At 45.4% G+C, this 144,179-nt stretch overlaps 1 protein-coding gene and 1 long non-coding RNA gene across 2 annotated transcripts; both read left to right on the forward strand.

Moving 5' to 3' along the window:
• The first annotated feature begins 32,484 nt into the window (after nt 1-32,484).
• On the forward strand, nt 32,485-39,385 carry LOC132252435 (syncytin-2-like). Its single transcript, XM_059733247.1, has 2 exons — nt 32,485-33,119; nt 37,402-39,385. The coding sequence occupies exon 2, from the start codon at nt 37,726-37,728 to the stop codon at nt 39,001-39,003; it is 1,278 nt and encodes a 425-aa protein (XP_059589230.1). The 5' UTR covers nt 32,485-33,119; nt 37,402-37,725; the 3' UTR covers nt 39,004-39,385.
• A 2,022-nt stretch (nt 39,386-41,407) lies between these two features.
• Nucleotides 41,408-62,285, forward strand: LOC109281914 (uncharacterized). The gene is made up of 3 exons (XR_002088710.2): nt 41,408-41,748; nt 61,111-61,172; nt 61,622-62,285. It is a non-coding gene; the product is annotated as an uncharacterized LOC109281914 (long non-coding RNA).
• The last annotated feature ends 81,894 nt before the right edge of the window (nt 62,286-144,179 follow it).

A 144,179-nucleotide genomic window follows, 5' to 3' on the forward strand; every position in this document is an offset into this window, starting at 1 on the left:
GCCTGGCTTGAGACCCTGATTTTGATAGTGTGGGGGACAAGCCCGGGCTGCCCCACAACCCCTGCCACCACTTGGAAGGCTACATGTGACTGTGTTACATGTCCCTGCCCCCCGCAGCTGTGGAGGACATCACCACCACCATTGACACATTACTCAGTGTGTGAGGTCTGTGCCCACCTTGCTGCAGGGGCATGGGCTGCCCAATAGAATTTTACACTGTCTCCTACCTCCCTGCACATTGTGGGGCGGGGACATGGAGCCAGAGGAGTGCGGCTGTGCTTGTTGGGGTGGGGGGGCATAGGCAGGGGCCAGGGTCTGGGAGCACGGGCCAGGGTGAGGAGGGCCCTCACTCTAGTGTGGGTCTTATGACATGGTTGGGGCTCACACAACTGCCGGCTCTGCTCGGTCCCCACTTGTAGTGAGGGGGTGCATCTCTGTGTGGTGTCCTCAGACTGTGGGGCATGGCAAGCAAACACCTTTCTGGGGGCTCACCTCAGGGAGGACCTGGTGCTGCTGGTGACCAGCTGCAAAGCTGTCCTTGTGTTGTTGGGCCTGGGCAGCTTCCTGCAGCACCCAGCACAGAGTCATAACATGGATCTGGGAGTTGCACAGCAAGGCAATGCCCCACAGCATCTGCAGGCTCCAGGCAAGCTACTGGGAGTGGGCTGTGGACAGCTAGAACTGGCCCTGGTGGCCAGGAGCTGGCTGCAGCTGGGCCTGGGTGCTGGCATGCCTAACAGAGCCTGCAGTACCCTGCAGGTCTGGATGGTGTGGGCCTGGCAGCCATGTGGCACTGTGGTGCCAGAAAGAGGTGCCTGGATGCAAGCAGGCTGGCACAGATGGCCTGTGGCCTGCCCAGGGGGACACAGGGGCCTGCAGTGGCCTCAGGCTACCTGCATGAGCCCCAGGAATCAAAATACCAGCAGGCTTTTAAGGGCCTGAGGCTGGGGCTGCTATAGAGCTGACCCACCCCTGCTATAGAGTTGGCCCAGAGACCTGGGGCTATCCTCCGGCCTGCCCCCTAGTGGTAGGGCTAACCAGGAGCAAATTTGCTCCTGGTTGGCATCTACATATACATTACTGCAGACTAACTAATCTCCAGTAAATTTGCTACCTGCAGGTACCAAGTACTGCCATTTACTCCGCAGCTGGCATGTTTACATATAGACGTATGCAATTACTGCACAGTAAACTACACTACTGCACAGTAAAGCATGTCATGTTGACATGCCCAGAGGAAATATCTCTACTACCACTTCCTTCTTTTGGAAATGATGTCTACATCCCCATATAAACCCAGTCCTAAAATTAAGTATTTAACCATAGATTTTCTTTTAATGGTTTGGGGTTAACCTAAAATATTCTTCTTCTCTTCTCTTCTCTTCTCTTCTCTTCTCTTCTCTTCTCTTCTCATTCTAGTTTTGTGGTCAGTCAGTCTAAAATATCAAGTTATTATTATAGCCCTGCTTAGGAAACTGTCTTGCATCAAGTTCACATCTAAACTATTAATTTCATTGTCACCATTTATTGTGATTCTGGAAGTTTACTTAAAGCCTCAATATCTGGAATCAGGTCATTACTTGAGGATCTGAGATTTAGTTTGGTTTGGTTTGGTTTGGTTTGGTTTGGTTTACTTAAGAAAACTAAATGTTTAGCCCAGAAAAAGCTTGAAAACATAACCCATAGGATCTGCAACAGTGGGAGATGAAAAAAACCTTCCCCAAATTATCATTTTTTAAACTCACAATAATTAATCTAATCTCACCATGTTTTGAGGTCTCATTTATTAATTTTGGATGTTTGGGGTCAACAGTACTGGATTATTCAGTGTTCATGTAAAACCTTGTTTTAATTCATAATATTTTCAGTTAAATAATTAGACCTTACTAAGGTGACAGTGGAATTGTATGGCCGAACTAGACATGGCTATATATTTTGGGGTTTCAAAAGCCAAAAATCCATGACTGCAAACAGGAATTGAAGAAGCATACAAAAATGCAAAGGAAAAGAAGATAAAATAGCTGAATTTTTCAGACACAGTTTGGTCTTTTGTCTGACACACTTTGGGGCTTTTGTTTGGGCCACAGGTCAGAAAAATTTCTTGTCTGACATAGACTTCAGCCAAATTCCACATCTGAAACTGAGGGAAAGGTTTAACTCTAAACTCAAATCTTGTTTGAATATTGCAAAAGTAGCTTTGGAACAGTGCTGTCCCAGATCTTTGTGTCTAAAGATGCAGATGCAGAGCATTCAATTGTGGATTCCAACCTAAAGGTTGCTTGTTTTTTGTTTGTTTATTTGTTTGTTTTGTTTTTTGTTAATTGTAGTGGTTTATTCAAACCTAACGTCCAATGATCTCTGTCCTGAGTTTTTCTTTTGTGTTTAAATTGAAGACAATGAAGATTTTAGTTGTGTGGGGACAAAATGTATCATGGCTGGGCCCTATGGGCACTTATTTCTTCGGTCATTCACCTCCAATAATTCAGGAAGTGACACACTAACAGTTTCTTCCTGTACCTTCCCTTGTGTTGGACCTCAAGGGAGATAAGCTGTAGAGTTATGTATCCTTTTTGACTCATGAAGACAATGAAAGAATGGTAAAATAACTTTGAAAGTCAAGTTATTCCTGTGCTTTACCACCTTCCGACAAATGTTGTTCTTACCCAAAGCAGAGTTACTTGAATTATTAATGGTCTCCAACAGCTCAGCTTGAAATAATTTAGCATTTGAAAGAGAAAATCTACTCAATATTCAAAATGCAGAAACATTTTATCTATTAAAGTATTCTTCTAAAAAAAATTGTAAAATTTGTATCTTTTTCTTCAGATACCAGCAGGAGAGAATAAGATTCGAAGAAAGCTGTGTGCTTGCTGAAGGTTAATTGATAAATTACAATGTAATAGAGAAGTCTACATATTTGCTTTAAATTTGAGAAATACTCCCGTGCTCTTTGGTAACTGGCTTAACAGGATTTTTAATATTAGCAATTAGAGACTCCTGAAATCATCCCGAGGCCTGAGCTGGTCAAACTGTTCACGGCAAATGCCTTTTTACATGAATGTAGTACATAATGAAGTGTATATACCATTCTCTTCTACAAGCAAAACTGGTATAAAATAATACGCTACTATTGTGAATAGGTGAAGGAGTCACTCCTTTACCTCATATAGGTATGATTTGTGATGTTCTGACATTCATACTTTTATGATGAGCTTTGGTGGAGATCATGATGTCAATTCAGGTCTTTTTCTTTTTGCATGCTGTTCATGAACTAACCAAGATTTCTAAAATAATAATAGTTGGTCGGGAATATTTAAAGTGTAATTTTAGGTGAAACTGTCTTCAGAATGAAGATGCTTAAGATGTGCACACTACAGGTGCCATTCACTCCTGTCAGAAGAGCTGCACAAGGGATGAACAAAGTCACATCTCTCCTTTCAGCCCTTCTTTAAAGGTGTAACCAAATGGTAAGTGGCATCTATACTCTTGGGCAGACTGTCTACCCACAAGTGAATTTCACCCAGGGTTCTGAACCACCCTTTAGGTAAAAAATATGTCTTTCAAAATACTCGGCAAATATTTACCAGTGACTGAGAACTTTGATGTTGCTATTTGAACAATTTTGGTATATTCTATCACTTTAAATTCCATCTGCAGCTCTAACAGACTCTATTGTAATCTTTTTTTTTTTTTTTTGTAATAACCTGGGTTGTCTTCCAGACCTACAGCATGCCTTCCCAGAGATGGCTGCACATAGTGGAGCTAAAGCGATTCCTATTTTTCTTTCTGCACATAGTTTGCTTTTGAATATTTTGAAGATAAAAAGTGCTATATGCATAGTCAGAGATTTTAAGGGCAGGAAGAGCCATTATGATCATTTTGTCTGACCCACATAAAACAGGTGAGAAACTTTCATCTAATAATGCCTGCATCAAGCTCATAACTTCTGAGGTACAGCATTGCAGCTCACTGTGGTTGCTCACCATTGAGCATGCATACAATTAAATTACACTTTCTTGTACTCAAAGAATCATAGAAAAATAGGGTTGGAAGGGTCATTGAGAGGTCATGGAGTCTGACTTACTGCTCATTTCTATCTGAACTAGAGGTTGGCAACATTTTGTGGTAGTAGGTGCAAGGACCTGGTCCCTGCCATGGATGCTGCTTCTTCTTAGCTGGCACAGGAAAGCTCTTTGCCACCCAGCTGCCAACCATCCAGCCACAGCACAGTGTGGTACAGCCTGGGCAAAGCCCCTGCCACCAAAGATTCTGAAACCTCATTGCCATGGGCTGGACCTAGTGGCTCCTTGGACCAGATCTGGCCCATGGGCCATAGGTTGCCAACCCCTGATCTAACCATTCCCAAACAAATATTTGTCTAACCTGCCGTTAAAAGATTTCAGTGACAGAGATTGTATAACTTCTCTAAGAACCTGTTGATATAATTAATCATTCCCACAGTTATTCCCACCCTATCCCTTATATCTATCTTCAATTTCCTTGCTGCAATTTTGAACCCATTACTCTTTGTCTTGAACCCAGTAGACACAGAACACTAATCACCATCCTCTTTATAATAGTGTGCGTGCGTGCGTGCATGCGTACGTGCATGCGTGCGTGCGTGCTTGCAGGCTGTTATCAAATCAGTCTGGCTTCTGTTTTCTAGACTATCAGCTTTCAAACTGAGATACATGTACCCAGGGGTATGGCTTAAACTTTAATAATGGGAGTGGAGTTTTTGATTGGTTAATTCATGGGAGGTAATGGCATTGCCGCACATTGATATTGGTGTTGACAGAGATCCATTTAGTATATGAGCAGCAACATTTTGTAGGCAAAGGGTTACATGGCTCAGGAATTTGGAAACCACTAATTGGCACCACCGTTCTTTACAGAGCATGGTGTATGTGCTGATGAGTTCCTTGATGGCTGCTGAGCCCGATGCACAAGTGACAGTCCTACCCACAGGTAGGGCACACTCATGCACTAACAGTACTCTGAACCCAAGCACCTGATTTTTTCCTCCTCTGACACCGGTCATCATGGGCGACTGGTGACTCCTGGTTTTTGGGGAAGCACCAGTGGCGGGGGAGGCAGTCCCTCAGCAGCTGATTTCTGATGGAGGGAGGGAGGGTCCCTCAGTGGACTATCACTGATAGGGGGTCCCTCAGTAGCCGATTGCTGACGGGGGAAGTGGGGTCACCCAGAGGCCAATCACCGACAAGCTGGCAAGTGCTGCAGGCAAAACCCAAAGAGCTGCCAGTGCTTCTCAGGGGGAGCACCAGCCAGTGCTCCCCACTCCCCAGCCGGCGAGGACCAATTTCAGGGGGAGCACATGTGCCTCCCCTATGTGTTGCCTATGCCGGTCATCACAAAAGTTGTACCAGTCCACCTTGCAGTGCCTTGCTCCTTCTGCAAGTTGGCTCCTCCAACAGGAGCAGCATTCTGAACTATATTCCCAGTCATCCATAGAGACTCCAAAGGGTACTAAGTCATGTTTGAAAGCATCCCACAATCTGTGCAGTGGTCTGCCTCTGTTGCTAGACTCTTTTCAGGCTTCAGAGTACAGCACATTCTTCAGGATCCTGTGATCCAGTGTTCACTTGACATGATCAAGCTATCCGAGTCATTTCTTACTAATTGACATTCCCATGAATGACATATCATCACAATTTAACACTTCCACATTTGTCACCCTCTCTTGCCATCTCATTCAAAGAATTGTATGCAGGCATCTAATATGAAAGCTGTTTAGTTTTTTCATATGTTTGGTGGCATAGGTTGTCCATATTTCTGAGTTATACAGAAGAGTGAATAAAACACATCTCATAAATATGGGTTTTCACTTTAGTCGACACTTCGTTCCAATCTCTGTCTTGCAAAAGACCAAAGTTCCTTGTTGCTTTGCTGATTCTATTAGCAAGCTCAGCATCAAGATCTACATTGATGGGAACAGAAGAACCCAGGTAGAAAATGTGGTCAATAACATCCAGATCAGTACCATCTACAGTGATATCTGGAACTGGTTCTGAAGAGCCTTGGTGCATGATAACAGTCTTTTTCAAGCTTATTTCTAGCCCAAAGATTGTCCATGAGTCAGAGAACTTGATAATGAGATGTTGTAGGGCATCAACACTGTGAGCCACAAGTGCTGTATCATCTGCAAACAACAGGTCCCTTTTAGTGGAAACCACTACTCTAGACTAAATAGCCCTCATTCATAGAATCACAGAAGCATTGATGAACTCTGGAAGCCATCTAGTCCAACCCCCTGCCTGAGGCAGAATCAAAGCTATCCAAACAATTATAAGCACATCCATGTCTAATCTATTACTAAAACTAAACAGGCACCCCTGTCATGCAACCACAAATAGCACCTCAGCCTGCCACAGGTAAAACAAAGGGACAGTGGTGGAGAATGTCTTGTTACTGCAAGAATTGTTAAAATATGCTTAAGAGATCCAAGGACAAAGGCCATGCCTTTACGCTAGAAAGGAAGGCAAAACCTCCCACAGTACCAATCTGACTGTGAGGTAAAATTCCTTTCCACTCTCAAATGTAGCAATTGGTCTGACTCTGAGTGGAGGGGCAAGACTTTCTAACCAGGATCTTCTAGGTTTTAGACTCAGCAGGAGCACTGGCACATCCCAGTCAAAATCCCCAGCTTTGACTGTGGTCAACACCCAATATTTCTGAAGATAGCAACAACCTGCCCCCCTCCACCCCCAAAACAACAACAACAACAAAAAACCCCAAAACCAAACCCCTCTGATGTAGCAACAGCAGGGTTATGTTTATCTCAGCCCCATTTGGCAACCAGCAAGAGAGCTAACTATAATATAATATAATATAATATAATATAATATAATATAATATAATATAATATAATATAGCACAATCATATCTACACCTAGATCGGAGGGCAGGGAACAGCTGCAGGCAGACCTGGATAGGTTGGACAAGTGGGCAGAAAACAACAGGATGCAGTTCAACAAGGAGAAATGCAAAGTGCTGCACCTAGGGAGGAAAAATGTCCAGCACACCTACAGCCTAGGGAATGACCTGCTGGGTGGCACAGAGGTGGAAAGGGATCTTGGATTCCTAGTGGACTCCAAGATGAACATGAGCCGGCAGTGTGACGAAGCCATCAGAAAAGCCAATGGCACTTTATCGTGCATCAGCAGATGCATGACGAATAGGTCCAGGAAGGTGATATTTCCCCTCTATAGGGCGCTGGTCAGACCGCAGTTGGAGTACTGCATGCAATTCTGGGTGCCACACTTCAAGAAGGATGCGGAAAACCTGGAGAGGGTCCAGAGAAGGGCAACTCGTATGGTCAAGGGCCTGCAGACCAAGCCCTATGAGGAGAGACTAGAGAAACTGGACCTTTTCAGCCTCCGCAAGAGAAGGTTGAGGGGCGACCTTGTGGCTGCCTTTAAGTTCATCACGGGGGCACAAAAGGGAATTGGTGAGTATTTATTCACCAAGCCGCCCCCAGGGGTTACAAGAAACAATGGCCACAAGCTAGCAGAGAGCAGATTTAGATTGGACATTAGGAAGAACTTCACAGTTCGAGTGGCCAAGGTCTGGAACGGGCTCCCAAGGGAGGTGGTGCTCTCCCCTACCCTGGGGGTCTTCAAGAGGAGGTTAGATGAGTATCTAGCTGGGGTCATCTAGACCCAGCACTCTTTCCTGCTTATGCAGGGGGTCAGACTCGTTGATCTATTGAGGTCCCTTCCGACCCTAACATCTATGAATCTATGAATCTATGAATCATTCTTGATCAATAATTATGTAACCTCTTCTTAAACACCTTCACTGATGGAGAGTCCACAGCTTGCCTTGGCAGTCTATTCCATTGCCTCACTGTTCTAACAATGAAGAAGTTCTTCCTGATATCCACTCTAAACTACTTTGCTGCAACTTCAAGCCACCGGTCTGTGTCCTACTCTATACAGCTAGAGAGAAAGGGCATTTTCACTCATCTTTATGACAGCTCTTCAGATCATAGAAGTCTGTTTTCAATCATGTCCTGTCTTAAGTGCCCTTTCCACAAGCTGAACTTACCTATTTCCTCAACATCTCCTGATATGGTTTGGCTTCCAAGCCCTTTCATCTGTATCACTAGCTTCTGGACCCTCTCTACCTTCTTCATGTCTTTTTAAAATGTGAATCCCAAAACTGTACAATACTTTAGATGAAACCTAACCAGTTCTTCCAACTTTTCTTTTTATGTCAAGTTTACTAAACCCTGAAAGATTTTTTTTTACTCTCCTCATCTCACAACGGTAAGTTGGATTTTTTTATGCCTAGAACTAGGGGTACCCACATGAATCTACACATGTATGAGTCAGTGGGGCTCAGTAGCTCAGGATCCAGACACTTACTTGTAGAAGTGCAGCTTTCTGCTCTCTGCAACTCTCTCTCTTTGCAGCTGCCCATGAGAATATGCCATGCTGTTCCCTTGAAATGTTGTAGTCCTCTGTCCTCTCTTTAGTTATTTTAATCACATCTTTTATCAAACTCCTCTAGTACATCAGAAATGTGGAGAATAAAATATGTATTATTGTCATTAGCAGCTACTGTAAGCATCATTATGCTTCTGTCCTTGGTTTACTTATCAATGTTTCTCTGAGGAATAATTTCTGCAGACAGGCACAATGTGCATACACACACTTGGTACAACCGGTACAACTTCTTACCTCTATGAGAACAAAGGGACAGGGAAGATGGAATATTTGTGTTTCTAAAACAAAGGTGACTGCTGACATCTGGTACTTGAAAGACCAATACCTTTTCCTGCAGAAATTCAGACCTGCTGCTCTTGTTAACCCCAGTCATTGCCAGAGCTGTATGCTGAGATGCTGAGGATAAATAAATTCATTGCCAGGGCCTCAGGCTCTCTAATTGCTCCCAAAACAAGGTTGACACATGGCCACTAGCCCATAGCAGTGCAGCAGCCTTTTTAAAGTAAACTGATCTTTTGTTTTGTTTTGTTTTGTTTTAATGTCCATGAAAATCTTTCATTTCCAAGTAGCATCCCTCTTAGTTAACCAACTCCCTGTTGTGGGTCAAAGTGGCTTTTGGGAATGATGCCTCAAGAAACATGCTAAGTCCTTGAGCAATCTTTTGTTTTCTGGGCAATTACTCATTAGGGATGTCTACACATGCACCTCCAGGTGAGGTACTAAAGAAATGCACATTAGTCTGTCCTAATGTGCAGTAATGAATGTGCATAGTTTTTAAGTGATACTTAATGCACAGCAGCCTATTTTACTGTGCATTACCATAATTGCATGGTCTTCTACATGACAATTTAATGCACAGTAAAATAGGTTACTGTGCATTAAAGCACATGTGTAGACACACCCAGTGCTCAAAACAAAATTCCAAAGTGGATAATGATGGGGATAGTAAATGTAGACTATAGCTATGAAACAAGCCACTGCAGAACACACATGTCCTGTCACATGGAAATAGGGGATTTGGCTAAGAATGGAATGGGCAGCAACTCTGCAGAAAATGACCTGGGGGTTACAGTGGACAATAAGCTGAATATAAGCCAACAGTTTGCCCTTGTTGCAAAGAAGGATAATGGTATACTGGGCTGCATTGGTAGGAATGTTGCCAGCAGATCAAGGAAAGTGATTATTCCCCTCTATTCAGCACTGGTGAAGCCACATCTGGAGTTCAGTGTTCAGTTTTGGGCCCCCTCTACAGAAAGGATGTGGACAAATTGGAGAGGATCCAGTGGAGGGCAACAAACAAGATGAGGAGGTTGGGGCACCTCCGATGTGTTCCCATGACTTTTGAGGAAAGGCTGAGGAAACTGGGCTTATTTAGTCTGGAGAAGAGAAGAGCGAGAGAGGATTTAATAGCCACCTTCAACTACCTGAAGTGGGGTTTGAAAGAGGATGAAGCTAGACTGTTCTCAGTGGTGGCAGATGACAGAACAAGGAGCAATAGTTTCAAGTTGCAGCAAGGGAAGCATTAAGCATAAGCCCAGGGGCTTATGTTTATGTTGCTGTTTGCACAAGTGGTTTGGGCTGGGATTATAAGGGGTGGTTTTGGAGGTCCCATTAGTGCTTGTTAGGCGCACAATTAATTGCTTTGAGCCCTAGTCAGGGGTGGGCTCAAGGCTAGAGCTATTGATGAGCCTAGTGACGGAGCAGTACAAAGCTACACAGTGAGCAGGAGACAAGAACCCAGTGCCTGAGGGGGGCACAGTGAGATAGGAGCCAAGGGCCTGGTGCCAGAGAAATGCTGCCATAGTGGGTCAGGGACCTAGTTGACAGAGGCCAGGAGCCCAGAGACTAGAGGCTGTAGATGGTTGCTAGTGCCTCAAAGCCATGTTTGACACAGTGAGCCTAAGTTAAAAGGACTAGCGAGAGTACAGCTGTAGAAGCCGGGGAGGCTGAGGCCCCAACAGAAGGAACAATGTAATCGTAACATCTGCAAGGCTTGGGGCATGGTGATGGGGAAGAGAAGAAGCCACACAATTTGCCCCTAAGGCTATAGGTGCCCACCAGGGGCCTAGTCAAGCTGGAAGGGCACTATTAGGATTAATGTTTACTCTAAGGCCTGTTAGTAGCCTCCCTTATTCACTTTTTAACAGTAAGATCAAGGCATCATGGGTGAGAGGGGGAGAAGCCATAGAGTTTGATCCAGAAGGGAACCACAGTCCCATTGGGAGGTGTCACAGCTGCTCAAGTGGTTTTGTGATCGAGCCCCACACCCAGAGGCTTACTTCAGTATTTCTGGGTATACATATCTTCCTCCTGGAGGACACCTTCGAAAAGGAAGTATCAGAGAAGTGTTTGGAAAATGCCTGACCTCTGGTGTGATGGTTAGATCTACTATACCAGTGGTTAGATGCTACAGTATAGTTTGTACTGGGAAGTCAAAGAGACCTACCTTTAAACCTCCTGGGCAAGGGGGGAGGGAGAGATGGGATCTCAAATTCAGGTCTCCAGCTTTTCAAGAAAATACCCAAGCCACTCAGTTACTGGTCCCAAAACAGAAGGAGGGACCATTCAAGTGCCCCTTTGAGTATAATAACCACTAGCCATGGTTTCAGGCCAACTATATTTTTAGGTTGTGGACACATATATGATATTCACAATGGGCACATGCACAGAGATGAGCAGTTATGTGGCCAGAGTATAGGTTACTGCATATGTCCAATCTGTATGTGGGTGTGGATGTGGATGTGCATACTACGCATCCACAATTCTGGGGAGTAGAATGGCTAACTCCATGTAAGTGCCAAAAAAACACAGAAGACAAGAAACAATGGCCTTTTAGATGAGCAGAAAGAAATAGAATGCCAGTCTAGCTGGCCAATGTAGATCCCTAGGTAATCACCAGTGTTGTTACAGCGCACCCTATCAATGTTATCTGACTCCATTAGTGTTCCTTGGATGTTACTGGGTATTACTGGTTATGTCAGCCTCCATCAGGTTGGATGGTCTCTACATGTACTGTTGTGTCCCTAATAACTTTAGTGTTATAAGAAGGACACTGCTGGATTTGGTTTGGTGTTAAAGAGCTCAGCCAGGTTTACTGTCTACAAACAAGCCTAGACATTAACATCCATTACCAGCTGGTCCATAGTACTAGCCAGTAGAGCTGTAAGCAATTTCACTAGCTGTTGCATTTCAATGCTGTTTCAATTAATTTCGAGCTTGAAACAGCAAAATCGAAACAAAACAAAGAGTTTTGAAACAGCCTCAAAATGAAACAAGGGTACTTGAAACATTTTGAAACATTTAGAGTTTCCAAGCTGAAGCTAGGTTTGGCTGCAGGGAAACAGAAAGTAAGGAGAAGGAGGGAGAAGAGTGGGGAAGGACTGCTCTGACATTGACTGTGTACCTGGCCAGTGACTGTGATTCTTCCCTGAAGTTCCTTCTAATCTCAGTACTTTAGGGGAGGGATGGAAAAAAACAAAATAAAAGGCAGCATTGTTTGAATTGGCCTGCTTTTTGCCTTGGGGTCAGTTACTGAACTATCTTCCAGAAGCTCAGGAGTGTTAGACAACAAAGGCTACTACTAACATTGATTTGATGTCCTACTTGCTAGCCTAGCTGTGGGATTCTGCAATACCTTTTCCTTTCTTTCTAGACCCTTTCATTTTATTATATTAATTTATTTATTCTTTTCAATGTTGTAATTATATTGGATATTATGCTATAAAATTTATATAGGAAGGCACATGCATTTATAAGTTTTTATTTTTATACATTTATATCTTGGATATTGTAATATAGAATTTATACAGGAAGGCACATATACATTTATATATGTTTTATGAAGATAAGATACTATGAAACACACCATGAAGTGTGCTGGAAAGGTGGAGACCCCAGGTCCTGGGAATGACCACTAAAACTGCACTTTGCCAGGGTCAGGAGGCCTGGTGGAACTGTGGGTGGCACGGCAGCCCCAGGAAATGCCAGGACCAAGGATCCCCATGGTGAAAAGTGGGTAGGAGATGCCATAACCTCCAGCCACCACATGCACGTACACAGTCCTCGTCTGTGAAAAGTGGTTCATAAATTCCCGTTAAGGGTCAGGCCTGACAGATTGGACACAGGTGGTGTTCTGCTGTTGTCTTCAATAGATTATTGGTGTGCACTCATTGTGGTGCACAGTTGTTGCTTGTTGTCTCCATGTATTTTCCATCAGGCCACCAAGTGGAGATATATATCATATTGTGAAAATATTTCCATACTGGAGATATTGTTGGCAGGTTTTGCGTATCTTGTTATGGCATGACCTGGATCCATTCAGTATGTTTTGGGCTGTAGGAAGTTGGCTTCTGGTGATGAGGTTAGCGAGGTTCAGTGCTTCTTTGAATTTACAAACCACTTTTCACAGGCAAACCTATGAACTGCACTTCATCAACCTCCCAGGTACAGAATCTCATGGACTCAATAAATAGGAATTCTGACAGATTACAACCTGCTGGACACCTGTCTCCCCAGGTACCTCTCCACTTTTAACTGCAAGGCTACATCCCCCTTCCCCCACCCCCCTCACAGCCTGTCCCTCACCCCTTGACACCTCCATTTCTATTTTCACTGACTGGCTTTCTTGCCTGCACTGCATGCCAGCCTCTGGCTCCTTTACTATTCCTTCCATCCAAGAACAGCATACACACCAACTGCAGGTGTTTCCTTAGCCTGATGAAGGGATTTTCAACCCAAAAGCTTGCTAAGATATATTTCTGTAACTATTTAGTTGGCCTGCTAAAAGATACCAGATTAGATTGACCCAAAGGGCCTTGTCTGCCAGTGCTATGTCCTTAGACCAACACCCCAAGTACCTGACTGGAAGGGCACATCTAAGCTCCAGGGCTGGGACTGGCAGGGAAAGTTCTCTGGCAGCTGCTGGAGAAAAATCTCCTGCAGGAGAGGAAAGAAAAGTTCTGTCACAGTTTGGCTGCCTGAGATGCTGTTGGTGCTACTGTACTGCTGCTCACTAAATTATTTTTTTACCTGTTGTCATTTAAAGTAGTGGACTGTGATGAGGCTATAGGGGAGGAGGAGCCCTCATTGGGGCACACTACTGTGTTGTATAGATGTTCCAGCACCAGTGAGGGTGTGCCTTAACATACACACACAGTGGCATGTCACCAGTTTTGCTTTTCAGCAGCTTGAGGTCCAGTTTCCCAGAACCCCCTGCACTTATCTCCTTGAAAGCTGTCAGGCTTCATGAACTCAGAAGGGGCTACCACGCATGCTCTTTTCATCCAAATCTGCCTAAAAATAAAAAAAGTTATAGGCAGTTTCATGCTTCCCCATTATAACCTGTAGGCAAAACGTCGAAACAGCATTGAAACTGCAACACCGTATTGACGGGGGGAAAAAAAATGGAACAGTGCTTTCAAAACTAAATGAAACTCAACATGAAACACTGTCCCACTGAAATGGTGAAATGGAAGTTGAAAAGAAATTGTGCTATTTCTCACAGCCCAACTAGCCAGGTCATTTGCAGGCATGGTACAGGCATGAACATGACTCCTAAGCCCAGTACAAAGTATTAAGAGCTCCCAGACTTTTAAAATACAGAACAAAACTGATCCTAGTTCCTACCAATTACTAAAATATAAGGTGACATCATGTATATCCTACTTCTTATCAGTTAGTGCAACCTTGCCAACAGATACAGACACCCATTTACCAGGTCGTTCTGCTCTTTGTTCTGGTGTTTTGTACTGGTCCTATCAATTAACTCTCCCTCTGTTGGTCTTGCAAGCTCTGTTAAAACTAAAACTTCTGGCACGTCTGTGCAAGCAATATGATATGCTTAGTTTGGTATTCACTGGGATCTACTGTTAGCAGGGCATCCAGATATGATTTGTATGTGCATTAATCAGTAGTTGTATTCAAACTCTTGGTTGTATTCAAACTCTAGCAAGGCCTACAGCTGCCTCATTGACATTTCAGCAGAGGCCATGGATTGAATGGGCTAAGAAGACCATGGACAAGACTCCTGGTTGGTGAAAATCAGTTCCACTGACCTCTTGTAAACCTATATTATCAGGGAAATCATTCAATGCTTTCCTCTCATCCTGGAGACTGATCTTCCAATTCAGTACTGAGGCACAGCAAAAAAGCAGAATGAGGATGCTTGTATCCCCATTCCTTTGTCTCCAGGAGTGTCCAGCCAATGGTACATGCATGTCATCTGGAAATTGGAGAACTATACCCACAATGCTCTTTTAAAAGGAAACACCAGTTGATCTCAGCAAAAGTGGGGGTGGGGGGGAAGTCATGTGGGCCCCTTGCATCACATCTACATCAGTGCAAAGTGAGTCTACCTTGTAACTTGATTTTCTTTGGTGTAAATGGCTGTGCAAAGTGCCCAGCAACTGTGAATAATGCCCTTTGCTTTTAATGTGAGTGATGTACTTTGAATATGCTCCTTTCCTGAGGCTTCTCACAATAATGAAGTGGGAAGAATTGAACTGCCAAAGAATGGCCTTATATAGCACAATACCCCCAAGTACAAAGGAATCTATTTTAGTTGGCTCCCAGAGGATTTTTAGATTTTAAGAGAGTATTTCACATGAGGGAGAAAAATAAAATTTGGCTTTAGTCATTATGTGGCTGATGGAAAAGCAACCTTCAATTTAAGTATGCCAACATGCAAAGGAAATGGAAAGTTCCCCCTTCACATCCATGGAAGTACTCTGTGGGACTTAAAAAGAAGAAATCATGCCAAAGGGAATGATAACCAATGTACATGAGAAGCTGCTGAAGCCTCTTATCTGCTGCCACACACACCTTCTATATGACAGAAGACCTACTGCTCAAAGTCAAGTCAAATTCTACTGCCCCCCTGAAACAATCAGCTGTGGTACATTCCTTTCCAGTGTCAGAAACTTTCAAGGTGCTGATGGAGGTTGCCACATCTTGAGAAATGACAGGAGGAATACTAAAGTTCTGTGTATCCAGCTAGACATGCACCTTGCTCCAGTCACCATAGAGTTGAGCATTCTCCAACAGAAGCAGTCCTTCTTTTACTTCTTTCCTTCCCAGCCTGTAGGGGGAAAAAGATTCAGTAAAGTGGATTCATTCAGGATCATGAATTGCAATGCATGTATAAAATCAGTCCCTTTCCCATTTCCAGCCATAGGCCTAGGCTGCCTGAGGCAATTTGAGGCTGAATAATAAAAATTGTCATTATGATAGAATATTTAATATGGTGTAAAAGCTCTGAAATACCACATTTTAGGATCTGCTTTAGATGGAAACATGCTTTTTAGTAGTGATGAAACTGAATAAAAAGTGAAAAGTTGGGTCATGTTTTGCCCAAAAGCACCTCAATGACTTAGGTACCCATGTCTCATTTTCAAAAACTCCTGAATGTCTGAAGGCTTCACAGTCACTTAGGCACTAGCAAAAATGTTATCCCTTATGAGAGTCCAAAATGCACTATGCCTGAGAAGCAGAATTCCCAAAGCAATTCCACTGTTCACTCAGAGTGCCTGAGTTTCTTCCCAGCTAGTCAAGGGCTACCTGGACTAAAACAACTGTAACTACAACATTTAGCTATATCTCTTCTTCTCTAGGTCTGTTGGGCATTAACATTTTAAATAAGACATTCCCTTTCCCTCAGTCTCTTTATTGATGTGTTGGAACAAGCTGGTGGTCCCCTATGAATGATGACAAGGAGAACAAGCTCAGTAAACAGTAAAATATGTATGGATTACTAGAAGAGGACAAAGGGACACAAGCAGGCTACAACTTTAAGATAGGCAGAAGCATACATATACTACCTGATCCAGTTTCAGAGTTACATCATATGTGGATTCAACAGCGATCCTTCCTCCTTGGAAGAAGTCGCAATCTTCAGAGACTGCAAATGTGTCCAGCATACATAGCATTGCTGTGCTGAGTCTGTTGCACTGTTTTTCCTCTTCTCTTCTCATTTAACTTTAAACAGAAGCAGGAAATTCTTAAGGCCTATAAAGCAACCACAGTGAAGAGCATACAAGTAGCAACAAGCTTTCTCCTAGAAAATAAATAAAATGTCATTAATTTTCACTATGAAAACTGAGTACTGGGGATGAAAACGTGTTCCTCTAAATCCAGTGCAGAGCTGGAACTGCACAATTAGAGAGCCCCAAATCTATGAGGCTATTACCTAGGTAGACACTGACAGGGCTAACCCCACACAGCAACTCCGACTCAGTCAGTGCAGGGTTGCCCTCAGTTCAGCTACCTTTGTTCTTGTTAGACTGTGACTCCATGCGGCATCCAATGACTAGGGAGACAATGGTTCAATTGCTCATGGATCCTGGCACTCATTAGCCAGAGCAGACAGGGAGCAAACACCAGCACACATTGCTTGCAACCGCTTTATTCAGAATAGAGACAGCTTCAGGTGAGCTCCCTCACAGATACCCAGTCTATGAACATGGGGAGCAGCCACGCACAATAGTTTTTTTCCCCACACGTATACATTTTGGTTTATACTCATTACCACTTATTCTACCTATGTCCGTCCTCGGGTTCCACCCATTTCTCCTCTCATCTCAAACTCTACCTCTGTTTACTGTTTGCTCCATTAGCATGGAATTGCCTATGAATTTTACTCAATTACATATCTTTTTGCTATGAGCGCATGTCTAAGACCTTGACTCCTGCTCTTTGGTCAATGGGTGGACTTTGACCAAAACCTGGAAGCTTCTGGAGGCTTCTTCACCAATCACCATTCACCTTTTTGCATATGTTCATCTCAGATTCCGTTACCAATTACTTGTTGTTTTTTCACATTCCAGTCTGTTTTTCTGTCTCAGATTGTATCATCTTCCACATTCCTAAAACATCATCTCATTCATAGCACACAGACTCACACAGATTCACTTGCTGCTTTTTCCTCAGAAAATGGTTAACACAGTTAAGATGGTTACTTAGCATAAGCAAATGGCTGACTTAGATATCATTCTGCCTTGTGGTCAGCAGCTCTGCTAGGCCAGAGGTCATGACTTTATTCAACTGCAGATTCAATGCTCCCCGAAAATCCAAATATTATCACGCTAACAGGTCTCACCTTGGCTCTGACATTATTTCTTCTGTGGGCTTAGTTAGATTTCTTCCTTGGTTTTGCCAGCTGTAAAATGGTGGCTTAACTCAATGCCAAGGCCTTAGAGAATCTGAAAATGGAAGATGGTCCACAGAAGTTTAAAAATGTTAAGTAGAAACTGAAATAAGTGAAAACGTATGCTGAAAACTGAAATAATGGAAATTCAAAATACCCCTGCCATGCCTCATGGGAACTGTCATTCTGTAGCTGTAGAGAGGGGAGAGGTAGAGATTATTCTACAGCACACCCCAACCTTCTGAAACTTGCTATCTAAAAAGGGGATCTCTCTCCACTGCTTCCACCTTCATTGCAAGGAAGGACCCTATTTTGTTTTGCAATGCAATCCTAATGTAATACAGAAAAGAGAGAAGAAACAGAAAATGCAAACACCAACCAATGCTTCTCCTGCATCTTGGCAGATAACTTCACTTGGGGAAGCACTGAAAACCAGAAACATGGACTGGCTATCAATCTAAGTCATTCAAGCATGTGTATATGGATATACTAACTATACGACTATACATATAAAGGTGCATATAGATATGTACACAGAGACATACACAAACTTATTGATTGATCCTATGTAGTAAATCTCATAAACACTATTTCAAATGAATAGCTTTGAGTTCCATATGGATTTCTGATGACTTCAGAATTATGACCTAATTTATACTTTCTTTAATAATCAGCACAATACAGCAGTAACACTGTCTTTGCCGAGTATACCAAATGTATATTTTATCACAACAATATAATCAATACAATAAGAAACCAATACCAATACATAGACATTGCATATGACAAAGAACTTTATGAGTCAGTATTGCCTTCTTAATGCATTTGTAAGGACATAGAGTTCCATTTATAAAACTTACCTCAACTTTAAATAATGTTTATATACACATCATATGTTTACTGCTATTATATGATAAATACACCTTCCATTTCTGCTGAGATTCTTAGCCACTGTGCTTTACAATAATAAGAAAATATTGTCTTTACTGATTTTTATAGGCAAGGCAAAAACAGAGAGCAAATATGGTAGAAAATCATTTCTTCCCCCAAGAGAGGAAGTATGCAAGGTGTTGCTGTATTTCACATGGTTGAACTATACTACTATGAATACAGTGAGCAATAACACTGTACTTTCCTTACCTCTTGCTAACAGACAATCTCAAGGATTTAGTTATTTGAATTATAACACTCCTCTGAGACAGCTGACCTGCTTTTGTTTGTTAGTTGTTTCTCAACCTGTTATCAGATAGAAAAACTAACATAAAATGGTTCTGTGATTTCCCCAATGTAAGACAGCAAGGTATGGAAGAACAAGAACATCTCAAGCCATGGAAGAACCCAGCCATCCCAAATCTCACTTTCCTTGCTTTGGCCACCAGACCATGCTCCTTCCTTAAAGTGGTAAACATGGATGCCATTATCTTTATCCATTTATGGGTGGAAATCTCTTTGATATCAGTTGTGTCCTTCACTTGGAAAGATTTAAGCTGTATTTACCTTGCTGCTGTAAAATGCATATTCATGACAGCATAAAAGTGCTAGGTGAGATTGTCTTCCTGGTGACTTTGTCCTCTCAACCACAGATGAACCTCAAGATGACAGAATTACATAGCAGCTTATGCAGTTTTCTTCAGAGACTTTCTGGCTCTTTGAGAACTTAATAGATTAGACAATATCTAATTTCTGTCTCAGGATAGATCTAGTTACAGCAAGATAGGATTGAAAATGTTCTTCTGGGTATCAGGAGTCACAGAGAAATGGGAAATCAAGATTCCTATAAATCAGGACAAGTGTTGGTGATCGTCACCTTCATATCTGTATTAAAAGCTCCCTTTGTTGTTATAAAGAGAAAAGTAAATCAATGGTGACAATTCAGGCCTGAGTCTGAAGAGAGCCTAGAGCAAAAGCTGGGAGAGGAGTGAACTTCCCCATTTATATCAGTCATTAAGAAATTGCCCAATGATGATCATTTAAATGTAAAACAATTAACCATTTATTTCCTTGTGCAGAAGGGAAAGGATGATTCACAGATCTGTACAGTTTACAGTGATTGATTTTTCCCAGTTTGGTGTTACAAAAGAGCAGGATTTCAGAAATGCCAACTCTATCTCCCTCCTCCCCCCCTTTTCCCCTATCAAGGAGCTGAGTCCAAGGAGCCTAGTAAAACACACTGGTATATTCAAGTCTCAGTGATATAGAAATAAGATTAGAGTCCAGAAGAACTCAAAGAAAACATATAATCATAGTTTAAATATTTCCACAATGAACATTAAATTCAATGATTCATGTAGGTGTGGTTTAATATATTAACACAGCACCCCCAACCCTCTCCCATTCATCTGCCAAATACCTCAAACTACATTACTTTGACTATTGGACTGAATGAAAACAATGCTTCCAAATTCACTGCAATAAAAATATTTTTAAATTCTATCAAAGCTTTTATTGCCACTAGATTCCTGGTTTTCTTCTCTCAATAAAATACCGGGGGGGGGGGGGGGGATTCTCTTAGATTTGTAGCTTTTTCTCTCCTGTTAAATTGTGTGCAGTCCCCCTTTCCAGTTAATATAATAATTTAGATGGCTGGTGTTTAGCATAATTATAGACACTGGAAATACTTGCTGCTTGAAGCTGTGTTTTAGTAGACTTCTATTTCTGAGACCAATGTAGCATGTAAAGTTCTCTGACTCTCTGAAACTGTAAAAAAGTGAGACCCAGATAGTAGTTCGGAGTGATAGTTCATTGGAAGCAATTATTATATGGTAGTTTTCAGAGTACGTGATCCTACCATATTTAAGATAGCTCAGAGGACAGGGACAGCAGACAGGCAGGTAAATAATGACCAGTGGGGCTGAATAACCAGCAAGACTCCAGCTTACACATATGTAAAGTTGTGAATTTCAGGAGAGTTATCCAAGTATGAAACCAGAAAAGTGCAGTGGTGAATTAGGGCCCAATAACACGGTATCACCGATACCAAACTTCCTAGGGTATTGTTCAGCCTCTAAAATAAATTCATGAGCTTGGCTTAAAACAAGAATTATTATTGTTTTAATCAGTGGTCTCTTATTTACCTTCTGGTTTTGAGGTCTTCTCTGGGTATTTGGATCATGGTTTGTTGTGGGGGGGGGGGTTACCTTTCCTTTGCAACCATTAGTCTTATAAATAACTTATTTTCTAAAAAAGAGAGCTAATTAGGCATCGACTAGGCATAGGACTCAGGGACTGGAGCATTCAGAAAACACTGAATGTTGTGAGACAAATGATTAAATTACATGAGCTGACAGTACTGCTTTTATATAACATTTTTTCTACAGGGTTTTCAACCTTGCTATCTTCTTTTACATGGGGTAAATGAAGCTAAACTACATGATTCCCCTGAAATAGCCCTATAGCCCTGTAAGGAGAGATATAATCGCTGATGGAAACAGCTGCACAATACAGTTATAGCATCATATATTTTTCTGTCAGAATTAATTTTTTTTGGAGGGGGGGAGGTGACTAAAAATGTGAATTCAGTTTGACTGAAACATTTCAGAATTTCATGTCAATTTTGATGTCCTGTTTTATTAAAGGAAATACACTGACATTTTGGAAATGGAACATTTCAATTTTTCAATATAAAAAGTTATGTTTCATTTCTGAAATTCATTAAATGTTTTGTTGAGCTCAAAATTGTCTTTGAACTTTTTACTTTGCTGAAAATTTCAGGACATCAAATTTCAAATCAACTTAAACACTTAGAATTGTTATTATTGGGGGTTTTTTAGGACTGTGAGAGGGTGTTGTTGATTGTATTCACTTCTCTGGTGCCAGTGTTTAATTTCTGCCCTTTCCTCCAGTCTCTCCTGCCACAACTTGTTATAAATATATAAAAAAAGGAGGACAAATATTATGCAAAGGATGGTGGAATACCTTCAGCTCACAATGGTTGTTTTCCAGGGCTCTTCCTCACCTACACCCCGTCCCTTTCCTCTCAAGGCACCAATGGCTGATCTTATTATGTAATTCTCAGTTACCAATTGATTTCCCCATGTGGTGGAGCACAATTGAGGTGCTCGCCACTTAGTATTGGCTGCAGCAGGCTGGAGAAGTCCCTGCATGGAGGGCAGCCTGGAAAAACCCCTGTGGAGTCATTTTAAGGAGGAAGGTGTGTGGCGGAGTACCAGTGGGGTGCTTACCACTTAAGGGCTGTTGCAGGGTCTGAGTGAGCCTGCTTTGGAAGCAGTAGAAAAGACCCTCCCCCAGGAACCATTTTAAGGAGAAAAGTGGGTGGAAGAGCACCTTTGGTATATTCCATTATAAGGAGCAGAGCAAGGCAGCAGCCAGGTGTAGGTCAGCCCTGATGAGGTGGACATTTTAAGATCCTACCTCTCAGGTCTGGGGCAACAGTTTGTTGCCAGCAGCTGAGGGAGCAACATCACCCAGACACCCTGCTGCTCAAGGAACATCTTGGAGATAAGGTCAGGAGCTATTGGGAATGATAGGAGGCTCCTGGTCCTGGGCATGACCTGAAACTGCACCCTGCCAGGGAAGGGTGGCCTGGTGGCACTCCTTGTAGTGAGGGAGTCCCCAAAAAATGCCAGGCCAGTTACCCCCGCAGTGAAAGGTGGGTAGGGGTGCCTTAACCCCAGCCCCCACCAGCTGGTGGGTTATTGGTAGGAGCAGTGGGGCCAGGCATGCCTAAGGCACCTGAGCCTTAAGGGGTATAATGACCCAGAGAGTAGTGGGGCCAGGCACATCCATGGGAGGTACCTAAGCCCATAGGAGTGAAACAGCCCCAGCAGATGGGGTGAGTGTGTTGAGCCCCAGAGAGGGGGGCTGATGTGTGGAGCCCTAGTGAGAGGGAGTGAGTGTGTTGAGGCCCAGCAGAGGGGGCGAGTGCATTAAGCCCCTGTGAGGAAAGGGTAGAGAGGCCCAGGTAAGCCTTTGGCACTGAGGCCACAAGTGGGCCTGAGGCCAAGTGAGGAAGCTCAGAGGGACCTGCAAGCAGAAGGGGTGAGTCATTGGCCCAATTAGGAAACCATGTGTTGTGTTACCCGGTGAGGGTCCAGGGACAGAGTTAACACAGTTTGACAAATTGCCTTGCCACCACATATATTAGGGCTGTGGGAGAGGCCCAAAAGGCTGAGCCAGGGCTAGCCAAAGAGTGAAGGGACAAGCCTGATGATCTATGTGGTCACTCAAGGGAGCAGAGTGGTGTGAATGAGGCCCAGTAGGGGACATGAGTATGAGAGGCCTGCTGAGAGCAGGAGGAATGGTAGAGGCCCCAGTGAGATGGGGGCTGTATGTGTGAGGTCCTGAACAGGGCAGAATGAGAGAAGCCTAACACTGTGCTGAGTTTGGCTCAGCCTCAAGCTGGAGTATTGATCAAGTACAAAGATGTCGTCTGTGAGACATGGAACATGATAAAGAGAAGGTCGAAGTCATGTGTTTACTGCCCGTGAACAGCAGGACACTCGAAGGGCAGCCTCCTGCCTAATTAACATCATAATTAATTTACAATGAGGTGTGGCAGGAAAGCAAGGTAGGCAGCTTACCCAAAAACAGGTAGCAGGCCAGCAATGTGACCAGGCCTTTAGAGTTTGCACCTGTCACACCCAGTTTTATATCTTTTAGTCCAGTTTCTGACATCCCTTCAGTCCTTAACTAAATCAGCTTAAATCAATACTTTAGTCTAACAAAAGGACCACAAAACTCATCAATTATCTGCATCTGGATCTTGTTGCCCACAAAGGCCCACAATTTATTCTTCCATCAAATAAGTACAGCTAAAACATCAGCCTACTTTTAATAGAGCATCCATTTGTTTACACTTTCACCTGAGAAACCAAGGCAACTCAGTAAGGTATGTCAATCCTCTGCTGAGTATTGTATCCCAAAGTTCATCACAGTCAATTAACACTCAAAGGTGCATTAAATCATGAATTCATAGAGATAAGCAACTTGATCTGAGGGAAATCAATTATTAATCACAGTCTGTTAATTTAAAAATGCACATAGAAAGGAACAAGACCTGGTATAAATCAAATAACCAAAAGTTTATCAATCCATCAACTCTGATAGAGAGGTAACTACTGAGATGCTAAAATACACCCCTCTGTTCTGGGTTAGGAAGTAGTTGGTCCTGACAACAATTGTGTTAACGTACTTAGTAATAAACAATGCAAGAAGAGAATACCATGGTTCTTGGCTCACCACATTTGCTGATACACTGCTCCATATGGCCTGTCTGTCTCCAATCTTCTCAGTGCTGCCTGACTGCTCTAGGGTTGTCTCTGTCTGCACCTTTTGCAGGACTCCTTGGTTTTGCACTCCTTCAAGGATCTTCTCCACGTTTCCACAGAGATCTTTGCTGCCCTCTCCTACTCAGAGTTATGGATTCTCCTCCCCAAGGGACACAAGAGCCTGGCCCCACATTTTCCTTTTCCTGGAAGCTCTCTGTCCCAGTAGAGTCCTGTCATGGGAACACATGACTCTGGGGACTCGCATCATAGTTCTCCACCAGGTGTTTCTCCTTAATGATCCTGACTTAGGCTCTTTTCCTCAAACCCCACCTGTGAATCCCAGGGTCCAGTCCAAGAATTAATCCACATGGGTGAACTTCCTGTGGGTGGAACAGGTAAGTGTCAGACCATTCTGTTACAAACTACCAATAAACTGAAAACCAGTTACATGTACAGCTCTAGCTATATGGACAAAACTGAGCTTTTACCAGAACTCCTTGCTTTGGTTTCTAGGATTGTGCCCCAATTCCCCATCTGTAAACTGGGTGTGATCATTTTCAGTTCCTATTTAAAAGGGAGTTTAAGTAAAAAGCCATTGGTGACTGAATGCTAGAATGTTATGATGATGAAAGCCACATAAATACAGAGATAGCTACATTAAAACTCATAATGCTATTCCTGTTTCTCCTTTTAAAAGCATTCCAGTCATTGGATCAGGAAGCAAACCCAGTACCATGTCAGTTGGAAGACCAGTTACACATTGCAAATAATAATAATAAGAAGAAAATACAGTAAAACAAGTCATTCTGTTTTAGCTTATAGACAGCTTATAGGCTGAAAAAAAACATATGTCCAAACTATTTGTTAAATACTGTATTTCATGGTTATAACAGGGAGCAAGCTCGGGGCCGAGATCTCAAGCCAGCCCACTCACCTGTCTATGTAGGGCAGTCTGCCCTGTCTCACCTGCCACAACTTTTCTGTTCCCACAGCTGATGGTAAATGTGGGAAACTGCCCATTACATTTCCCAATGCCAAGGACACTATCCACAGCTCTACACTGTGGCCCATGCTTCGCAGATGGCATCCAAAAGTTCTAACTGGCTCTGGATCAAGGCTGGGCCAAACTCAGCCATAATTAGGCCTCTTTCCTACTGCCCAGTTAGAGGCCACATGCAGACAGCCACCCTTTCACAGGGTCCTCATTCACTCCCCCTGCTGTCACCAGGATCCGATTTATACCACCTGTCTTAGGTCACACACACCCTGCCTTTTCTCTCTGAGCAACTTCTTTGGGCCATCAAGCTTAATTCCCTTCACTCCTTGGTCAGCAGGCACGCTGTCTTTTGGTTGTCTCTCATGACCTCATCTGAATGGCTGCCAGGCAATTTGCCAAATTAAGACTGACTTTGCCCCATGCCCATCTCCAGGCCAATTCTCCACCCCTATCTCTCAGGGGCTCCACACCATTCCTCCCTGGGGCTTAATAACACCCCCTCACCAGGGCTCCATACCGCCCCATCACCAGGGCCAGGGCTCTCTGGGATCCTCCATCCTTACCACCCCCTTAGGCTCAGATGTCTGCCTAGCCATTCCTGGCCCACAAGTCTTAACTAAAAACCCACAGGATGATGGAAGCTAGGGTTTAGGTGCCCTTCCTCACCTTTCACTAGGAAGGCAACTGACCTGGCATTTCTTGGGGACTCCCACACCACTGGGAGCCCCACCTGGCCATCCTTCCCCAGCAGGGTGCAGTTTAAGGTCATACCCAGGACCACTGAGGCCTCCTGCTTCCATATAGCCTCCCCTTTACAACTGAGCTATTCCTGACACAAAGACCTCAGCAGGGAGATGGTCTTGCCCTGCTGGCTGGTCTCAAAATAGACCCCCTCAGCCCAGCCAGCTGGGCATTAAATGGCTGCTCTAATCAGGCACCTGCCTTCTCCCAGTCTAGCCTTTAAAGTGACAGGCACTAAAGGTGCTCTGTCACAATGGTGTACAAATAGACATGGTGTTTATGTTGACCCCGTTTTTCTGTTCTCTGATCACAAAAGTTAGGATTTTTGTAGATCCAGTGTATAAGTTGACCTGACTTTTTGGATCAGAAATATAGGGTCAACTTATACTGACCCCTGTGTGCCCTCACTGTGGGCAGGGCACCCAGGGGGTGGACACATGCCACAGTGCCAGTCACAGGTTATGAGTGCCAGTCTCTGTGCTTGGCTGGTGTAACTCAGGCAATGCTGCTCACAGGGGATGGGGCCAGGCTTGGCACTCAGCTGGCATGGCCCAAGCAGCACAGCATGCAGGGGATGGGGACAGGCTCAGTGCTTAGCTGGCACAACCCAGGCAATGCTGCTCGCAGGGGACAGGGATGGGTCTCCATGGTGACCGCAAGGCCCACAGGCTGCACTTAAGCTGGGCCTGGGCCCCATGGCTTCCAGCGACAGGGGCACCATCGCATGGTAGATGGAAAAGGTAGGGTCGGGGCTGGGCTGGGGTTTGGCTGTGGCCAGGGATGGGGCCACGACTGGGGCCGGGACCGGGGCCTGACAAGGGTGACACTGGGATTGCGGAGGGGTTCAAAAGTATTGACAAAGTCTATAAGACAAGGTGGAAATTTAAAGGTAAATATTTTCACTTCAAACCTCAACTTATACACCATGAAATATGGTACTTTAAAAAGGCTGAATGAAATTGTAGAAATCAGGACTAATTAAATAGCAATAAAAATAGTTGTATTTGCTGAAATGGGTGTGGGTGGGAAATATTTAGTAAATTAGTTATCAAATACCATTCATCAGACAAATTAATCACAATGATGTATTCTAATCAGGGTGGATAAAAAAATCAATTATTTAAAAACAATAAAATTTGGATTTTTTTATTTAAATCAGTTTTTTTATTTAATTCTCTTTTTTTAAGATGCTTTAAAAAATTAACCTATATAAAGATACTTTTTAATGTAAGATCTATTAAAGCTCAAATATATCATCAGGGAATAGGGAAACTTCTAATTATATACTCTTTGAGATAGTATATTCATGAACTCTTTTTAGAAAAGTTTTATAAATAGGGGTCACAACAGGCTATGGACTCTATTAGGGGCCCAATCTTATGGGGTTCCCAGAGTATTCTCTATAGATTAGTAAAGATTGAAGAAAACTGCTCAATGCAATGGCACTCAGTGCTTAGTCTAGAAGTTCCCATTAAGCATCTCTGTGATGCTTAATTTCATTTCTTAAACTGTGGATTTGTGTCTCCAGAGATAATATTCTTGTTAACTAAAGTATATGGAGATGAGAGATAACATAACTGATTACCAGGGATCCTGGTTTTCACTGATAAAAAAAATCCCCAAATTTCAGATATTAAAAAATATCCCCAAATCCACATTTTTCCATGATTAAAATAAAATGAAAATAAAATGTTCCCATAGCTGTTTTTCCATTTATATGTTTTTCCATATATATATAGTGGTGTTTCATTTTAATCATGGAAAAATGTGGATATTGGATTACATTTTTAATCTAAAAATTGAGGGTTTTTTTTTAAATCAGAGAAAACCAAAATCCCTGCTGATTACCTACCCATTGGCCCTATTGTCTCTCTGCAAGTTTGTGTATACAGAATCAAACCCTTACCTCTCTCTAAAAGTGCAAAGTTTTAAGAATTTAAATGAATAGAGGATTATTGGGGTGGAGTAGATCAGGGCAAGGGAGAGGAGTCTGGAGATAAATGCAAGGAGGGAGGGCCAGTAGAAAATATAAACAATTTGAACAAAATATTCCAGAAGTTTTGAGGGATAAGGTTCTAAGTATAGCCTTTTCATTGATTTGATATCTAGCATGGGAATGGTATGGTAGAAGGGAAAACCTATCCTGGCAGCGAGCTTGTCAGGCCATAAAAGAGACCCTGTTTGGGAATATTTTAATTAAGTTCCTCTACTTGTGGGTAAGACAGGCATGCATGCAAAATGCAAAAAGTGCAACAAACAAATGCAAGGCCTGGCTGCCAGAATGAAACAACATAATGAAAAAAATGGGAGTAATGACTGCTGATGAATGACTGCTGATTGCTAAGTGATTGCTGCCCAGGCCTGACAGAAGCCATAACAAGGGGGCAGAGTCAGTCCAAGCCCATCAGGGTATAAAAGGAGACTCCCCAGGCTCTCGGGAGCCAATGATCAGGCAGCCAGTGAACAGGGGCTTCAAACAGGGTAAACAGTTCACAGGTCAGTTCCTAGGCCAGTTTCTTCCTCCCACCCCATTTTAGGAGCAAGCCTTTTGGTTTGGTATGAGGAAGCAGGAAAAAAGGAACCCTTTGGGGCCAACAAGCAATAAACAGGCCAGCTTCCAAAAGCATTCACTAGGGAAGGTCAGCTTGGAAGAAAAGCAGTAAGAGAGAGAAGGCAGATACCCAGGGAAATGGCTGGAGGATGTTGCAATGCCAGAGCCACTGCCACTGCCTCTGCTTCCATCTGTGAGGGTTCTGTCCAGGCAAGACCACTCACCATCAATGTTTACACCTAGGTCCAGGTTTGGTACTGTGGTGACTGCAGCATATAGGTTCTTTCCAGTGATAGCCAGGTTAAGGAGTGCCTGCAGTATGAGGGGGCCTCCACGTGGTGTCTCTCAGGGGACAGGCAAGAGAACTACTGGAGGAGGTAGCAAGGCTCTGAAGCATCCTCCACCATGAGGAATTTATTAGTTTGATGCTGGAGGAACCTCCAGGACTGTGGAGGAAGACATGCCAGAGGGGATGCCAGAGAAGAGAGAGGACATGAACACCCATGAAGGTGGAAGCTGGAGGCTTCTGACTTCTGGCAGCAAGCAGAGATCTTCACCTCCACCTGCAGTGGTTAGTCTGGAGAACCAATATGCATCCCTAGCAGTAGAGAGGGAGGAGTGTGTTCCATTGGTGGAGGAAGACAGGTCAGTCCTCACCAAGGTGGGAAGGATCGAGATGAACATCACCAAGAAGAAGCGATGGGTGGCGGTGTTTGGAGACTCCCTTCTGTGGGGGATGGAGGGAACCATCTGCCACCCTGACCTGTTGTCTCAGGAAGTCCACTGCTTACCTGGAGCCTGGATCTGAGATGTCATCAAGGGACTACCAAGACTCATCTGGCCCTCTGACTACTACCCCATGCTGCTTATCCATGTGGGCACCAATGATACTGCCAAAGGAGACCTTGAGAATATCAAAAGTGACTACAGGGATCTGAGTGCGAGGGTGAAGGCATCTGGGGCTCAGATTCTATTCTCATCTATCCTTCTGGTCAAGGGAAAGGGCCTGGGCAAGAGCAGGTGCATCCTGCAGATCAATACCTGGCTGTGCTTGTGGTGTTGCCAGCATGGATTTGGCTTCTTCAACCATGGAATGTTGTTCCAAGAAGAAGAATTGCTACAAAGAGATAAGATCCACTTGATGAAGAGAGGGAAGAGTGTCTTTGCAGATAGGCCCGCTACCCTAATGAGGAGGCGTTTTGCCAGGGGATGGAGACCAAAGCCCTGAGGTAAGTGGGGAAGTGGGAGAACTGGAGGAAGAGCAAGGAGGAGGGGGCAACAGGGGAAGTGATCTCATACTTCCACAGAAATCATGGAAATCAATGAATTACCTCAGTTGACTGTACACCAGTGCATGGAGCTTGGGAAACAAGAAGGAAAAATAGGAAATGCTTGCACAATCATGGAGCTATGGCATGAGTGGAATAACAGAGACCTGGTGGGATAGCTCGTAAGACTGGAGCAGTGTCATGGATTGGTGCAAACTGGTCAGGAAGGACAGGCGGTGGAGAAGAGGAGGAGGAGTTTCATGGAGTTTCATTTTATGTAACATTGCCATGTGACTCCTCAGAGCTCCAGTGTGAAGCTGGAGATAGGCCTGTTGAGAGTCTGTGAGTTAGGGTCAGAGGTGAAAGCAACAAGGGTGACATTATGGTGGGGGTCTGCTGTAGACCACCAGACCAGGAGAAAGTGGTAAGTGAGGCTTTTTCAAACAGGTGATAGAAGTTTCCCAATCACAGGCCCTGGTTTCTCAAAAGGGACTTCAATCACCCTGGCATCTGATAGGAGAACAATACAGCAGTGTGCAGGCAATCTAGGAAGTTTTTGGAGAGTATTGGGGACAACTTCCTGGTGCAAGTGCTGCAGTGGCCAACTAGGGGCCACAAACAGAAGAATTGGTGGGAAATGTAGTAGTGGATGGCAACTTTGGCAGCAATGACCATGAGATGATTGAGTTCAGGATCATGAGAAAAGGAAGGATGGAGAGCAGCAGAGTAAGGACTCTGGACTTCAGAAAAGGAGACTTCTATTCACTCAGGGAACATGGGTAGGATCTCCTGGGAAGCCAGACTGAGGGGGAAAGGAGTCCAGGAGAACTGTCTGTACTTTAAAGAAGTCTTTCTGAGGGTGCAGGAATAAACCATCCCAATAAACAGGAAAACTAGCAAGTATGTCAGAAGATGAGGTTGGCTTAGCAGGGAACTTTTCAGTAAACTAAATCACAAAAAGGAAGCTTATAAGAAGTGAAAACTTGGACAAATAACTAGGGAAGAATATAAGAGCATTGCTTGCGCATGCAGGGGTGAAGTCAGGAAGGTCAAAGCACAATTGGCGTTGCAGCTAGCATGCGATGTGAAGCGTAACAAAAAGAGTTTCTACAAGTATTGTGGCAGCAAGAGGAGGGTCAGGATCTGGGAAAGTGAGGGTTCCTTACTGAATGGGGGAGGCAACTTTGTGATAGAGGATGAAGAAGAAGCTGAAGTGCTCAGTGCCTTTTTGTCTCAGTCTTCACAGGAAAGGTCAGTTTCCAGACTATTGCAGCGGGCAGCACAGTTTGGGGATGAGGTGAGGAGCTCTCAGTGGTGAAAGAATGGGTTAGTGACTGTTTAAAAAAGCTGGATGTGTACAAGTCCATGGGGTAAGAATGGATGAACCCAAGGATGGTGAGAAAGTCAACTGATGTGATTGCAGAACCATTGGCCATCTCTTTGAAAACTCATGGTGATCAGGAGAGGTCCCAGATTACTGGAAAAGGGCAAACATAGTACCCATATTTAAGAAAGGGAAAAAGGAGGATCCATGGAACTACAGACTATTAGCCTCACCTCAGTCCCTGGAAAAATCATGGAGCAGATCCTCAAGGAATCCATTTCTAAGCACTTGCAGGAAAAAAAGGTGATTAGGAACAGTCAGTATGGACTCACCAGGGGCAACTCATAGTTGACCAACTTGATTGCCTTCTATGATGATCTGACTGGCTCTGTGGAGACAGGGAGATCAGTGGATGTGGTGTACCTTCATTTTAGCAAGGCTTTTGGTATGGTATCCCACAGCATTCTCCCAGGCAAACTAAGGAAGTATGGGCTGGATGAATGGACTGTAAGGTGGATAGAAAACTGGCTGGAGTATCAGGCTCAGAGGATAGTAATGGATAGCTCGGTCTCTAGTTGGCAGCCAGTATGAAGTGGAGATCCCCAGGAGTTGCTTCTGGGGCAGGTTTTGTTTAATATCATCATCAATGACCTGGAAGATAGCATAGAGTGCACCCTCATCAAATTTGCAAATGACACAAGCTGGGGGTAGTGGTATATATGCTGGAGGGTAGGGCTAGGATTCAGAGACACCTAGACAGATTGGAGGACTGGGCCAAAAGGAAACTCATGAGGTTCAACAAGGACAAGTACACAGTCCTGCACTTAGGACAGAAGAATCACATGCACCAGTACAGGCTGGGTGTTGGCTGGCTGGGCAGCAGCTCTACAGAACAACACCTGGGGGTTACAGCGGACAATAAGCTGAAGAAAAGCCAGCAGTATGCCCTTGTTGCCAAGAAGGCTAATGGCATCCTGGACTGCATTGGTAGGTGTGATGCCAGTAGGTCAAGCACTGGTGAGGCCACATCTGGAGTACTGTGTTCAGTTTTGCACCCCCCTCCCCCCCCCGCCATTACAGAAAGGATGTGGACAAATTGGAGAGAGTCCAGCGGAGGGGCAACACAAATGGTGAGGGCATTGGGGGCCATGACTCATGAGGAAAGACTGAGGGAACTGCACTTATTTAGTTTAGAAAAGAGGAGACTGGTAGCCTTCAACTTCCTGAAGGGAGGTTCAAAAGAGGATGGAGCTAGACTGTTCTTAGTGGTGGCAGATGACGGAACAAGGACCAACGGTCTCAAGTTGCAGAAAGGGAAGTTTAGGTTATATATTAGGAAGAATTTTCTCAGTAGCAGGGTAGTAAAACACTTGAACAGGTTACTCAGAGAGGTGGTGGAAACTTCATCCTTGGAGATTTTCAAAACCTGGCTAGACAAAGTTTTGGCTGCTATGCTGTAGTTGGGGATGGTCCTGCTTTGAGCAGGGGGTTGGGCTAGATGACCTCCTGGGGTCCCTTGCAACTGTAATTTTCTATGATTCTATGATTCTAAGGGCTCCTTCTCAGGAGGAAGCTGCTTTGATGATGATGAATGGAACATGTCTGAACATGCAGGATCTCTAGGTTAGTAAACTTTCTTATTTCATACTTCTTTCTTAAGGACTGCCCGTCTTCCCTGTCCATAACTTTTGGGTGGACTTCTGGACTACCTGAATTCTCATAGAAAGGTTTGTGCAAAAAATATGGTTGTTACTTTATGGAACTGATGGGTACCCCTGAACTTTCACTATGCATTTTCTACTTTGGGAACAGCTTTGTATGTTTTGAAAAGTATTTTATCTAACCAAGGGCATAGAGTAGGTTGTTTAGGCTGGGGGAGATCGCTTGTTGCTTAGTTGCTTAATTGCTGGCCTCGCTAGAAGGAAAGCTGTATCAACAAAGTCCGGAGCTGGAAGTGGGGTTACTTGCTGGGCTTGCTATACATTTCGTCACATCAGCAAGTTTAACCTGTTACGTAGCTATATAAGGCAGACGCCCACTGAGGTGGGTGTGCTTGCTTTGCGAACGATTGCCAAGCACCACTTTCTGCGCAGAAATAAAGATTAAGTTGGATCCTTCAACCCTGTGTGTTTATTGGCACAAGCGCACCGGGCACGAACTCACCGTTGTTTGGGGACAACAATTTCTGGCGACCCAGATGGGACTCTAGCTGAATGCCTTGCCCGGTCCACCTCTTCGGCTCCGGCAACAACTGTGGACGGCGCGAGGGCCAGGCGCCACCGACCTTATTTGTCGGAGGTCTGACCGTCTCCTGGTTGCCTGACGGAGTCGGGGAGGGGCACAACGGTGCAACGCTCGAAGGACCAACTTAATCAGGTGGGGCGAGGGAGGTTTCAACAGACTGGTGAGTACTTCTTTCCATATTTTGGGCAGGTTGGGGAAGAGACGGCTTTGAAAGTTCCGACTGTGTAGATACCCTAGGCGAGTGAGATCAGGTGGCAGTCCCGTGAACTCCCTTTAATCAGTTTGGTTCTGAGGTTGAGCGGCGGTTGCCATCCGGTAGTTGGATAATGGGAAGTAACCAGTCTAAGATTCCACCCTGCAGTTCCTTAGGATGCATTTTGAAAAATTGGCCAAAGTTTGGAAGTGACCCTATGACAAAACAACAGATGATTCGGTATTGCAATACATGTTGGCCACAGTACCAACTTGCGGATGGTGCAGCCTGGCCGGCGAATGGGTCTTTGGATTATAACACAATCTTGCAGTTACAGTTGTTTTGTAGGTGCCAAGGGAAGTGGGATGAAATGCTTTATGTAGAGGCATATATGACTTTGTATGGGGATGGGGTTACGCAGAAGCTGTGTGGGATATTTAGGGGAAGTGGGGTAATGGCTTTGCAGGGGGTCACCACAGTATATCCAAAGGAGCCAGAGGAGGAAGACGTTGCTAATTGCTCCCATGGCTCCCCCATCTCATCCTGTGAGCCATGCTTCATCACAGGGGACTTTCACTGCACCTGTAACGGCTTGTCAGAGATTCCTGGCTGGTTTGTCCAGTCCGCCGTCCCTCACCTCCCCTGACAGCCTTGGGTTGCCGTCCCCGGGTCCGGCGGATGTGGATGGTAGCAATCTGGTGGTAGAGGGGACTGTAGGAGATGGGGCGTTTAGCCCTGTGGCGAGTCGCTTACGATCAGGGGCCCAACCAGTAGTTCAGGCCCCTTTACGACAAGCGGTGGGTCCTGAGGGTGAACCAGTTTTTGTCCACGTGCCATTCAGCACGGCAGTCTTGATAAATTGAAAACAGTCTGTGGGCCAATATCACCAGAATCCGGAGGCAATGGCACAGTTGTTCTCTACTATTTTCCTCACCCATCAACCAAACTGGATAGATATTCAGGCCTTACTGGCCGCTCTTCTGGCTCCAGAAGAAAAAAGGTTGGTCTTAGAGAAAGCACGCACGATAGCACAGCAGCGTCACCCAGCCGGTGAGGTAGATGAACTTTGCCCTAAGAAAATCAAGACTGGGATCCCAACACCCGAGGGGGCCGGAGAGAGTTAGAGCTGTATCAGGAGTTTGTGCTGGCTGCTCTCCGGGAGGCTATCCCCAAGCAGAAAAATTTGTCTAAATTGTATGAAGTGAGGCAGGGTCCGAAGGAGGATCCATCCAGTTTTTATGGGAGGTTATGCGAGGCAGCCAGACAGTGGACGGATTTAGATCCGGAGCTGCCAGAAAATGCCAAGATGTTTAACACACTGTTTATAGGACAGTCAGCCCCAGATATTAGAAGAAAACTACAGAAGACTGAAGGAGCAGCTGGAATGAGCATCAGCCAAATGATTGAGATTGCTTATAAAGTATACTCCAACAGAGATCAGGCTAAGGAGAAAAGGGAAGATAAGAGAATAAAGGCACAGGCATTGTTACAAGCATCGTTGTTGGCAGTGGCAATGGTAGATCAGAGGAGTCAGGGACGAGGCAGGGGAAGTAGAGGGCATAGAGGAGGTGTGGGCTATGCTCCGGGAGGCTACGGCCAGGGTCCCAGGTTGGGACCTAATCAGTGTGCTATTTGCAAGCAGGAAGGGCATTGGAAAAATGAGTGCCCCAAGAGGGAGAAGAAGAGATGAGAGGAGGAAGAAAGATTGTTGATGTTGGATGGTTCTGACCAGGAGTGACGGGGACCGGGGGCTAACACTGAAGTAATCTCTGTCTCCCCCGACGAGCCCCTGGTTAAAATGCAAGTAGGGGGAGAACTTATTGACTTTCTAGTAGATAGTGGAGCCACACATTCAGTTGTAACCAATTTTAAAGGACCCTTATCAAAAATCAAGATCCCCATAATTGGAGCCACCGGCCAGCGGACGTATCGTCCTTTTGTGCCACCCATGGAATGCAAATTGGGAGGAAAGAAAGTGTCTCATCAGTTCCTGTATATGCCTGAGTGCCCCATACCTTTGTTTGGGAGGGATCTGCTGTGCAAATTGCAGGCCCAATTGACCTTTTCAGAGGGGAAAATTACTATGAAGATACCAACTGAGGAAGCCTGGAAAGCTCAGGTGTGTCTCCTATTGCAGGAGGGGGAGGAAGGGAGAATTCCCCCAGAAGTAGAAGACGCTGTAGTACCATGGGTATGGGCAGGAGAGAAGCCAGGAAGAGCCAAACTGGCCACCCCTGTAAGCATTGATTTAAAGCCGGGAATTACCCCGCCCAGGGTGCCACAGTATCGATTGAAAATAGAAGCTCGGAAAGGCCTGGAACCATTGATAAAGAGATTCCTTAAATATGTTTACTTCAGGAGTGTCAATCATCTTTCAATTCCTCCATTTTGCCTGTAAAGAAACCCCACAGTAATGAGTATCGTTTCGTGCAGGACCTCAGAGCCGTGAGCAAGGTCACGGTGACCCTTCATCCGGTGGTGAAGGACCCTTATACTTTGCTGACTACTTTGTCTGCAGAGGAACAGTGGTTTACAGTCCTGGACCTGAAAGATGCTTTCTTTTGCATCCCACTTGAAAGAGACAGCCAAGAGATTTTTGCATTCGAGTGGGAAGACCCAAATACTAGGAGAAAAACCCAATTGTGCTGGACAGTTTTGCCTCAGGGTTTTAAGAACAGTCCCACTATTTTCAGCACTGCCTTAAGTACCAACCTTCAAAAGTGAGACAAAGGGACATCAGGAACCCTGTTACAGTATGTGGATGATTTGTTAATTGCAGCAAAAACGAAGGATTACAGCATGATTGCATTGAAACTATTGAGAGTGTGTATGCTAGCCGGCCGGATCTTAAAGATGCCCCACTACCTAATGCAGACCTTGAATTCTACACAGATGAAAGCAGCTTCATGGATAATGGAACCCGAAAGGCGGGATACGCTGTGGTTACATCATGGGATACCGTGGAAGCAAACGCCTTGCCTCCAAATACCTCTGCACAGAGAGCTGAGCTTATTGCGCTGACCCGAGCTCTCCATTTGGCAAAAGGAAAGAGAGCCACTATATACATGGATTCGAAGTACGCCTTTGGAGTCTTACACGCCCATGGAGCTATATGGAAAGAGAGAGGACTCTTAACGGAAAGTAAAAGCCCAGTAAAGCATGGAACAGAGGTCCTGAAATTACTTGAAGCCGTGATGGAACCACTAGAGGTAGCTGTGGTGCACTGTAAGGCCCACCAAAAGAGAGATGCTGACGTTATTAAAGGAAATTGACGAGCAGATGCTGCGGCGAAAAAGGCAGCTAGAGGACAAGTTCAAGAGACTCAAATGTTGGCATTGATGCCTCAGGTAATGTTACCTGAGGAACCTCCCAAATATACTGAAAAAGAGAACCAACTCACAGAGAAATTGGGAAGCAAAGAACAAGATGGATGGTGGGTTTTGCCTGAGGGACAAGTCCTGATGCCAAAACTGATTCTTAGCAAAGTGCTCCAAGAGTACCACCAGAGCACCCATATGGGAGCTGATGCCATAACCCAAGGTCTCCAAAGAATTGTAGTGGGACCTAAGATGAGAAAAACAGCAGAACAGATAGTGCGTAGATGCCCTGTCTGTTGTGCCAACAATCCTAAGATTTCCCCCAAACCTCCGCCAGGAGCAGGAAGGCAAGGACTATTAGCAGGAGAATGTTGGCAGATAGATTTCTCTGAAGTTTCCAGAAAGGGACACTACAAATACCTGTTAGTGCTCGTGGACACTCTGACTGGATGGACTGAAGCCTTCCCGTGCCGAACCAACCAAGCAAAAGAAGTGGTCCGGGTGATGCTAAAAGAAATGATTCCATGATTCGGAATCCCAGAGGGATTGGCCTCGGATCGAGGGCCACACTTTGTGTCGGAGGTGACCCAGGCAGTTTCCCGGGCTCTGGGGATACAATGGGACCTTCACACAGCATGGAGACCTCAGACAAGTGGACAGGTGGAACGAATGAATCAGACTCTAAAAAGACAGCTGGCTAAACTTTGCCAGGAAACTCAGTTGAAATGGCCCGAAGCTCTGCCTCTTGCCTTGCTTAGAGTGCGCATAGCCCCTAGAGCTAAATTGGGAGTTAGTCCATTTGAATTAATGTATGGCAAGCCATATCCTAAGAATCCAGTGGTGACGCATGGGAGTCAAATGCATGTAAAAGGGGAAGGTTGGGTAAAAGGTTATTTGTATTCTTTGTCTGCTGTATTGTCTTCTCTCCACAGGTATGTCCAGGAACGACTTCCACTCCCTCTAGATACACCAGTCCACAAGTTCCAGATCGGAGACAAGGTACTGGTCCGGACGTGGAAAGACAAGCCGCTTCGGCCCAAGTGGAAGGGACTGTATCCTGTGATTTTTACTACTCACGCTGCAGTGAAGGTTCAGGGGGTAAAACCGTGGATACACTACACTCGGGTGAAGGCTGCACCAGAAGTACCACCTGCAGAAGAAGTTGCTGAGAGTGTCGCACCGGAAGCCGACACAAACGGACACCGTTGGACAGCAGAACCAGTAGAAGGACTCAAATTTCTGTTTAAACGTCAACCATGTGGAAAGTAGTTCTTTGCATAGGTGTAATGTTTTTAGAGTCTACGGAGCTGGTGCATCAAAGGTTCGAGAAGAGTCAAAATGTGTGGGTTCATTTGGCAAAGGACGTATTAAATGTCACTCATTTTTGTTTGGTAGGTGGAATATCAGTTGATGATATTTTCACGTCATGCCTTATAGGGGTGCCCACTCCAATGGAAGCACTCCAGAATCAGACTTGGTTCACATCTAGGGGAATAGGAGGTCCAATCAATTACACGAACAACTCCATGTGGGGAACCATTACCACAGAAAAAAACGCTAGTACCTTTGAAATAGATTTGTTGACAGTCACCTCCCCTGGTAACACCAGCTGTGCCAATTTTGTGAACTGTACCCAAGCTTGCAAAAGCCTAACCAAAGAAACGAAAATTTTCAATTGCTCAGACATGACTAATGTATCTTGCAATTACGTTCATGTTATATTACCCCGGGGGTGGTTCCTCCTTTGTGGGAAGACTGCCTATTCATATATCCCAGCCAATGCCACAGGAGGCCCTTGTGCTCTAGGCCGGTTGACTGTCTGGCTACCAGGTATGCCTAAGATCTCTAGTAAGCGTCACCGGAGAGGTTCGAAGGTGCTAGATAAATCCTGTGATAGTGACATAAACCTCCTGAGTGAGGCCGAGGTAGTGTCCTTAGCAGTTTTCCTAGTAGGGGTGCCAGGCCTAGTAGTGGATGCTGAGAGGCAGCTTGGTAAGGTGGCCTGTGCCCTGGCAAAGGGCCTAAATACAACTTCACAGGCCCTAGCTGCCCTCAATATTGAAATGAAAGAACTAAGAGGAGCTACTCTGCAAAATAGAGCAGCCATAGATCACCTGTTGCTGAGGCATAATCACGGATGTGAAGAGTTTGAGGGAATGTGTTGTTTTAATTTGACAGATAACTCCGAGTTGATAGAGTCAAAAGTGCAGAAGTTAAAAAAAGTTCTGTCCTACATTAAGCAAGGGGAAAGGTTCGACTTCTCATGGCTTACTTCTTGGCTTCCTAATTTTTCATGGTTTAAGCAAATTTTCCTATTAATTGTGGCAAGTATGTGTATTTTCTTGATGATCTGTTGTGGGATACAGTGTGCGCCAATGTGTTGTGAGATACTCAAGAAATCAATTTCTTCCCCAGTTCACCGCGTGATGTTTGTAAAATCATCAGTTACAAACCCAATCCAAAACAATCAGGAGGAAGCAAAAAGATTTCTGGAGATGAGAAAGATAGTTGAGAACTATGGGCCTTTTCCATAAGGGCCATAGTCTCGAAGTGGGGATTTGATGGGTACCCCTGAACTTTCACTATGCATTTTCTACTTCGGGAACAGCTTTGTATGTTTTGAAAAGTATTTTATCTAACCAAGGGCATAGAGTAGGTTGTTTAGGCTGGGGGAGATCGCTTGTTGCTTAGTTGCTTAATTGCTGGCCTCGCTAGAAGGAAAGCTGTATCAACAAAGTCCGGAGCTGGAAGGGGGGTTACTTGCTGGGCTTGCTATACATTTCGTCACATCAGCAAGTTTAACCTGTTACGTAGCTATATAAGGCAGACGCCCACTGAGGTGGGTGTGCTTGCTTTGCGAACGATTGCCAAGCACCACTTTCTGCGCAGAAATAAAGATTAAGTTGGATCCTTCAACCCTGTGTGTTTATTGGCACAAGCGCACCGGGCACGAACTCACCGTTGTTTGGGGACAACAGAACTATCACGTTTTTAATGCAGTTGTGATATAAAATAACCGCTGAAATAGGCAGATTTTTATTTTATAGTTTCACTTCTAAAGTAGTACTGAGTGCAACGAGTAATACTAAATGAGCAATTCTGTAGTGACTACTCCGACTTCTTTTGTTAAGGAGGATCCATCTTCAACATACAGATTTCTGACTATCCATCTTCAACTTCATCATCAGCTTTCAAGTATCCAAGTTGTAGCCATATTGGTCTAGAGACAAAAGGAATCTAAACTCATGGAAGAGGTGATATCTTTTTTAGAACAACTAGATGTTTGCAAACAAATTATTTTATTTATATGCCAGCTTTCAGACACACACACCCTTCATCAGGCATAGGAGAGAGCAGAGATTATAAAAGTTTTCTTAGGTAGAAATGAAAATTTATATTTCACTAGAGAGCTGAAGGTGTGGTTAATTCTTCTGTTTGGAATAGTTCATTTTGTCGCAGACAATGCTGCAAATATATCAAAGATGAGAAGAAATCATGAAGGAAGTGAAGAAAGCTACAAGCTAATAACATATGGCTGCAGTGCTCATTTGATGCAGTTCTTAGCCAAAGACTTCAGTGCTCCAGAAATAAAGGATAATGTTGCTGAAATTACAAAATACTTCCATAACAACCACTTTGCAGCAGCTGCTTGAAGAAAGCAGGAGGAACCAAACTAACTCTCCCACAAGACATGCGATGGACTGTTTTGAGTGATATATTGAGAACTGGCCTAATCTGATGATAATTTGTGAACAAAATTGTGGCAAAATAGATGGAACTGTCATAGTCAAAGTTTTCAATATTGGGCTAAAAAGAACTGTAGGAACACATGCTGACTATCCTGAAGCCTGTTTCTGTAGCATTGAACAAAGTGCAGGGAAATCACTGTTTTATTGCTGATGCTATTGAAATTTGGAAGGAACTGAGACATTGAAAAGAGAAATGTACAATGACAGTTAAATTATGGCATTTAAAAAATAAATGGATCAAGCACTATCTTCAGCTCCTTTTCTTGCCAATATTCTCAATACTCGGTACCAGGGTCAATCCTTAACTGATGAAGAAGAGGAGTTGGTTATGACATGGGCATCCAACAATAATCACTCCATAATACCAACTATGATAAATTTCAGGGCTAAGGGTGAACGCTTCAAGAAATAATATGTTTGCTGCTGAGGTTTTAAAGGAAGTCACACCAGTGAACTGGTGGAAGTCACTTAAGCATCTGGATCCATCAGAAACTATTGAAGTGATACTCCAGCCTTTAACAGCAGTAGCTTCTTATGCAGGTGTAGAAAGTATATTCTTCCTTTGGACTAATTCATTCTAAATTAAGAAATCATTTGGGAACTGAAAAAGCAGGAAAGCTTGCCTTTCTTCTTCAGTCTAGGAATAAACAGGAAGATGAAGGTGACGACTGAGTTTGCTTCATAACTCAGTATTTTAAGTTTCTCAAGTTTCTCTATTTTGTTGTATAATCATTTTTGTTAAAAACACATTTCACATTTATAACTTGTGAGAGTTAAGCTACACCTGCCAAAATAAATCACAATTTTTTGTTTTAATATGAACTGGTTAATTTCCTTTATTTTTTGCCTTCCACAAGTTTGATGGAATAAGGTAGGGAAATAAACACACTTCTAAGAGATGAAGAAGATATTGTGTCTGCTGTTTAGGATAAATGACTCTTTTGCACAGTTATTATGTCTTTTTTAGATAACTAATAGTTTAGATATATTTAGTTCCCTTTTTCTTTGGGATCTCTCAATTTTTTGGTTGCTTGCTCTGTTCAGGTCCCAAGCAAATGGCAATTCTATGCCACCTTGTATTTTCTACTAATATCAAAATGTGGGGTTCTTTTCTCTTTGTTAATTTTCATACACTCTTGTCCCTTTCTTTTTTTTTAGGTCTTTCAGACATTACCCAATGTCCTCAGGTATCAGACTCACCAACTTAGAGGTCTCCCTTGTTACCTCACTTCAGCTTCCCAGATGAGTCTCTCTCTAGGACCCTTCTTCCATTCCCTTCTCTCTGCCATCTGTTGTTTCTCTTTTGTAGTCTCTCCCTATTTCTTCTGGGTTTTTTTCTTCTTTTTTTCAAGAGCTAATTTTGGGCTCCGTTCCCCTTTAAATTCTTCCAGCCGTTTAAATTCTTTCTCAGCAAGCACTCTCTTCTTTCTCCCTTCACACATGCTGCTCTTTCTTTATGTTTTGATTCGGGTCCCTCTCTGCTCCATCTGGGTATCCCAGCCCCTTTCTTTCCTAGAACTCGTTGCTAAGGTAAGTTCACTGTTTCCCTTCACTCCCCTGGAGTTCTGTGACAGGGCATACTTGGTGCCCCCTCACACACCTCCCCTCTTTGTGAAAACCCCCACCCGTGTATTTCTAGTATCTGTCTGTGATCTATTTTTTTGTTATTCCTGTTCGGTGCCTGTGATTGTTTGTTATTTTTCAATTGTGAGAGGAAGCTTGCTGCAACCTTTAGCCATTCTGGTTTGTGCTCTATGGAGAAACAAAAAGTTTGAAGAGCCAGGGCCTACCACATTAGTCTAGTATTTTTAGCTTTAGATGTTTGTAGCCAAAGCAGTGGCACATGGTTAGTTATTAAACTTCCTTTCATATAGATAATAATGAAAAAGCTTGATTTCTCATTTTATTGTCAAACACTTTTTTTCTATAGTTGGGTTTTGGCGTTAGATGATTTTTTATTTGCAAATGTAATAGGTCATTCTGCCCCCTCAACTTGTGTTAAGACAGTCCCCATGTCCATGGCTGAAGCATTTGTATGTAATTGAAACCTTTGGTTGAAATCAGGTGTATGCAATACTGGGTTGTGGCATAAGGTTGACTTTACCTGAATGACTGCCACCACAGCTTTAGGTGTCTATTTCACCTGGCCCCCCCCCTTTTTTTTTTCTTGTAACCAGACCTGTTTTGAAAAGCATGATGTACATTTTTATGAATAATTTACTGAACATAGAAAGGCTCTCAAGTGTTTTTTGGTTTGTGGTTGTTTGTATGTCTGAATGGCCTTCACTTTATTAGCAAGGGGTGTGATTTTCCCCCTCCCTATTTTGAAATCTAAATACTTTGTTTCAATCTGTTCTAGGGCATATTTTTTTTGGATTGGCTGTTAATTCATTGTGCCTGAGCTCTTTCATAATTTGCTGTACATGGTGTACATGTTGGTTCCATGTATTTGATAAAATTACTATATCATCAATATATGCCACAGCGTATTTTTGATGTGTTAATAGTATTTTATTCATTAACCTTTGGAAAGAGGCCACTGCCCCATGTAGACCAAAAGGCATCCATGTGAACTGATATAGGCCCCACGGGGTTCCAAATGCTGTTTTTACTTTGTCCTTTGAGGCCACGGGGATTTGCCAATATCCTTTTGTTAAATCTAACATCGACATATACTTGGCTTGCCCTATCTTTTCCAGCATTTTTTTTATTTTTGGCATCGGGTAAGCATCAAAAGATTAAATGGAGTTCACCTTTTTTTAAATCAATACAAAGTTGGATGGCCCCATTAGGTTTTGGTACTACCACCAAGGGACTTCTCCATGGATTCTGGGATTCTTTGATGAGTCCCCAGTTTAACATTTGCTCTATTTCACATTGCACTGGTATATACAGGGCCTGTGGCAACCTTTGCCAGTGTTCCCTCACTATTTGGCCAGGGCTGGTCCTAATTTGGTGACAAATTTCTCATGCTCTGCCTGGCACTTCTGTGAATACATTCTTAAATTTCCTAGGCAACTTTTTCACTTGTTCTTTTCCCCCTTCTGGCACCTGGATTCCAATCATGGGTACTGTACAATTTTTTTCTTGTGCCTCCGTAATTTTTCGTGCCCATTTTTCTTTTACCTTTTTAGGGTCCATTAAGTAATTTCCATGTTTCTCTCATTTAAAAAAAAATAGATTTACATGATAAAGTTGTTTTGTTTTACGTGGCCCAGAACATTCTACTTCATAATTTGCGGGACCTACCCATCTATTTATAATGAAAAGACCCTGCCATTTGGAGGATATTTTACTGGTGTGATTTGACAACGTTACTAGGACTAGATCACCATTTTGGAATTCTCTTTCTCTAGTACTTTGGTTATATCTTTTTTTTTTTCATTGCTTGACTTCTTTCTAAGTTATCTCCGGTGATCTATCTTGCTTTCTCTAACCATTCTCACAACTCTATGACTTGTCGAGGGCCCCATTCATACATAGGCTCACTTTCCTTCCAACCTTCACATATGAGTTGGCCTTCAACACAGTTTCACACCCTATCCTCATTGGGAAGCTAGCTGACTGTGGAGTGGATGCCTACACGGTCAGGTGAGTGGCCAGCTGGCTTAGGGACCGCACCCAGAGAGTGGTGGTGGATGGTTCCTTCTCGGCCTGGAGGGAGGTGGGCAGTGGGGTCCCGCAGGGTTCGGTCCTCAGACCGATATTATTCAATATCTTCATCAGTGGTTTGGATGAGGGTGTGGAGAGCACCCTCACCAAGTTTGCTGATGATATCAAGTTATGGGGCAAAGTTAGTACACCGGAGGGCAAGGAGTAGATTCAGGCTGACCTGGACAGGTTGGATGAATGGGCAGAGAGAAATAGGATGCAATTTAGTAAAGATAAATGTAAGGTACTCCACCTGGAAAGGAGGAACCCCCAGCACACCTATAGGCTGGGGAGTGTCCTTCTCAGCACCTCGGAGGCAGAGAGGGATCTTGGAGTCATAATTGACTCCAAGATGAACATAAGCCGGCAGTGTAACGAGGCCATCAACAAGGTCAATCGCACCTTGTCATGCATTAGCAGGTGTATGACTAATAGAACAAAGGAGGTGATGCTCCCCCTCTGTGTGGCACTGGTCAGGCTGCAGTTGGAGTACTGTGTCCAGTTTTGGGCACTGCACTTCAAGAGGGATGCGGGGAATCTCGAGAGCGTCCAGAGGAGGGCCACTCACATGATTAGTGGCCTTCATGATAGACCCTATGAGGGGAGGTTGAGAGAGCTGAATCTCTTCAGCCTTCACAAGGGACAGCTGAGGGGAGATCTTGTGGCCGCCTATAAATTTATTAGGGGAGGTCAATGGGGAATAGGGGACGCGCTGTTTACTAAGGCACCCCAGGGAATGAGTAGGAATAATGGGTATAAACTAGTTGAGAGTGGATTTAGGTTAGATATTAGGAAGACATTTTTCACAGTAAGGGTGGCCAGGATCTGGAATGGGCTTCCAGGAGAGGTGGTGCTATCACCTAGCTTGGAGGTCTTGAAGAGGAGGCTAGATAGTCACCTGGCTAGGGTCATCTGACCTTGGTCCTCTTTCCTGCCAGGGGCAGGGGGTTGGACACGATGATCCATTGTGGTCCCTTCTGACTCTACAATCTATGAATCTATGAATGATGTTAGTTAGGCTTTGTGGCTTATGTCCATATGTTAGCTCAAATGGAGAGCATCCTAAGGATGCTTGGGGCACTTTTTGTACTGCAAACAGAAGAGGGGGACGACACAGTTTCCACCATTTAGTATCCCCTTGAATACTTTTCTGGATGATTGCCTTAAATGTTTGATTAAACCTCTTGATTAGACCATCAGTTTTTGGGTGATATAGTGATGTCCTAAGGTGTTATATTTTAAAAGCATTACATACTCCCTTGATTACTCAGGACATAAACAATTTGTATTTTGGTTTGATAGTATTTTTCAAGGTATACCCACTTAGGTAATCCACCTGATCAACTTTTTTGCTACCTTCAGGGCTGTCACAACTTTCATGGGTACTGCGTTGGGGTAGCGAGTCGCATGATTAACAAACACAAGGATGAACTGGTAGCTGGCAATGCTCTTAGGGAGCAGGCTAGTAATGTCCATGGCAATTTTATCAAAAGGTCATGTCATGATCTCTTATGGTTTTAAAGGGGCCCGGGGTGGTAACCGTTTTGATTACCATTGACATTTAGGACTGGATTGGCAGAATTGTTCCATTTGTTTATGTAGGCCCAGCCAATACGCTTGTAGTGTGAGCCATGCAATTGTTTTATCTCAACCCAGATGCCCACCTAGGGATAGTGCATGGGCTATTCTTATCATATCCCTCTGGTACTGACAGGGTACCAAGATTTGCTCCACTTCCTCCCTGACTACCTTCCCTTTATCTATGTGGTAGATAATATGATCCCTTACCTCAAAATGAAGATAACTTGCCAGTAGCTGTAGCCACTTACTACTCCCTCTCATTTAGCAATGCTCTTTGCATACACCTGCTGGAAAGCAGGTTTTGCAGCTTGTTCCTCCCTGAAATTTTCGCTAATGATTTTTTCTAGATTGATGTCAGGATGGTTATTCACTTGATTTGGAGTCTTTCTTCTCCATGGAAACCATCTTTTAATTCCTCTTCTCTCTTTGTCCCCATTTTGTCTTGAACCTTTCTGCCTCAAACTTGATTTAGTACTTTGTAAAACTATGGCCAATCCCTTCCTAATAGCATTGGATATGGGAGCATTCAGGCAAAACCTACTGACATTTCTCCCAATGTAGTCATAACAGTAATTATAAGTCTTCTCCAGGGATATGTATATGATTCCCCATGGATGCATACCATGGTGATGTTTGTATTTGGCTTGCCCTCTTGAGGATCAGTTAGTTCTTCTTGTGTCATTGTTTGTGCACAACCTTAATCCAGTAGGGCTGGGATAATTACTGAACTGATCTGGACTTGTACTATGGGTTTTGGTACCTGTGAGGAGAGAGAGGAAATATGGGGAATGGGATCGAGACCGTGCCGGGAGAAAGGCACTTCCACAGCAGCTGTTCTTTGAAGTTGTGAGACGGTGGCATGGCAGGATGTGGCACGCTGGAAAAAAAGAATGGGCAGAGATCTGGTGGGAGAGGAGCCATGGTGTGGGGACTAGGATAGGGAGGTCCTGGGAGTCGGCTCTGGCTGGAAGAGAGGGACTCAACTGGAGGGGAAGTCTGAGAGCCCTTGAAGAAGTGAGGACAGTTAACCATCTAGAAGAGGAGAGAGACGTGGCAGAAGCCATAAGAATAAAAAAAAGGTGGATTCAAAGTGGTGTTAATTAAAGTCAAGTTCATTTTTCCCTGTTTTATTTTCTTAGTCTCATTGGGATTTTGATTTGGACCGATTATGCTCTGGGATCCATGGGATTAAAAAAAAAAAAGAGAAACAAGAGACCAAAGGAACTTTTTTTGTTGTTTAATAAAAGAAAAAATGTACACAGTTCAAATAGTTGACTTTACCTAATTTTATACCTGTTATTTTGTGTTCAATAAATGCAACGAGTGTCCTGGAAAAATAATAATAATAATAAAAAAAAAGATTTTGTTTTAGAATAAAGATAATTGATCAACCGCATACAAATTGGATTGTCTTCATGATAAAAATTCTGAGGTTTGTCTGGAAGAGCTAGAAGTGAGATATCAATCAAGCAAAAAATTCTATTTATATTGCCGATGTCCTTCTGTGTTAGTAACACCTCCCGACTGATAACATGGAATTAGATTAAGACATGGTGGGCAAGAGTCAGATTTAAAATGCGGAAGTACCCAAGTCAGGCCATCCGAGAGGTAAGAGCAAAAACAAGACTCTTTAGTAAAAAGGGAAAACCCCACAGTACCCCACTTGTTCTGTTAAACCTTCCAAAGCTACTATCCATTTGTTCTTCATGATCCAGTTGTGGACCTTTCCCTCTCTCTATTTCGGTCTTTCTTTTCCAGGGTCGCTGATCCCACAGCCTTTTAGAGCACTGCCAGGCTATGTGACCAGATTCACTACACCTAAAGCATATTATTCCATGTTCTGTTGGTGTCTTCCCTGGTCAGAATACTTTTTCCATTTTCTTTACCATTACTCCTGTTTTAGAGTCCTTTCCCTTTGTTCCAAGTTTTTTAGCCTTTGAGAAATTGTTTGCAAGTTGCAAGGCTTGTTCCATATCTCAGGGTTGATGTCACCTAACCCAACTCTGGGTCTCTCATCAAAGTCTTCAAGGAACTGTGTTACAGTGAATATCTCGATTACATTGCTCACGGTTTTCCCATTAAGTTGGATCCAACATTCTGCCGTGTCTCTCAAAATCTGAGCCAATATCCTGGGTTGCTTTTTTTCTTTTGTTCTTGTTGGCATTTAAATACATCAGGAGCATAGAATTATTGCCTGTAGAGTTTGCAGGATATTTCTAATGGATACAAAATAGCTTTCTTCACTGTGGTATAACTGTTGGCCTTTACTCAGGAAAGTGCCCTTTTCATGGGGAGAGGCAAACCAGGGAGACTCCCAAGCCCATGAGGGGAACCCTAGGGCCAGGAGTGGGGGGAGGAGCAAGAAAAACAAAAGTAAAAAAAGAAAAATTACTTACAGCAGGACTTGAGGAAAAGCAAGGACAGCAGGGGAAGCCCACATGGATTATTAGCCGCGCCTTTATTCAGCTGTGGCTGGTGGATGACATCAGCCCCAATCACCGGCCGGCAGAGAGAGGAGGGGGGCGCGCGGACACCAAGGGAGAGCCTGACTGGTGGAGTCAGCCGGGGGCGTGGGACGCCGGGAGAATTGACACTCACTGGTCGTGAACGAGCAGACGACCCAGGAAGCAAGCCAGTGCCTGGAACAGGAGTCCCAGTGACAGGCACAGCAGGAGGCGAGTCGGTAAGAGGACTCAGGGCGCGGGGAGAAGCACAGCACTGGGAAGATCCAGAGAGAGGGCAGCTGTGAGGGGAAGACCCAGAGAGAGGGCAGCTGCTCTGGGAGGACCCAGATAGAGGGCAGACACATCTCAAAGACCCAGAGAGAGGGCAACTACACTGGAGGTCTCAGAGAGGGGTCAGCAATATTGAGAGGACCCAGAGAGAGGGTCACAATAGTGGGAAGTTGGAGAGAGAACGGCTCTAACCTAGGCAGGGGGAGCTGAGACACAAAGCTAGGCCACCTAGAGAAGGCCTTGTCGGCGAATTGATGGGCGGAAGGGCTATCTGTGCTCCGCAAGGAAGCCCAGTAGTGGTGTGGTGGTTTTCTTAGGATTCGTTAAGTCTTTTTCTTTAACTAGAGAAGGGTATTTTATGTTTCCCCATGTCGGAAGGGGCTGAGGTCGAGTGGAAGCAGGAAAAGCGGGAAGGCGATCAGAGGGCTCGTTGTTTCAGGAGTGATCGTGCAGCACGAGGTTGGCCATAAAAGCGACCGGGATCCGCCAGGCTGGGTATAGGGTAAGGTATAGGGGAGGTGGAGCCTCGCAGAAGACCCCAAAGGAGCAGGCATCTAAGGAGGGCAACCACGCTGCACGAAGCCCCCCCCACTGTAAGAGATTCCAAGTCATGGCAGGTGAGAAAGGGGCAGCTTGCAGCACGTGTAAAGACCTCCCGTAAAACCACCTGCAACGGCAAAGCAAGTCCTGGTGAACACTCATAGATTCATAGATTCATAGATGTTAGGGTCGGAAGGGACCTCAATAGATCATCGAGTCCGACCCCCTGCATAAGCAGGAAAGAGTGCTGGGTCTAGATGACCCCAGCTAGATACTCATCTAACCTCCTCTTGAAGACCCCCAGGGTAGGGAAGACCACCACCTCCCTTGGGAGCCCGTTCCAGACCTTGGCCACTCGAACTGTGAAGAAGTTCTTCCTAATGTCCAATCTAAATATGCTCTCTGCTAGCTTGTGGCTATTGTTTCTTGTAACCCCCGGGGGCGCCTTGGTGAATAAATACTCACCAATTCCCTTTTGTGCCCCCGTGATGAACTTAAAGGCAGCCACAAGGTCGCCTCTCAACCTTCTCTTGCGGAGACTGAAAAGGTCCAGTTTCTCTAGTCTCTCCTCGTAGGGCTTGGTCTGCAGGCCCTTGACCATACGAGTTGCCCTTCTCTGGACCCTCTCCAGGTTATCCGCATCCTTCTTGAAGTGTGGCGCCCAGAATTGCACGCAGTACTCCAACTGCGGTCTGACCAGCGCCCAATAGAGGGGAAGTATCACCTCCCTGGACCTATTCGTCATGCATCTGCTGATGCACGATAAAGTGCCATTGGCTTTTCTGATGGCTTCGTCACACTGCCGGCTCATATTCATCTTGGAGTCCACTAGGACTCCAAGATCCCTTTCCACCTCTGTGCCACCCAGCAGGTCATTCCCTAGGCTGTAGGTGTGCTACTAAGGTGGCACTAAGGTACTAAGGTGGTAAGGTAGGTGTCGAACTAAGGAAGCCCGGAACAAGATGTTCGAGGCCCGGCGGTTGCAGCCCTGTAACCTGCTTGAGATTGCCCTATCAGTAGAGGTCCTAAAAAAGAGGCCCATTGGCTTGGATCCCATCCCACTGCAATAGTGGTTTTCTCAAAAGCCTCCAGGAAGGCTTCTATGTCATTCTCTCCCATCATTTTAAGGATTTGGAATTTCTTTGATGCCCCTAATACAGACTCTTGTTGAACCTCCATCTTCTCACTGAGCTCTTGTTGTTGACTAAGCACTGTCATTTTTGCTTTAGCTTCCTGGCTCCTTACTCATACTAATTCCTCCAGCTCTACCTGTTGAGCTTGCATTATCTGTACCACCACTTGATGGGCTTGCTGCCAATTTTCAGAGCAGCCATCCCCACATGGGTTGCAGCACTCTCCATTACTGTCTCCTTAGATTAAGGATGAGTCCTTTTAATTTTCCATCTTGTTTCAATTTCCTGGCCAATGCACTGCTGTGAGAGTTAAGCTATGCCCACCAAAATAAATCACAATATTTTGTTTTAATATGAACTGGTTAATTTTCTTTATTTCTTGCCTTCCACAAATTTGATGGAATAAGATAAGGAAATAAACATAATTATGAGAGATGAAAAAGATATTGTGTCTGCAGTTTAGCAAAAATTACTCTGTTTCACAGTTATTATGTCTCTGTTAGATAAAAAACATCTTAGATATATTTAGTTCCCTCTTTTTTGGGGAGCTCTCAAGTTCTTGGTTGATTCTCCTACACACAGTTCCCAAGCAAATGGCAATTCTATGCCACCTTGTATTTTCTACTGATATCAAAATGTAGGGTTCACTTCTCTTTGTTAATCTTCATACACTCTCATTTCTTTCTCTTCTTTAGGTGTCTGGGACGTTACCTGATGTCCTGAGGTATCAGACTTACCAACTTAGAGTTCTCCTTTGTTACCTTACTTCAGCTTCCCACATAAGTCTCTCTCCAGGACACTTCTTCCGTTCCCTTCTCTCTGTTGTCTGTTGTTTCTCTTTTGTAGTCTCTCCCTATTGCTTCTGTGTTTCTTTCTTCTTTTTTTCAAGAGCTAATTCTGGGCTCCGTTCCCCTTTAAATCCTTGACCATCTCCTGCCTCTCTCGCAGCCAGCACTCTCTCCTCACTCCCTCCATAAATGCTGCTCTTTGTTTATGTTTTAATCCAGGTCCCTCTCTTCTTCATCTGGGTATCCCCGCCCCTTTCTCTCCTCCAACTCATTGGTAAGGTAAGATCTCTGTTTCCCTTCACTCTCCCGGAGTTCTGTGATGGGGCAGACTTGGTGCCCTGTCACAGAACTAAAATAGTTAAACATTCAAAAAAAAAAAATATGCTTTTTTTTTGTTAATATTATTTATCCATGTCTTGTTGAAAAAAAATATCTAAAATGCATAACCTTGTTGTTTTAGTTAAATAAAACATTTTCAATGTCTGGGGTTTTTTGGCGATGGTTGTTGTTGCCCTCCTAATACAGCATTGCAAACATATCCCCCAAATATTCATGATTAATTTAGTAAACTGGAGATAGTTCACCTCCCAGTGACTTCACAAGTGTCTGCTTCAATTAGCTTTGGTAAATAAAATAAACACATCATAATTCAGTTTTATGATGTAGCCGCAAAAATAATCTGAAAAATTATAATAATAAATCACTGCTTTAAAATAGATATTGTGTATTCTTCAGTTTGCAAACCATACCCCAGGAATGGGGGATGCCGTTTAATCAGATATGCTGGTTAATCAAATATACCGCACCCAGTGCTCTATGCGTCTGCCTCAGTGTGTCAGCGGACAGGGAAGGTGGCCCCACACAGGCTGCTTTGCCCCAGGCCATGGTCCACAAGGAAGAATCACAGCAAGTGGTACTCGGTTGTATGTATGTATTTCACTTTTGCCGCATCCCTTGGAAGATTGACAGATACCGGTTAGTGGAGCTTTTTGATTGGTAAAGTGCTGGATAACACAAATTTTGCTGTATGTATATATGTATATATGTATTTTGGGTTTTTAATCACAGAATTCAGGGGGGTTATCAGAGAATTTGGGATTTTTAGACAGAAAGCCAGGATCCCTGCTATCACAGACACTTTATTAATCTCCTCTCTTTATATGGACAGCCCTCCATGTCTATAATATTTTTTTTTTGCCTGATGTCTTTCATTCATTTGATACAGGGCAACCAGAACATACCCATCCCTTTGATGGCTAGACAGTGGTATTTAGAACTTTTGGGAATTGACTTATAGGTAAAGTAGATAGACATAGGAATAATGGTCCAGGGCAATGGCAAGGGTTAATTGATTTCCAAAAAGCTTCTCTGTGACAAAGATTCATCAAGGCCCTCTGTGTCTGCTACAGGCAAGCAGCAAGCAGACACTCATGCTGGGAAATTGAAGGCATGCTCCACACTGTTCCATAACATGAGATAAGGTGGCCTTAGCTCACAGTGCCCAACTGCAGAGCCCTTAATCGTTCCAGTTTTGGAGGACAGAACAAATTAGGAGGACAATTAATAAAACTCAAAATAGGATGTGTGCATGTGATGGGCTTGTGAAAAAAAGGAATATGCTGACAGGATAGAATTTGGACAGTATGACAACCACTGAGAGACCAATTAGCGATGGCCAGAAATGAAGAGTCATCAGAAGGAAAAAAGAATACAAAAGGAAGGGTTTTCAGAGCAGCAAAGGGTCCCCAAGAGGGGAACCTGAGGTCACCATGGGCAGAGGACACACTACTGGGAGGGGGTAGGGGGGCTCGTCCTCCAACGTTCAGGCTGCTGACATGTGACATTTAAAAGAGAACCTCAAAGCGAAGCTTGCATACTGGCCAGATGTACCTTGACTCTGTGCAGCTCTAGGACTGGTAGATATAGAATTCTTTGCATTATTCTTATCTGCTATCACTGGGTATCAATAAAATTAGCCTATTATCAAACAGAAAGGGTGTGGTCAGCCTGAGGGTTTGGGTCCACCCAAAACAAGGTATCCGGGTCATAAATCCTGTGTCAATGCCTCCTGTTACTAGATGATAACCTTGGCAATAGACCTTTATGGAATTTAGTGTGAAATGAAACACTCAATATGGAAAAGAATCATTACAGGGCCCTTCTGTAAATGAACCACTTGATTTCACTTATCCACATACAGGATATTTTAAAAAGAAACAGTGTTTCTTTTTCTCTAAAGGACCCTGTACAAAAGGTCATGGATTTTCAACTGTTAATCTTACATCCCAGTGTTTTTCTCCCTGTGCTAACAGATTAACTTGAGGGAGTAGGTTTCTAATTGCTAAGAGATAAAGTAATTGAGTGGTCTCTTGAGATCTATTCAGTACAACAAACTTCAATACAGTTGACAAATGTCGATCCATCCCACAGGATTAATAGGGTTGCACTTGGCTTCCTTTTTAGCTTTCCATTTGTTCCTTGGGTCTAACTAACACTGATTGCTTTGGGAAAACTGACAAAGCTTTACAGTTAATGAGCCCCTCCAGCAATTTAACAAACAGGACTCCTAAAATAAAATGGAGCAGAGAGAAAAATGCTGGTCCTGGCCAAAAAGAAGAAGAGATACTTACCTTCAGCTTCTGGAAAGTCGAGGATAGGTTTTCTCTTCCAAACTAGGTGTGGGGGAATTGAAATGATGAGTGAAACTCACAGGATGGTATTTTCAAAGGCACACAGTGTCAAGCAAATGCTGCTTCCCCTCAGACTCCCAGGTAAAACTTCTGGCAGTTTCAATGGAGTTAGATCAATGATGATTGCTTTGGAAAATCCTTTGCACCATACATTGGCGGTTTCTTTGGATACAGAGTCAGAGCTTGAATGCTTTTAACTTCTCTGTAATAAGATGAGTGAAACTGGAAAATGAATGTCATGTTTCATTGTTGAAGGAGTGAGCTGGGACTACAGCAAGATAAATAGTTCAGCATGCAATGCCAGCTTCTTAGCAAGTTCTGCTTCCTATGACTGCTGCCTGCTGTGTTGCTTATATAGCTAATGAGACACAGTGGCATTAATTTTTGTGTAAGAAACTCTGAAGAGCAGTCACTGTCACCAGGAGCCATGGCATAGGACCAGAAGTCTCCAGGAACATTGCATTTTCCAGACAACAATTTAGCTTATGAATTGACCCAATGAAAGTAAAAGTCCCAAGTGAATATGGATGTCATCATTCTGTAGTCTAGAAATTGGGCTAGCAATGTTGTGAAGCCTTGTGGTATCTCTCAGTTCCATGTGCTTTCCTTTTTTCCCCAACAGAAGACCCCTTTTGTTGTATTGTCCATTTCCCTCCAAGTCAAGAAGTGCTGGAACATATCCAACTGAACTATGCATGTGATTATTATTATTACAAAAAAAGTCAGTATTGAATTTGGGCATAACGTTCAGATTACTTTTTGAATTTGGCATTCTCTATCACAACAGCGGTCCATCTGTCTCAGTATCCTGGTATACAAGGTGCAGTGCCACCAGCTTCAGGTAAAAGTATAAAACTCCTGACAGTGGGCAGTATGACATAATCTGTGCCAAGGAAGTTTTAGACCTTTTCCAAAACTCTCAGTTACTTTTTAATCTCTATCAATATACATCTGGATATGTCTGTTACCTGAATCCCTTCTTCATTCTTTTTTTTCTTAAAAAACAAACAAAAAAAACCAAAAAAAAGCCCTCTCTGGACTGCCCATAGCCTTGGATATCAGTATTGCAAGTGGTAAAGAGAGTTTACCACTCACTGACTGGTTTTTCTTTTCTTCTTTTCTCTGTCAGCTTTCCCAACACCATCTATTATAATTCATATTAAACCTCTAAGGCTTCTTTATTGACAAGTTAGCTTCTTAATGCAGTAGGATATCCATTTCTCCCATACAGTTTGTAGATACCAACTGCCATTAGTTTGTAGGAAAAACGTAGCATTCACTAATAAGTAATACTTACTGGCATTTAAATACATCAGCTCTTCTGTGCGAACAGGGGGAGATCATGTTACTGAAGTTCAGATTGGCAAAATGACTATGCAAGAAAAGAAGTCAGGATTAGCAAAGACCTTACCTTGTGGGTGAATGTGTGTAATGTACATGAGATGCTTAATGCACAGTAGACTATTTCTACTGCACATTAGCATGGCTTTTGCCATGACACTCTAATGTGCTAATGCACAGTAGAATTAGTCTACTGCACATTAAGTATCATGAAAAGACCATGCACATTTGCTACTGTGCAGTAATGTTGGCTACTGTCCATTAGTTAGTATCTCATATTAGAGGTACTAAACTTAATGCCCAGTATAGCAATGGTGCGTTAATGCACGTGTAGAGATGCCTAGCGTTGATAACAGGTAAACTAGATAATCACATAGGGCATTTATAAATGCACCTTTTAGTTCTTGGATGCACCAGAGATCAGCCAACTTGGAGCAGACTCGATTAGTGGAGTCTGCTCCATATGGGAACTAATACATACTGCGCTGCACTGCTTGCAGTTGTATAAGTGGCAAAATGCACATCAGTGTGGAGAAAATGGTGGTGGTATGCTTTTGAATTAAAGCACCTGTGAGGTGTTTTTGTTCAAAAGGGCACTGCCACCATTTTCTTTATTCTAACATGTATTTTGCCACTTATACAGGTGCAAGCATCACAGCTCTGGGTGCTTTTCAAAGTGCCCGGCGCTACAGTGCTTGCACATGTAAAAATGCCCATAGAATCCTCACCCCTAGTCCCAAAGACTCCTCTGGGCCCTCAGTACAGGGCCAAACCTCCCCATAGTGAACATAAGCTCTGTTTACAAGTGGAAGTTTATGTGCCTATGTACCAAGATTCTGTACTAACATGGAAGGAAACTGAATTAGTTTGCTGGAGACCACTTCTTGTTTGTTGGCGACCACACACTGCTACTCAGCTTGGTCCCACTTGGATATTGCTATGATAAACTATCAGTAAAATACTTTTTAAATGTTAATGCTACTCTGATTTATGCTGCTTTATAGGAAGTGCTGTCTTGTCACTGAGTTGCTGTTAAGAATGTTAATTGATAATCAGTTGGAGAGTTTCCTTTAGGTTAAGATAATGTTTACTGAGTATTGTTGATTGTCTCTGCGCTCATCAGAATGCAAATGAGAATTCAAGGCTGTCTTTTTTATCACAGTTTCATGTGGTCAAAGGCAACTATAGAAATTCAGAGGTTGAATCCTCTCATTAGGAAGCAGACTCTATCCCAGTGACCCCTGCAATCCAGCCGCTGGTCTTGATTATCTAATGAGCTCTTGAAACCCACTTCTAGATTGAAGTTGTTGGATAATACAAAAGAGCAGGAACTTCAGGACCTCTGGTTGCTCTGCAGAAGGCTTCCTCATGTCCCTGGGCCAAGCCATTTTTCATCCATTTTTTCAAGTGCTCAATAACCCCAAATGGAGCCAAATTTTGTTTATTTCATTGTTGGATTAAACAAGAGATGAACTCAAATATCTCAGTTGGATTTTCAAATGGGGTTTGCTGTTGGCCTATTTGTACTCAGTGGAGACAGACTTTTAAGCCAATGCCAAGCATTTTTATCAACTGACCTTTAATCTTTTTTTTCCATAGATGATGCAAACATGTCCCTTTCTGGGAGAGATTTTTCACCCACATAAATATGCACACAGATATTCACACACCCTTCTGATTTTGTCTCAGGTATTCTATAGCACACAGACATTTGAAAACCCACCTTCACCCTAACTTTTTGCCTCTACTTCTGTTCTTTCTCATACCTTCATAGCAACAATGCTGACACCCTATCTCCTGATTAACATCACAGCAGACAGAGTTTGGAATCCCATTGCCATGTGGGATCAATGAACTGAAAGAGGACAACTCACCCAATGGCATTCACAATCTGGTGGCATTACTTGCTGACAACTGGCTGCAGAATGACTACAACCAGATGTATTTTCTATCTGAAGGATTGTTATATCTAATCACAGGAATGTGACAACTAATGCAAGTCATATTATTTATGTATGTTCACAACATGACGGATAATAAGGAATTCATCCAAAACCTGAAGGAAATGAAACTTGGAATTTCTTATAACAATCAATGTTCTTGATGATGTTTCAGCATGGACACTGCAGGAACGCTACAGATATTACCATAGCTCAATGCTTTCGGTGGTTACACTGCAATCAATTCAGAATGGTCAGTTGTTTCTACGTGAAATTTCTCTGGGTTGGCCTTGTACTGTTGTCATGGATAATAACGATTTCAATGAAGATGGGTTAACAGGCTCTGAAACAAGACATTATACAAATGTAATTATGGCATAACCAATTTCATTTTTCCAAGAATTAACTATTTCAAATGCAACAACCTTAGTTATACCAAAAACCTGAAGTTCAAAAAAGTCTAGTCTGTCCAGTTATCACCAAAAATGTGGGAGTGGCAAATTATGTGCTCAATGGCAACCACAAAGATTGGAGATTAGTTCTGAGGGAATACTGGCACACTGGTTAACCACCCGTGCACTTCTCTGAGTGATTCAACCACATGGAAGGGTCCTAGCATTTACTGGATATCATTGCTGTCTTGAAAGCAATGTAATGAAGTGAGAAACATAAAATGTTATGTTATGGACAGCTTCCAAGCAAAGAAGTTGTTATACATGTGATGGATGGTGCCAAAAAGTTGCTGACCTGAAGAATATGCCAGTGATTCAGTTGACTGCAGATCAAGCAGTGTGTATATATATATATATATATATATATATATATATATATATATATATTGAAAAAGCCCTTTGTGAAGATGAAAAGAGATGGCCTCATGTGAAAAGGGTACTTGGGTTTCACTCAGAAATGTCTTATCTCAGTGCTCTAGAAAAGAGATGTGCATGATCCTACAATGATTCTTCAAGGCTTATCAAAAGAGAAAGGAAGTTTGTAGGTTGTTGCAATACCTATTTAAAATCAAGTAGAAAAATCATAATCATCCTCCGATGTACAGAGATATCAATATTTATTCATCTCATTAATCATGACCACCATTTTTAAAGATAGTGGCCAAACACCAAAATTAGAAAAGTGACCCCCAGGCTAAATTTCATCCTAAGCAACTCAAGTATCATTTCCAGTCATATAAAGGTCACCTAAAAAACTTCACGGGCTATATATATATATATATATATATATATATATATATGACTGGACTAAGTAGGTTTGCTAAATTATTCTTGTTAAGAGACAGGGAATATGCAACCCAGATATGCTGTTTCGCACCTCTTCTAAGAGGAGTCATTTTCCCAACAGGTTTGAATGCTTCTTTTGATTGGAGCAAAGATGCTTCACCTCTTTCATCTGCCTAACAATTTACTATTAAGCATTTATGTAACACCATAAATGTGCAGAGCTAGCTATAGAATATAGATTAAGATGTCATCCTTTTGCCAAGAAGTGGATGATGTGGTGCCTGTAATACAAAATGTGACACATCAGAAGGGATGTGGGTTTTCTGTTTGCTTGGAAAAATGCAGATTTTCTCCTTTAAAAGAGAAAACCATGGGAAACCATGGGTTTCCCCTTGCAAGCTGGCAGAATTCCAGCCTGCAAGCTGCTGCTTATTTCATAGTTTCATAGTAGCTAGGGTCAGGAGGGACCTGAATAGATCATCTAGCCTGACCCCCTGACACAGGCAGGAATGAATGCTGGGTTCACAAGACCCCAGACAGGTGATCGTCCAACCTCCTCTTGAATATGCCCAAGATAGGGGTGAGGACCACTTCCCTGGGAAGTTGGTTCCAGATTTTGGCCACCCTAACTGTAAAATATTGCCTTCTGATCTCCAACCTAAACCTATTCTCCATCAGCTTATGACCATTGTTCCTTGTCACCCCAGGTGGTGCTGGGGAGAAAAGAGCTCTGCCTATTTGTTGTTGATCCCCCTTGATGAGCTTGTAGGCAGCCAGCAGGTCCCCCCTCAGCCTCCTCTTGCTGAGGCTGAACAGGTTCAGGTCCTTCAGTCTCTCCTCGTAGGGCCTGTCCTGCTGCCCTCTCACAAAGCGGGTGGCCCTCCTCTGAACCCTCTCCAGGCTGGCCACATCCCTTTTGAAGTGTGGCACCCAGTACTGAACACAGTACTCCAACTGCGGCCTGACCAAAGTTGCATAGAGGGGGAGTATCACCTCTCCGGACCGGCTTAAGATGCACCTTTGGATGCATGACAAGGTATGGCTGGCCTTGCTGGCTGCAGTCTGCCATTGGCGGCTCATGTTCATCTTGGAGTCAACAGTGACTTCAAGATCCCTTTCCGCCTCTGTGCTTTCAAGAAGGGAACTCCCCAGCCTGTATGTATGCTGTGGATTCCTTCTCCCAAGGTGCATCACCCTGCATTTGTCTACGTTGAACCCCATCCTATTCTCGTCTGCCCACTTTTGTAGTCTGTCTAAATCTAGTTGCAGCCTCTCTCTCCCTTCAAGTGTGTCCACCTCGCCCCACATCTTAGTGTCATCAGCAAACTTGGACAGCGTGCATTCCACCCCCTCGTCCAAGTCACTGATGAAGATGTTAAACAGTGTGGGCCCGAGGACCGAGCCCTGGGGTACCCCACTGCTCACATCTCGCCAGGTTGAGTACAACCTGTCCACCACTACTCTCTGGGTGCGACCCATCAACCAATTTTTTACCCATCCAACTGTGCAGGCATCAATGCCACAGTCTCTTAATTTATTGATGAGGAAGGGGTGAGAGACAGTGTCAAAGGCCTTCTTAAAGTCTAGAAAGACTACGTCCACAGCGACACCATCATCTAAGGATTTAGTTACTTGGTTGTAAAAGGCAATCAGGTTGGTCTGGCAGGACCTGCCTTTGGTGAAGCCATGCTGTTTGCCCCTGAGCATGATCTCCCCTGCAGGCCCCCCACAGATATGCTCCTTGATGATCCTCTCCAAGAGCTTCCCGAGGTGAGGCTTACAGGCCTATAATTACTTGGGTCCTCCTTCCTCCCCTTCTTAAAAATAGGGACCACATTAGCCAGTTTCCAATCCCCCGGCACCTAGCCAGATGACCACGAATGCTCATACAGCCAGGCCAAAGTCTCTGCGATGACCCCTGCCAGCTCCCTCAACACTCTTGGGTGGAGGGCATCTGGACCTGCAGATTTAAAAATGTCTAGTCCTTCCAGAAGATCCCGAACTACATCTGCACTGACTAAAGGCTTGATAGAGCTATCCCCAAGATTGTCCCTACCTCTGGTAGGTGGGATATCTCGGTCCCTGTTCAGGAAAACAGAGGCAAAGAAACTGTTAAAAATATCAGCTTTCTTGTCTGGCGTGGTCGCCAGATTACCGTTTGTGTCTTGCAGGGTCCCTACATTGCCTGGTGCCCTCTTCTTGCTCCCAATGTACTTGAAAAAGGACTTTTTGTTGTCCTTAATCCTGGAAAGGACAGGCTTGGGGATGAGGTGAGCAGGACGAAGCTGATCCCAGGCAGGGGTTGCCACATATATGTGTGCATGTGTACATGCATGTGGCAGTCAGACAATGTGGTGAAGAGCAGCTCCAGCAGTTCCCAGCAGCTAAGTCTATGGGGCATAGGCAAGGCAAGGTATCGGGGGGGTGCAGGGGAGGGCATAGGCAATGACTGGGAAGGGCTGGAGGGCATAGGTGATGTGGGAGGGTATAGGCAATGTGGGGAGCCTGGGGGGAGGGAGGGCATTGGCAGTGTTTCAGGGTAATGGCAGGGCATGTTCCCACCCAGATTTTGGCACCCACAGTGGGCATGGAGCTGCAGACTGGCTGGACCAGCATGGGCAGAAGTTGCCTCCACAGTCCAGTGGGCAGGACCCGGTGAGGGAGGGCAAAGTAGGGTGGTGAGCCTTATAGCTGCTGCTGCCACCACTGCCAGAATCCCTGCACCACCAGCAGCATGAGGAGTAACAGACTGGGAGGGGGGACTGCACTGCCTTCATCTCCTCCTGCCACCAGCTGCTTATTAGGGCTGTGTGAAGCTTCAGTATCCATTTCGATTCGGAGGAGACTCGGCCCTATTTGATGGCCAAATCTCTGAATCTGAATTGAATCAGGAGACTAATTAAGAAGTCTGAATTGAATCAGAAGCCACCAAATTGATTTAGAGAGATTCGGGGCCAATTTGGAGATTTGGCCATAGACTATACAAGTTTCCTTTGGGACTCACATAAAGCAAACCCACTTTATAATGTAACAAATAGTAATAGATACTAGAGCTGTGCAAAACAGCACAGTTTCATTTCGACTTCTGTTTTTCTGTTTTGATGGGACAATGTCTCATTTTGAGTTTCATTTTGTTTTGAAGCACTGTTCTGTTTTGTTTAGTCGAAACTGTTTCACTGTTTCAACGTTTTGCCCATAGGCTACAATGGGGAATCACAAAACTGCCTATAACTTTGTCATTTCTTGCCTGATTAGAATGAAAACAGCAGGGAGGATAGATCCTGATGAGGCCACAAAGCCTGTCAAGTTTCAAAAAGGTAGGTGTAGGGGCTTCTGGGAAAATGCACCTCAAAACCTTAAAAGCAAAACTCATGTCACTTGTAAGTGTGAAGGCAGATGGGGGTGAAAATAGCAGGTATAGTTTCCCCTGCTAAGGCCACAAAGCTTGCCTTGTTTCAAGGAGATAGGTGCAGGGGTTTCTAGGAAACTGCACCTCAGGATGCTAACAAGCAAAATTCGTGACGTGATTTTGTGTGTGTGTTAAGGCATGCCCCCACTGGTGCTAGGGCCTCTATATGATACATATTTTATTATAATGATTGAGGCACCGGTAGACTTCCAAATTGCTTCAAAATTATAAATATATCAATAAAACATTGTATTCAACTGATATCTATACACTGTATATAGTAACATTTTGTTTTAATCACAGAAAAAACACAGATTTGGGGTTTTTAATCAGAGAATTTTGGATTTTTTTAAACAGAGAAAACCAGGATCCCTGCACATCAGTTACATGATGGGAGGCTGCAAAGTTTGATAGGAAGCAGGAAGGAAGCATGATGTAAGAATATGAATGTGAAAGGCAAGCACTGATGTTTGGCTAATAAAGGCTCTGTTTTTATACTCCCTGCTCACACAACTCGGTCTTATACTAGCATTGCCTCTGGCTTCAAATGTGGCTGCTACTGTGAGGAATTACTCCTCATGGGGTATGTCTACACAAGACACTACTGCACAGTGGTTACTGCACATTTATTTACTACTTGTATAAGCAAATACTAAATAAATGCACAGTAAGTGGAATTACTGTGCAATAGCACCGGTGAACATCTTTACTCTCACAATACCATGCAGTAGTGTATTAGCACGGTCCGTGCTGTGATGCACTACTGTGCAGTATTATTCGGCTGTTGAGCAGTCAGTGTCTTATGTAAATTCACCCACAGGGATTATTCCTGTGAGGAAATATTCTAGAATTGGGCCAGAGGGATGGGCTACTACTTCTAGCAAACTGTAAGGGAACAGGAAGGAATACGGAAACCTGAATTTGTGCATGTCAGCCAAAATTAGGAAATCCTGAATCAAACTGCTCTTTGTCACTGTTAGATTGCTTAAACCTAAAAATAAAGGTTGTGGATCAATTTAGAGCCATTTCTACCATTCTTCTTCTATTCATATTTCCTGTTCACTTGAGCCCAGCAGGATCCATTCACCTGTGAACTCCAGATAATTCTCAAGACTAACAGAAGAGGAGGAGAAGTAGCTCCAAATTCTTAGTAGCCCCATGCACAGACCAGGACTCCACAGTGCTGTACAAACTCAGAACAAGACCCATCTTTGAGCACATCACTAGGGGATACAGTGGGGTAGGCAAGTAATTTTATTTCACAAACTGTTCACAGATGCACTCACAAACATGCTGCAACTTGGTGCATTATTGCTTGGTGCTAAACAGCTTTGGTGATGAAGTCACATTTTGACACACTAGAATTTAACATGGCCAAAACATCAGTAAGATATTTTTTAAAGTCTAGCTCAGAGCACATTCCTGCTGTGTTAAAATGAGAAACATGCTGTAAATAGTATGATGACTCAACTCACTAGAGACCTGAGTGTTAATGTGACTGTGCTGATAGGAAGCAAATTAACAATCCAGCACAGCTGGCTCTCTCCCAGTTCAGAGCCAAACAGCCAAGGATCTGAGATGCCAAGAAAGACAGAAGCTGGGAGATTTTTATATTATTGTTGCTGCTGTTTAACATGCAGAATAAAAATACAGCATTAGACCATCGCGGGATAATTCAGTCAATTGCTCTGTCTTCTGTGGTTAGTCTGTGGGTTATAAATCAAATGTGATCTACATTCCTTGAGGTTGAATTCTACATCTCATAAAACCTGCTGGTAAATCTTCACATCAGAATTGGGAATGAGCAGCTGATGGTTTTAATCATGAGACTTAGCCAAAACATCTGACTACTTTATAAATCCACAAGTGTATTTACATCTTTTTACCCTAACTGGATTTACAAATCCTAGAAAATAGCAGAAAATCCATGAACAGATTTACAAACAGAAGCAACCCAAAACAAAATGTAGGTTTGGCAAAGCAATGTTTCTTTGTTGTAGTGTGAATGATTGATTCCAAACAGGGGGGGGAAGCCCTGTTTTTGTGAACAGACAATCCTAAAAGTATTCAGGAGTCACAGCCAGACCTTGACTTCTGGAAAAAGAAGTTACAGGTGGTAAACATCAGAGCTAAGTTGTAGAAGAAAGCAGAGCACAACAGTATACTGATTGGATCTAGACACCATGAGCATCTTCAGAACATTCTTCTGATCTCTGATTAAAATCTCAGGCCAAGACATTTAAAAGAGTTTGTGGGTGCCTCTGTTACCAGTTGTAAATTTGAAATATTTAAAGGAATAGATTTTCAGAACAAAGGTGTGTAGCAGTCAGGTTCTTAAAAATATGTATTTCACTATGCTCAGAAATTGAGGCACTTTAATTATCTAGTCACGTTTGAAAATGCTGTAGTAAATCACATATTGAGGATGTTGCATAGTCTGATTTTATTACAAGTTTTGCAATATTTTTTCATAAAGTTCCAATTCTTGGAGTCACGTGATTATATAAGAATCTCAGTATTCATTAACAACCCCTCCTCTCCCCAACCCCCCCCCCCACACACACACACATTTTTCTAGCCCTTATGTTTGCTGAGAAAAATCTTGAAGTGTGATTGCTAAAATTTAAAAAAAGGCCAGGAGGCAAAGAAAAGCAACACATTTTCAATGGAGCAAATACCTACATGGATGTTCCAAATCTTATGTAAAGTAGCATTGTTTACTCTAAATCTGAGGGGGATTATGTTAAAACTGATGAGAGCATCCACAGAAAGAGCTAACACACTTTAACTTATGCACATTGACTGCATGCCTCTAATTGAGTTGCGTTAATATCCTTGGGTGGCCCTATGTAGAATAACCCTTTGAGGCTGCCTTTTCAAAAAATTATCTTGAACGAGGCAACAATGTTTATGTGTTATCACTTACTGAACCAACTGTATTGTTGTAAGAGGTGTTAGATAAGCTTTCAGGCACTGAGTGCCCTTTCTTAAGTCGCCTAAAATAGATGACATGGCTAGGTGACCTGACAAAGTGCACATGATGCCTGAAAGCTTGTCCAGCAGCTTTTCTAATGACACAGATAAAAGATATCACAAAAACATCCTTGCCTCATACATCTCCTTGACCATCACCACTGCAACAATACTCCAACGCTATTACATTCTGAGAGAAAGAATACTGTGGATTTTTTATTAATTCATCAGCATCCCTGTAAGAGCACTGCAAGTTATGTAGAATTGTGAAACTGCCTTCATCTCTCACAAATAAACCCAGGGAAAGACTGTGCCTTTAGGCAATGCCCTGAGCTAAGTGTTGCATAAGTTGCATGGCCCAATAGCAGCCCTGGAAAGCATTTGTTGTGGAGATGCTCCATTAAGACATTGCCTACTCTGCTTCTTCATAGCTATAGGATTAGTGATTTACTACCAGCATCACATTATTCTTTCCTATCATTCGCTCCTGGCTTATCCATCTTGACCAGGGAAAATATACAATGGAGGCGCTCCTCCTGGACTGTCTCTCCAGGAAGGGAGCTAGTGATTAAGTAACCTGCTTATTCCTGTGTACTAACCCACTGTCTGGTTGGTCCATTTATGTAGAAGGGGGCATCCATAACCCTTCTTATTCCCCCACAGTAGCACGTAACCAAAGTCACAATCTACCTCTTTGAAGCTGACAAATTTTATGGCCATTTGCTTAAAGAAATAAGATGATCTCTCAGACTGGCTACAGGGAGGCTGTGCTGAAGTACTGATTTGTATATAAAATTATCCTAAATGTAAATATTAAATAAGCAGGTAATTTTCTTTAATTGAAGTGTAGGAATGGGACATTCTTTAAACTGCCTGTATTGCTAAAAACAAATATGTTACTGGGTTATGCTTTGCATTAATTTCCATTTTTGTTAAGTAGAATAAAATGCAGGGATAAAAATCATATTAGAAGAAAATAGAAGGTGTTTCAAATGTATGAATTTTAGTTCTTTCTCATAATCAGCCCATGCTACCCTGCACAGAAACCTGACAGCATTATGGAAAAAAACATAATTTGTATCCCTACAACTTGTCTTAATTACATATTTCATAAGGCAGGTGCTGAGCATTATTTCTGCTGGGAATTTGTTGAATTCAGAAAACACAAGTTCATTTTTAGATTTGTTGTTGACTAGAAATGTCTACACCTTCTCCTGTCAAAAGCAAATACCTCTTTTTGGCTGCATAGGTATAAGCTGAGAGATGCCAAGAACTCAGTGGGCATGTCAACATGTGCATTTACTCCAGCCTAGATTTGCTGCATAGTAAGGGTTGTTGGGTAGATGTCTACACGTGCAGTGCTTAGGGAGAAAATCTGCTCCCAGGTCCCTACAGCCCTGCAATACACCCCTGTGGTACTTGTGGGGGAACTCTAGGCTCTAGTTCAGGGGTGGGCAAAATACGACCCACGGGCCTCATCCGGCCCAAGAGGCCATTCTGTCTGGCCCGCGGACCCCCCCAAAAAATGTAGAAAATTAATATTTCTCTGCCCTTGGTTCCTGTCAAAAATGACAGGAACCAAGGGCAGTAGGACCCAGTGGAAGCCTGGTGGGCTCCCACAATAGTGGAACCCACCCAGCCCCGCCCCCCAGCCAGAAGCCCCAGCTGGGGTTTCTGGGCTGGAAGCATGTGGCTGCCCTGGCACAGGAAGCTCAGGTAAGTGAGGGCGGGGTGGACCCCAGGCAGGGAAGAAACGAGGGATGGGGGTAAGTGGCCCCTCCCCACCTCACGCCCAGTGCTCCACGCTGAAGCTACTCACAGCCCATCTGGGGCTGCCTGTGCCCGCTCCGGACAGCCCCACGTGGGCTGTGAGCACCTGCAGCATGGGGCACCAGGTTCCCTGGGCTTCTTCTCTGTGTGGAGAAAAGCAGCCCCTCGCCTACCCCATGGCCAGCGCCCTGCACTGCAGGCACTCGCAGCCCGCGTGGGGCTGTCCGGAGCAGGCACTTTCTGAGGGAGGGGCTGCTTTCTTCCTCCCCCACGCTCAGCACCACCTTGTAACCCACCCCACTGCCATGCTGACAGTGGGGTGGATTACAAGCTGGTGCAGAGCATGGGGAAAAGTGGCCCCTTGCCTGCCGCATGGCCAGCGGCATGGCCAGCATGAAGCTGCCTGTGCCTGCTTTGGGCAGCCCCGCATAGGCTGCGAGTGGCTGCAGCAGGGAGTGCTGGCCATAGGGCAGGCGAGGGGCCACTTTCCCCCATGCTCAGCGCCAGCTTCTTCCCTGCTGGTGAGCAGTGGGTCGGGCCTGGGCAATTCCTCCCGCCTGTACTGCAGGGCTGGCGGGCACTGGGTGTGAGTGGGCAGGGAGCCAGTCGGAACACAGGGCCTGCACCAGTGTCCCAGGGCCAGTGCTGGTGGAGCCCAGAGCAGGGTGGCAGGAGTGCAGGGTCCCAGCTGGCAGGGGCTTTATGGAGCCGGGCCAGCTCTCCCCTCCCTGTTGGTGCAGCCCAGCCTGGCTCCATAGACCCCTGCTGGCCTGTGCCCCACTCTGGGCCCCACCGGTGCTGACCCTGGAACATTGGTCCCAAGACATTTGTACATTGGTCCCAAGATGGTGGCCAGGGGACGGTGCACCTGTCAAGGGGTGAGGCACCTGTCACAGGGTGGGGCTACCCATGCGGCCCTCGACAGCCTGCCAAAACTGGGTAAGTGGCTCTCCACCCAAAATAATTGCTTGTCCCTGCTCTAGTTGCAGCTACCACCAGCCTGGCAGCCCTCTTTAAAAGTCGGAGAGCTCTCTGCTTTCTGGGCAGCCTCTTCCTTTGTTTAGGAGCAGCATAGCAAGTTCAGCGGCAGCATGTGGCCATTTTGCTTGTGCCCACTGTGCCTCCTTGTGCTATGGCTGCCCCCACCTCTGGCCCTGGCAGTGATGAACAGCATCCCAGGATCTTGCTGGCCACCACAATCACCCTGCTGGCCCACTCTGCTGACCACTGCCTGGCCCATGGCCATCTCGCTTTGCCCATCTCCTCCACGACCAGAAACCATCTGCCCATCTGCAGCGCACATTCCCCAAACTGCCACTATGCAGCTGCCACCACCAGGGACACCAACAAGTGGCTCCAAAATGCCACCACTGGGGCCGCTGTCACCCTCCTAGGTCTCCAACCCCACTGCTTCTGGGCCCACCATACGAGCCAGCACTGGTGGCAGCACCTCATCCAGCCAACCTGGGATGATGATCAGTGGCTGGATGGCTTCCAAATGACCCAGGCCACCTTCTGGGACCTGTTCCAAAAGTTACAGGCCCACCTGGAGCAGTAGGTCACCAACATACACCCAGCCCTCCCTACTAACACATGCTTTTTGAAGCTGGCCATAAGACATCGAGTGGGTAAGGTAACTAGTAGGGTGAAAGTGCTAGACTTTAGGAAAGCTGATCTCAATGAACTCAGGCGATTAGTCAAGGACGCACTGCAAAGTAGGAGTTTTGAAGGGATGGGAGCCCAAGAAGGGTGGCTGTGCCTTAAGGAAACGATCCTTCGGGCACAAAGCAAGACGATCACCGAGCGAGGCAAAAGAGGGAAAGGGGCCAGGAGGCTTCCATGGCTGACCAGAGAAATCCAGGGCAGCCTAAGGGCCAAAAGGGGAGCACATAAAAAGTGGAAACAAGGTGAGATCACTAAAGATGAATATACCTCCTCTGCTCATGCTTGTAGGGAGGCAGTTAGATGGGCCAAAGCTGCCATGGAGCTGAGGATGGCAACCCAAGTAAAAGACAACAAGAAATTGTTTTTTAGATATATTGGGAGTAAAAGGAAGGCCTAGGGAGGAATAGGACCCCTGCTAAATGGGCAGAAACAATTGGTGACGGACAGAGGGGACAAGGCTGAACTCCTCAACGAGTTCTTTGCCTCAGTGTTCCTAAGTGAGGGACACGACAAGTCTCTCATTGGCGTTGTAGAGAGGCAGCAGCAAGGCACCAGACTTCCATACGTAGATCCTGAGGTGGTGCAGAGTCACTTGGAAGAACTGGATGCCTTTAAGTCGGCAGGCCCGGATGAGCTCCATCCGAGGGTGCTGAAGGCACTGGCCGACATCATTGCAGAGCCACTGGTGGGAATATTCGAACGCTCGTGGCGCACGGGCCAAGTCCCGAAGGACTGGAAAAGGGCCAACATGGTCGCCATTTTCAAAAAGGGGAGGAAGGAGGACCCAGGCAACTATAGGCCAGTCAGTCTCACCTCAATCCTTGGTAAAGTCTTTGAAAAAATTATCAAGGCTCACATTTGTGAGAGCCCAGCAGGGCAAATTATGCTGAGGGGAAACCAGCACGGGTTTGTGGCGGGAAGAATGTGCCTGACCAATCTAGTCTCCTTCTATGACCAGGTTACGAAACGCCTGGACACAGGAGGAGGGGTGGATGTCGTATACTTAGACTTAAGGACGGCCTTCGATACAGTATCCCACCCCATACTGGTGAACAAGTTAAGAGGCTGTGACGTGGATGACTACACAGTCCGGTGGGTGGCGAATTGGCTACAGAGCCGCACCCAGAGAGTCGTGGTGGATGGGTCGGTCTCAACCTGGAAGGGTGTGGGCAGTGGGGTCCCGCAGGGCTCGGTCCTTGGACCGATATTCTATAATGTCTTCATCAGCGACTTGGACGAGGGAGTCAAATGTACTCTGTCCAAGTTTGCAGATGACACAAAGCTATGGGGAGAAGTGGACACGCTGGAGGGCAGGGAACAGCTGCAGGCAGACCTGGATAGGTTGGACAAGTGGGCAGAAAACAACAGGATGCAGTTCAACAAGGAGAAATGCAAAGTGCTGCACCTAGGGAGGAAAAATGTCCAGCACACCTACAGCCTAGGGAATGACCTGCTGGGTGGCACAGAGGTGGAAAGGGATCTTGGAGTCCTAGTGGACTCCAAGATGAACATGAGCCGGCAGTGTGACGAAGCCATCAAAAAAGCCAATGGCACTTTATCGTGCATCAGCAGATGCATGATGAATAGGTCCAAGGAGGTGATACTTCCCCTCTATCGGGCGCTGGTCAGACCGCAGTTGGAGTACTGCGTGCAATTCTGGGCACTGCACTTCAAGAAGGATGCGGATAACCTGGAGAGGGTCCAGAGAAGGGCAACTCGTATGGTCAAGGGCCTGCAGACCAAGCCCTACGAGGAGAGACTAGAGAAACTGGACCTTTTCAGCCTCCGCAAGAGAAGGTTGAGAGGCGACCTTGTGGCTGCCTTTAAGTTCATCACGGGGGCACAGAAGGGAATTGATGAGTATTTATTCACCAAGGCGCCCCCGGGGGTTACAAGAAACAATGGCCACAAGCTAACAGAGAGCAGATTTAGATTGGACATTAGGAAGAACTTCTTCACAGTTCGAGTGGCCAGGGTCTGGAATGGGCTCCCAAGGGAGGTGGTGCTCTCCCCTACCCTGGGGGTCTTCAAGAGGAGGTTAGATGAGTATCTAGCTGGGGTCATCTAGACCCAGCACTCTTTCCTGCTGATGCAGGGGTCGAACTCGATGATCTATTGAGGTCCCTTCCAACCCTAACATATATGAATCTATGAATCTATGAATTCCCACTGGCCTCTGGTATGTGGGCCAGCTGTCCAGCATGGGCAAGGTCACTGCCAGGGATGCCATACTGGAGGTGTGTGGTGCCCTCCAGGATGTGCTGGAGGATACTCCCTTCTGTGTCCATGACCCCCAGGTGATGGTGGCAGGGTTCCATGCACTGGGGTTCCCTCAGTGTATTGGGGCCCTGGATGGGACCCACATACCAGTCACCTGCCTTGCGGACTGCCCCTATTACAACCACAGGAGACTACACTCTTGGATCCTGCAGGCTATGGTGGACCACCGGGACACATTTATGCATGTGAATGCCAGTTGGGTGAGCAGTGTGTACAATGCCCATGTCTTTCACAACTCCAGCCTGGTGGGACTGGTGGAGAGTGGGCATTTTACACTGGGGATGCCAGACTTGCAGCTGGGCATTGTTATGGTTCCCACCTCTGCTCATCAGGGACCCTGCCTACATGCTCCAGCCCTGACTGATGAGGCCCTACCCCAGCCACCTGGAACCCACAAGGCCCACTTTAAATGGTGCCTGGGCCATGTCCTGGTTGAGTGTGCCTTTGGCCACCTCAAGGGCTAGCAGTGCTCCTTCACCATCCACCTAGAGGTCACCAAGGAGAACCTCCCCTGGGTCATCATTAAAGCGTGTGTGCTGCATAATATCTGTGAGGCCTGGGGAGAGTAAATTTGGTGGGTGGAGGCAGCCTGGCAGTGGGAGCACCTCCTCTAGTGGCAGCAGCAGTGACGGATCCCCACTTCTGAAGTGCCAGGAGAGCCACGCACATGCTGGTGGGAGCCAGGGCACCAGGTGCAGGAGGCTCTAGCAGACCACCTCCAGCAGCACTACCCTCTCTAGCCTGCTTTCCCCACCACCCACAGACACTCTACCCCCTGCCCAACCCCAGCACCACTCTCATGGTAGGCATGTGTCCAAAATAGAAACCTTTATTCCTCCATCCCCTCTCAACAAACAGGGCCCCTCCACCACCCTCTCCACCCACCAACAATAAAGCCCTCTTTCCACTGTGAAAACTATTTACAAAGTCTTTGTTTTGGTGTTCCAGAGTGGGGGGCCATGGGGTGGGGGCGCCTAGGGGGCAGACCCTGGGAGCAGGGAGCCAGCACCCCAGCCACTGACCATTTCCCCATGGGTCCATATGCCATGGTGACTATGGTGGGCAGAGGGTTCACCCAGAGGCGATGACACCCAGGGCTCTTCTGGCATGGGCATCTTCCCCTCCAGCTGCTGGAATCTAGGCCCAGAAAGGCCGATGTCTAGTCCTGGCACTGCTCCAGGCATCTTCAGCTCCATGCCTATATGGAGCTGGGGTGAGTGGAAAGCTGGGGCCCAGGTGGGTGGCTGGTGACCCAGGGAGGGGGCCAGGCCACAGGCTCGAGATGGTAGGAGGCAGTGGAGGACTTCCTCCCAGGCTCAAATGGGGGCCTTCTGGGGGGTGGCAGGAAGCTGCCAGGGGCCCTGCAGGGCTAGGTACAGGGGCTGGGCAGCAGGCAGCATGAACAAGACCACCAGGCCCAGGACAGCGTACAGGGTCTAACAGTCATCATCCATCACCTGCACTGCTCAGCCCAGGATAACATTCTGCTCCTGCATGACCTGGATCCACTCTCACTTCAGGGCTGGGAACTCATCCTGGAATGCTAAGTCCTTCACCCACCACCTGTCCTGGTGGGCAAGATCCTCCTCCCATCACCTGTTCTCCCAGGCCCATACAGTTTCCTCCTGCTTCTCGGCCATTGAAACTAACTGCTGGAGGAGGAGAGGTCTCATCCTGCATGTGCCTCTGGTGCAGCCAGCACATCCAAAGGGCCCCAACAGTAGGCAGTGTTGTTCCTAACCCATCCAGATGCTAACCCATGGGTCCCTAACCCATGGGGGAGAGGCAGCCCCGTCCAGAGGCAACCTCTCCCCCATGTCCAGATTCTGGATGTTCAGATCCAGGAGACAGAAGTTTTGTGTGACAGCTTGCCACATTTCAGAGATAAGATGGTCTGCACCAGGGGCCATGTGCTCCCCAGTCTTATATTGGGGGGTGGCCATGCAGAAGTGCCCAGGTACCATGGTAAGTCAGGTCGGCAGGCCTGATACCAGGTGGCTGCTTGCTCCCCTGAGGCTGGTGGCCTGCTGTGTGGGGGCTGCAGGCAACCTGACTCCCCCACCCCCTTCCCAGGATGGGACAGGCCAGGCTGCTGGCGCTACCTGCTGTCATGGCTGCAGATCCTGCTGCCCCCACTCTGCTCCTGTAGGCCAACTGGTGTGCTGCACTGCTGCCCAGTCCACAGTGCCCAGGCTCTGGGTGTGCAGGGTTTCCAGACAACTGGGGCAAAGAGCTGGATGCAACCCTGCCCATCCCACTGGGGGCCTCTCGAAAGTGGCTTCTTGGGATCAAACCCCCACACCACCACTGTACCTCAAGCATGCCCTAAACTGTAGCTTCAGTAGCTTAAGCTGTAGCTTAAGTAGCTTAAGCACTGGTAGGGGGGAACCTGGGGACAGAAGAGTGCAGGGAGGCTGGGTAGGCAGGGGTGGCCAAGACAGGGGCTGGGACTGGGAGGCAGGGTGGAAGCTGGGGCAGGGAAGGCCCTCCCCACAGTGTGGGGCTTACTGTGTGTCCAGGGCTGGTGAGGCTGGTGGCTTGGCATGGTCTTCCCCATTGGTGATAGCTTACAGCCGTCCCCAGTGTCCTGGTCCCATGGTGCACAGCATGCAGGCACCTGGCGTGGAAGGAAGTTCTTCACTTCTGGGGGTCTGCTGACAGACAGTGGTGTCATGGCTGGCTGCTTCTCATGGTGGGGTCTAGGGCTATGCAGCTGCTGAGGCAGGCACTGGCCAGGGCTCCCCAGGCTGCTAGGGGACTGTGCAGCTGGGGAGCTGGGCAGGATGGGATGATGAACACCTGAGGGTCCCTCCTTTAGTGATATGTCACCAGAGGGGTCAGGGTGAGGCAGAGGCTTGGGCAGGTCACCTGTGCTGGTAAAAACAGCATGGTTGTGGCCTGGGTCCCTAGGCACCAAAATGTGGGGCAGCTGCTGTATAAAGGGCATGATCTTGCAGGCACAGCTGGACCAACAATTTTGGTCAAGCACAGCCACCCACTGTGCCTGCAAAGTTCTGGCCTTTATGCACCACTGCCGACTAGTTGTGCCCGCACACCCACATCCTGCCCAACAGTGCCTCATACATATGGATATTCGAGTGCCCTCCCCACACAAATTGGCCCTGCACCTCTGCATCGCCTCAGAGTGCCACAAGGTCACCAACCTCCTCCTGGCTCCAGTTGAGGCCCTGGGTGGAGGTCACAGACATGTGCACGTGGGCAGTGTGGACCTGTATGGGGAGGAGAATGCCATCCTGGGTCATGTACCAGCTCTCTGGGCCCCCATGCTGCTGTCCCGCACAGGGGCACGGCACGGGACTGGCAGCCATATAGCAGAGGCTATGTCCTACAGCAGCTGCAGGTACAGGGCAGGCTGCAAGAGGCAGGTGGCCCTGGCCCTTCTGCCAGAAGCAGCCAGCAGGTGGCCCTGGGATGCTCACAGGCTGGCCAGGGACTACAGCAGCCCATAGTAACTGTCCTGCACTCACCTGGCCTGATGGTAGTACCCTAGTGGCCACAAGGCTGTGTAGGGCCAAACAGCAGCTCAGGGCTCCACAGAGGTAGGCATAGCTGGGGGGACACACTTTGCTTTGGACAGGTGCACATATATCTATGTGACTCAGTTTGGTTGCATGTGGAAATACAAATGCCAAAAACGTAACATATGCAGCTATGAACATGCTGCTTAGATATGCACAGGTGAAACAGGATCTGGCCCTAAGGTTTTAATATATGAAGGGGCTGAAAATATCTGTGAATCTTTGAACATAAGAGCTCTAAAGAGGAGATATATACATTTTTGGTAGGCACCTGGGCTGGTCAGCAATAAAATAAATGGAACTAACACTGTTTTGGAATTTGGTTGGGCCAGAGAAGAGTTATGTTGAAGAGGATCTTGGGGAGCCAGTAGGATACTGGAGTCTCTTCAGGCAAGTGAGCTACTATTGAGCTGGAGACATAAGGACAGATGTTTGTCACATGCTGGTGGACAGGAGGCATCTGAAGGAATCAAGAAAAAAATACGGGAAGTTGCATGGGACAAAATAAGGGGTGTGAAATATGAAATTTCTCCAGGCCAATGGACATGGAAGTCTGCCCAGATTGACTCATCTATCTCCACTTGTCACTTTTTCTTGGACATGTCAGCTTGTGTGTGCGTGATGTTGATGAATATTTGTCTTATAACCAAGAAGCAGGCTGAGGATTCTATCCCCAACTGACCTATCCACTCATTAACTTATCCAGATGCTGCAATCACTTTTTCAATATTCCATTTTATTTCTTCCTGGCTTTATTTGGTAAATCCCATGCAGAGGAATTAGTAAAATTCAAAGGAAGAAAAAGAACATGGAGAAGAATAGGATACAAATAAAAGGCTTCAGTTCTATAGTTGCGGGGCACCTGTAGATTCCATTGACTCCCAATACTATTATTCTGCACCTCTGAAAATAAATCTCAAGGGGTCTCTATTTGGGCACACAAAAATTTATGACTAGGGAGAAGGAAGTGGGACAAGGTGGCTGAACATTTATCATGCATGAGATAACTTTATCTCTTTCTCTGGTTGCATACCATAAAGTTCAGGTTCACCAGTTCATCCTAAAACTGTTTTTCTTGCTACAATTAAGTGGAATCAAAGTACAGCTCACTTCTGTCTCTGCTACTTACATTTTTGCCCTTAATACTATATTAATGTAACTTCTTCCAGGTCTTGGAATGTCTTCTGCATAAGAAGCACATGGACATTCCTCTACTGACAGAAATGGGGTTTATTCTATTTTCCTTTTTTAATTCTTTTTTCATTAGCAATAATTTTCTGAGCAGATAAATGCCAGTATGTAACTCTGGTGATTGAAAGGGACTTCAGCTACTAATATCCTTAATAAATATGTATTGCAAAACCCTTTCAGGTTCTTTTGATCAACATCAGGGAGTTTAACTTTACCATTATTCAGAACCTGACTTGTCAAATTCCCATCTGTAATTATAAACCTGTGTGGAGAGGCAGGAGGATGATGGTGGAATTATAAACCCGGGGGGGGGGGGATGGGCAGGAAGATGGTGGTGGTAAGAAAACCCTTAATTCACTGCTCAAATCTATAGCAGTAAATTGTATCCTGTTTTAAAATTAATTTAAAAGGCTGAAATGCACCTTAAGTTACAGCAGAAACTGTCATTTAATAGTTACTGAAAAATTCATACAGTGTTAGTCACTGGCCATACTAGTGAAGTCTAATTTTATACTTGATCACGAGACAAGGCAGGAACCAGGACTCTAAAGTAAACATAATTAACTGGGCAACATCTCCAAAATGTCTGATTTTTGCCTCTCCCAGCCAAATGCACATGGAAATGTTTTAGGCAGATGAACAGCAAAAGAGATTAATTCAAGAGAAGTTTGCCTACTAGGGGATATAGGAGTCTGTAGTTTGGCCTGAAGGTTTTCATACATGATCCATGTAGAAGTGCTAGTATGAAAGTAGCCAGGCTGTATTTTCTCTTTAAAGCAGCTTTCCAGTGGGATCAAAGCCATGATACAGCCTGTTGTGCCAAAGAATGATTTCCTGGATGCTTCACATTACTTGGCATTGCTCTGTATATAGCAAAATTTCCCCCACAAGTTACACAGGAATAACAATTTGCTCTCTTGAAAAAAATGAGCTAAAATCAGAAGGGGCAGAAAGCACAGGCATTTGGGCTGTTCCAAGAGTTAAATACAGGTTTCCCTCACTTTATGCTATACACATGTCCCCGGAAAATGGTACATGACTTGAATTTGTATAAAAGAAACCTACTTTACAATGTAACAACTAGGGATCCATTCCAAGACCTCAACTGTACTGACCCCCAGACCCATTTCTACCACTTTTACAAGACAATTTTGGTACTCACCAACAGCAGACAGTACACACAAGCACAGGGCATAATTGCAGTGGAAGCCATAGAATGTACAGATGCTTAGCAACTTTGCAGATCAAGTCTCTTAAATCTTTACTAGCTGCCTCCATGTACTTTTTCAGCAGCTGAACTACAGTAATGTATGCACATTGAGTTTACCACACAAAATCAATGCAAAGTATTAAAAGCTGAATGGGATGTTGAGGTACAATTCTAGTCTTCAGATTAGTTAACATAAGAGATGTACATTCTCTCAAAATGCTCTGAAAAAAACAGTTGAAACTACATGCCCATAAAAATCAAAACCTATACAACTTTGTGTTTTGTTTTGTTTATTATTCTTTTCTCAGAGCATTTTTTCTCTGAGGCTGTAGAATCAGCAACCTCAGTTCAAGGGAGTCACATCCTAGAGCATAATGGACATCTGCATTTTCTTTTGCCAGTGATCCTTCCTAGCAGCACTAATCCCAAGAAATGCTTGGCATTCTGATTATGTCTGGTATGTCTTTGAGGCCTATTGCTCCTCAATATTATTTCTGGGGTTCTGCAGCTGATACCTGTCTCCCTGCTTAGGATGATGCTGAAACTTGCTTTTCTCTGCTGCTCATGTGACACTGGAATAATGGGGTTTTCACAGAATTTAAGCAAAAGTATTTTGTGAGAACCCCTTGTTAACTATATTGGCAGCTCATCACTGGCAGGCATCCTCCTGTGCTGTCAATGCCCTCTCTGCTGGTGCCCAGCTAGTGTGGAGGAAAAGAGGAAGCAGTGTGATTGTAATGCAGAAGGCTGGAGGGAAGGATTGGAATTCACAGTCACAGAAGGGAAGGATCTGAGGGGTGAATACGAGAAGGAAAGGTGGTTTGAAAGGAAGTCCATAATGCAGTTGACATTTATATTCATGACAGCATAAATCCCTTCAGAATCAGGAATTGAAGCCAGTAGACTTGAGTATCTCCATACCCAAACTGTCAGGTTTAATAAGGTTCAATAAGAAGTAGTGCAAAATCCTGCACTTAGATGGAACAATCCCATGCACAGGTACATGCTAAGGACCAACTGGTTAAGCAGAAGCTATGCAGAAAAGGATACAGTGGACAGTGGACAATAAGCTGAATGTGAGCCAACAGTGTGCCCTTGGTGCCAAGAAAACTAATAGCACATTGGGCTACAGTGGTAGGAACATTGCCAGCCGATTGAGGGAAGTGATTATTTCCCTCTATTAAAAACTGGTGAGGCCACATCTGGAGTACTGTGTTCAGTTTTGGGCCCCCCGCTATGGAAAGGATGTGGAAAAATTGGAGTCTAGTGGAGGGCAACAAAAATGGTGAAGGGGATGGGGTACATGACTTATGAGGAGAGGCTGAGGGAACTAGACTTATTTAGTCTGGAAATGAGAAGATGGAACTAGACTGTTCTCAGTGGTGATTGATGACAAAACAAGGAGCAATGGCCTCAAGTTGCAACAAGGGAAGTTTAGGTTGGATATTAGGAAAAACTTTCACACTAGGAGGGTAGCAAATCACTGGAACATGTTACCCAGAGCAGTTGTGGAATCTCCACCATCCTTGGAGGTTTTTAAGACCTGGCTAGACAAAGCCTTGCCTGGGATGATATAGTTTGAGATGATCCTGCTTTAAGCAGAAGGTTGGACTAGATGACTTCCCAGGGTGCTCCCACACAAGTGTGCACATGTGGCTTGTGGTGCTTCAAACCCATTTGAGGCAATGCAAACCACATGCAGTGCACATGCAAATATTCACAGCACTGCTAATTTATAGCATGGTGGGTTTTTTTGAAACTAGGAGATCCCTGTGTCAAAAAAAAGTCACATAAAAAAAAGCAACATGGCAAACATTCCAGGAGCATGTGATGAAGCAACTGGAAACTAAGTCCTCCATTGAGATGCTCTGGCTGCTGACCAGAGCATCCCTATGGCTGCTGCATCCCCCTGCTGTTCCAGCATGTTTCCAGGCATGTTGGAGCAAATAAGAGCAGAGAAGGGCTCTCAGCAGCCTGCTCTGGAGCTGCCTGGCACCCAGGGCCGGTCCTGGTCCAGCCTCCTGTGTCCTGGAGGCTGACCCACCCAAGCCTCAGCTGCAAGATACCCACAGTGGCAAGAGGCCACAGCAGGGACCATTGATGATAACTGTGAGGTAGATGGGGGGACCCATCTGGCAGAGCCTGCCGGGGCACCAGAAGACATGGCAGCCATGCTGGACTAAGGAAAAGTCATTGCAGCAGCAGTTTCATGCCATCTGTGATACCAGCTGGTGCTCAGGGGTGGAGTGAACCACCATACTGTACTATGAAGAGCTGGCCTGCATCCTGGGGCCCACAGCCAGGGAGATCTGCCACTACTCCTTTTGCCAGCAAGGGAGAAGCACAGGCAGTAGCATCCAGACCATTGCCCAGCCAGAGTCCCCAGAGACAGGGCTATCCTCCAGGCCTGCTGCACCACCACCACCCAGCCATGCTAGAATCTATACCAGTGAGGGGAAGACACCACAGGCCAGACCCAGTGCCTGAGAGGTGCCCTGAGTTACAGGTCCCCTGCCTCTTGTAGGACAGCAGTGGGAGTGAGGAGGAGCCTGAGAAGCAGCCCAGGGTGTCACCCAGGTTGGCAGAGGTCACACCCTGGTGGGCTTGGCACCAGGCCTCACCCCCATCAGAGGCCTGGTCAAGCTCCAGCTCCACCTCCATGCCCCAACCCAGAGCCCAAGATCCGTGGTCTCTGAAACGAATTGACAGTCTGTAACCAAGGCCTGGCAAGTCCACATTTGGTGTGGTGAACTGGGAGCTTCTCTCTACCACCCACCTGCCCCTCCTTTCTCCTGTGGGCCACTCCTCCTTAGGCCCTGCATGCACCCCAAGCCTGCAGGAGGAGTCACTGCAGATGGAGCAGGCACACCACTGGGAGGCCCATGCGTTCCACCTCTCCTACCATGACCAGGTGCTGGCCCTGGAGGAGGTGTGGGTCAGGAGGGTGGACCTGCAGCACCAGACTGAGGAGGAGTGGCAGCTGGCGTGGGATAGCTTTGAGGCGCTGCGCCAACTGCAGGCCTCTACTGACATGGCCATCAAGCCTCCAGCTCCAAGCCTCCAGCTCCCCCCTGCCTAAAGATTTGGGAGGAGCTGTGCAGAGTCAGTTTGCCCAAAGTGGCACAAATTACCCCACACAAAAACACATGTTCAGGCAAGTAAGCTGAGGCACAAATTTGTGGCACTGCTATTTGTGCTGCTACAAGCTCACACCCCTGCATGTGCAAACATGTCCCTGAAGTCCCTTCCAACCCTAATTTTCTATGATGATTTTATGGTTCTATGATACCAGTTAGCAGCTATGCTGACAGTAGAAGTAGTAGACATCTATGCTGTGTACCTAAGACTTTAACTCTTGCTAATGACCCACGCTGTGTGAAAATATTTCATAGATTTCATAGATTTCATAGACATTAGGGCTGGAAGGCACCTCGGAAGATCATTGAGTCCAGCCCCCATTCCCGGGGCAGGAAGTCAGCTGGGGTCCCAGGATCCCAGCAAGATAAATGTCCAATTGATTCTTAAAGGAATCAAAAGTAGGTGCTTGCACCACCTCTGGTAGCAACCTGTTCCAGGCCTTCAGGGCTCGGACTGTAAAGAAGTTCTTCCTTATGTCCAGCCTGAAATGGTCTTGGAGAAGTTTGTGACTGTTTGACCTTGTCATCCCATGGGGCTCTCTGGTGAACAGGCGTTCCCCCAGATCCTGATGTACACCCCTTATATACTTATAGGCAGCCAGGTCGCCTCTGAGCCTGTGCTTTTCCAGGCTGAAGAGTCCTGTTGCTCTCAGCCTGTCACCATAGGTCCTGTTTTCCTGCCCTCTGATAATGCATGTGGCTCTCCTCTGGACTCTCTCAAGCTTCTCCACATACCTTTTAAATTGTGGAGCTGAGAATTGGATACAGTACTCCAGCTGCAGCCTCACCAAGGCTGAGTACAGTGGGAGGATGACATCCTGGGATTTGCTAGAGAAGCATCTATGAATGCAAGTCAGAGCTTTGCCAGCTGCAACATCACATTGGTGGCTCATATTCATCTTGTGGTCAATCATGACCCCAAAGTCCCTTTTAGCCGTGGTGCTAGCTAGCATAGCACTGCTGAGCCTATAAGCATGCTGTGGGTTTTTCTTCCCAAGGTGGAATACCTTGCATTTTTCAGAGTTGAAGGCCATCAGGTTTTCATGCACCCATTTTCCATGCCTGTCAATGTCAGCCTGGATCACCATCCTGTCCTTGGGTGTGGATGCTTTTCCCCAAAGTTTGGTGTCATCAGCAAACTTGGCCAGTCTGCTTCTGACACCAATGTCCACATCATTAATGAAGATGTTGAAAAGGATAGGCCCAAGGACAGAGCCTTAGGGGACCCCACTGGTCATGGTGAACCACAACGATTGACTTCCATCAGCTACCACTCTCTGGGTCCGACCTCAAAGCCAATTCCCCAGCCAGCAGACTGTGATGTAGCTGAGGCCACAATTGGCCAGTTTTTCTATAAGACAATCATAGGATACCAGATCAAAAGCCTTTTTAATGTCGAGATATATGACATCAATCTCTTCTCCCTTGCCCAAGTGATATGTCACCTGGTCATAGAAGGAAATGAGATTGGTCAGGCAAGACCTACATGCAATAAACCCATGATGATTATCCCTCGAGAAGTTGCCTTCAGCCAGTTTGTCAAGAATGGTCTCTTTGATGATTTTTTCCAAGATCTTCCCAGGGATGGAGGTCAGGCTGATGGGCCTGTAGTTCCCCGGATCTACTTTTCTCCCTTTCTTGAAGATAGGCACCACATTGGCTTTCTTCCAATCTTCGGGCACTTCGCCTGAGCACCACGAGTTCTCAAAGATCTGTGCCAGTGGCCAAGCTATGTTGCTTGCTGGATCCTTAAGTACTCTGGGGTATAAGCTGCCTAGGCCAGCTGACTTGAAGGTGTCCAGCCTCTCAAGGTGTTCCTTCACCTGGTGAACACTGATGAAGAGTAACAGTTCTCCCTCACCCTGGCTGTACCATACCATATTGAGCAGGGCTGACCCTTGGGGCCGGTGAAAAACTAACGCAAAATACCCATTGAGTAGGTTGGCTTTTTCCTGGGTGTTGGTTTTCAATTGACCCATATGATTTAGTAGGGGTCCAGTGATACCCCTGCTTTTCCTCCAGCTCCCTGCATATCTCAAAAAGGAATTTTTATTGTCTTTGATACGTGAAGCCAGGTGGAGTTCAGTCACAGCCTTGGCTTTCCTGGTTCACTCCCTGCAGGTCCGGACCAGTGCAGAGTACTCCTCCTTCGGGGTGGATCCAGCCTTCCATCCTTTATAGGCCTTTCTTTTTATTCACAGAAGGTCCAGTAGTTCCCTGCAAAGCCAGGCAGGTTGATGTGCCCTTTTGCTGCCTTTCCTCTGACATGGGATAGACATTGCTTGTGCTTTCAGGATGACTCCCTTCAGGAGTAACCACTGTTCCTGAACTCCCCTTCCCTTTGGGTCATGGTCCCTTAGGGCCATGCCAACAAGCCTCCTGAGCTTGTCAAAGTCATCTTTTCTGAAGTTGAGGACTTCTCCTTTGCTGACTGAAGGGAAGCTAGGAGACAGTGACCATGAGCTGATCACCTTCACCATCAGCTGTAAAGCAGGCTAGTCAATCACTAGATTGCTGATTAAGTCATGCCCTGTTGCCAGTACCAGGTCAAGCAGTGCTTTGCTTCTCACTAGTCCATACACTTCTTGAGTCAGATAGAGCTTATCCACGCACATGAGGTAGGTTTGCAACCATTCGGATTTGCCTGAGTACTCTTCCCACGAGATGTCAGGGTAATTGAAATCTCCTATGACAACCATGGTGAATTCCTGGTCAAACTCTTGATCCTGACTAGGAGGTCTGTAGTAGACCCCCACCATTGTGTCCCCTGTACTTTGTTCACCACAGATTTTGACCCAGAGAGTCTGCAATCATCCCCCCTGGGTGCCAATGTCAGCTTGCAGGAATGCATAGCTTTCCTTGACATAAAGAGCTGCCCCAAACCCCTTTTGTCCACATGATCTCTCCTGTAAAAGGTATAGCCATCTATACCTGTGGCCCAGTCATAGGTGGAGTCCCAGCAGGTCTCTGTTATCCCTATGAGATTGTAATCCTTTTGGTTTAGCAAGAGGACCAGTTCCTCCTGTTTGTTCCTCAGGCTTCTGGCACTGGTGTACAGGCATGTAAGTGTTCCATTGGGGGCCCTTGCCTTTCCCACAGATCGCTCTGGGGCTGGGGTAGGGGTGGGTTCCCTTGAGTGCCTTAGCCTGCTGGGTTTACAAAAACTGCCCAGTGTGCTAGCAGTGGCAGTACTCCCCCAACAGGCTCAGTTAAAATCCCAGTGGAGCAGGTCAGCCCGTCTGGCTGAGAAGAGCCTCCACCCCAGTGGAGTGAGGTGGAGGCTGTCTCTTCCCAGCAGCCCACTGCCTCCCTCACCAAATAGTGAGCTGTGATCATGAAAGCCAAAGCCTTCACGATGACACCAGTGCCGCAGTCTCTGGTTGACTATCTCAACCCATCTCTCCCTTCTCAGTCCATGACCCACAACCAGGAGGAGTGAGGAAAAGACCACCTGTGCCCCCAGCCCCCTAAGCCCCACTGCCAGAGCTCTGTAGTCTCTCATTATATGCCTGGGATTGCTCTGAGCTGTGTCATTTGTGCCCACATGGATAAGGAATATGGTTCCACCCAATGGAAATTCTATTTTGTCAGTAGAGCTGGTCAGAATTTTCCTTCAAAATATTTTTTTTCTAGGGGAAAACAGTTTACAAATAATCAGTTTCCCATGTTGGCAACCCTAATGATGATACTTTGGACCTTCAAGGAGCTTGACCTTGCAAACTTACCTTTTGAAAGTAATGTTTCTTGGTATAATCCACTAATTACAGTAAGATTTTTGAAGATGATGAAAGCTGCTCTAACTGTGCTTCTACTGCAGACTTTTGCTTAGCTACCATTCTTATTGAGCAAATGTTCATGCTCTGTCCACAGTAGTAAACAAATACAATGATGTATGAGGCACAAAAGTACCCAGTGCATTGATGTCAGTGGGATTACTCCAACACATAATATATAAATAAAAATTGCACACAGTTTAAAGATCCCTACACAGTGTGGTGTAAAGAGTCAATTGTGGAAATGAGAATCAGTCTGTATGGTCTTTAACGGTTACCTCATGGGACTCCAAACTGGTTTGGCTGGTCTCTTAGCAGAAGGGGCTGCTGTACTGAGACAATGCCTGCCTGATCTCTAGCTATGTTGGGCAGATGGTTGCTTGCCAAGTACTACGGTTAAATGCTTGGGATGGGCATTTATGGCAGGTGGTCCCTTCATAAAACTGGGGGTCTCTATCACAACCCTTGCTGCATTAACGCTATGGAGTGTCCAGAATAGGGATCTATAGCTTGATGTTGTACAGCTATCTTTCCACTAGCAAGCAGCCAAGCTGGGATCACAATATATCAGCTGCGCCTATCTGAAGGGCCTGCTTCTGAATGCAGAAAGCCTGTCTGCATCTGCAATGAGCCTTTCCATTACCTGTACAATTAAGCAAGATTAATGAGTGGAAAAAAACAACGAGTGAAAAGAGCCCAACAAGCACGTTGATCACATCAGTTGAATAAACAGCTCAAGATGCATCTTCTTAAGTACTCAGACATGACTTAGGAGTGGGGGAGTGGAGGGCATAATCTCCCACTTCACTAACACAGGGAACACCACAACAGCTGAGTGCCACAAGTTACCTCCTCTCTGTTGCTATTAGCAAAATTGCTGTTGCTCTGTGCTGCTCTGGAAGGACTGCTGAGTGAACTCAGCACATAGTCTTTTTCCCATGACCTTACATATCTGTATCCCTGCCTCCTGATCACCAGACTTACAGCATGCTGATTACACAAGTCCCTGTGCATATCTCAGCTCAAACCAGCAATGGACACTGGTGAAATACCTTTATTTTCATGGAAGGTAGGTTCAGCCAGTGCCCCTAGCCTCAGGTGTGAAGGCACCACACTTCTCAGTTATCTTCTATAATGTGAATGTACCTTGCTTGCAGCTCTGGTGCATGCAGCTGTTGACAAAAAGCACAAAAGTTAATAAGCAAAATAAGCAAAAAACCCTCTGTTGCTTACCTTGTTCTGATCCCTTTCTCCTGAAAGAATCCCTCATCATCATTGCTGGGTTGGTTTGGATATCCCAGCTGCACCAAACTCTTCCATGCGACCCTCCACTCAGTCCTTCTGCCCTATGGATCAACACCCCCTTCCACAGCTCCCAGGGCACTCCAGTCACTTTCTCTCAGCATGAAAACCAAACTCCCTGCACTGTGCCAGCACCTTCTCCAAAGCGAAATGATTGGCCCTGAATCACAGCACAGGATGCCTCCCCCAAACCACTCTGCCCTCTTGATCTCTGAGGGACCCACTGCTCCTTCCAATGATATTCAAGCCACTGACAATGGACCCTTTGTCTTTGTTTGGAAGAATGATACTGCCCTTCTCCAAAGAAAGTCTGTCAGTTTGCTAGCCTATCTTCTGTAGCCTCCTGCACCAGTAATGGCAGACTTATTACAGCAAGAGCTCAAGAGGTGGTGCTCCTGCGGCTGGATAATGAGAGCTTTTAGGTCCAAGCCATTACATATCATGGCTCCAAAAGGATTCCACCCCCCGCCTCTGCCCCTGCCCCTGAAAACAGCTGCATCAGCTCTGAAATCTATTTCCCATAAGTTTATGGTACAGTCAGGAGAGGATACAGGGCAATTTCATATATTTGAGATAATCTGACGTCCTGCCATCTGTGCAGCAGATGCATTCACAGATTCACAGATGTTTAGGGCTGGAAGGGACCTCATGAGATCATTGGGTCCAGCCCCCCTGCGCCTGGCAGGAAAGACTGCTGGGGTCAAATAACCCCAGCAAGGTGTGCATCCAGTCTTCTTTTGAAGATCTCCAGGGTAGGTGCCTGCACCACCCCCACTGGGAGTCTATTTCAGAATCTGGTCACACAAACCTTATTGTTGCCTTTCTGTTTTGTTCAAAGACTAGCAAGTGTGGGGAGAGGCCAAATTCAGGCCCCTTCCCTTCTAAGATAGTGCTCATCTCATTGAGCCACATTCCCTCTTGGCTCCTGTCTGGCCTCAAATATGTTTCTGTCTTGGTAGCGGGCTAATTTTAAGACAAATGGTGTAGAGTACTTAGCCCATGGCCTGGTGGATTGCTGGGAAGAGATACTACCCTTCTATGTGACTTTGGTCAGGCCGCAGTTGGAGTACTGCGTCCAGTACTGGGCACCGCACTTCAAAAGGAATGTGCCCAGCCTGGAGAGGTTCAGAGGAGGGACACTTGCTTGGTGAGAGGGCAGCAGGACAGGCCCTACGAGGAGAGACTGAGGGACCTGAACCTGTTCATCCTCAGCAAGAGGAGGCTGAGGGGGGACCTGCTGGCTGCCTACAAACTCATCAGGAGACATCAACAGCAAATTGGCAGAGCCCTTTTCTCTCCAGCACCACCTGGGGTGATGAGGAACAATGGTAATAAGCTGATGGAGAATAGGTTTAGGTTGGAGATCAGAAGGCAATATTTTACAGTTAGGGTAGCCAAAATCTGGAACCAACTTCCCAGGGAAATGGTCCTCGCCCCTACCTTGGGCAAATTCAAGAGGAGGTTGGATGATCACCTGTCTGGGGTCTTGTGAACCCAGCATTCATTCCTGCCTGTGTCAGGGAGTCAGGCTAGATGATCTGTTCAGGTCCCTCCTGACCCTAGCTACTATGAAACTATGAAGTGAAAGTTGCAAGTTAAAATTGCCTTCAAAAGGGGGCCTAGAACATGATCCTAGCTATTTGGTGAAAAGTAGGGTGGCTTTTCTCTTTATCAAATTAATTGTTTGGCTTGCATGGAATTATGGACCTTCTTATGGAGCATAAGACCTAAAATCTGCATAAATAGCCTCAAAGGCCATTTACACAGTCACTATATTCAATAATGGATGCCTTGTGAGACTAAGAAGCCAGAATTTTGGCTACAGAATATCCTCAACAGCATCCACTTCATTCCCTCCTCATCTTTCCTTGCTCTTCTCAAGTGAGGTAAATTAGGAAATATTACTGAATTCTGAACCATGATCCAGGACAGCCCAAAGTTATAACAATGTAAAGTCAACATCAACATAGTATTCACAGAGAAGTCAGTGTCCAGACACTTTCAAAGCTGATGCATTCTAATAGCTAATTGCACTGTACACTGCCCTATACATTTCAGTGAGACATTGTCCTCAGACTGAGGGGACTTACATGAACTCTGAAGCTCCGGAGGGAACTGGCATTTTTGGAAAGAGAAGAGGAGAGGAAATCTTGTGGGCATGTAGAATGTGTTTTGATTTCTTCAGCTAGGTGAAATCAAAGGAGTTTCCTAATAGGCTTTAGTTTCTCCTGTTTGGAAATTTGATTTTGTTTCTAGTTATTTGAGTCTGTTCTTTTTCTCTACCTCATTTATCAGTAGCTTTCATCTTGGGCCCACACATACGTATATATATATATATATATATATTTATATATATATATATATATATCGGCAATCCCTCACAGTTGAGGATAACTATTTCTCCTGATTACTTTATCTGTGGGTCCAAAGATGTCTAGTAAGGCTGAACTGGGATCCACAGATTCTGTTGCAACTCACAAATATGTTTACATGACAGGTGGGTGGCTCTGGATTCTTGATTTGGTCCACAGCACACTGTTTCTGCTGCTCCCACTTTTCCATTTCCTGTTGTTGTCATAAGGTTTCAAAGTACTGAGATATTTGTAGCAGACTCATTCTCCATTTTGGACAGTCCTGGGTGATAGTGTTTCATGAGTTGATGTCAATATTACATTTTTTCAAGTTGACCTTGAGGACATCCTTGAAATGCTTTGTCTGCCCTCCTCTTGAGCGTACACCTTGACTGAACTGGGAAAATAAAACTTGCTTCAGGATTCTGGAGTCAGGCATCTAGATGATGTGGCTGGCCCAGCAAAGTTGATGCTGGATAATCATCGCCAATGATGCTAATGTTCATAGGTTCATAGACTGTAGGACTGGAAGAGAACTCAGAAGATCACTGGGTCCAGCCCCCTGCACCAAGCAGGAGAGACAACTGGGGTCAGATGACCCCAGCAAGATGACCTTCCAGTCTTCTCTGATTTTCAGGGTAGGTGATTGCACTACCTCTGGAAGGAGCTTACTCCACAGTCTGGACACCCTGGCTGAGAAGTTTTTCCTAATGTTGAGCCTGAAATGGTCTTCAAGGAGTTTGTGACCATTACTCCTCATTTGCCTCTGGTGAACAGTTGTTTACTGAGTCCTTGATGTACACCCTTGATGCAGCAGTAAGCTGCTACCACATTCCCTCTCAGCCTTCTCTCCTTCAGGCTCAAGAGTCCCAGGTCCTCAGCCTTTCTTTGTATGTCTTGCTATGCAAATCTCTGATTATATGGGTGGCCCTTCTCTGGAATCTCTCAAGCTTTATCACATCATTGTTAAAGTGTGGCACCCAGAATTGGATGCAATACTCCAGATGTGGTCTCATCAATGCGAAGTAGAATGGAAAAAACATGTCCTTGGCTTCACTGGAGATGCATTGATTGATGCATGCCAGGGTATTATTAGTCCTGCTGGCTACAGTGTCACACTGCCAGCTCGTGTTCATACTGTGGTCTGTTATTACTCCCAGGTCCTTTTCATTTGTAATGCTGGTCAGATTCGTGTTGCCAAGCCTGTAGGTGTGTAGGGGATTTTTCATCCCCAGGTGGAGCACTTTACATTTCTAGATGTTGAACTTCATCTATTTCTGATCCTCCCAACTTGCCAGCCTGTCTAGATCCACCTGTATCTGCAGCCTACCTTCAAGCATGACCGTGCTTCCCCATAACTTGGTGTTGTCTGCAAACTTGGCCAGTTGATGTGTCTATATTCCCACTGGACTTGAAGGATCTTCCACAGGCAGCATTGATGCTACATCTCCAATGACTTGAGGCTTCTCCTGTATATTGTCAGTGCCTCAAATCTGTACAGAAAGGTGGGGATCATGACTGCTGATAAACCATAAGTTTGGTGTTGGATCTCATGCTGCTGTCTTTTACTGTTTGTTTCCTCATGTGTTTGAAGTTTGCAATTGCAATTTTAAGGCAATGTTGGATTTCTTAGTCATGAACTGACATGAAGGCAGCAGTTACAAGAAGTTCATCTAGCATGTTGATGAGGCAGGAGTGCAATTCAGCAATGGTAACTGTGACTGAGCAGCCCTCTTCAGGATCCACTCTGCTCACCCCCCACAGGGAGGGGGTTAGAAAGGGTTCTCTGAACATACTCTGCCTACTTGTTTCCTGACTGAGTAACTGTTCAGTGGGATCATATTTACTGTGGTTAAAATGAATGAAGACACACAATCAGTTTTGGGACCTGGAACATCAAAACCTTCATACATATTCCTAATAGTGAATGTCCAGAGTGCTGCACCACAGTCATGGCTTAAGAACTCAAGTGACACAATCTTGACAATGTTGAACTGGGCAGACCTGGTAAGCAGGAGATGGGCAGCTCAAAGAACAAAGATATGGCTTTACCCTCTTTTGGAGGGGTAAACAGGAACAAGAACACTGACTTCATGAACTTGGCTTTGCCATTAAGAATGAAATCATATATCAACTCAGTGAGTTCCCTATCAGAATTAATGAGTACTTAATGACTCACCACCTTAAACTGGCAGGAAGCCAACACACCACTGTCATCAGTGTGGATGCCCCAACTCTTGACACTGCCAGTGGAACCAAAGAGGAATTCTACATCTACCTTGACCAAGTCTTTTCTGATATTCTGGAGGGAGGCAGGCTTCTTCTGCTTGGCAATTTCAATTCCAGAGTCAGAAGGAATTCAAACTATTGGAACAGAACCATCAGCAAGGAAGGAATGGGAAAAGATCAATTCTAACAGCATTCTCTGCTTGACCAAGTGCACAGAACATGGACTCACCATTCCCACCACCCTGTTCCACCATAAAAACAGGCACAAGACAAAATGGCAACACCCATGATCTAAGCACTGGAACCTGATTGACAATGTCATTGTTTATGCCTGGGATTGCAAGCTTGTCCACATCATCCAAGCTATGCTAGGAACTGACTATTGCTGGACCAATCACTGGCACATTCACCCAGTTACATCACTCAAACTGGCTCTCAAATGATGGTTGCAGCAGAAGCAGTGCTGATGGAAAAGCAATGTTGAAGGACACAAGGGTCCAATCAAGCAAGACCTTTTTCACCAATGCCTCAATGAAAAACTGGCAAATTCCAATCAACAACAATGGGAAAATGTCAGCAATCAAGCTGGTGAGGAGACATTTAGATTCTCTACCAGGAAACATTAAGACTGGTTTGATGAGAATGACAGAGAGATCCAAGAGTTGATTGATTGCAAGCACAAACCCATTTGTGCTTGGCAGACTAACATCAATTATAAGCATAAGAAACTGAATCACCCACAAGCCAAGGCAGAGATCCAAAGGAGGATCCATGATATGAAGAACAGATGGTGGAAAGAAAAGGCAAAGGAGATTCAAAATTAGGCCTGTGCAAATAGGCAGGTATTAGATCTGGCTTTGGATCCAGCTGCTTTGGATGTCAGTGATCTGTTCCAGAGCTCAGAATTGGTTTGCCGTTTTGATCTGTCTGAAGCGGCTCCGAAGCTTCAGAGCTACCTCGGAGATTTGGCCATAGGTTATAATGGGAGATCAATGAAATATCTATAACTTTGTTGTTTTTTGTCTGATTTAGGTGAAACTTGCAGGGGTGGTAGCCCCTGCTGAGAGCATGAAGCCTGACAAGTTTCAGGAAGATAAGTGCAGGGGTTGGGGAGAACTGCACCCCAAATTCATGAAAGCAAAATTCCTGTCATGTCTACCTGTTACACCGCCGGGGGGGGGGGGGGAGGGGACTGCCGGGGTCATAGCCCCTGGTGAAGCCACAAAGCCTGCTAAGTTTCAAGAAGATAAGTGCAGGGGTTTGGGGGGAACTGCACCTCAAGCTGCCGACAGGCAAAACTCATGACATAGATTACCCTGTGTGTGTTAAAGCGCAGCAGGCTGAAAACTGCAGGGGTGGTGGCCCCTGCTGAGGCCACAAAGCCTGCCAGCTGTGTGTGTGTCTCACTAGGGGAGTCTGGCTCCTGGGGCTCTGCACCTCTGGCTGATAACAGGTAAAACTCATGACGTGGGTGGGTGACACTCTGTCTGTGTTAAGGTGCACCCTTCCTGGCGCTGGGGCCTCTGCACAATATGGCAGTGTGCCCCAGTGAGGCCTCCTCCTCTCATACAGCTTCACGCCCAGTCCTCAACTTTACGCGACAACAGGTAAAATAACTTAGCTGGCTCAACACCAGTATCAGCAGCAGCATCAAAGGTACCCAAATAGAACTGACACAGAGCCTTTCTTTTTATAAAGGAATTGACAGCAAGAAGTAAAGATGTTGTGCTGTGTTGGACATATGATGTTACTCATGGTGTGTGATGGTTAATCTTGTGTTTTTATGTCTATATGTGTATTATGAAAGAAAAAGGAGTACTTAAAAATATATCTTTGCAAGCTTTAGGGTTGAAAACCTCTTTGTCAGGCTGAGGAAGTATCTGCAGTTGGTCTTGGATTGAAGGAATAGTAAAGAAGCCAGAGGCTGGCCTGGCCCGCAATGCAGGCAAGAAAACCAGTCAGTGAAAATGGAAATGGAGGCATCAGGAAGTGAGAGACAGGCTGAGGTGGGAGGTAGGGGGGGAAAGGGGGATGTAGCAGTGCAGGTAAAAGTGCAGAGGTGCTTGGGGTGTCAGATGTCTGGCAGGTCTCAGTATGCCAGCATCCCACTGTGTATATTGAGCTGGGCCTATGAACTGCACTTCATCAGCCTCCTAGGTAGTAGGTACAGAAACTCATGGACTCAATATAGACAGTGGAGTTCTGGCACACTGTGATCTGCTGGACATCTGACACCCCAGGCACCTTTGAACTTTTACCCATGCTGCTACATCCCCCATTCCCCCCTACCCCACACCCCCGCCTGTTCCTCACCCCCTGACACCTCCATTTCCATTTTCACTGACTGGCTTTCTTGCCTGCATTGCGGGCCAGGCCAGCCTTTGGCTTCTTTACTATTCCTTCCATCCAGGACCAACTGCAGGTACTTCCTCAGCCTGACAAAGGGGTTTTCAACACAAAAGCTAGCAGCCAAGGCAGCTAAGCTGAGCTCACCGGGAACCTCACAACTGCATTGCAACCAGCAAGCATCAGGCCTGTCAAATACATGACAGGTCTGGGCATTCCCCAGCCAGGACTTGTGTGTGCGTGCATTAGCTGGATGTTATGGTACCTCCTACGTGCCTTTCACCAGGGGATCATTGGTCCTGGCATTTAAAGGGCTGCCGCGCCACCAGCAGTCCCACCAGGCCTCCCTACCCTGGCAGGGTGCAGTTTTAGTGGTCATGCCCGGGGCCTGGGGCCTCCTCCTTCCCCATAGCCCCAATCCCATATCTCCAGGTTTGTCCTGGCAAGGGAATGAGCTCAGCAGGGACATGTTCTTCCCCTGCTGGCTGGTGATGCAGTTAGTGCCCGCTCCAGCTGACAGCGGGGCGTTACTCAGCTTTTAAAAACTCAAAAAAGGAAATTGGTGCAGACAGAGTGAAGAGGGTGGCACCCAGTCCTTCTGCAGGTGGAGCTTGCGGAACCCCAGCAGTGGGAGGGTCACTTTTAGGAACACCAGCTGCTCCACCAAAGCAGGATCGAAGCAGGTATGGTGGGGTGTCACAACATCCCCAGCAATGCTAGAAAATACTCTCACTTGGAACACTGGTTGGCGGACAGGACAGGTGTTGCTGGCCAACCATGGCCAGATCCTGCCACATCTGGCTGCGGCTCGCCCAGTAGGCCAAAGGGTCACAGTCCAGTGGCTCCACATCCTCAGTGAGATAAGTAGCCACCAAGGCCTTGGTACTACCTGTCCGAGGGGGGGGTCTTGTGCGTTTGGACTCCAGCATTGAAGCCGTGCCCATGGCCCACATTGGCAGTGGCTGGCATGGAGGAGACTGGCTGGTGCTGGCACCAGTGCTGGTGCTGGGAGTGCTGGCACAGGAAGGTGGATCCCCCTCTTCCACATCCCCTGCTTCTGCCCTTAGGCCTCTCTGACTTTGTTGACCAGCACCTGCATCCAGTGATCGAGGATTTTGGTGCTGCCAGTGCACATGCTTCCTTCACCCTTGGGTTGCACATGCCTGCCATCATGTGGACCATACTGTACCGCAAGGGATCCAGCTGTCTCCTGATGCCCTCCTTCAGCTGCCTCACCATTGCCTGCACGTCTTGTGACAGTGGCCTGCCCCAGCCAGGAACATCGATCCCCTTGAACTTCTCCATTTGGTTCTCCAGTTCCCTCACTAGGGGGATCACCTGGCTGAGGAGGCAATAGCCAGTGCTAAGGGTCTCGGTGGCCTCAAGGAAGGGCTTGAGAAACACCAAGATTTGGGAGATGGTACCCCACTTAGCTCTGTTCAGGGGGCCACTCATCCCAATCTCCCCAAGCAAAGTCATCTCATAGATGGCCTTCTGCTGCTCCACCAACCTTTCAAGCATCAGGTATGTGGAGTTCCACCAAGTCTCCACATCCTGTATGATTCTGTGCTGCAGGATGCTCTGCTCTGCCTGTTTCTCCTGCAGCATCTTGCCCCCCTTGATGCTGCGGTGGAAGTATCCCGCCACCTTCCTGCATTTCAAAATCAGCTGGCTTGTAGCAGTAGTGGTGGTGGCACTGTCACCAGCAGTCCTGTCCTCCTCCAAGGCATCCCTCACTATTAGGTGCAGCCTGTGTGCCACACAGTGGATGCCAACAAAGTTGGCATCACGGACAGCCTTCACCATATTGGGCCCATTGCCAGTGACCATGAACCTGTGGGTGAGCTCGGCCTGCCCAATGAGCCACCCCTGCACCATGCGGTTCATGGCCTCCATGATTTCCCTTGCCATGTGGGACTCATCCAGCACCTCGGCTTGCAGTAGAGCCCACTGATGGCCTGACTAATCGCACTAGTGCCCTGTGAGGGAGAGGTAGGCATGATCACCACCCCGGCTGCTCCAGATGTCAGAGGTGAAGTGCAAGGCTACCTGCAGCCCTGTCTTGCACAGCTCCTCCCTCAAGCACTCCCTGAATGCCTCATACAGGGAGGGCACCAGTGTCGTGCTAAAGGTGGTGTGTGCGGGCACTTTGTAAGATGGGGCCAGAAGTGCTATGAACTGCCTGAACCCTGGCCACTCAACTAGGGAGAAAGGCTGGTTATCCAGAGTAAGCATCTCCCCAATGCTCTGCGTTATCTTGCTCACCTTGGGAACGCACCCCCTTTCTTACCCCACTGGTCCAGGGTGGCCTGCCTCTGCTTTGAGGGGAAGGGAGCTTTGGAGTGAGCGTGGGATTTCCTTTTCAGCACGCTCACACTGGTGCCAGGCTGAGCAGTAAGAAGGGCAAGGGGGTGCTGCCTCCTCAGATGTATCAGCATTGCTGTGATGGAAAAGTGTCTCACATCCTTGCCACGGCTCATGTGCCTTTGGCAGTACTGGCAAATGACAAACCTGGGATCATCTGCCACCTCAAAATGATCCCACACTACACTACTCCCCCACTTCTGGGTTGAGGGTGAGGATCCTGCCTTATCCCACTCCTCAGCAGGCTGAGGCTCAACAGCAGGAAGAGCTGCCTCAGCTGAGCCATTTGCCTTCACAACCTCAGTCTCCTCCGAGGTGCTGCTTTCTGGAGGAGACCTGGGTCTAGGGAAAATTGGAGGGGTGTGGGGCACAAACTCTGATTCCTCCTCAGTCTCCAGAATTGCTTGAGCCAGCGTGTTCAGTATCTCTAGTTCTAGCTTCAGCTCCTCCTCTGGCAATGGGAGGCTCATGCTGATCGATGGCATTGTGGTGGAGGAGACAGTTATTCCACTGCTGGTGCCTGCTTCTGGACCAAGGGGAGGTTGTGCAGGTGCAGAGACATCAGGTGCAGACACTGCTCCCATCTCCTTGCTTCCACTGGCAGAACTGATGTTATGGCTGCTTGGGAAGAGAATGTGTCTGTGTTTGGGGCAGGGGCGGGGCGTGCAGCCCTAACTCTCCCAGTACCCCTTCTCCCTCCCCTGCCAGAAGACTTGGCACCGGCCTTTCCAGCACACTTCATATTAATCTTTCGTGTGCTGTACAAAGTCTCTGTGTGTGTGTCACTCCTTTTGTGTTGTGTGTTTTATTCCCTCTGTTGCATGTGTGCACTGGACTCTTCTGAGCTATGTAAAAATTGTGTGCTGTCTGTCTGTCTGTCTTCTTCTCCTAGGAATATATGAATTTTATTCTTTATAGTGTGTGTGTGTGTGTGTGTGTGTGTGTGCATGCGCGCACATGCAATCTGTGTGCGTCCCTGCACAATGATGGATCATGCTGGCAGGGAAAACACAGCTTTCTTTTTTCAAAGTTTGCAAAAAAAAAGAGCAAATATAAATTGAAAGAAATGAATTGAATAGTACTAAGAGATGCTAAACTAAGCTTAATCCTACCCAATCCTTTGTATCAAAAAGAAGCAGACAAGTTCAACTACTGAGTAAAGCAACCAGGCCGAGATGCCTGTCTGAGTGTACCTTTCTCACGCAGTTCCCAAGAGGGAACAAGCTTGTAAAAGGCACAGCATGCCGCCAAACAGAGGCTTTTATGCTGTTTCTAGGTCCCTCCCCCCAGACACTGTCATTGGAAAGGCAGTCAGAGAAAAATCCTTCTCACTGGCCATCTACACATGTCAGTCTTCCCTCTCTTCCCTACTCTCCCTCCCTCCCTCCCTCCCCCATTCACCCTCCCTCTTCTAACTTTCACTTTCAGCCTCCAAAGGTTGTTTGAAGCATCCAAAGCTTTTCCGAAGTGCTTCGGAAGCTCTGAACTGCTTCAGAAAGCCTGAATGAGCCGGCACTTCACTCCGGGCATGCTGCTTTGGATGAAATGCAATCCAAAGCCTCGCACAACCCAATTCAACATCTCACTGATGTCTATATACGTGTAATTTTTGGGTGTTTTTTTTTTCCAGGGCCCTACATAAATCCTGAAATGGAGTGGTGTCATCTGCTGTTTAATTGTTCTACAATTTAATTAAGGCTCATTATCAACCCATTAAGAGAGTAATCTGTAACTCTCCCCACATCAGCTGAATTGGCAGGTAAGCAGTGAAGAGCCATCATCTGTGGTGCTATCTGCTATTCACAGCCTGCATTACCCTCAGAGCCAAGCCACTTAGGTAGAGGTGGAATCCAAGAGAGAGAGTGAAGATGCCTGGCTAGTTTAGTCAGGAGGAGGCTTTGTTTTTATTAGACTGCACTGACGTCTTACTGTCACAAAGAGAGGGGTGTTGTGTTAATGGGTATGACTACACAGACATCCACTTAAAGGCAGTATGGTCACTTGGCAATGTGTGGAAAGTAGATTGAGTTATGCTTGTTAGGCAGTCCTGGCCAGAGAAGTGGCTGGTGCAGTCTCTACTTCTTCTGTTATCTTTCTTGTAGAGACTGCTTCTTGTATGGATTGCTTAGGCAAATCAATGCAGATTGACAACTAATAGGACCTTGATGTGATTTATTAGACTCTGAAAGGCCAGTGAAGAATAAATTTAAAAATGATAAAGGTATGATGATGAGAGTATATCAGAGGTTTAGCCACTAGGATTCCAGGCCAAAATTTAAAGAGGTGTCTCAAGCTGATTAGAGCTCTTAATCAAAGAACCAAGACTGAATATATCTTACATTACAGATTGCATGCCTGAAACCCAGTGTCACACTCATTTCAAACCTACCTCTTTAAGATTAAACAAAAAAGTGAAATTAATTATGAGCAACTGGCATAGATCATACAGGGAAACAAAACAAGTATCAAAGCAATCCAATATTTTAATTCTGATATAGAAACTGGAGTGAATATAGTCAGATTAGAAGCAAGATCTGCATCTATCTATCTGTGTTGCATACCAGAGAGCCCATCTCAAAAACAGCATAACTTTGTGTCTAAATGTGTGGATCCAGAAGTAGGTCCACCCTCTTATAATGCAGGCACCTGGCACTAATGCCAGGTCCCTCCAGCTCTGCCATGTGCCCCTGCAGCCACTGGGGGGAGCGTCATCCTCCAGCCCCAGCTGCCAGCACTTGGCAGCCATGTTTGAAGCCAGACCTGCTCTGTGCTCCCTGGCCAGCCAGCACTGGGCAGCCATCTTTAAAATACAGCCCTGTTCTGTGCTCCCTGACCAGCCAGTTCCTGTGCTCAGAGGAGCAATGTGGCATGCACAGAGGCAGCACATGGAAGCTGTGTTTGTGTCCCCTTTGCATTCCTGAACTATGGCTGCCCAGTCCCTGGGCCTGGCAGTGAGGAACAGGGTCCCCTGATCCTGCTGGTTCTCTCAGTCACCCTGCTGGCCCACCACTATCATCATCAAGTGGCCCACAGCCATCTTACTCTGTCCAGCTCCCTCACATGCAGTGACCACCTGTCTGCCCACCACACACACTCCCAGGGCCCCCACTGCCACGCAGCTACTGCCACCAGTGATACTGACAAGGGGCTCCAGAAGGCCACCACCAGGGCTGCCATCGCCCTCCTGCACCTCCAGCTCCACTGCCTCTGGGTCCATCATGCCAGCTGGGACTGGTGGCTGCACCTGGTGCAACACAACTAGGTTGAAGAGCAGTGGGTCACTGCTTTTCAGCAGACCAGGGCCACCTTTGTCAACCTGCTGTGCCAGCTCTAGCCCCACCTGAAGTGCCAGGATACTAGCATGGACCCAGCCCTCCCTTCTGACACCCACATGACCCTGGCACTGCTCAAGCTGGCCACACTAACTAGCCTGTGGTATGTGAGCCACTTGTTCAGTGTGGGCAAGGTCACTTCAGGGGTGGCCGTCCTGTAGTTGTGCAGCACCCTACTGGATGTGTGGGTGGAAACCATCCTCCATGTCTACAACCCCCAGGAAGTGGCCACAGGGTTCTGTGCAGCATATTGGGGCCCTGGATGGGACCCACATCCTGGTGACCTGCCCATCCCACGGAAATTGGCCATATTATAGGACCTATTATAGCCACAGGGGGTTTCACTCCATGGTCCTGCAGGCAGTTGTGTATCACAAGGGCAGGTTCACACATGTCAGCACCAGCTGGGTGGGCAGTGCACACAATGCCTACATGTTCAGGAACTCTGGACTGGCCATGCTGGTGGAGAGTGGGTGCTTTGTACCAGAAGTGGGGGACCTGCAGCTGGGCACCATCATCATCCCACCCCTGCTCATTGGAGACCCAGCATACCCATGTCCCCATCAAGTGAGCCTTCAGCTACCTCAAAGGTTGCTGATGTTCCCTCACTCCCTGCCTTGTAGTGGCCAAGAAAAACCTCTGCAGCTTGTGTCCTGCGGCATATATGCAACGCTCAAGGAGAGTTGCTCTTCAAGTCCTGGGCAAAGGAGGTAAGTCAGGAGGAGGTGACCTGGCAGCAGGAGCATGAGCTGCTGTGGCAGTGACAGCAGTGTGTCCCCCTGGCAAGATGAGGGGTGCAGCTGCCATGGGGGGCCAGGGCACTGGGTGCAGGAATCTATGGTAGACCATCTCATGGAGCACTCCCCATGCTAGCCCGACTGCACTGCCATCCACACACCTGCTACCCCTTGCCCAGCCCCGGCACCACTCTCTTGCCAGAAACATGTTCAAACAAAAAATTATTCCCCTCACAACATTTCCCCTCAATCTGTCCAGCCCTCAACACACAGAGGCCCCTTGCCCTGCCCGCCCCAACACACAGAACCCCCTCCTCTTCCCTCCCCCCTCAACCAACATAGCCCCTCGACCACCCTACCCACCCACCAACAATAAAAAATTCCTCTTCTCAGTTTAAAAAATATTTACAAGACAAGAGCTTCTGCTCTGAAGTGAGGGGCCATGGGCTGAGGGAACGTAGGGGTCAGATCCCAGTGGCCGGCAGCCAGCACCTTGGCCTCAGGCTGTTCCTCCATGGATCTGGGGACTGTGGCAACCACAGCAGGAGGTGGGCTCACCCAGGGGTGACAGCGGTTGGTGCTCCTCCAGGTTGGCCCAGGCCCAACAGGGCCAGCATCCAGATCTGGTGCCACTCCAGGCACCTCTGGCTTCACACCTGTGTGGAGATGGGGTGAGTGGTGGGGCCAGACCCAGGTGGATGGAAATGTACTAAGGGCAGGATCTGGGCCAGGGGCTCCTGGCAGCAGGAGGCAACAGAGGACCTCCTCCCAGTCCCAGATAGTGGCCTGCTGTGCTGTGGCAGATGGCTACCAGGAGGCCTGGGGGCGGGCAGTGGTGGGCACATGAGACCATCAGGGAAAGGACAGTGTCCAGGGTCTGGCGGTCATCATCTGTGGCTTGCACTGCATGGGCCTGGATGGCATTCTGGTCCCTCAGGAGCTTGGAAGTGCTCCTGCTCCAGAGCTCAGTCCAATACCCCACTCCACCTGGTCCCATGCCTCCTCCCGGGCTGGACAGACCTGCTTCCTCCCCTCATGGCTAGGCAGACCCAGCAGCAAACTTAGTGCTGGGTTGTGTCTACATGTGTGTTACTATGCATTAATTACCCACATTTATATTTGCTACCTTCATTTGCAGGTAGCAAATTTAGGTACAATTAAAGGAATTCACTGCACAGTAAGGATGTGCATATGTAGATGCTTGCCTGTACTGCACAGTAAATTAGGCTAATGCACAAAAATGTGTCTCGTGTAGATGTTCCCACTGAATCCTAATGTATTCAGACTGAACTGGAGACTGACAGGGCTAAAAGCAGGAGCTGCTATAGTTTGAGCTGAAGATTGAGATTGATTAATTCAGACTGTAACAAACTCAAATCCTTTGGGGATTAGGTGCATGACAATGTAGTGATCACTGGGTTCAAAGAACACAAACATGCATGAATGAGAAGAAATAAACAATGAACTTTATTGTGGAGCAGTAGTCAATTTCTGCAGATCCTTGATCTGTCTCTCACTTATTGACTAGCTACTTAACTGAGGGGCCACTTCCTGATTCCTAACTCTTGTGTTTTGGGCAGTGTCTCTAAATTATAACTTTTATCACTACAGGCAGGATCTGTAACACACTGAAGTAAGTTAGAGCATCATATAGCCTGAAAAATCTTAAAACACTTTGCCAACTAAATCACTTTTACAATCTAAAATATACTGAACTGATTAAGGAAGGGATTTTTGAAAGTGCTCAGCATTCCTATATTTCTGTTCTCACTAAAATTAATGGAAAACTCTCACTGACTACAATGGGAATAGAAAGAGGAGAATGGTGAGCATTTTTAGTCATTCTTTCTTTAAACACTGAAATATCTTAATCAGAGATAGTTTGTTTTCCATATAGGTACATTCTATCGGAGCTGCTTTCCTAAACAACTTTCTGCTAAGAAACAGGAAGAGAATGCAGTGTATTCCAAAGCACTGAAGTACCACTTGTGTGCACCTTTGCCAGACAATCTTTAACATGGTAGATTTCAGACAGCTTGTTTCTCCTGTGAGTAGTACTTCCCTAGCCAATAAGTCACAGACCATTGGATCTCAGTTTTTTTAGTCAGACCATTCTCCAGTTTTTTTCATGTTTTTAAATTTGGTGGCATCCCCAGTTGATTACCACCATTGTGCTGCCTCAATTTGCTGAAGTGCTTCTTAACCATGTGCTGCCACTACCAGTTCAGCCACAGCCAGACCAAGAAAGGCTGCCTTCTTCCTCACAGGGCTTTCTGATAAGCCTAAAGTAGGCATAAGAGCCTGCTTGTGCTGCAGTATTTTCTTGTCTGACCCTACACAGCGTCTCCTGGAAACAAAGGCACGAGGTGCAGGTGAAACTGCCCCGTGCAGCGTTTTTTTTTCTTGTTAAGAATATGGAGAAGGGGAAAGGCCAGAGTGGGAAGGGCTACAGTACAAGTTGGCTTTCCTGCTTGCTTTAGAATTATCAGATAACTTATCTTGCCACTGCAGCATCCCTAAGGGGGTCTTGCAGCACCTTGGGGTGCTGAAGCACCTCAGTGGAGAACCACCGTTATAGATGTTAAACCTAAATTGTGGAGGTGCTGATCATCCTCCAATCCAAGAAAGGCAACAAAAATCCATCAGAATAATTAATGTTCTTTATCTTATCTCTCACAGAAAAGAATGCAGAGATTTGAAGCCAATCTAAATTTTCAATGCAAAAAATGTAGATTATAATTAAAAAGAAAACAGAATGGAGGGGAACAAAATAGTATTTAAATTTGTGTCAAGTGTCATTTTTCTCTTGCTATTAAATTCAATAGGAAACAAAGTCCACTATAATCAGAAGTGATTGTTATGAGGAAATCAGTTATAAACTACAATGAATATAAATGGCTCTCTTTTCCTCTGAGGAGTGCAAAGGAACTGCTATTAAATACAGCTTCTTGGAGACTATGATAATCAGCCTATGAGGCCCATGAAGCCTACAGGCATAGCTGCTTGGGTGTATTGAGATGCTCCTATTTGTACAGTGGGCTTTCATTTAAGATGGTTCTGAGGAACTTCGGCTATCTAAATTACCTCATCAAGGACCTAATAGTATTGTCTAAATCTTAGGAAGTGCCAACAGTGCCAAGACCAGCGGGCCATCTGATCTTCCACTCAGGATTGAACCAAGTCCTTAAATTCAAGAGTTAAGTTAGATTCACATCTGAACTGCCCCAATTGGAGAATGCTCATATTCAGTGCTCTAGTCTAGAGTCTTAATCCATTTTGCCAAGACATAAGCTGTGAAATTCAATTTTGGAAAATATTTTTTCTCCCAATATTTACATGGCTTAAATGATCTTTTACATATCTCCAGTTCCAAAAACACAGACCTGTCCTCTTAACTTACAAAAAGTACAGACAGGATCATAGATCCTGTGTTCTTCAGCAAAAGTGATTCCATCTATTTAAAAAGAGTTATACTATCAAATAAAGTATTTTCATAAACTTCTTGTCCCAAAATGGAGACAGATTTTCAAAGCTGTACTAGCTGTGAATCAATGAGAACTGGTGTGCCTGGATGATGTGGAGCAATGGACCTTCAATGGTTCAATGCTCCACATTATTGTTAGGGTGACAGTATTTGGATCTTGGGAAGCTGAATACAGGGCTATAACCTGTGGCCTAGCAAAGCTGCTAATCACAAGGCAGAATAGTATGTTAAAAATAACCTTGCAAGATGCTTAGGCAAGCATTTTCCTAACAATATATTAGTGTTGTAAGATATATAGCTCATTGTGTAAGAATAGGATGGAGACCACCGGCTAGTATTAGGAGATAAAGCAGAAGCAAGACCTTGGAGATGGTGAAAAAATCAGCAAGAAGCCGCAAGTGACTGAAAGAAGCTGGGGTCAGGATCTTAAGCATGCGCTCATAGCAAAAAGATATGTAAATAAGTAAAATGAAAGGGAAATTCCATGATAATGAAGTAAACAGTAAACAGAGGTGGACCTTAAGATAGGAGAGAATATGGGTGGAGCAAAGGAGGGACAAAGGTGGAGTAAATGTTAATGAGCATAAACCAAGGTTTATACGTATAGAAAGAACTAATGTTTGTGGCTGCTTCCCGGGTTTGGGGAACTTGCTTGAATCTGTCTTCATTTTGAACTTGAGAAGCAATTTGTGCAGGTGATGCATGATGGCATCGATCCATTGTCTCCCTAGTCGTTCGGCATCGCATGGAGTCGGGGTCTAACAATTATCACCAAACATTAATGTTGACTGTTTAAGGGACTGGTACCATAAACAAAGCCAGGTACACAGTCTATTGCAGAAGTGAGCCAATCATGAAATGCTTGAAGCTCTCTGCTGCATTTGGGTATGGCTCTTCCCTCCTCTACTTTTATATTTTGCTGGAAGCCAAATATCCAAATTATTCCATTTAGCTCTGACAATAGGAAAAAAAAAACCCTCTGAAAACCAGAATCTGAAATGAGTCCTTAGCAAGAGACCAAATGTAGAAAACTGAGCTAAGCTAAAAGATATTCAACAAATGATAATTAGGACTTGGAGAAAACATTCATGGAGAATTCCTAAATCACCCAGCAGCAAGTAAAGTTCTAGAACTGATCAGCTGTTACACAGGAAGAGATAATAACAGATGACTAGAATATCAGAGTCTATATGCCACTGTGTTTGGGAAACACTGCCACTCAAAAGAGTACACGTTAATTCTGTGTTGAGTCCAGCTGTGAAAACAAAGGTACATTAATTCAGGACAATCTTATCTCTATATCCCAAATCACTGGGTATCACTACATTAACTTAATTGTTAACAGCTATGTAATTAATGAAAGTAACACAAATGATTCTCCCTTGGTGCTGATGAAGATAATGAATAACAATCATGGCTGCTTTGTTTCACAACACTAATCTGTTATGAAACATACATTGATTTTATTTTGATTATGTCTAAACCTTATTTCTACACCACAGATAAATCTCTCTGATTTGAGCAAATTGCAGTTGGCATTTACATTATGATAATCAGCTCAGATTCCATTCGAACAGCGGCTTTTTTACTGAGTGTCATTTTGTTTACTTCATAGTCCATTGTAATTATGACGTTGTACTTTTGAATATTTAATTATGGCCTCCTTTCTGCATTGCTTTTTGCATCTTGCCTTCTTTGTCATTGTTATTATCGACAGAACATTTACCTAGCATTTGTTTTTGGTTTTGTTTTGTTTTGTTTTTTGCAATAAACAAATTGGATCACTCTGGTTTATTTTAAAACTAGTGCATCTAACAGTTTCAACTAATAGATGAGTGAGTTTTCCCAAAGACTCATCTTAACATTATATCAGTGCCAAGCAAGGCAGAATATTTTTAAAAGAGCCTAAAAAAGAATTAGGTGCCCACTTCCCACTGAAGTTCCTGGTGTCCTGATAGTCTGACTTGGTTGAGATCATGAACAAATTTTGTACCTTGGGGAATATATCCCAGATTTCCTTAGTTTCTGTGACAAATTTTCTGCCTTTAGATTCAAATTCCCTTGATTTACATTCCTGACTGTGGCAGTGCACCTTTGGGTGCCTGCCACTTTAAGGGCTGGAGGAAGGCAGCGGCAAGTGCTTGATTAAGGCAGCTATTTTCAAACTTAGGAAAGCCAGGCAGAGACAGCGGTTTTCTGCCAGCCACCAAGGCAGTAACATCAGTCAGCAGAGCTACTGCTCCTGGAACATCATGGAGGTAAGGGCAGGAGCTATGGGGATGGTTGGAAGCTTCTGGTCCTGGGAATGACTTGAAACTGCACCTTGCCAGGCAAGATGGGTGTGGCGGGAATGTCTGTGGTGGGACAACCCCCAAGAAATAGCATACTAGGTGCCCTGACCCCCCAGTGAAAGGTGTGTATGGGTACCTTAAGCCCCAGCCCCCACAATCTGGTGGGTAGCATAGAGAGTTGTAGCAAGGGCCAGGCATGCTTATAAGGAAGTACCTGAGCCCAACAGGGGTGCAAGACCTTAGAGGCCTCGGGGGGGGGGGGGGGGGGCGGGGGTAGTTTGTTATGTGGGTCCCTGCAGAGTAGGGTGCAATTGGGGCACCTGAAGGACTGTGCCATTGGGGTGCATAGTAGGCCTGTAGAGGGTGGCTTGAAGGGCTGCACCAGGTGAGTAGGGCTGCAGGGGTGACTTGAAGGATGGTACATAGGCCAACCCCAAGTGTGTAAGTAGAAACTAGTTGCCCGGTGAGGGGCTTGGGGCAGAAACAGCCCAGCATTGGCACAAGGGGATGCCTGTCACAGGACACTAAGGTGCCTGCTTCTTTAGGAGCAGAAACTGCCCAGGGAGAGGGCCCTAAGAGTCAGACAGAAGCCCAAAGGTTACTATGGCAACAGGCTAAAGAGTAAATTAGCCTGCACCTGTACCTGGTCAGCTGACCAGAAGAGACAGGGCCCTGGGCATATATAAATCCCAGGGCTGGGACTAGAGGAGTTCTCTGTCAGCAGTCAAGGGGGAAGGAGCTCTCATAAAAGAAGCTCACCAGAGAGGCTTGACTGCCTGTTCTACTCTGTGTAGGATTAAAGGGCTCCAGGAGCTCACCAGAGACCCTGGCCTACAAGGCACTTAATGCTGGGAGAAGTTGATTTTTGTTAAAGGGACAGAGCAGCCCTGAACTTGTATTATGATATAGCCCCAGAGGCTCAGATTTTATTTGCTGTTTATACACTGGTGGATCGGGCTAAGGCTATTGGGGAAGGAGGAGGCCTTATTGGGGGCCCAATATGGTGTGGAAATCCCAGCACCAGAGAAGGGCGCAGTGACAAGGAGGTGAGCAGACCCCAGTGCCAGAGAAAGGTGCAGCGACAAGGAGGTGAGCAGACCCCAGCACCAGTGTGGGGTGCAGAGACAGGGCTGCGGAGAGCCTGGTGTGGACAAGAGGCCAAGCTATAGCAAGGCCCCAGGAGAGACAATCTTTAAATATCAACTGCGAGGCTTGGGGTGTGGTAAAGGGGTGGTTTTGGAGCCACACATCTAGCCCATAAGGCTGAGGGTGTCCTGTGAGGCATCCATTTTGAAGCAGGACCTAAAAGGGGCCTAAGAATCCACAGGGTTCAGTGGGGTCCATCAAGACTATGTCCAGGATACAAGATCAAGGGTAGGTTCACAATTTATTACAATTACCAACAAGATGTGGCAGGTGAGGAAGAGGGTGCCCATGGGGCAGGATTGGTATGGTCAAGGAGCCCTAGGGGTATCACAGCCATCCCTGGGGACCCTACGCTGTGACAATGCCATGCAGAGTAGGTGAAGTCATGAGATCTGAAGTTGCTGCATGGTAGTGTGAGTAGTAAAGCCTGATGACCCAAGGGGGTTTCTTAAAGGGAGCAAGGGCAGTAGAGAGTGGCCCAGTAATGGGCAGAGTGCAAGAAGCCTCTGTGAGAGTAGGGTAGCGTGAGTGAGTGTGAGTGAATGAGGCCAACAAAGGACTGAGTTTGCTGCGGCCTCAGACTGAGAAGCAATAATAATCTAGATGCCATCTGTGAGGCATGGGCCACGGTGTAGGAAAGTCACGGAGCCATGGTAAGTGCCCCCTGGCATTGGGGCAATGGCTGGGCAGCCTCCCATTTAATATATCATGGTAACATCCAAGTCATGGCAGGGGAGTCAGGGCAGACTGCTTTAGGCAGGTGAGTGGGCTAACTTGAGATCTAGCCCTGGGAAGGCCCCTTGTCACACTGACAGATATAATAAACCATTCCCATACATGCAACATTGAAGTTCATTCATACTTAGGTCCAGATCCTCAAAGGTAATCCATGGGAATTTCTCTTCTGAATACTGAAGATCCTGCCACTAATTACCACAATTACAATATAATGGGATTTTATTTGAGATGCACCAATAAAAGTGTAAATTCAGGGTAAGAAGACTAAAGAAAATGTGAAATTGCATAGGCAATGAGTAATTTAATCAACTAGTTTAATCCTTCAATTATATGAATTAGGGCTAACTGGGTAACCGCAGCACCCTAACAGTATAGCTACAGCATAATTATAGTCCTTGTATTGTAAAGTTTAACTAGATCTGGGAAAAATTGTCTCTCACAACTTTTCTTGATTTCACTGACTTGTTCACTAATTTTTGTTTAATTCTGAGAAATCTGTAAGTTCTAACATCATCAAAAATGTTTCACCTGCTTAGTTTGAAACAATTTTTCATTTCAAGATTTTTTTTTTTAAATAAATTTTAAAGTAAAACCCAAAACATCTGTTTGTTGTTGTAATAATGCTGACCACCACCCTTGTGCTGCCTTGGTTTCTGCTGCTATCTTCCCGTGATGTACATTTTTTAAAATCAGGTATTTTGTGGCTGGGGTGCATGAAACAGAGTGAAATGTATATTCTTGAAGTTCCTTTTGAAACCATGGGGTTTGGAGAACCATACAGCTCCCTGCTGGAACTCATGGCACTTCACAAGAAGCACCATGAGTTACAGCAACCTCCCCAACCCAACAGCTGTTCTCTGTTGGGTTGGGGGAGTGGGGATTTGAGGGGGGGGGAAGGGAAGGGATCAAGCTTCACTTTGGAACCGGCTGCATGTCTTCAGCTTCTCTCCCTCAGCCCTCCCCTCCCCCTTGGTGGGGACACCAATCCACCTGCTCTCCCATTCACAGCAGGCTGGGCAAACCCCAGACTGAGCTCCCTTGCCTTTCTTCCCCCACTTCGCATCATGAAGACAGCACTGAGGGCAGGGCTGGGCTGCATAAGCCCAGCCCTGCTCCTGGGCAAGTACTAACAAAAGTTAATGAAGCCACTTTGATTTGGAGCACCTTTATCTGAACCCTCATGTAATGAGGGTTCATTTTGTCACATGATCAGGTACGTATAAGAACTCTGCAGCTGTGCACTTCTGACAGGATATGGCTATAGAGTGCTTTCAGAAGGCCAATCACATGACAAAATGTCACTGCTATCAGGGCCCATGGTTGCCTGCAACTCATAGGATTGGACTCAGGATCCTGGGAGGACCTTCCAGTCCTATATTACTAGGACCTATATTTATATTTTATATAAATATATAAAAGCTTACATATATATTTTTTAATTCTTACTTTACTAAAATGTGATTTTCATTGCATAATGGAAGGATTTTTTTCCCTCCCTCCATCCCTTCCACATTTCAAACCATCCAAATGTAACCCTCTACTTTTTTTTTCTTTTGCCTGCTTTTTTTAACCCATGTTTCTATGATTTTCTCTGCTGGGGAGTTTAGAACAGGCTGTTATCAAGGTATTGTTGATGTTGCTATAAATCTAACTATCCAACTAATAATTTATTTTTCAAATTGAGAAATACCGGTTATATCTTCCAGCCAAGGATTTCTCATTGGACTCTGGTATGGAAAAACCTCACAGAAGTTGCAGGCCTCTTGATGGTATAATATTGGAAAAAACCCCTGAACAAAGTGTTGGCTCGTTATACCCTCTAGTGGTAAAAATATAAAGAGAATGAAAAGGTGTCAGAGATTAGGAAGTATTTTAAAGTGATTTATAAGAATGTCTATTACTGGAATAAATAACCCCAGAAAATTAATAAGTATGACTGTGCAATGGGAGGGAGAGTTGCTAAGGGATGGGAGGTTTCTATATTATGGTCTGCAAAAGCAAATACAATTAGTAGAAAAAAAATGAGGGTAAAACACTGGGCCCAATGTGAGGGATGTCTCTATCCTTGGTTCCTCATTGCCTCTCTGTCCTGATATTTTCTCTTCTCCCAAAGTTGCCGCTGTACTTTTTTCTTATATGTTGGTTAGTGGAAGGAGAAAGGAGTTTGGAGCTTGAAGACAGTTTGGAGCTGGGAGACTGCAGTTCTTGATTGTTGTCCTCCTATTTTGATTTATTGTGTTTTCTCTTTTTCAAAAACACAGGAAAAGGATGAGGAGCATCTGCAAAAAGACAGAAATCATAGGGGTAGAATGTTATTTAGAAACTGGTGTTTCTTGTCATGACTAAGTAGATCCATTGACTAGTGTCATACATTAAGGACTGATGCTTCCCTAGTTCAGCTGTAATATAGAAGGCATCTGATGCACTGGTTATGTTAATATGCATCAACAGAAGGTGAAGGGCTTAACTGCTGTGGAAAGACATTGAAGAAGTTATACACAAAGAACTAGCTCAGTGTCCTGAGACAGTAAGAAATTAACAAAGACTGGAAGCATTTCTTATGCACATGAGCCATTCAAAATTGGCCTGGCTTAGTCAAGGGAAGTTGGGTGAGACAACTGAATAGGAAATAGCCATTCCTAAATCCTGGATTCCAGGTCCTAATCTGTGATAATTAAGCATATCTGTGTTGAAGGCATTATACTCAGCTGAGGGAAAGTGATGTATCTGACTTCTAGGGCTCTGTAATTGGTGGCAATGAGAGAGGAAATCTTAAACATAGTCCTAGATATTAGGGATTGAAACATCTGTTTAGTTACCTAGTTCATCATTTTACCATCTCATAATTGGTTTTTTCAGTGTCTGAGAATCATGCTTTCTTCAATGGTGGTATAGAAAACTTTAGCAGCTGAGAAGTGGGCACATAATTTAATCTGCCGTCACTGAAAATACAAAATAACTGTTTGCCATTGATGTGAAGAGAGAAAAGCTAATTTATGCTGTCATCACCGCCACCAGCTAAATCTTACACAGCACTTTCCATCAATAGATATCAAAGCACTTTCCAAAGGAAGGCAGTATCATTATCCTTATTTTACAGATAGGGAAACGGAGGTATGGAAAGATGAGATGACTCAGCCAAGGCCAAGGTTTGGAAATAGAGTTCAGGTCTAAATGCCAAGCCTAGTGAAAGCAAAATGAAGTTCAGGAAAGAGAGAACAGTAAGTGGAAATCACAAAATCAGAAAAAGGATTTTCCCCACTTGAATGTTCCTATGATATCACTAGCAAAACATTGGACTAGGCTGCGATGAAAATAAAGAGCAGTAAGATGTGCTGATTGTCCAAGCAGAAAGCTAAGTTATAGCATTTGAATCATTTATGGCTTGGAGACATACAAAAGATATACAGTTTCATGCTCAGTGAGGGGCTTCACAGAAAGAGGAAGCTTTGAAAAACACACAGTCGAACTGCAGACTTTTAAGGAAATCTGAACCCCTGACTTAAAAGGATTTAACATTAACCTAAAAGCTATTTTTGGAAAGATTTCCATTTTGTTGCCTGTTGTGCACAGTCTTTGTTTAACTTAAATTTCCTTTCAGGCATGGGTCTAATCCCTGCTTAAGCTTCTCTGTTGGTTCGTGGAGTACATGTATTGTTCTTGTGAAGATGATACTGGGAGGTAGTGCAGGATTTATGAGATACAAATGCATAGACCCACCAATGAGCCTTCAGATTGATGCTCTTTGCACTTCCTCTGCAATCTTTTAAAAATTTATCCCTGTCTCTTTTGCTTCTGAGAAGTCACTTTTAGATACTGGATCAAACCTGCAAGTGAGTTTAAGAGAGTCAATGAAAGTATAGGGGGGATTTATATGCACTGCACCTATGGCTCTCCCAACACATATATTATAGCATTTACATTACCTATGTATTCAGTAAGATTCCCTTAGACTTATATATGTACCCAGTGTAATTTACAATTCATGTCATCTCTGCAGAAACTTTAGATTGGCCCACTGTGTTTGAGTACAAGGGTCTCTATTCAGGAGCATAAACCATACACTAAGGGGACTTAAAAGGGGAAAGGAGAAAGAGGTGCAAAGGAGGTTGTAACAGTTTTTCTTACTGTTAAGTCCTTTAGAGGCCTGCAGAATCTATATAATTTTCAACTCAGGCTTTTGTTTTGGGGTTGTTTAAGAGAATTAAAAATGTACAGCTCCTTTGTGTCCTAGTTTTCACATAGTTTCATGTCCAAAGTATACAAAGCCTATGGATTGTATGAGAGCTTGTTGCCACCCTTGGCTACCCTGAAAGGGTATCTAAATTCAAAAGATCCAGGAGTTGTGATGGTTCTGTTGTGGGATGCAGTTATTGTGGGAGTGGTGGAAATATTTTGGTAGGTTTTACATAGTCACAATAATTACACCCCACAATAGAAGCATCACCATTCCTGGATCTTACACCTGCAGCTCCATAAATGTAATATATCTCATCCAGTGCACTAAATGCTCTGATGAAAAATATGTAGGAGAAACCAAACAACAACTGCATACTGGAATGAACGCACACCAAAAACCTATCAAAGATAAATATATCCAATTACCTGTGAGTGCACTTTTCTCATAAGACAACCACTCTCTCTCTCCAATCTCTCAGTTCTAATCTACAAAAGGAATTTACAAAACACCTTTTGCACACAAGCCTATGAACTTCACTTCATCAATCTACTGGATACAAAAAACCACAGACTAAATATAGACATTGGATTCATGTCGCATTATAACCTGCCTACCATATGACAACCCCAGGTAACCTCTCTACAATTTACCAGCTACATTCCATCACCAAGTCTCCATTTCCCCTTCCCCTTCCCTCGCTCCCCACATCTCTCTCACCTATTTTCTCTCACTCCCTCTGATTCCTTACTGTTAGGCATTTGCATTTTCACTGACCTGCATACTGGCTTATATCCTATCTACGAGAGCACAGTACAACTATAGACTCTCCCTCTGCCTCAACAAGGGTGTCAGTATCCAAAAGTTTGCAAATAACAAATTTTTCCATGGCCTGCAGGATTGGCCATGGGGGACACCCCCCCCCCCCCCGCCCCCCCGGTCGCTTACTGTCCGCTGGGGGGGGACAAGTACCCTCCCGAATCAGGAGGCACAAGTCACCCATGTTCTTAAAATGTGGGTACTATGTTTGCCCTTTTCCAATCATCTGGCTAATATTCCATTGATCTAATAAAATATATCACATTTACCCAAAGAATCGTGTCTACCTACCAACACAACTACAACCAATGCCCCTGAAAATTTGATGAGAACCTTGCAAATGAAACACAGAGCCATGGAGAGATGATGGCTTTTGAGGTTTTTTTGCAAGCATTTGAGATGGCTCACCCCATGATACCATTTTGGGCTAGGTACAGACATTACACATAAACAAGTATAAGTGATTGGAAAATGATCTAAATCTATAACAGAACAGAAGTTCAGCATACATAGACTGGTTTCAAAATGGTGAAACTTAATCAGTTTAGGTTGGACCAGTATATCAGACTTCTGTCCCAAATCCCATAGTGAATCACCTTATTTTGCTGTCTTCTGGCATCCCAGGTTCCCTTTGCAGGGTGGTGTGCTGACCTCAGCCAGTGTCATCTGCTCCAGGTGAGCACCAGGCCAGCCCTGTCCCTGGGTTGTCATAGACAGGAACCAGAATCACAGAAAGTTAGGGTCAGAAGGGACCTCAGGAAGTCATCTAGTCTAGCTCCCTGATCAAAGTAGGACCATCTCCAACTAGATCATCTCAGTCAAAGCTTTGTCCATCTGGGTTTTGAAAACCTCCAAGGATGGAGCTTTTACCACTTCTCTTGGTAACCTGTTCCAGTGTCTCAATCCAATTTCAGTTTATTAAGGATTCTGGCAAAATGCCATGCTCCTGAAGATGACATAACACACATACACCTATAATATAAATGAGTTTGACCAAAGTAACCAAACTACAAATACTACACTAAAAATAGAACCCACCAACATAAAACATTATTAATATAAATATAGTAGTATTAGGATATTTCATCACATGGCTTCCCCAATGCATTATTTTGAATTTATCATAATTTATCTTGAAGTTATTTTGTCCACAAAGATACTCAAAAGTTGTAATTGCTCTCTGTAATCCAATAAGAGTTCTTAACAGTATAACAGTATCATCTGCATACATTAAAATAGAAATCAGAGTTGCTAATAATTTGAGGGGATGAAAATGCACATCCTGCATATTTCCAATAATATCATTCATGTAAACATTAAATAACAAAGGGATCAAAATACATTCTTGTCTAACCACTTGTTGTATGTGATTTTTTTGTGTAAGTTCATCCTTCAAGCCCCACATAATTTGGGCCCATGTATCTTTATAATATTTTATCAACAAATGCAAAAGAGAAGGATCAATCCCATAATTTATCAGTTTCTCCCAAAATTTACTTCCATCTATACTATCAAAAGCTCTTGACAAAGCTACAAATTCAATATACAGTGCTTATTTTTGTATTTGCATATACTTATGTCTCAAAAATTGAAGAATAACTTTGTTATCAATAGTGGAATATCTGTCCCTAAATCCAGTCTGATGTTCATGTCATATGTTTTCCCCTTATACCCATGCTATGAAATGATATAACAAATGTCACCCAAAAATTTTAGCTGAAACATCAATCAAACTTCTAGGAAGATAAGATTCTGGCTTATTTTTCAAATCTTTCTTGAAAATTGGCACAATAATACTCCCTTTCCAGGAATTTGGGATTTGTCCCACTCAATTATAGAGTATTACCAGTTTTCCAAGATCGGAGTCCACCGTTTGATGTTATCGATGTAAACTCCCACCAGTATTCTATCTGGGCCTGGAGATTTATTCTTCTGTTGTGCTTTGAGGAGTTGTGCTATTTCATCCTCTGTTACCCAATACTTAATTGTATCATTGGGGGTTTATTACCCCCTGAATTACTATTTATTTTTTCCATAGAAGAAATAAACTGATTGGAAAAATATTGTACCCAACTGTCTTTTGTAATATTATTTTCAATGGTATAATTAAAATTAGCTGTTCCCTTTGATACAAGTGGCCAAAAGTTTTTACTATCTTCAGCAATGATTGCAGATCTCAGTTTATCCCATTGCTGGTTATAATATTCTTTTTTCTTATTCTGGAGAAGCAGTTTATATGCTTTCCATAACTTTCAAATTTCACTCCAAAAAGTTGTTCCAGTGCACCCAGTTTTCCTTAAATCCCTGGCTTTCCTATTTAATGATCTTTTCTGTTCGACACGTTCTTTATCAAACCAGGAAGCTCCTCATTCTTTAAATGCCTGTATAGGATGGGAGGTTGGAGGTACTGAGTGGAGTGGGTGGAGAAGATCGTTAACTTGCTGGCAGTGCTCTCCTCTGATATTTGAGTGACTATTACTGAATTTTTTAAGGTACTTAAATCATCTGCATGGAGTTTCTCAGTCACATTTTCAGCTAGGTGGGCACCCCATTTCAATTTTTTTTGTTGTTCCCATGTTTCACTACCCTCCTAGTGAGAAAATTCTTCCTAATATCTAACCTAAACTTTCCTTGCTGCAACTTGAGACCATTGCTCTTTGTTCTGTCATATGCTGCCATTGAAAACAGTCCAGCTCCATCCAGTGAAGTGCGTTCTCAACCATATGGAAAGGAGAGTTTTTGCATAAACAAACCGAGCAATTTTTGTCATCAGTGATCTCTTGCTGTAATCTGCTGGTGTTTACTACAAGTGTATGTATGATTGCTGCTGGATGATGGAGATTTTTTTCCCTTTTTGCTACAAGTGATATACTTTGTGAAAAGGTTTTTGGTTGTAGCCATGTTGGTCTAAGGCAGGGGTTGTCAACCAGAGGTATACCTACCTCTGGTGGTAGTTGGGAAGACTCCAGGGGGTACATGTAGGCGGGGATGGAGTGCTGCCACCCACCCATCCCATGCCACCACCTCCCAGGAGCAGGAATGGGGCAGGGCGAGGGGAACGGCAACCCTCTGCAGGCTGCACAGGTACCACCTGGCCAGCTGGACTTGGGGAGGGGGGGAAGCTTTCACATGGTGGCTGCTGCTGCCACCTACACCCCATGCTCCTAGAGGTCAAACTGTTAAAGGAAGATCTGCCTATTTCAGCCACTATTTTATATCACAAATGCATTAAAATTATAAGACAGGTTGTCCTTAAGAAAGAAGCATGGAATGAGAAAGTTCACTAATCTGGAGATCCTGCATGTTTACACATGTTCCATTCATCATCTTCAAAGCAGCTTATCCTGAGAAGGAGCCCTTAGAATCATAGGAAGTTGGGGCTGGAAGGGAGCTCAGGAGGTCATCTAGTTCAACCCCCTACTCAAAGCAGGACCATCCTCAACTAGATCATCCCAGCCAAAGCTTTGTGTAGCCAGGTTTTGAAAACCTCCAAGGATGGAGCTTCCACCAACCTCTCTGGGTAACTTGTCCCAGTGTTTTATTACCCTTCTAGTGAGAAAATTCTTCCTAATATCTAGCCTAAACTTCGCGTGTGCAACTTGAACCATTGCTCCTTGTTCTGCCTACTGGCAACACACCTAACAATTCAGCCCAGTATTCCGTTAGCTTTCTTGGCAACAAGGGCACACTGCTGGCTCATATTCAGCTTATTTTCAACTGTAACGCCCAGGTCCTTTTTTGCAGAGCTGCTGCCCAGCAGGTCAGCCCCCAGCCTGTAGTGGTGCATGGGATTCTTCTGTCCTAAGTGCAGGACTTTACACTTTTCCTTGTTGAACCTCATGAAATTCTTTTTGGCCCAATCCTCTAATTTGTCTAGGTCACTCTGAATCCTAGCCCTGCCCTCCAGCATATCTATTACACCCCCCTGCCCCAGCTTGGTGTCATCTGCAAACTTGCAGAGGGTGCAATCTATGCCATCTTCCAGGTAGTTGATGAAGACCTTGAACAAAACTGGCTGCAGGACCAGTCCCTGAAGCACTCCACTTCATACTGGCTGCCAACTAGACATTGAGCCCTCTGAGACTGATGCTCCAGACAGTTCTCTCTCCACCTTACAGTCCATTCATCCAGCCCATACTTCCTTAACTTGCCCAGGAGAATGTTGTGGGAAGCCATATCAAAAGCCTGGCTAAAATGAAGGTACAACACATCCACCAGTCTCCCTGCCTCCATGGAACCAGTCATCTTATCATAGAAGGCAATCAGGTTGATCAGGCATGACTTGCCCTTGGTGAATCATGCTGACTGTTCCTAATCACTTTTTTCTCCAAATGCTTAGAAATTGATTCCTTGAGGATCTTCTCCATGATTTTTCCAGGGACTGAGGTGAGGCTGACTGGTCTGTAGTTCCCTGGATCCTCCTTTTTCCCTTTCTTAAATAGTGGTAATGCGTAAAGGGTACATGGGGGTGCACATGCCACCCCTGAGAGTGTTGGTGCACCTCCTGACAGCAGCATTTCCAGGTGGGGGGGAAGCAGGCGAGAGCACTGGTGCTCCCCCCCAGAGCGCCAGCCGGGGAGTGCACCAGGAGAAGCGGTCCTCCTGTGGCCGATCCCACTGACCCAGAAGCGCTAGTGGCAGACCTTGAAGTGCCAGTGGCACACTGAAGCCAGTTGCAGGTCGGCAGGATTGGCCACAGGACCAACACTCCCGGAGCCCAGGCCTGACCCTGGTGCCCCCTGCCAGCCTGAGGATGGCACCCAGGGGAACCTGGAGCTCCCCCTGGCTGCTGTAAGGGAGAAGAGCAGGGCAGGAGTAGCCCTGCGCTGAACTACTCCCACTAGGAGCAAATTTGCTCCCAACATGCACATATGTAGATGTGCTCCCAGGGAAAGCTTACTGTGCAGTATTTTACTGCACAGCAAGCTTACAATGAGTATATGAATAGCATGTATAGACATGCCCACTGAATATTATTAGGTTGCAGGGTCCTAAATCACTTAGGAATATTTTGAAAACCATATCCTATGACTACACACACTTTGTACTGCATCTAATGCTAAAAAGCTTCCATTTCAATGGAAACAACTGTGCACTACCATAAAGAGAGTGTGTGTGGCTTTGTTGTGTCAAGCCTGGTTAACCAAACACCAAATTATATCTCAAAAAGTGGAAGTCCTCCATGCCAGCCTCCATTTGGTGCTGAAAGTGTCTTTTCCATGCTGCCGTGTTGGTTGAGTAATAGGGGAGATACTCAAGGCATTGCTCTCTCCCTCCCTTGCCTTCATAGTCTGAAAAATAAGAGAAAGTAACAACCTGTGGGTCTCCTATCCTCATGAAGCTGTGACCTACAATGCCAAAAAACCTCTGTACTACAAGCCTTAACCCTCCTTTCTCCTCTATGTGCACACGTATATGGGGTTAGCACATGGCTTCATTTAAATGAATGGAAAGATACATGGTTTCTCCCACACCCATATCTACCTGCATTCACATTTTGGTCTCAACTGGCAATACTTTCAGACATTAAATAAGAACCTAGGCTGCTTGCAGACATTGAAAGAAACCCAAAAAACAGAGCTTTACCTTAAACTTAGCGTGTTCCCTTTGCCGAGCATGCCCAGAAGAAGCAGCACCTTAGTTGGACCTGGCTTGCCTGACATCTGTAAAGATTGGGCACTTTAGTAGGGCTTTTTTGGTGCTTTTTATCTAATAGCTGATTAAATCAGCTTTAGCTAAAAGTGCCAAAAAGCCCTGCTGAAGTGCCTGATCTTTACAGATGCTTTAGAGCCAGAACAAAGTAATGTGCTGCTTCTTCCAGTAAAGTGCTTTATTTTATTTTCTTAATGTCTGCAAACAGCCTTTAGTGTTGGAGCTGAGAGAAGCCCCAGCATCTTTGATTCCCTAAATGCAGGGGTTAGTGACATGGAAATCAAAGGCATTCATAATTTTAGGGTAAAAGAAAAGAGAATGGGAAGATTAATTTCTATTCTAGCATCTTGATACCTTTAACTAATAAGATCAATTAAGCAGAGGATTAGGCAGAAGGATAGGGGAGAAAAATTAATCTCATAAATCCAAGAGATTTGCAGAAGGGAGGGAGTGGCATCTTTGGCTTGACAACTGAAGGACATTTAAAATAAAATAAAAATGTTTTGTTAAATAAATAAACTTCACAAATTATTGGGGTACTACTCTAAATTAATCAGGGAATTGTTAATTACTCCCATTAAAAATGCCACAGTTCAGCCAATAGTTACAGCATCTCAAAGAACAGTAACATTGGAATGATGTGGAGCTATACTAGAATCATCAAGAGAGTCCAATCTGGGAAATTTATGCAGGAAAAACTGATATTATGCCTCATGTTGGTCCAGTGCAACCCAACCTGGAAATGCCAAGGTAGCCTATGAGAGGTGTCTATTCAGTTATTACTGTATGTGCGAGGGGAGGCAGAAGCACCCCCAGCATGTCCCGGACCCCTGAGCAACATGCCCTGGCACTTACTTTAGGAGCCAGGATGAGCAGCAGCTGGGAGGAGATGCAGACGCAGACACAGGCACTGGCTCGGCAGTTCCGCAGCTACCTGAGCCTGCACATCGTCAAAAGCTGGGGGCGTGGCTTCCGAGCAGCGTGGGCTGCTCAAAAGGCAGCTGGGGAACCAGCTGAGGTGGCATTGGGAAGAGAGGAGCAGAACGCAGGCTGGGAGGTGCTGGCTCTGGAGCCAGGAGGCTCCATACCCAGCTGCCTGGAGAAGGAGCCAGCCATTCACTGGAGGACCCTGACCAGTGAGGCAGAAGGCAGCCTCGAGGGCCAACAGGGGCAAGGGAGCCCTGCTGAGGGGCAGCAACTAGAAGGGATGCCACCGGGCTGAGGCAGGACTCTGACCAGGAGCTCAGGCACCGTGACTGGGGACAGATCTTCAAGCCTGTGGCCATCCTCAGACAGCCCCAGAGTGGGCAGAGCACAGAGGATCATGAGCCCCCAGAAGGGGGAAAGAGGTGACATCGACTGGAAGGACCAGGACGACTGGACCTCAGGTCAGCCAGGCCCCAGGGAGAGGATGCCAGAAGAGCTGGTAGAAACAGGGCACAGGGCAGTCACCTGTACCCACGCCTACTAGAGGAGAAAGGAAGTATGAGTCCCCTGAGGGAATCAAGGGCTCCGAGAGAGAAAGAGAGATGATCTCAGGAGCCCCACCGGCAGGAGCCAGCATTTTCAGTTAAGTTGCAGTTTGACACCTGATGGGGCTGGTTAATTTCTTAGAAGAGGGGAAGCCATCCCGAAGATGAGGGGTGAACCCCTGAAGGTTAATGGCCAGGAAAACCCAGCCCTTTCAAGGCAGGCAGTGTGGGAAGACCTGCAGGGAGCATCATCTACCCAGGCCAAGGACATGTTAAGGGTGGGGTAAAGGGGAGGTTTGGAGCCCCACGAAGACACCCCAGGGTCGAAACCCCTCCAGGTCACCAACAGGGAACTGCCTCCCCAACAATAACCTTGAAGACGTGGCAGGTGAGAAAGGGGCAGTGCCCAGACCATCTAGGTGTTACATCTCAGCTCTGTGTTCTCAGGCAACCCTGGCACAGGATGCAGCCTGTCTGAATCACCCCCCTCCCTCCCCTCCTCTACATAAATGAAACTGATTAAGATGCAGTGACAGACACACTTAAGACCCTCCAGATAAGGGTGACAAGAGTGAAACAACTGCGCTAGGTCTCATTTGCATCCGAGATGGAACCAGATGACCATTCATTTACATGAGAGATGAAGAACAGAAAGCCTGAAGCAGAGACTGCAGTGAATTCTGGGACCAGAGAAGCAGGGTAACACTGCATGATGGGGAATCTGTGCTCCAAATGCTAATCAACCCATGTTCACACACACCCATCTCAGCATTTATCAGACCAGTTCTAATCTGGATTTCCTAAGGACTTCCCCTGCCCCAGACACACACACACAGCTCTAAGTTTAATAGGCATCTCGGGCCGTACATTCCCCGGTCCCACTATGGGAGGTCTATTAAACTTGATTGACTAAAACTCATTTGCCAGGTTAGGAAAGGCTGAGGCAAGAGACCGAGTCAGAGGGGGTATGGGCAACATTTGAACACTGGTTAAGGATTCATCACAGCGTCCAGCCCATTAGAGCCCTAATCACAGGTGTTGTCATACTTTTCCCAAGATGACTGGTGGGAGTCCTCTCCACAAAAGGTTATGAACACCCCAATAATTATCTTAAGTCTGTTAAAAGACTATAGTAAGATCTGGAAAAGTCATGCTAAGCTGAGGCTTGTTCACAACAAGTAAAAATCCAAAACCCTGATGCTGCAAGCTATGTATTGTTTCTGAAGAAACCATGAGATATCCCATCAGTATATCTGCTATCCATAGGAATTTCAAGCTGGCTCCCAAGTATCTGGTAACTCCCTAACATTATGTGTTTCCTGATTATCAGTCAGTTTCTTGAGATGTTCCAAACCAGATAACCCCTTGTCAATAGAAAAGACAATGATTTACACAATTGAGGATGCTTTGAAGCAGCTGAACTGAGCGTATAAAAATCTGTAAAAAGTGTGTGTGCTTCAGAAAGAAAGAAAGAAAGAAAGAAAGAAAAACTTCTGTGCTGACACCATCCCCTGTTGTTCTTGGGACGCTGGAAGAACAGATCATCTCCCTTCAAGGACTGTGCCTGTCAGCTTTGCAGCCCGAGTACCTTGGACTGGTGAGATCCTATCGCTCTCTCTCTCTTTTCACTCTAGGCATAAATTTCTGAACCTGAACTGTATTAGTTAAGCTTGAGCTAAGTTTCCCCAAATACTTAGTGAAACCAGGGTAATACTGTAATTATTTGTGTTTGTTTTTCTTTTGCATGTCTATTACTACTAGTACCATTATATATTTCATATGCTTAGCAATAAATAACTTTTATAGTCAAACTGGTAGTAATTGGGTATATTTTCCCTTCTCTGCTTCTCTTTCCTCCCGTGCTCTGCAGCAACGCTTCTTTTACCTAAGCTAAAGATCCCTTTGAAGCCCAAAAATACTGTGGGGTCTGCTCATCAAGAGGCCAAAGATTGGGATGTGCTGAGTTTGAAACACATAAGGGGATCAGCTTGTACAGGCTGATTGTCCCAGTTTGACTCAGACGTGCCCCTATGAACTGAATGCATAATGTCTGAAACTAAGTCCTCCTCATGGAAAGCAAAAACCAAGGATCAAACTAAGGGTCAAACCTGAAAACTTGATTCATAACCAAAAGTGCATCTTTTTAGCATTTGATTAAAATGTTTGTGGAAGCACAATTAATTTTTATGTTATGGGCCTGCTGTCTGGCAGCTCTCTGCTCTGGAGGCAAAGTCACAATACTGAAATTTGCTGTTCAAATCCCTTTGCAATTTTCTGTCAGATGTCCTAACTACCAAGAGGACAAGACAGTACAAAGGACAACAGTACAATGGAATACACGTTCCATTTCTGTGGCCATCTCTAGGCCTATGGTGGTTCTGAGTCCTTCAGCTGTCAGTATAAATCAAGCATAACAACAAGTAACAAGCAGATTTTGCTGATTTAATTAATAATTCTAGTTCATTTGGTCCATCTAAATCAAATGATTAGAACTGAATCTGAACTGAGTGCTGACTGTCCCTGCTTATCTTTGTCAATATCTTTAGATACAGGTCCGTGCAGGTAAACAGGATGCAAGGGATTCCAAAACAAAGCAGAGGGTTTCTAGTTACATATCCACAATTTTGTTTGCAAAGTCACTCTTCAGAGGAAGCTTCTTCCTTGCAAAATTAAACTTTCATTGCCATTCTTTATGGGACTTCTCCAGTTCTTCTAACAATACTTTTAATAGCATATGCATGGACCATGGCTTGTCAAAGATGTCTTCACACTGAAATAGTTAATAAGGGAAGAGAATGAGCTTTGTTCATATTGATTTATTTTGAAACAGCACTGTGACTGATCCTAATCAATGTGGTTATTGCTTGATAGAGAGAAAATGATTGGCAAATGCCTCAGTAGCCTTAGATAGAGAGGCCCCTTTGCACCAGAAATGCTGCACACTTACTTTTTTAATTAACATAAAAGTGCAAGTACAGCCAGAGAGAATTTATAGACAGAGGCATGGTGCTTAATTTATCAAACAAAAGACATTTTGAGCTCATCCATCTTCCCCAACTTGCAAAGGAAATACAATTGTCCCTGAAAAATTAAAGGCCTTTGACAATCCTGCACTAAATGTGACAGACCTGAAGCACTGCAGCACAGGTATTAAAGGAAATAATCAATGCCGTAGTTTCAAAATATCTTGAAGCTTTTAAAGCACTCTTTACTTAATGAGACAAGCCATGGACAGCCCAAGTACCCCATAGTTTCCTAGCATTTTGTGTAACAAAACCAAGGTTTTATACATACAGACATCATGGCACTCAGAGCGGATATAGCAGGGTGCAGTGGGGCATTTGCACTCCTGATTTGATACCTGGTTAACCCAAACTTCAAAACCAACTGCCTGGGAAAGGCACTGGAATTCTATATAGGCAGTGCTGAGAGAGTTGACTTTATGGCTGATTATCAGCTCCCTGATTCCTGCTAAGCTCTCTCCACTGTACAGGTGTTAATAACTCTCTATCCTTTATAATGGTCTCGATGTTCCACCATTCAGACTATCCTTCCTCTGCAATTGTGTCCTCTGTTGGCCATTCTAGGTAATGTCTCTTTTCTATTTCACAGTTCTCCAAACTATTTTAACACTAGCTAAAAACCTTAAATCAGGTGTGATAATATTTATCCAGGTGTAGAAATGACAGACAGTGAGGTATTGGTAGGACTGTCAAGACATTCAGGAAGGCTAGATTTTATTTTATGAATCTGAATAAGAGACTTACATTTAACTAGAATGACTACAGAACTACTGAAACAAGACCTTTTGACTATTTTGGCTGTTTGCCTAGTTTGTTTGTTTTTTTAAACATTATATATAATTTAGCAAATCAGTTCACAGTCCAATATTTATATTTGTCTTTTGCTTTGATCTTAAACTGAATAATATAATGCTAGTCCCCTAGCATATAAATAGAGCTTCTAGTTTCTCTTTAACTGGAGAAAAAAATGTGTTGTGTTGTGTTGTGTGATGATATGCCACACCATCTGCACCTCCTTTTCTAAAATCCTAGATTTGCCAATGCGGCTGCTTGTAATATTAAACCTATAGAGCATTGGGAACAGACTGAAGGAATTTCCACTCCAAAACACTTGCTTTCACCACTTGAGCTAACAGAGAAGCTATGCTAGAAGCTGGTAGTTGCAAAGCTTTTATATTTACACTCTACTCAACAGCAGAGGATGACAGTCAGAAACTTATAAGCAAGTCTGGCATTCCATCCAGGGAAGTAACATTATTCTCATGAGTCAGTACATTACATGTACTGACACAGAGGTTTATTAAGTCTCCTTCTCTAGTAGAGCTATGAAAACAATTCTCTTAGTTACTAGGGAAAATCACATCCCATTGCACAGCTCCACAGAGAGGTCTGGCTTCTAGTAGGAAAGGAAAGAAATAAAAGGAAATTTCTGGAGGACAGTTCATCTCTGGGTTGGGGAAGGAGGGAAGAACATTTGAACAGAGTTTTCAACAACTTCACTCAGCTCAATTCACTTGATGTAACTGATACACATGATAAATTTGCGAACACAAGCATGCACAGAGTGACACCATCACCTTGGACAAACATCCTTTGCATTTTTTGATTCCTGGCTTGTTGGTTTTGTTTTGAAAGGCACACTGCACAAAGAACCTCTCTACACTGTTGCTGATAGAAAGATCCCATTGTCTCATTGCTTGGACTGCATATATCCTCCCCATCTCCTGCACCTCTGTTTTATATCTTTCCATTGGCTTCACCTCCGACATGCATCAAGCACTTACTTTTGTCATTGCTCCCAAAGCCCTTCACAATTTCAGCTCATCTTATCGTCCTTAACATCTCACTGCAAGGTTAACTGTTCCCAGGCCTCTGCCAGTTGTGCCAGCCTCAATTGTCTGCTTCTCTGCTACTCCAAGACTCTTTCACTTGTTTACCAGTGGGCAAAACTGACTGTCAACATGCATCAAATCATCACAGTAGGCTCTTTCAAGTCCTTCCTTCTTATGCAATTCTCATGACTATGAGTTGCGTACTATCACACCCCTCAGTCCTCACCCTGACCCCTTGCTTTTTTCACGCATTTATTACAACTTGTCTTCTAGATGGTAAGCTCCAGAGGGCAACAACTCTCAATTTCTATATGTTTGTACAGTGCCCAACTTAGATGAGGTCCATAAACATTAGTGTATAAATGCTAAAAAAAAATCACTTAGCTACTAGAGCTGGGTCCAGTGAAACCATAGTTATTCAGAGGAATGTGAAAAATCAACAATAAAAGCAGAATGAAACATTTGCAGATAAGAAAGAAAGACAGTAAGACAGGAAGCAAGGAGAAAAACAATCAAGAAAGCAAGCAAGAATGCAACCAAGAAAGACAGATCCTTCAGAATTCAGTTTTCATTTGGATCAAATAATAGAATCATAGAAAAGTAGGGCTTGGAGGAAACTCAGGAAGTCATCCAGTCCAACCCCCTTCTCAAAGCAGATCCCTATTCAACTGCTTGACTAATTTATTCCTTAAACTATACAACAACCTTGTTGCACAACTATACATTACCCCAAAATACCAGAAACATAGGTAAAGCAGGGGAAGGAGGGCACTGTTAGCATCCTGTTGCTGCAAAGATTCTTTCAAATACGTACAGGAGATCCAAGGGAGAGGACCATGTCCCTTGGTATAGAGAACGGCAAAATCCTGCACAGTCTATGCTAATCTATCTGATGTTAGTTCCAAAATGATTACATTAGTACCTTTTCACATTCCTTCCTATTTTCATTCCTAAACACTTAGCATTCCAGAATAAAGTGTGGAATTATAAGCAGACGGAAGTTAGAATAGACATCAGTTAATGGAACATTAAATAAAAGCTTTACTTAATATATCTATATATATAGATATCTATATATATAGATATATTAAGTAAAGCTTTTATTTAAGCATAGATAGATAGATAGATAGATAGATAGATAGATAGATAGATAGATAGATAGATAGATAAACCAAGTTATTAGAAGCCAAGTGCCAAGTTGATTGGTGAGGCCCCATACTGCGTGCTCCTGGAAAGACATCCTTTTCAAGAGATAATAATGACGATAGAAGCCACACAGAACCTTAACTGGGGAGCTGTCAAGATGAAGCTTCCCTGTCTTCCCCTGTATCTCTGTGTAAACACACAGGCAGGACAGGACTGCCTAAGCACTTATGCATATATTTTGGCAAACAAATCTGATTAAGGCTGTATGTGAATGAAGCAGATGGCAGTTTTGATGCTAGGTAAAGATGGCTTAATCTCCATCTGCACAAACATTTTCTCACATCCCCCTGCAAACTCTGCCCCACTGATAATTATGAACATGGAGCTGCATTTCAAGACCTGGCCTTTCTGGGGAAGCTTTGCATGTTCATTTCTGCTTTTGATTTGACCAATTGCATTGCAAGCCAGCAAAAACTGGAAAGCTGCTAGAAATGTGCTGACACCAGTAGACTTTCCCCAGGAAATCACTTGTTATTCAGTATCTCTATGATTGGCCATCATCCTAACTAGCACCCCTGCACACCTAAGCCATTGCTGAGCTCAGGATTTTGGAAAACAGCTGGTTCAGCTTTACTCCATTGGTACCAAGAAAGCTAGAGAAAGCTCCAAAGAGGCAATTAGGGGAGTTTCAGAACAGCAGCAGGGAAGAACTGATCCACAGGCAGCTTTTTGTTTCAAACTATGTTAATTACAGAGGGGTATTTTTAGGCCTCATAACTGCTGCTTCAGATGATTCCATAGGTCAGATGACTGTAATCCAGAGTATCCTGTAATTGGACCAGTGTGGTATGTGTTCTGTCCATCATGTGTGGCTAATTGCAGGATGCTTACTGTAGAAGGCTTGATTCATCCCACTATTGTAATACAGGAGTTCATCTACAGTGGAACGCACCTGTTATGTGTCTTAGGGATTCCGATGGGATGGGCAGCTTTAAATGATGCATCCAGAGGAAAATCTTTCTCAAAGGCAGGGCACACATCTTAAGGCTGTCTCAATCCTTTTCAGCCAGCCTCTGATCAGTAAGAGGTCTGCACTCACCAGCTATATCTAGACCCCAGCCAGAGGGTAGCAGCGCAAGTACTTTGGTCCATCATCTGGACACAGAGTCTAAGGAAGGGGCTTTACAGCTTGCATTATGCTTGGAGACTTTATTCCTAACTGAATGTTAGCATAGTGTTCATTTGGTACAATAAAGACAAATATGCATACATGAGAAGAACTATTACTGTGAAGCAGCAGGCTTTTTGTCTCTAACTGACCTCTAACTGAGGGGTAAGTAAATTCTTCTAACTTCTTCAGTAAATTAGGGAGCAGCTCTAAATTATATATCCTACTGTTAGACCCCAACTCCACGTGGTGCCCAACAACTAGGGAGACAATGGTCCAATTGCCCATGGATCTTGTTACTCATTAGCCAGAGCAGAGCAGGGAGCAAACACCAGCACACATTGCTCTCAACAGCTTTATTTGAACTGGAGACAGCTTTGGACAAGGGTCTTATGCCATAAAAGACGGGGACCTGCCCTGAACAATAGTTCTTTTCACATTTTATACACCTTGGTTTATATTCATTAACATTCTCCTGACTTGTTCCACCTCTGGTTCCACCCATTTCTCCTCCTATCTTAAGCCCCACCTCTGTTTACTTAATTAACATGAAATTGCCTATGCGTTTCCTTCATTTAAGTGCCTCTCTGCTAAGAGCACATGCATAAGACCATGAACTCGGGTACCCACAGTCACTTCCTGGTTCTTTCTAGTTTTTTGCTGATTTCAGCACCATCTCCAAGGTTTGACTTCTGACTTATCTCCTGACAATAGCTGGTGGGTTGCATTTTGTTCTTACATAGCAAATCATACATTTTACACACTATCCTTTTGTTAGGAAACTGCTTGTTTAAGCATTAACAAAGTTAGTTGCTTTTAATATATCAGCTAGCCTTGTGACCAGCAGCTTTTTGTTGAGACACAGGAAAAAGTCTTCATTCAGCTGTACACTTAGCACCACCATATTCCATATTGTTACTCCAACATCCAAATCTATATCATTACCCTAGCACCTATCACTACACATAATAGTGGAAGAGACCCCTTGGCTAGGCAAATCCAGTTTCCTGCTATTGCAGGCAACTGTGACATATAATCCTGTTCATAAACATACAGATATATCAAACATGTATGTCTAGTCTAATGTGTACCTATGTGCTTACTGTCTAGCTTTACTCTGTAAAGGATCAATCTAAATTGCAACCTTAAAGAGGTAAACTTTACAAATGCAAACTTTAAAAAATGCAAATAAACCTCCGACTACATTAGAAATACTACTGAAGAAACAGTTAACATGCAGCAATTGAGGCTGCAGAAGCATCCTACACTATTTAAACAAAAATGGCATCATACTTTGGTGCCAATCATAAAGAAATCCATTGAACCGAAATGCACTGTTACAACCAAGACCTAAATCAAAGTCAGTTGCACCTGATTTTCAAGAAATTCTGGTCAAGCTGATGAATGAGATTAAATCGTTTGAAAAACCTGGTCAGTATGAATCATTTCCACCAGTAGGAGAACATTTTATTCACGAGAAAGTGTATTGCTGAGTGTCGCTGAGTGTTAGTCTGAGTCTGCATGTGCCTGATCTGTGGAGTTTTACAGCAAAATGGCTAAGGTATGTTCTGGAAAAGGGGATAAAAATCCAGGAAATTGAAGTCAAATCTAATATTACCAAATTGCTTGGGAAGAAGCAATAGCAAGATAATTACCGATGTGAGATTGATTTTAGGCAGGCTCCTGGGAATCCCCCTTTCTATGGGGTCTGTATAAGAACCATACTAATGGGGTCACTGATACAAGGCAGGGGAAAATACCTTGCACATTAAAGAGAACAGTCTTGAAACTTCAGGAAAAACTTAAATTGAGGCAGATAATTTTCTTTGGGTAAATCTGATACCTTTTATTAGACCAACTAAAATAGTTGGAAAAAAATCTTCTTTGCAAGTTTTTGGGTACAAACACCCTTCATCCAGCTGAGGAAGCATCTCTAGTTAGTCTGTACTCTTCCTGGATGGAATGAATATCAAAGAAGCTAGAGGTTGGGATGCAGACAAGAAAGCCAATCAGTGAAAATGTAAATTGAAGCATCAGGGGGTGAGAGACAGGAAAGGGGTGGAGGGGATGTAGCAGGAAAAAGTGAAGAGGTACCTGGGGAGTTAGATGTCAGGCAGGTTGGAGTGTGTCATAAATCCAATCTCTATATTGAGCCCATGAGTTGCTGTATCTAGGAGGTTAATGAAGTGAAGTTCATAGGCCTGTCTGTGAAAAGTGTTCTGTAAATTCCCTTTGAGGATCAGGACTGAGAGATTGGAGAGAGAGTGGTTTTCGTGTGAGAAATGTGCCCCCTACAGGTAGTTGGGTGTTCTTGGCTGTAATAGATTTCCAGTGTCCATTCATTCTGGTGCGCAGTTGCTGCTGGGTGTCTCCTACGTATTTTCCATCAGGGCATTTGGTGCACTGGGTGAGATATATAATATTTCTGGAGGTGCAGGTATAAGATCCAGGAATGGTGATGGTTCTGTTGTGGGACGTAGCAACTGTGGGGGTACTGGAGATATGTTGGCAGCTTTTTCATTTCTTGTCATGGCATGGTCTGGATCCATTTGGTGCACTTTGGGCTATAGGAAGTTGGCTTCTGGTGATGAGGTTAGCAAGGTTTGGTGCTTGTTCAAATTTACAAACCACTTTTCACAGGTGAGCCTATGAACTTCACTTCATCCAACTCCTAGATACAGAAACTCATCGACTCAATATAGACATTGGAATTCTGACACATTACAACCTGCCAGACATCTGACTCCCCAGGTACTTCTCCACTTTTACCTGCTACATTCCCCTCCTTGCCCTCCCCCCCGCCCTCCCAGCCTGCCTCTCACCCTCTGATGCCTCAATTTACATTTTCACTGACTGGCTTTCTTGCCTGCATGTCATCCTCTGGCTTCTTCACTATTTCTTCCATCCAGGAAGAGCACACACCGACTGCAGATGTTCCCTCAACCTGAGGAAGGGTTTTTAAACCTGAAAGCTTGCTAAGATATATTTCTCCAACTACTCAGTTAGTCTAATAAAAGATATCAGATTGACCCAAAGAACGTTGTCTGCCTATGTCCTTAGACCAACATGGTTACAACCTACCCCCCCACCCCAACACACACAAGTGTCATGAGTTTTGTTTTGAACAGTTTGAGGTGCAGTTTCACAGAAACCCCTTCACCTATATCTTTGAAACTTGGCAGGCTTTGTGGCCTCAGAAGGGGCTATCATCCATGATGTTTTCATCCCACTCTGCCTTAACACACATAGAAAGTCACACGTCACAAGTTTTGCTTTGAACAGTTTGAAGTGCAGTTTTACAGAAACCCCTGCATATATCTCCTTGAAACTTCATGGCATCCTTCACGGCCTCAGAAGGGGATACCATCCCTGCTGTTTTCATCCCTCTCTGCCTTAATACACACACGTGCCATGAGTTTTGCTTTGAACAGTTTGAGGTGCAGTTTCCCAAAACTCCTCCATCTATCTCCTTGAAACTTAGCAGATGTTATGCCCTCAGAAGGGGCTACCATTCTGCTGTTTTCATCTGAATCAGTGAACAAATGACAAAGTTACAGGTATTTTAATGATTCCTCATTATAGTCTATGGCCAAATCTCCAAATCAGTGTCAAAATTCCAAAACAGATTCAGCAGAATCAAATCAGGACAGTGATCTGAAAAACCGAATTGAATTGCTGTCCCTCTGAAATGGGTGAATCCAAATCTGAATCAAAACGGAGACATTTTGCACAGCCCTGTATAGAAGTGATGCACATCTGATGTGGCATAAAGAGCCAGGAAGTCTGTTCTAGACTGCAGGAAAGGAATAGGAGAAGACTTTCCCATCAGCTGTACCATGCTTGTAATAAAGGGAAAAATTTCTAGCAATAAGATAAATCAGGGCTCAAAAATCTAACTCTCAGCCCAAACTCATCTCTTTGCATCATGGGGGTGTTGCTTTAAATATGTTCTTACTCATTAGGGGCAGATTTTTAGCAGAGATCAGGGCAAAGTTTCTATGTCCTCAACCCAAGCCATTAGAAGCAGGTTTTTCAACATGCCTGCTCCCACTTTGACACTGGAAGACAAATTTTCAGGGAGTTCATCGTTCTAGATGCACCCAATGTGCCATGTTCCTTTGAAAATGCAACCCTTTTATTCCTAAATCCAAACTCAAACATTATGTCAGCTCAGTAATATCAACTTTTCATTCCTTGTAGAGATCAGAACTGAGATGAGATTGAGAATTTCCTGAGGAGGCATATTTTTATGAGACTTTTTGCCACGTGGTGTGTCCCAGGGGTATGAGCATGGGGGCCACACACCCCCAGATGAGAAACCCTAAAAGTAAAGAGAACGTACCTACTTTAGGACTCCAGATCCCAGACGAGTGCTGCCAACAAGAAAAACCCACACGGTTTGTCATCCACACCTATATACAGCTAGGGCTGGCAGGTGACATCATGAATGATCACCGGACAGCCAGGATAAAAGCCAGCACCAGCTGGGAGTGAGGGACAGTGGAGCGAGGGAGAACGGGAGAGGCAGTGGAGGCTGCGGATGCTCTCCACACTGGCAGCAGTCGGCACTGGCAAGACAAGGGAAGCTCCAATTGTGCAGGGATGCCCAGGGAGCAATGGCTGCGGAAAAGTCCCATGCCAGTCACGGACAGCATCAGCGTGTGGAAAGAAACTCCACTCCAAGAAGAGAAAGGGGGAGCATGGAGGAGAGTGGGCAATCCTCACACCGGACGCTTACAGACCAAGTCTGGGGAGGAGAATTAACCTGGAAAGAGAGGTATGGGAAGCTTGCATCTGTAAGAGAGTGGAGCAGCTTTGGGGGATGCAGCAGGGCACAGGCTCTAGGGCAGAGTCAGTATAACAAGGCAGTTCAGCCTGATCTTTCTTTTCTGCACATCTGCTCTTTTTTCCTTCCTTAGCGTTATTCCCTGTTGTATCCTTATGACTTGTCTCCTGTGTTATTTTGTTATTTTATTTTATTCTCTTGTAACTTTTCACTGAGGGGTCCAGAAGACAGCCATACAACAAAGGACCACCTGAAAGAAGCAACAGACAACTGGCAGGAAGCAAGAGAGATCCTCAGGAGAGGAGAACATCTATTGGATCCAGGGTCCATTAGGAAAAGAAAAAGCAGAGATGACACCGGAGGCCATGTGATGGGTAAGAGTCATCTAGACCTGAGGGCCAGCCGCATCAAGATCAGGTCGCCTGTTGGAGACTGGCATATGGAAGGGGTGTAGAGGAGGTGTGGCCCCACGAATATCCATCGGGAGGAACAGCCAACCTCGAGGGACCACCAACGGGAGACCCCACCACTGAAGAAACACTCAAAGTCATGCCAGGAAAGTTCTGGGGTCTTCCCCGGGGTGATCAGGGTCCCTGTCAGAGGTTGCACAAAGCCTCCCCATGTCCTTCACCAGGCGCCCGCACGAAGGCAGCACGCAAGCGGACACTCAAAGCAAGGCGGGTACATGGTGTAACTTCAAGCCATTAGAATGATTTGGAGAACTATCCAAATTGGTTCCCACACTAATCTTGTAGGGGTTTTTCCATCTCTATGGCCACTTGTACATTTTCCTGTGATTTGAAAATTCTTGTTAATCTTGTGAATTGGAGTGACCTCATCTTCCAGTGATGTATTTTGCAGGATACTCAGCACCTCACAGACATTATTCAGCATTTGTAGAAAGATGCTCTCTACTACAAAATGCTATTATCTCATCCTCTACTTCTTCAGGACCTCTGGGACTCTGCTTCTGTGACAAAACAACTTTCCTACTTTTTCTACTGCACAAGAATTTCACAAGAAGTTACCAGGACGAAGTATAAATTCTTCATCATGTTTATTTTTGAGCATCTTATGTTAGTGCTGTTAAGAGACCATCTATTGATAGTAAGGAGTGAGCACAGACAGTAATGACCTGAAAAGCAGCTCAGATTCAGAGTGGTTCTGGCTACTAGTTGGCTTATTTTGATGCTCCTGTAGGGTAGCAAAATACTAAGATCTTTGCACAGAGGCTGAGTATACATTCTATAGATTACTGACACCCAGATGAGCTACTGCATAGGGACCTGTCTCAGGCAGGCACATAAATTTGTGGTGGAACTGGATGGTCTTATGCTCTCCTGTTACTGAGCAAGGCTTTAAGAAAGTGTATGAATTACAAGTTTCTCAACTTTGCAGAATGTCCTTGAAATGCCACTTGTGCCATCTTGTGTTTTTCTGCTTTAAGTCAGTTTAAGAGTTTATTTCCCTCCATCCACTTTATTTCCCATCTATTTCAGCTGTTAACACACATAGAATCTTCTAAGTGACTAAACAGTGTTAGGAACGCTATGCTGGATCCTCAGCATAGCAACCTTACCTTTACATGGTCTAGCGCACAAATTATTTTAAACAAGTAGAACAAAGATCAGATTCTGGATTATGTGGATACATCTACACATGCAGTTAATGTGCCTGAATTTTGTGTGCAGATAATTCAGGTGCATTAAACTACCCCTGCACACATCTGAATATGTGCCCATCAGAAGCAAATGTGTTCCTGATGGGAGAAGTTCAGTCTAGGTCTGCTACAAGCACACGTCCCTGCACATCTGGATGCATCCTCTTTGGGTATGCTGAATGGAGTGGATCAAACTAGTAATTGTATGGTATTTGTCACAAAAGGAGGTTTTCTCTATTTGTGCACTACTCATGTTTGTCTTCGAATACATTATTTGTAGTTGTCCTACACTTGGAATAAACAATTTCCAGCCTATGGGGAGTTCAAAAACTCTTCACTTCATCTAGACATTCTTTACTACTGGTAGTATGTGATTCATGATCTAAGCTACTTGGAAGTATCTTGTTTCCCCACTGAAGGAATAAAATGTACAATAAGGAGTAGTAGATTAAGAATAACCATTTCTCCATATGAATTTTCAACTATGTGGATGGCAGTTCATATGCACTAATTGTAATTCACAAACATTTTCATAGAAACACACTGGTTTGCCCAAATATTTGCAAATAACTAATAATCTTTGGAATCAAAATGAAAGTAGAAATTTATGAAAATATTTGGAAAGATCATTTTTGCAGCATTCATCTACCTCATGTTCTGACATTCATCGATATCAAGGGCCATCTGACAGCCATAGCTCATCTTGTTGGCTCTGGATTTAGGACCCAGAGACTGTGTTAGGGGGCGGGGGTGGGGGATAGCACCTGGGGGACCCACCCTCAGGCCAACCATAACCTTTCCATGCGATAATAGGCAAATTTATTGATATACTGTGATAAGAGAAAAGAAGCAATACAAACAATCAAGAAATTCTGCGTATACCAAATCCTGCAGCTGTCATCAGAGTCAAAGTGCATCTGGTCAAGATGCAGGCTCCATTCTTAGGCTCTTTCTCTTAGGTGTTAGCAGTCTAGAGTTGGGATGCCAAGGCCCACAGCACCCCCTCCAGCAGGTATATGAGATGGGCTACTGGTATGCCTTCTGTCCATGGAGGCCTCCGTGATCCTTCCTAGGAGACAGAGTTGGGGACAGGAAGGGAGGGAGGAGACAAAGGGAGGGATGGAAAAGAAGAGGAGGAGGGACAGGGAGGGACCCTTTGTTATTCTCAAGTCTTTGCTTTTGTATTCTCTTTCCCTCCTGATGACTCCTGACGACTCTTGATCCATGGCTATCTCTAGTTGGTTGTCTCTCTGTGGTCACACATCCATGTAGCATTCTGGGCCTTCTCCTAATGTGTTCTGTTCCCCCCAAACCAGCACTCAGTCCTCCCCCACTCCTCCCCACCCTGCTCTGGGGCCTTGTTGCTGGTGTCACTTTATCTTGCGTTATGGGATAGCATGGTATCATACTTCCTCAGTTCTCAGGCTTGTTGGCCTTGTTGTGTTAGATAGTATGGTATATGCCCCCTCAATTCTCAGGCTGTGTCCATCCATTGGCCTTGGCATTTTAGACAGTCTGTCTGCTTCCAGGGCTGGGAGAAACTTTGTGTGTGAGACCAAAGCTCTTTAGAAATCAATTAACCCCTGATGCCCATCTTAAAACCTTCTAATGCATATATCTGTACCTATACGTCAATTCCCATAAAACAAAATTTTAAATTAGACGTGGGAGCGGCAAGAGATGCGCGGGTGAAAGCCCACTGCACCCCCGCTCCCCCGAAGCCCCCCAGAAACCCTCTAGCAGCCGCGGAGCCCCCCACCAACCCCCAGCACAGCCGGAGGTAAGCAGGGCCCGTGGAGAGAGGGGGCTAACCCCTTAGTGTGTGTGTGGGAGGAGGCGGCTGAGTGGAGCCGGGCCGGGTCAAGCCCCACCCAGGCCCCTACTTGGCCCAGCGCCCCAGGGAGAGAGAGAGGTGGGGGGGGGTACTCACCAGTCCCCCTCCAGTAGGGTAGGGTGCCCCAAATCCCGGGCAGGGCCCCCTTTTGCCCAAGAGCAGCTTCCTCGACGGCAGGCCCACTGCGCATGCGCGCAGTTTAAAAGGGCCCGCCAACAGGGAAAAAGCCCCAGTTAGACGCAGGAGCGGCGAGAGACGCACGGGTGAAAGCCCGCTGCGCCCCCGCTCCCCCAAAGCCCCCCAGAAACCCTCTAGTAGCCGTGGAGCCCCCCACCGACCCCCAGCACAGCCAGAGGCAAGCGGGGCCCGTGGAGAGAGGGGGCTAACCCCTTAGTGTGTGTGTGGGAGGAGGCGGCTGAGTGGAGCCAGGCTGGGTCAAGCCCCGCCCAGGCCCCTACTTCGCCCAGCCCCCCAGGGAGCCACGCGACCGGAGCCGCGCGAACAGGCTGCGCAAACAGGCGCGCTTCTCTGCCGGCACATGAGTTAGCATGGAGTTTGCACGGGAGGGTGCACGGAAGGGCCCAGGACCCTGCCTGCGCACCCCCCAGGGTAGACAGTCCCAGCCGTAGCCAGCCTCCCAGAGGCATGCCACGGATGGGCACGTGCCATACCCTGAGTGTCCCCTCGGGCTCCGCGGCCCCCCCCCTCTGGCACCTCAGAGACTGCCACCCAGACGGAGCCCCTGGTTCCGGCCTCCATGCAGGCGGAGCCCCTGGCTCTCGGCTGTGGGGGCTGCCTGTCCCTTTTTCAGGCTCTGGGGCCTGGGAGCATGGTGACCTCCCCTTGTGGGGTCTGCTCCCTTTTGGGGTCTCTGGCACGCCAGCTGGAGGAGCTCCAGGCCACAGTCCAGAGACTGCGTGCCATCAGGGACTGCGAGCAGGAGATAGACTCCTACTGCCAGGCCCTTCTCCCCCGGGAGGCGGAGGGTAGACCACAGTCTCCCTCCAGGCCAAAGGAGGACTCCGGGACCTCCGGCTCTGTCCAGCCAGGGGCATGGACCACGGTGGTCAAGGGCCCTAAGGCCCACCGCACCAAGGCCCCTGCCCCACCAGAGCTGAGCAACAGGTACGCACCTCTTGCCGCTACAGCGGAGCCTGCTGAGTTGTCGGCTCCCACAGGCAACATGGGCCCAGCTGCATCTACCACCCCCGCTCTCCCCAAGACAAAATGTAAGGTGTTTGTTGTGGGAGACTCCCTCCTGAGGGGGACTGAGGGGGCAATCTGCCACCCCGACCCCTTAGCCCGGGAACTCTGCTGCTTCCTGGGGGCCCGCATCCGGGACATTGCGGCAAGGATCCCAGAGCTCCTCAAACACACAGACCACTATCCCATGCTCCTAATTCATGTGGGCACCAATGACACGGCTCAGAACGCTCCCAGCCGGGTCATGAGGCACTACAGGGATTTGGGAGCAGGGCTAAAGGGTCTCGGGGCACAGGTGGTATTCTCATCGATCCTCCCAGTCTCAGGCTATGGGCTGAGGAGGGAGAGAAGGATCCACATGGTCAACCAAAGACTGCGGCGCTGGTGTCCTCGGGAAGGCTTTGGCTTTCATGACCACAACTCGCTCTTTGGCAAGAGAGGCAGCGAGCTGCTGGGAAGAGATGGCCTCCACCTCTCTCCCCTAGGGAGGAGGCTCTTCTCAGCCAGACTGGCTGGCCTGCTCCACCGAGCTTTAAACTAAGCCCCCTGGGGGACGGGGGGACTACCGACACTGCTGGCCCACTGAGCAATCCTTGCAAAGCCAGCAGGTCAAGGCACTTAAGGGAGCCCACCCCTGCCCCAGCCCTGGTAAAATCTGTGGGCAAGGAAGGAGCCCCCCAGGGGGCACTTGCCTGCCTGTACACAAATGCCAGGAGCTTGGGGAATAAGCAGGAGGAGCTCATCCTCCTGCTCAATGCAAATAATTATTATGTCATAGGGATAACGGAGACCTAGTGGGACTCCACCCATGACTGGACCACGGGTATAGATGGCTATACCGTGTACAGGAGGGATCGTGTAGAGAAAAGGGGCGGGGGTGTAGCTCTCTATGTTAAGGAAAGCTACACATCCCTGCAAGCCGATATTGGCGACCAGAGCTGACGACTGGAGACCCTCTGGGTTAAAATCCGTGGGGAACACGGCACAAGGGACACATTGATGGGAGTCTACTACAGACCTCCCACCCAAAGTCCTGAGCTTGACCAGGAGTTTGCCCGGGAACTGGCTGAGGCCACATGCTCCAGGACCATGGTTATCATGGGTGACTTCAATTACCTGGACATCTCGTGGGAGGATCGCTCAGCAAAATCTGAGCGGTCTCAAAGCTTCCTCTCGTGCGTGGATGACCTCTACCTGACTCAAGAAGTCTATGGGCCAATCAGAGGCAAAGCGCTGCTCGACCTGGTACTGGCTACTGGGGATGACGTAGTCAGCGACCTAGTGATCGATGGGAAGCTGGGTGACAGCGACCACGAGCTGATCACCTTCACCATCCGCCGAAAAGCTGGGAAGTCAGTCAGCAACACGGAAGTCCTTGACTTCAGGAAAGCCGACTTTGACAAGCTCAGGAAGCTTGTCAGTGAGGCCCTAAGGGACCATGACCACGGGGAGAGGGGAGTTCAAGAAGACTGGTTGCTCCTCAAGGGAGCGATCCTCAATGCACAATCTAAGTCTATTCCATCTCGGAGGAAAGGCAGCAAGAGGGCACAGCAGCCCCCCTGTCTCTCCAGGGACCTAGCAGACCTCCTGAGGCTAAAAAGAAAGGCCTACAAAGGATGGAGGATGGGAGTCACCTCCAAGGAGGATTATTCTGCACTGGTCCGGTCCTGTAGGGAGCATACCAGGAAAGTCAAGGCTGCAACTGAACTCCAACTAGCTTTGAGCATCAAGGACAATAAAAAGTCCTTTTTCAGATATGTGGGGAGCCGGAGGAAAAGCAGGGGCAACGTTGGACCCCTGCTGAACCAGATGGGGCAACTGACAACTGACGCCCAGGAAAAAGCCAACCTATTAAATAGGTACTTTGCGTCAGTCTTTCATCAGTCCCATGGGACACCCATGCCCGCTACGGGACAGGGAAGTCCAGGTGAGGGTGATCCCCTGCCCTCCATTAATGCTGACTTCATGAAGGAATATCTTGAGAAGCTGGATACCTTCAAGTCAGCCGGCCCTAACTATCTTCACCCCAGGGTACTCAAGGAGCTGGCAAGCATCATAGCCCAGCCTCTAGCACGGATCTCTGAAAACTCTTGGCGCTCTGGTGTAGTGCCCAAAGACTGGAAGAAGGCCAATGTGGTGCTTATCTTCAAGAAAGGGAGGAAAGTGGATCTGGCTAACTATAGGCCCATCAGCCTGACTTCTATCCCTGAGAAGATCTTAGAAAAGTTTATTAAAGAGGCCATCCTTAATGGACTGGCCAACGCCAACACCTTAAGGGATAGACAGCACCAGTTTGTTGCGGGTAGGTCTTGCTTGACCAATCTCATTTCCTTCTACGACCAGGTGACCTATCACCTGGACAAGGGAGAAGAGATTGATAACATATATCTTGACTTCAAAAAGCCTTCTATCTGGTTTCCCATGATCACCTCTTGGAGAAACTGGCCAATTGTCACCTTGGGTCCTCCACGATCCACTGGCTGGAAAATTGGCTCCGGGGTCGGATCCAGAGTGTAGTAATTGATGGAAGTCACTCATCATGGTGTCCTGTGACCAGTGGGGTCCCCCAGGGCTCTGTCCTTGGACCCATACTGTTCAACATCTTCATTAATGATGTGGACACTGGAGTCAGAAGCGGACAGGCCAAGTTCACCGATGACACCAAACTTTGGGGCAAAGCATCCACACCAGAAGACAGGTGGGTGATCCAGTCTGACCTGGACAGGCTCAGCAAGTGGGCGGACGAGAATCTGATGGTGTTCAATGCTGGTAAATGCAAGGTTGTCCACCTTGGGAAGAAAAACCCGCAGCATCCTATAGTCTCAGCAGTGCTATGTTGGCTAGCAGTATGGAAGAAAGAGACTTGGGGGTCATCATTGACCACAAGATGAACATGAGCCTGCAGTGCGATGCTGCAGCTAGTAAAGCGACCAAAACGCTGGCTTGCATCCATAGATGCTTCTCAAGCAAATCCCGGGACGTCATTCTCCCCTTGTACTCGGCCTTAGTGAGGCCGCAGCTGGAGTACTGCGTCCAGTTTTGGGCTCCACAATTCAAAAAGGACATGGAGAAGCTTGAGAGAGTCCAGAGAAGAGCCACGCGCATGATCAGAGGTCAGGGAAGCAGACCCTACGATGACAGGCTGAGAGCCCTGGGGCTCTTTAGCCTGGAAAAGTGCAGGCTCAGGGGTGATCTGATGGCCACCTATAAGTTTATCAGGGGTGACCACCAGTATCTGGGGGAACGTTTGTTCACCAGAGCGCCCCAAGGGATGACGACTAGCTCGAATGGTCATAAACTACTACAAGACCGTTTCAGGCTGGACATAAGGAAGAATTTCTTTACTGTCCGAGCCCCCAAGGTCTGGAACAGCCTGCCACCGGAGGTGGTTCAAGCGCCTACATTGAACACCTTCAAGATGAAACTGGATGCTTATCTTGCTGGGATCCTATGACCCCAGCTGACTTCCTGCCCTTTGGGCAGGGGGCTGGACTCGATGATCTTCTGAGGTCCCTTCCAACCCTAATGTCTATGAAATCTATGAAATGCCATTTCTAAGCCAACACATCCAACTTCTTATTATCAGTGGTGTTAACTGAGGATTTTGCTTTGATAAAAAGTGTTCAATAGTTCATTCTATGGTCCAGATCTGGCTTCTTGTACCTGCAGACTGGGACAGGAATATTTCTGGAACATGGTTTCTATTGTAAGGTTTCTAGTGCTAGCTGATCCATCCAGTCAAATAGAGAAACAAGTAGTGAAACCTTGGCTGTCTTGAAGTCAGTGACAAATTCCCAGTGACTTCAGTAGGGCCAGGATTCCATTCGAGAAGGGAAGAAAATGAATATAGATTTTTATACTGTACCTGTATTTCAGTTTGTATTTTGGTTCACAGATGAATTTCTATTATCTCTGAACTAGATATTTCATCTCTCTCTCTCTCTCTCTCTCTTGAACATCCTAAACTCACATAAAAAGCAAGAACAAAATGTAAGGTCCATAAGGGATGATGGAATAAAAGCAGGAAAAAAAGTAAGTTGCAATCTGTGACCTCCAAAATAGCCTCTTTTCACTTCACTTCACCATACCTTTAATGGCAAAATTCTCCCATAATTCTGAATAAAATAGAGGGATCTTTAATTTTTTGAAGCCTAGGAAGAGGTCAGGTAAAGGCTTTATTGTGCTTGAAACTATTTGCTACCATTAGGAAATTATAATAAAAGACTTTTTATTTTTCTTTTCTTTATGAAAATTGTTTGAAGAGAAACAGGATTACAGGCCAGACTCTGCTTTTCATGCCAGTAGTGTGACTTCTAATGCTGCATGCATTGTTGTGCTTATATATAAGTAGTTAATTACTTTATTGCAAAGGCATTTGTCTGTGGAGATCAAAACCAATGCACTGGTCTTTAATATTTAGAGTCCATTCTTCCCTTACCCAGGTACCAAACCTAAATTGCTGGCTTTGATGCAACAAACACATCATTAATATGAATAAGTGAAGAAAAAATGATTTACTGGCCACATCTACCCTTTCACCATGTCTACCACCAAGCTTATCAGGGAAACCCTCATTGGGTTTGTTTCCTTAGAATGCAGAGTTCTCCAGAAACATTCATTCTTCCTTCAAATGAGCAGAATTGACCCACTTCCACTGCAAATTCTCTGGCTAGAGAAGACAGGGGTAAGAATTTGTCCTTGAAACATTTGCTTTCCTTATTTTGTAGCATGTGTTCTATTTAAGGTAAATAGGAAGAGGATAGATAGCTCAGGGAATAGAAATAGAACGTGTGAATATATATATGTTACTTGGTGTTTTATGTATGTAAGCCTCCAATTCCTGAAAACATGTGACTTGCTTTGAATTTAATCTGTTATGTTTTAAAATAAGACTCTAGCCCTCTTGGTTGCAGAGAAAAATTGAAAATATCACCTGAGTACACCCAGGATGCAACAAAAGGAAACAAGATGTATTATATTTTTAAAAATACTGTGTTTTTTAACCGACCTCATTCTTTGTTGGTGCCTGACTGACACTGGTTGAGCTTCCAGGGCTGGTTGTAGTGTGAACAGTGACCCACCCTGGTCATACCTTGACATCTGTTGTGTGGCCTTAGTGTAAGCATTTGGGGACCTCATCCTGGACACTGGAGGAAGGTATTCATATCATATCACATCTAACTAGACAAGTCAAAGACTTCACAAAAACTGGATCATTACCATCTTCAAGTGGCCCCTCCAGATAAGGGGTAAAGGATAAGACATAAGGGAGGAAGATGGACTCTTTTACTACCTGTGCTGAACCTTTCCTGGGGATAAGCAGAACATTTTCTCCCAAGAAGGTGTTGGCCTGGTTTCTCTCATCAGCAATACACTCACTTTTCTTTGAAAGAGAAGAAAAATGAGAGGTGGAAAAATATGCAATAATGTAATTGTTAAGCACTTACTTGTAAATCTATCTTAATCCAGTTCTGGCACCTATGCACAAGAGCTAAAATGGATATTGTGTGAGCTGCTGAGTTCCCACAGAGAAGAAGTGTCTGGGGTCATTGGAAAAGTTAAACTTGTTTGCCTGATCTTGCATCTGCATGCCAGCTTGGATTGCTTTCAGGTTGTGCTGAGCTACGTATGAATAGACAGAGAAGAGAGCTGCCTGGAAGCTCCTATTTTGATCCCCCTCATGCCTAACCACCTGTTTGTTTTGGATTGTTTTTTTTCTTGTTTAATAAGTGAGTCATTCATTAGGGATATTAAACTGGTTGGGTCCCTTTTCTTGAAAACTGTTTTATAGCCAAGTGATCAGCATGGCCTAAATGGTGACATATGGCAGTACAGATTAGAATTGGAATGAAGAGAATGAATCGGAATGCTAAGTTTGATATGCATAGCAGGCCGCTGAATGCTCTTCTTTATCAGATACTATGGGCCCAAACCTACACTGCCTGTGCCTACAGGAGTAATTTCTACCTGAACAATGGGAAGTACCCTTCCCCACTCTACAGCCATTGTGTGCCAGCCGTGTCAATTAAAAGGGGTTGCAAAGCCACTAGGAGCGCCCCTCCCCCCTGGAAATTCATACTGTGCAAGCCTTCCTTTACTTAGCAGAGACATTGTACTGACATTCTGTAGGGAGCTGGTAAGTCTGAGGAAGTGCATTTTAGGTTTGTGGAGGGTCTACCTCAGACAGTCCTGTTCAAGGTACTACTCAACATCTGCAGTACTAGCTGGGGCCACGGGAGGGTGAGTGGAAATTATGGCCTTCAGAGCTGCCTCAGTGAGAATGCATTGCCTCTCCACACCTCTGGCCCAGGGATGAATGTAGACCAGAGAGGGAGTTCATGATGGCAACAGGGCAATGCAGGCCAGAACCTGGCCTCAGGGCTTTCACTGAAAAGTGCCTCTTTTAAACTAAGAAATGTATTGTAAATGGAAATACTTCAAGTTTTGGGGAGTTTTCTAAGTTGATTTATCACACAAATCAGATGCAAACGTCCAGGTTTCTTGCTAAACAGCACAGGCATTCATAAGGAACATACAAGAAATCAGAGTCACAAAGAGATAACATTTTGAATTTCCAAAAAGGTAGAGGAAGGAACATAAGAAGTAGCTTATAATATGTAGTCTAGAATCACAAAATCTGAGTCAAATGCCATATCACAGAAGGTGCATTTACCCAGGAAGGATTTACCCAGGAAGGATGCCCTGTTTCTATGTGCAGGATACGGCCCCTTTCTTAATAGAAAATAGCTGATGCAAAGGAATATTTAATTGTACAGACAATTGTGCTTAACATGTATCAACAGCTCACTCTCTTTGCCTGCCTAAAGCTATGTATTTTTCGTGTATCACATCCATGTAATGTTTAAGCAGTCTAGACCAGCCTGTGCCCTGAGATCGGAGTACAGCAAAACATAATCAGCCTTTGGGATGACACCCGCATTGCTCTTAAGGCTACTGCAAAAAAGGGAGGGAGAGCACAAGCCTACAATGTCTCCTCCTTGAGACAATGAGGCTTATTGTGCACTTACAAAAGATAAAGAAAGAAGGCTTTTTCTTCTCTCTGTCCATGCATGCCTGAGCAAAGACCCAGTGCAAGATGTCTTTTTCTCTATACTGAGGTGAGTTATTGTATAAATAATTTAAAGGGAAAGCAGCCCACTCTGCTTTGGTTTTGGCCTATAAATTGTTCCACCTCTAGTGCTGGAATAAATTTGTCCCAGCTGAATAGCAATTGAAAATCATTACCATCTACTGGGATTAAGTAGCCTTCATGTTCTTTTCTCTCTACAAAGTTATCCTTACTTTCTTCACTGGGTGATTCAATGCTCCAGTGATTTTTTTCCCCCCATGTATTTCTCCTCTTCTGAAAAACTGCTCTAAGACCATATGGTCAAAATAAATATAGAGTTGTCATATCCTGCATCTGCAGTGGCATAATATGCAATAAAGCTCTCTTGGTGTGAATCAAGAGATTCAGAGAACTACAGCTCATTGTTTGCTCATGTTCACTCTGCGGATCATGTAAGGAAATGTCCTGGCTTCACAAAACCCATTTCCTAGCAGTAACCCATCTAGCGTGGTGGTGTGCTGTTACATGCTAAAGTTATGGATCCCACCCTCCCATAATTACCAGGACTGGCAACTGCTGATTTCATAGAAATCTCTTTCGTGTCTCTATAGAAGGCACTGTTCAGAAATACTGGCAGGTACCACAGAAGCTGTTTTCAGTCTGAAGGAGATGGAGATGGAGACTTGAAAGCAAAAGTACAATAATAAAACTGGGCCACAAAGAGATGAGCGTGTAAACCCATTGTAGCTGCCCTCATTCATGAGAGCTTTGTGCCAACTGGACAAAAGGCAGTTTAACTACATGCTGAACAAGGGCAGGATGGTAATGAAGTGTCTCTGATTGACTGGAATCTCCATGAAACTGTTCATTGACTCATTTGGACTTTAACACCACATATGTGGTTGGGGTATATTCCATGCCTCACTACGCATGAGGATAAGGGGGGAGTTGGTTGACAAAATTTTATGGAATCCACTTCCAGGCAATTATCCAGTGTTTCCATTAGCAATGCTGTATATGTTAGAGCAAAGGCTATAAGGGATGCCTTGAGCTCTCATACTCTTGAGCTGTATGGCAAGTGTGCTGGGGCTGATTAATGGTGTGATCTGGCTCATGGGCTGTTACCTAGAAATCAAATTTATGAATGCACTAAAGAAATAAAGACTTCTTCTTTAATGAAATGTATTTATGCTAAAAAGGTGGGCATACCAGCTTTCTGAACCTGGTTCAATATGTGCAAACAAAAGACAAGTCAAAACAGTCAAAAACCATGACAGGGTATTTCACATTAATGTATTGTTCTTTCCCCTGCATTGTAGCAGGTGTGGAATGCAGCTGTTACTGCTGATGGGATAAGGTGACTATAGTACTGTCTCACTGGTTAGCTCCTTCTGTGACAGGGACAAGCTTTCGTGCCCGGTGAAGCACCTGTCTCCTGTCTATGGGCCAGCCGCCCACTTCACTTGTCTGCCATGCCTTGATGTAATAGTACTGAGATGTTAATTAACTGGGAGGCTGCCCATTTGGAACCCCGATGTTTAGGGGAATAGCTGCAGCTTTATTCCATCCCTACACTGTGGCCCAACCCTTGCAGATGTCAACCCAGGCAGCTAACCTCAGCTATACCCTTCACCCCCTTAGCTGTGGTCCCCTCTCTGGAACCTTCATCTCCCCCTTAGACCCTGGCCCCATCTCAGGCCAGCCAGGATCTTGAGACTATCTGCTCTGGGCATTCCTCATAGTGGGCCACCTTGGCTCTTTGACCCCTCTCTGGGTCCTGATCCCAGCATGGGCCAGTCAAGGGTCCCTCAGGACTAATCTAAGCCAATTGGCTGCTCACAGGGTTCGGGTTCCCCCATTCCCAGCTCAAGTGCTTCACAAAGTGTGCCTGGCCCTGCAGGGTCACTCACCCCAGCAGGCTCAGGTGCTTCAAGAAGCTTACCTGGCCTTCCCTGCATTATATAACCCACCCAAAGGTGGGGGTTTATGTTAACACACCCTGACCCGCATTACACCAGGGAGGTGATCACTCAAGGCTGTGCTGGCCGGGCCCCGCTCCCCCCGCCACGCACGGGTCGGAAGGGGCAATCCGCGGCCCGTCTTTTGCGCACGAGGGCTGTGGCCAGCAGCCCGGGCATGCGGGGTCGGAGAGAACCGTCAGCGAGCTAGAATCAGTCACAAACACGTAGTGGTTGATTGAAAAGATTGTTTACTTACACCCAAGATGGTAGTGGTGTAGGCTGGACAGGTTTCCAGGCACAGCTCCTGCTTAGATCCTCGCTAGAGGACCACGACAAATTTGATTGCTCCCATGGAGTTGTTTAGGCTCCGCGGGTCCGGTTCGGTTTCTTGGTTCCCCGGAGTTGTTTAGGCTCCGTGGGTTCGAAGTTTACAGGAAAGGGATACGTCTGGGATTGCGATCGGCGACGGAGAGAGGCTAGAAGCGAAAGCTCCGTAGGTTCGGTTCTATTGCCTGCTTAGGGGAGGCGCGTTGGGTCCGCGAGGGTCCGCAGCGCTTGGAGATCTTCACACAGAGTTCTCTCTCTCTCTCCCTCCCTCCAACTTGGGCAGAAGCTACCCAAGCCTTTTGTACAGCTAGCAAGCCAATAGCTAGCCGCCACGTGTGCCTACATTTGGAACTGGCCAATAATGTGGCACGACTCCAAATACAAATGGCGGGAACTCCTTTGCAACGTGTATCACTAGTATGCAAAGAAATGCACCCTGCAAAGAAGCTGTAATTTGGCGGGAAATCCCCCGTTGCACCAGAGTTCTCTCCCGCAGCAGAGAACTCTATCATGCAAAGAAACCTACAATCGGTGGGAAAATAATTTAGTGGTGCCAAAGCACACACAAACAAAAACCACAACTTTGGGTTGTGACAAAGGCATTTACATGAGGACTGCCGTGCCACTAGCAGCCCCACCAGGCCTTCGTGTCCCAGCAGGGTGCAGTCTTAGGTCACACCCAGGACCAATGAGGCCTTCAAGCCATCCCCAGAGCCTCACCATTACCTTCAAGGTATTCCTGGCAGAGCTCAGCAGAGAGATGTTTCTCCTCTGCTAGCTGATCATGAACTGCTCTCAGCTCAGAGACCTAGACTTTAAAATGGCTACCCTAATCAGCCACCTGCCCCTCCCTGGCCCAGTCCTTGAAGTGGCAGGCACTACCAGTGCCCTGCCACACCTGCTCACATAGTTGTGGAAAAGTTGTAGG

The sequence above is a fragment of the Alligator mississippiensis genome, chromosome 9 (assembly GCF_030867095.1).
Source record: "Alligator mississippiensis isolate rAllMis1 chromosome 9, rAllMis1, whole genome shotgun sequence".
Lineage (NCBI taxonomy): Eukaryota > Metazoa > Chordata > Crocodylia > Alligatoridae > Alligator > Alligator mississippiensis.

Excerpts from the sequence above, each read along its gene's own strand:
- LOC132252435 (XM_059733247.1), top strand. The coding sequence starts at position 37,726 with ATGTGGAAAGTAGTTCTTTGCATAGGTGTAATGTTTTTAGAGTCTACG.